General features: G+C 42.1%; 1 protein-coding gene, 1 long non-coding RNA gene and 1 pseudogene across 3 annotated transcripts; 2 read left to right on the top strand and 1 right to left on the bottom strand.

Annotated features, from left to right (window-relative positions):
• Positions 1-34,044: 34,044 nt before the first annotated feature.
• Positions 34,045-84,981, top strand: LOC141933127 (myosin-1B). 2 transcript variants are annotated; one of them, XM_074847516.1, is made up of 40 exons: positions 34,045-34,248; positions 34,337-34,480; positions 34,574-34,730; positions 36,670-36,697; positions 36,795-36,909; positions 36,989-37,081; positions 37,195-37,258; positions 37,340-37,438; positions 37,544-37,647; positions 37,729-37,867; positions 39,738-39,856; positions 39,947-40,096; positions 40,706-40,876; positions 41,125-41,431; positions 41,775-41,848; positions 43,183-43,270; positions 43,366-43,483; positions 44,211-44,334; positions 44,420-44,556; positions 44,658-44,913; positions 45,534-45,776; positions 45,998-46,174; positions 46,260-46,405; positions 46,493-46,583; positions 46,672-47,061; positions 47,184-47,310; positions 47,548-47,666; positions 47,942-48,138; positions 48,524-48,707; positions 48,794-48,959; positions 49,133-49,257; positions 49,413-49,721; positions 49,856-50,059; positions 50,692-50,817; positions 50,912-51,082; positions 51,169-51,273; positions 51,510-51,551; positions 83,584-83,667; positions 83,931-84,026; positions 84,661-84,961. In XM_074847516.1, exons 1-40 carry the CDS (start codon positions 34,045-34,047, stop codon positions 84,811-84,813), a joined length of 5,946 nt encoding a protein of 1,981 aa, XP_074703617.1. In that variant the 3' UTR covers positions 84,814-84,961. The 2 variants fall into 2 exon arrangements, with proteins under 2 accessions (XP_074703617.1, XP_074703616.1); XM_074847515.1 differs by lacking the exons at positions 34,045-34,248; positions 34,337-34,480; positions 34,574-34,730; ... (32 more) ...; positions 51,169-51,273; positions 51,510-51,551 and adding exons at positions 63,758-63,961; positions 64,060-64,203; positions 64,554-64,710; ... (30 more) ...; positions 83,085-83,210; positions 83,306-83,476 and having other exon boundaries at positions 83,563-83,667; positions 84,661-84,981.
• Positions 70,998-80,196, bottom strand: LOC141933133 (uncharacterized). The gene is made up of 5 exons (XR_012626005.1): positions 79,983-80,196; positions 78,901-79,012; positions 74,180-74,296; positions 73,290-73,424; positions 70,998-71,705 (listed from the first exon to the last, which is right to left on the bottom strand). It is a non-coding gene; the product is annotated as an uncharacterized LOC141933133 (long non-coding RNA).
• A 20,935-nt stretch (positions 84,982-105,916) lies between the features above and the next one.
• On the top strand, positions 105,917-142,916 carry LOC141932960 (myosin heavy chain, skeletal muscle, adult-like; annotated as a pseudogene).
• Positions 142,917-143,164: the final 248 nt, after the last annotated feature.

Genomic DNA, 143,164 nt, shown 5'->3' with positions numbered 1-143,164 from the left:
CTTCATGGCAGACACACTAGTGAGTGAACAGAGTATTAGAATTTAAGATAGGCAGGAAGTTCTTGCATCCTTAAGTGCTCTTGGAAATATTCAGAATTTCCTCCTCTCTTGGTACGTAAAATCACAGTATTCCAAAACACTTTTTAATGTTTTTCCCATCCTGAAAGACAGCTGCTTTGGGTGGCCAAAAATCTGGCCTTAAAGGACGGACTATGTCCATGCTTCCACACTGCAATGCAGAATCACTGAAATCAAACACAGAAATCCTTAGGATGAACACAGAGAAAATCTGTTTTTCCTAGGGGTGATTTGAGATTGTGGATGAACCCTCATGGAAGTGAAGGGAAAATGGGTATGAAAAAGATAACATCAGATAACCTGCAATATTTCTGTATGTAACTGCATTCACCTTACTCTGTTGTCGGGAGGTATTCTAGGGTGTTCAAACTGGTGTTTGGATCATAAATAATCTGTGACAGTACAGCCACAGCTCAGACGAAGGATGATGTGCATGTTCCTTCCTTTCATAGCATTCAAAAGCAAGACATCAAAACCATATTAATCAGCTAACATTGGTTAACCTCTGTTGTCTGTTAGCATTTACAACTGATCAACATGTTCTCAGACTTTTTCTGGGGGAGCAGTCACTTTCTCAAGCTTACACTATACTAATAACCCCAATTTCCCTTTGCACCAAATCCTTCTCCTTCTTCAACTCCTTCTACCACCTGTTGTCTGTCTTTTTGCCTGTTCTACCCAGAGACCACCCAGCCTTCTCAGCCCACTCACCTGCTCTGTAACAGGAGCTCCTCAGCTGCTTTGGTGAGTGATGGAAAGGGCATTCTTAATGTCATGTCCTCATCCAGGACTCACTCTCCAGTTCTCATCCATTGATGCTTGCTGGAAAGATAGGAGGAACCTAAGTAACTGTGCAACTTTGACATTCATTCAGCACCCGGTCAGGTATTATATTTTACCTTCACAGTTAAGTGGTACTGAGATATCTTTGGAGTTCCAGTTTCTCTCTTCTACTCTCTCTTCTGAAAGATATTATAAGTGTGAAACATTGTATATATTTACGTGGCAGACTTCTCTGTACCATTAAGCTATATCACAAAAGCATTGCAAAATTTAACATTGGAGCAGAGTCAAGAGACTAGATTTAGGAGACAGAAAGATCTTCACAGTCCCTCCATGCTTTGGTGCCTGGGACAGGACAGCCTTCATGAGTAACTTCTAGCCACAGAAAAACTAGCTTACCTTTGCCATGGCCAATGTCATGAAAGGCCAAAATTACCCTGTATCCACTCTACATGTCTCCCCCTGAATATTTTTAAGTTTCTGGTAGTTTTCTTCATCAATCTGTTTTCCTCAAAACTCAGTTAAAACCTCTACTCTTATCTCATGCTCAATATGGGATTTTTTAAATTTTATTTTATTTTTTACTACATAGCACACCAGCATCACTTTGTATTAGACACTTCCTGCAGGGAATATTACAAGCATGCATTTCATTAGTCAACAGGAGAAAGAGAGGTTTTAATAAGGAAAGTGTGTCCTACCATCTCCGGAGTCCAGTGCTCAGCTGCATCTTGGTGTTGGGAGGTTTTGGGATGAGAAGTTTTGCTCTGAACGAGCAGTGTTTCAGCAATTCTGTTTCTTCAGCGCTAACATTCCTGGGAGCTCTCGTTTTACACAGAGGGCAGCAGAAATGCTGCTGCAGCAGAGGCTGAGCATTCCCTGTCAGACAGTTAATTGGGGTCCACAGGGTGCACTGATGCCTCCAGCATTCCTTGCTTATACTGAGAGCGTGGCTGACAACAGCACTTGCAAGCTGCAAATCCGATGAGGAACATTTTTGAATAAAATAATCCGGCGTATCAGATAATCCAAAGAAGTACAAAACTCAGTTTAACTGGAAATGTCAGTACATTTTTCTGTGTTATCTGTGACCTTTTTAATGTAGCTTATTACATAGCAGGTATGTCTCTGCACATCTGAGTGTTTCAGTGTTTGCTACAATTCTGACAACTTCAATACTAACTTGAAAGTGACAAAAGCCATCACTGAAGAGTGGTCCCATTAACTGCATCGTTGGGACTAACCTGTTCCAATGTGAGGAAAAGTTCTAAACGATGATCCAGATGGTCTCATCTCAAGCATCAATATATGTCTATTTATTTATATGTCCATTATAAGCATTTTATGAGTGGAAGGCCTGCATGAGAGAATGCATAAGAAACAGTAACCATTGAAGTACAAGAAGAGCACTACAGGAAAAGAAGCAGAAAAGCTAAACAATTTGTGCTGGTTTTTACTTCAGAAGGGAGGAAGTTTCCAGAAAGAACATCTATTAATCTATTAATGGCTGACAACAACACTTAGAAGCTGCAAATCCCATGGGGAATGTTTCTCTGATAAAATGTTGTACTGAAGAATCCATAGATTTATAAGATCTGACCACTTTGTTTTTTCTTGGATCTTGATAGCTTTAGCTCTTTCTGAATCACAGTTTAGTCTTTTGTCAGATAAGATTCATGTCTGGTATAGCTAAGTGCAAAGAATAAAAAATACTATTCATGGTGGGGGAGTAAAATTGCTTCTGTGAGTAAGGTTGGCAATGGCTTCTGAAGACATATTGGTTCTTATGTTGATCATTCAGAGACATCTACTTTGCTGTGATAGCAAAGGTGCTGCACCAAGAATGATTTTTATCAATGTGATTAAGAGAAAAATTATTTTTAAATGACAGCAGCTTGTGGAGCTGCCTCTAGATTACCAGAAACCCCATGGGAGTTGCTTGTGAGTGTTTTGGTTGCAGTGAAGATTTCAGGAGCATTTAAAAAGCCAACACATGATCAGGCTGTAAAAAGGGCACAGAAGAAAATAAGACCTCTGGAGAAAAGTTGATTTTTCACTACAGAGCAATTAATAATATTCCCACTTTATGCAAAGGTTTGGGAATAAATAGAAGAGTAAGAATGTACCAGGAATAGATGGTACTGACCTGATATTGCTAAATGAATTAAAATCTGAACAAACTGAAATATTTTCTGGAGCATATAACCAGTGCTATAATCAATGCTAGAGAAACAGAAATGGCAAATGTAACATCAGGCTTTAAGAGAGACTGAGGAGTGAATCTGAGAATACATCCCAGCACGTGTGATTTCTCTATCAACAGATACTGCTAAAAAAGGAAGAAAGAAAATACGCTGCATAAGTACCAGCATAGATTTTGTAGAATAATATCTTACAAGCCAGTAAGTGTGTGCAAAAAGGTGTCTGCATCAATGCTGGGTGCCTCAATGCTCACACTGAAGCAGTGCTAAGACTGCTTTGCTCCTCTAGCACCACATGTATTGATAGGCGCCTGCATCTGGTTGAAGTGTTGTCAATGTGATGTCATCAGAGGAACCTCAAATGTAGAACAGTAAATGCAACAGTTCACAGTGGAGTGTAATATTGACTGGAGGGTCACTGTGAAAGTGCCTTTAGATGTGGTAAAGACAAAATTGCACTTCTCTGACTCACTAATAAGCCTCTAAATGCATACAAACTGTCTTTGTGGTTTGCACGCTTTCAAGAAACCTTTGCTTCTCTCACTTTTCTGCCACTGAGGCAGGCATACAAATCAGAGTGGTGCAGGGCATGGAAGAAGGTCACTACTAGTCAGTCCAGCTCTGCCGGAAAAATTTAGTGGCAGCAACATAAGGTTACTGCCACATCTCTTGTTGAGGCCAGATCCACTCCAGTGCAGAGCTATGCCTGTTTAGATCTAAAAAAATTAAAACAGGTTATGAAGGAAAACAGAACTGTCCATTGATGGTAGTTCATCATCCCTCTATTTAGATGAGAAAGATTTGTCCACAACACTGTTACTTTCATCCCAGGCCTAATGTCCTTCTATTTGCCTGGGACAATAAGATTCAATGTAGGCAGTTCAGTTGTGAAGAAAGTTCAAAGTAGAAGAGGCTATGAGAGATAGGCACCCTCTTTTTGTCAAAGTTATTTTTAACCTTGCCAGTTCCTTTAATCAGTTCATGTGCAGTATCAGAAATAGCTGTGTTTCTCTACATAAGAGGGCAGAAGCTTGAGATAAAAATTTGCTTGACCAGTACTGCTACCAAAGAACCTCGCGATCATTATCAGAATTAATCAAAGTCTTGAGTGTGGATCAGTCTCAAATATCTTCGAATCAGTATTACTAACATTATCAGTCATTTGTATCCTGATAAGCACATGGAAAAGGTTGGCAGGAATGGGTTCCCATCAGAACAACTTCAGAAAAGATATAGGTATAAGTAGACCAGAAAGAAAGAAAAAAGAAAAAAAAAAAAAAAGAAAAGAAAAAGAGACAGAGTCCGCACTCAGAAGTATGAGGTACAGTAAGAAATCAAAATGAACTGCACTTTAAGAAAGGAATTGAAACAGAAAACGTATAAATAAAACAAAAACAGAGAATTAGACTCTATGAAATTAAACCAGGCAGAAATTAAAGGTAAGTTAGTACAGCCTCTGGGCTGAAGAGCAGCATGGGCTTGCAGTGCCAAATAACCTTCTGACACCAAGGAAAAGTTTGTTTGGCACAGTGCAGCCACAGCACAGATTTGCTATACAATTCCCATAACCATCCAACATTATCACAAAAGACCTGGGAAAGAAAATCCCATGGGATATCCATACAGGCATGACCAAATGCTGGGATTTCTAACTCATAGATGTACGGATGGAGCAGGGTCCAGGTGGTCCAATTCCTTTTCTAAGCTGAGGAAATGAGTAATGTCATAGTATTTTTGGAATCAGGCACAAGATAGATGCCAATACACATCAGGCACCAGCCCTGTCTCTTAATGACAGGAATGGGACTGACCTCCACCAGGAATGCACACAGTGAAGCCAAGTCCTACACAAGGGAAGGAATATTCAACCCCTGTTCATTTGCTCTTTTGCATGATCCAGTCATCTAGCCCTTAGTGAACAACGTGGAAGAGTTTTATCCACACGAATGACAGCAACTGACCCATCATACCATTAGGCAACAGCACACTTAATCTTCGCTGTAGAAATGCATGCCCAGAACAATGACAGATCTGCTGACAACTGCAAAAAAACCCACAATCATCAGAGAATTAGAGCCGCTGGGGCCCAGACATACAAAACACTTCTAGAAAAATCACAGACTGCAGGTTTCTGCAGATTTCAACAAGGTGTAATTTAAAGGAGCTGGGGAAGCCAGTATGTTGCACGAGAAAGAAAAAACAAACAGCAATGGTTTTTAACAGAGCTGTAAGAGAAAACATTGAACCTCACCCTAAAAATTGTATCTGTAAACAAAGCAGCAAAACATTGTTTTGCACAGCGGCAGTAGGTAGTCATACACAGATTACCTGAAGGAAAGAGAGAAAGTCCTCCCATTCCTTCAGACATCGAACACCTGTCAGTCCCTCTTCAGGAAGGATTTCCAGAGCTGCCTTCTTAGAAGCTGTGAAGAGCACATCACGTGTCCTGGGGAGACTGGGATCCATGGACAGTTGCTGGGTACACTGAGTGTCTATGCCCAGGTACTGGCACCTTCACTTTGTACATACGTGTATCTATGTTGCCACTACTGGAGGGGAACAGGATGAGGCCATGTGTTCTATTTGTACTCGTGCGAGTGCTGAGGTGTGTTCACCTGTACTGATCTGTGTGGCCAGCTGTATATATATGTACATATGTGTTGCATATGCATGCTGGGTGTGCATGAGCCTTCTGGGAATACATGCTCAGCCTCAGTAGTTGGTTGGACCTGGGCTTGGAACCATGGCAGTCCTGCCTTTGTCACACTGTCAGATTCAGCCCTGTTCCCTGACAAGAAAAACTTCTGGAACAAAGCCAGCAGGGAAACTGTTGTTAAAATGGAAAACAGTCGGGTATTGAGCATTGTGAGGTGCGGAAAGGAGTGCTTCCCTACAGGACATCCATTCTGACAGCTGACCCCCTCCAGCTGGCAGAGCTGCAGGAGCTTTTGCTGCTCAAAATATTTTGACAGTGTCTGAGATAACAAGTGAATGACAGGCATATTTGGAAAGTTGCTCTGGCTGACCTGACTGGGAAGGCACAAACCTCACTATTCCTTTTCTGTATTAGCCACATGTGTTACTTGCTCAGCACTGACAAGGAGGAAGCTTGATGGAAAGCAAATTGATCAAAATAAAAGGAGAGGAACCAAAACGGCATGTTTGTGATCAAAGTGTCCAGCCCAACATGCCCTCAGAGGACCATTATTAAAAGCCTTTTGCCATAGGCCAATCAGCTTTGTTCATTTGGGACAGTTCCCAACAGGAGAGATGGCACAGCATTTGGCTCAAGGCAATAGAAAATGCAGTTGTGTGTAGGAACCCCTGTATGTCACCACAGAGACTCACACACATACACGCATTCTCTTGCACACTTGTATATAGCCTGAAAAGGGTTATTTTTTTTTGTCATCTGCAATCTGACAGTCACAATTCAAGAAACAGCTTTCCAGCATTTTTTCCTCTAAGTCTTAAGGTTCAACCCCTCTGTCTCCCTCCTCCTTTCTGAGAAGACAAAGCTGTGCTAGTATCAACATCCAGTCTGTGCCCTGTCCTGGCTCCAAACTACTTGCTCTGTGCATGTCTCCCTCCTACCGCACTGCATGGTTGGCCTGGGCTGGAAGCAGCCTGAATGCTTTGCATAATGTGGAAGCCAAACTCTTAGGTGCCAAACTTCCTTGTTATGCAGATAATCCACTGTTTAGTAGATGCCATGCCACGGGCTGTTCCCAAACAATCCAAGTAGCCATTGCATGTGTGGATTGTTTCCTGGGCATGTTAACAAGCCCTTTTCTGCTGGCAGGACTGCCCCATGGACATCTCAGCTGAGGACATGAGAGAACTACTACTTTGGCAAGAGTGAACTGATGGAAGCCCAGCTCTTTCCCCTGAGCTAAATACAAGCCAGTGTCAACAACAGCCTGGTCTTCTCCAGTCTCTGTGGTATATTGTCAAGTTCCAGATAACACAGCTCATTTTTCTGCAATACTTCTGTGGCCACCTAGCGCACGCTGTTTTCTCTGGCACTGATGTAACATTCCTGGTGAACAGAAGGAGGACAGAACTCATTTGAGCATGAAATAGGTTGTTAAGTGAAATCTTCCATGATAACATTCAGATACGGGGGATAAAACTTTCCCTGTAATTTTTCTGAGTTAGAGCCTCTTAAGCCTCCTCATATTGAAGATGTGGAGGACAGAGATGCTGCTGCAGACACTTCTCATGAGCCCAACACATGATGATTCTGGGTCCCTATGGAAATCTGATGCCATGTAGGAGACCCACCTCCTGTTGTATTACACAGAGAATAGGTAAGTGTTAGTCCAACAGGATATAAGGACTTTTTCCACAGTTCCACAGCTATACTTCTGCTGCCAAAGAAGGAAAAGAGTTCACCTCCCAGGGCAAAAGCAGCAGTGGAAAAATCTCTCTCTGTGGAAAAAATTTATCATATAAGGAGGGGAAAACATTTACTCTCTGGCACACAGGAACCTCTTTTTTTACCAGAGGGAGCTATAGATGTTTTTTCATATACTTAGGTAAGAACTGGGATGATGAAACAAAAAAAAAAAAGGGTGAACATGGTTGTGGTAAACAGTGTCCATAGTTCTCTGAGGAAAAACTAGTCCATCTACACATTCACCCAGAGATTCCCTCCCAGGAAGGCTTCAGACTCTGCACAGCAACAGCAAGGCCAATCCAGAGGAGAAACGTTAGAATACTATAAAAGGTGTGGAACAGTCATATGTGAGTATGGCTGTAAGGAGAACTTTAAATGAACTTCTAACAGCTAAAACAAATGTATAAATCCCCGAGTTCTTATATTTGGCCCAGATCATATTCCCTGTGCAGCTGGTGGAGCCAAATGTTTCCCTTACTCCCCAGAGACCTCTAACCTCCCCCTCAAATTTTACAAAGTCAGCGAAAAATTAGATTCTTTCTCCTGAAACCTGACCCCTGAGGGCAGTGATATCAATAACCATAAAAATAGGCACTTCAGCTGGGGTTCTCAGAGATGTGTTTGTATTGGAATTGCTGATATAAGAGATTTCCATACCAAATCAGGCTCCACTGGGTTCCCCCAGTATAGGCAAGTTAATTTTGAGGAGAACTTCATACATTTTATGTACACTGGAGAGACAGACAACTTTTTCATCTCTTCAACACAAACATGAATCAGAATGAGAGATTTTTTCAAGCACCTGACAGGGGTCCCTCCCACTGGAAAGAGCATTCAGTGTCATCTGGCACAGGCATCTGAAATGTCCTTCAGCACTTGAAAATGCCCAGTCAGCCTTGGGCCCTTCAAGCTGGAGAGGAGACAGTCAGCATATGTAAGATAAGGTCTTTAAAATCAAGAGAGGACAACAAGAGGGAGCGGATGGATGACTGAATTTCCCTGCACAAGAAGTAGGGGCATTAAGTGATATTAGCAGGTGGCCAAAGGCAGAAGGATGGGATTCTTCAAACCACTCATAGTTAATCTGCACAGGTCCTCACCACCAATGGACTGGCTGCTAAATGTTTTAATTTGTTCAAAAAACTGCCACACAAATCCACGGGAGGAGAACCAGGTGCAGACTCCTGACCCCACACACAACAAACGCATCAGGATTGGGATGTGCCTCAGCCAGGAGCACGTGGAGAATGGGGCAGTGTTCAGGAAAAGCCTCAGCACATCTGCCTATTCTTATAATTGCCATAATTTGTCAGGAAGGCTCTCAGCTACTGCCCCAGAGCAACTGCCATGTCCTGACATGCCTGTCACCACCAGCCGAGACACAGCAGCAAGGCAGGTAGTGTCCCTTGGGGTCAGCCCCTGGCAAAAAGGCTGGACAACAGAAAGCCTGGAGCCCAGGTGCTGCTGCTCTGGTGTCAGGGCAGGCTCTGGTCCCTGGGAGGGAGGACGCCCTTCTGCACAGGCAGGCAGGCTGAGCACGGGCAGCACCACATGCAGTCACTGCTTGTGGCTCTGGGCAGAGCATGCATCCATCAGGCAAAGCACTCCATGCACCCATACCATGACTGCTGAGCCACAGCCTCGGATGCTTACTGGATTCATATGTCGAGGTGTGACTGCAGCACAGCTGGGCTGGCTCACAGCTGAGCAAATCCCACTCACAGGCTGCTACAGGCAGTGGGGACACACCAGTAGGGTTTTCAGCAAAGCTGCTGGAATTTTTCATAGATCCTGGGTTACTTCCTCAGTGCCTGGCCCATAACCTCAGTGTTAATGCTATCTGACTAGCGAGATACAAGCTAACTTGAGTGTGCCATACTGCTATTGCATGTCTGCTACTGCAGTCTGCAATACCATGCAGTGGTGCCTGAACCAGCTGTATGCTTGCCTAAGTAGAAGAGCCTTGTTGTGCTGTTTAGCCTGCTCTGTAGCTGGGATCATGAAATCATATAGAATAGCTGAGACTGGAAGGACCTCCAAAGGTCACCTAGTCCAACACCATCTCAAAGCAGGCCTAATTAGATCAAGTTGCTCAGGGATTTGTCCAGCCAAGTCCTGAACACCTTCACAGATGGAGCCTCTCTGGACAATCTGTTCCTTCCTTGCATAACTTTCGTAACAGAAATAATTTTCCTGTGCCCACTCTTACTCATCATATCAGATAGCTGTAGATATCAGTGAGATCTCCCTTTAGTCTCCTCTTCATCAAATTGAAGAAACCCATTTCTTTTAGTGTCTCCTTATACATCATGTGCTTCAGTACCCTGACCATCTTGGTGGCCCTAAGTCTATAAAACAGTCCTTAGAAACCAAATTCTTACCTAGAGTTATTTGTGACCATGTTATGTTCTTGGCAGTTTTACAGTGCTTTTGTAAAAATGGTTCTTTAGATCAAAATGTTCTTTCCTTCCACTGAAATAAGCTCTACTCATGTATCCTTTTTTACTGAAAGTTTTGGTTTTGACCAAACTAAACAAACCAAGCTCTTTTATTTGCTACTTCTTAAGTCAGTAGTTAGTTTTCTAGATCACTTTTTTTCCTGCACCAGTTCCAGACTTAATAAGTCTCTTTTTTTTTTTGTTTGTTTTAGAAATGGCAAGAACAGCATCCAGTATTCTAAAGGGGCTCATTCATCAGCCTTAACATTTCCACAGCTGTACCAGAACTATTTCAAACTCTTGATCATATCAGGGATCATACTGGTGACTGACAATTCTGATCTGACTTCCTAGGGCAGTGGAGGCTGGTACATATTCCTTATATCATGTCTAGAGAGGTGACAATGTTATCTTCCAAGGCCTGGGCTTGCAGTGCTTGAAAGACTAAAAAAGACTCTTTGTATTGAGATTTATTCCCATCTCCATAACTTTTCATGTCTCTCTGTATCACAGAGAAATAAAAACACTGGACACAACTCTTACAAATTCATCTTCTTGCCATGAGCCTTCTGTCACTTCCAGTTCAGACAACAACAGCATAACTGAGCCAGGAACGACCAGTGGGTAGGGCTGCCCACACAAGTATCTTTGGCACACCGAGGCAGGACCTACAAAGTATCTGTGATTCCTTTAATGTCAGAGACAAAGCAAAACTAAGCTTGTTGGCCTCTAGGTCACAAATCATCTTGTGCCACGTTTTAAGTTTAATAATACACACAAAGCCTGAGTTTGTATCAAGCATCTACACTCTTTGGGGGCCACTGCATCACCTATTCTGATATGATGTCCTGAAAAAAGGAACTGCTGCTTGTGTAGGCTCCGAGCACTGCGCTCCTGTAAGGGACTCACATGCCTGCAATAGAACTGCAGGAAATGTACTGTTGGGAGAAGGGAATAATGAAAATTCTGAATTATAACCACTTTTTCAGAAAGCTTCTAAAGAGAGATCAGAGTTGAGCAGACTGATTACTATTTACCACTGTCAGAAACTTATTTAAACCCAACTGTAGGTTGTGTTCTAGTGCCAAACTTGTTTCCTCATTAAAGACCCAGTAAACTTTGGGGAAATATACAAATGTGCAAGCTGAAAATCTGGCAAAATCTCACAGAAAAGCTGTGCAAGTGGGTGATGCTGAAGCCTGAGGCAGAACAGCATTTCAGAAAAAGGCAGAGGCCCACAGAACTTCACAGCATCCCCACCTGGGCCACCTCCACTGGCCCATCAGTGCAGCCAGGCTCTTATCCATTTGTATGATACCCTGATGGCCATTGCAGAGTGGGAAAACAACTCTATCAGCAGCATAGGAAAGGTATTCCTTCCCAGCAACTGGGGATGCCCAGCAATGGTGAGTACACAGACATGGGTATTGCATTTGGTTTGTGATTCAACTCTATATTGCAATTGCAATTTCATCACACTGCTGTATCACTCTGCTAAATCAGATACCCATGTAACATCAAATATCTTCAAATAAGTAAATTTGGTATTAAAGATTAAACCCTCCTCATGTGGAATATCTAAAGGGCATAATCTCATAGGAGGTGCTCACACATGGATCTGTTGTGGGTGGGCATGGTGAGAGTATGCTGCTTGTCACAACTGATAGAAAAGAAGTAGTCTCTGGCAAGATTATTTTTAATGAAGAGCTGGTTACATTGCTGAATCTGTATGGGAGGCAAGTCCTGGGAACCTAGGTCAACAGTAAAGAATGTGAAAAAATTAATAAGAATCTGATGAAAGCTAAGTTGGAAATTCACTTGCTTTTAGAATTCCAAACGACTGTATTCTGAAGTCTGCTATGACATGTTTATTTTGTCAGAGTTTATCTTCCACAGACCATAAAGTGGCTGGGGAAGGCCACAGACTTTTTTTTCTTCTGGATTCAGACTGGTAAATGTAGTTCATTTCATTCAACTCCCACTTCTTAATATAATAACTGGCTTCCACCAGAGGTAGGAAAGGCAGTAAAGTAAATTGTCCTAGCACACTTTTGCTTTTAAGAGTTGTAGAAACATTCTTAGAAAGAGGAAGTTTATCAGACAGTTATTTTTGCCCCTGAGAAGAGAACATGCTCTTTCTAATTAGCCCCAAAAGGAGGACTTTCACAGTAACTCAAGGTGCAATCATGGCCTGAGGTGAGAAGCTGTGAACAACATTGATATTCTCAATATCCAATGGTGTACTGCCAGGGCAGGGGGGTGGGAGGGTGGGAGGGTGGGAGTGGGGTGGGTAGACAATGCAGGTTTCTTTCTGGATCTCAATAAGAATGGTCCAACAACAAATGGCTTAATAAAATAGTCAGTTGGATAAGACTGAATAAAAAAATGAACGTAGCTGCTGAGTAAATCTTATATCCCTTCAGGTGCTTGGTACCTCTTGTTCACACAGCATTGAATGGACCCATGATGGATTTTCCCATGGTACATTGCACAGATCCCATCTGTGGAGAGGTTCCTTATTTTCAGGTCATTCATGCTATTACAATTTTCTTACAAAAAACCCAGTCTATTCATAAAGGATATCCACATGAGAACTTCTATTTGCACTTTTAGATACAGGCAAGGCCAAGCAGGTGGTGTAATCACCAGTACCAAGAGGGAGCTGCCTGCAGGGTCCTCCCTTACAATGATCTGTCTGAGTGCCCTGAAACCAAGGAATTTGTGCAGCTCAGCACAGCCCAAAGATCATGTTGGATGGGCAGCACAGCACAGCAGTATGTGGTCCTGGGCATGCTCAGGTTAGTTGTAATGTGGATCACTGACTCCTCCATGTACAGTGGTCTCCTGGTCAGGATCAAGATCTTTTCACCCCTTGATGCAGACACAGTTTACCTTTCTCACAGATATAATAAGTTAAAGCTTATGTTAATAACATATGGAAATCTCAAGCCCTAAGTACAAGGACCAACAGAGTAGATATGGCTTGTTCAAGATCACTGATCTTACTTTGTGTGAGACACTGATCACAGTGTCTCACACAAAGCTCCCAATGCAAATGGCTTCTAAGAAGATTTCTGTTTTAGCCCATCACCCCAGATCAAATCTCTGGCACAACTCTAAGGTGAATTTTCACTGGAAATGAAATGCAACTGAGGATTATGAAAATAAACATTCACACATTTGTGACTGTGACTTAAAGGATAGGTAACAGCCTGGTTTTTATCTCTATGACGTCAATTAAAAGCCATCTCAGTTCAGAGAGATTCAGTCTTAATCAGTTACTATGAAAATCCACAGACTCCGAACTCCAGTACACACAGAGTCACTCTCGCACTTTTCAGTGACAAGACACTGTATGAAATGCAACTCCTGCGTGGCTGCACAATAGTCATACAAATAAATCCATGTCGTATAATCACTCTACTAGTGGCCATGAATTTGCAACTGCATTAATCTCTGGTGTGTTTTTAGTGTATATTCTTTATGTCCTCCTAATTCAGGACTAAATTCACAATTGCACCTGAGTGTTACAGAGCCTGAAGGGGACTGGTAAAGTAAGGATAAGAAGAACAGGGATACAAAGAGGCGGCCTTCCAGTGCTCTAAGAGTAAACATGGAAAAAGCTATTACCTCAACACATTCAAGATTTCCTTTTTCATTTAACTGCAAGAACATAGTCTTCTTCCACGTGCTTTAACAAACTTTTTCCCTCTTCAGTAAAACACATTTTCTTTTGGTCTATCTCCCCAGAAAGACTTACTGTCAGTTAATGGCAGAGCAAAGTTCTCCACTAAGATGAAGGTGCTGTTGCTATCATACAAGTGTGGTGTTCTCTGTTGCATCCTGGAACAGTATGATTTTAAAAACCATTTAAAAAGTTAACCATTTAAAAATTAGAGAAATGTCATTAAGGTCTTTCCACAGAATTACAAAACAGAACATAACATCTCCTGATGCTTCCTATAGAAAGAGAGAGACAGGTTGAATAATGGCCTAAATGGACATTACTGGACCTTGGAAAGGCCAGTGGGAAGGGGCGAGTACTGACAGAGCCAATAAACAAAATTTAGATGCCCAGATTCCCACTTAGCTTCTGCCTAATTCTGAAACTGGGGTTTATGGGTACAGACCACAAAGCATGCAGGATTCTGCATCCCAAAGTGGACAATGGATTAGCAGAAAACCTGCACATTATACCAGCAACCAGCTATCAAAGTTTAGGTTCTTAAACCTCTGGCCTCTTCACATGCTCTCCTCACCCTATCAGACACTACTGAACTGCTCTACTTCTTACCAATATTTAGTGGAAGTAAAAATTATGGCCTTCTTTATCTTGATTGGAAATCTGGAAATAGTAATGGAAGTGATGGCAGTGAGAAATGATTTATGAAGAATTACATAGTGATGCTAACTTACACATCTTAGAATTCACTATTCCTCATTTATATATTGAAGAAATGTAGTCTGGAAAATACTGTTTGTTTTTTTCTGGGAAGATCTTTTTGTATAGTTCTAATAAGAGCTCCTAAGTGGTTAAGGTTAGTATTTTTTAGTAATTAATCAGGAGAATATCAGATAGGAACTGTCATTGAATCTACACAAGGTGTGAGAGAAAGGCATAAAAGTGCATCTTAGATTTGTGCACTACTAAAACAACATGTGGGAAAGCACTGGATCAGCATATGCATGTGGACATGACTTCGAAAACATCCCATTTCTGCTGTATTTTCAATTACATGTCCTATGGTGATTTTGTCTTGTGGTATCAAAGGTAGGCAGCCTGCCACCTCATACTGCAGTGCAACAAACCTCATCTCCATCAAGCCTCATTCAGTGAGGGCACAGCTGTCCTGTGAGGATATCTAGAACTGGCTCCCTTTTCAGGTAAACCTTTCTGGTCCTTAGATGAACCTTAGTAAAAACTTCAGAGATAATATCACATTAGTCAGAAAACAGCTCGTGCACTTGGTCAATGCCAAAACACCATTGAAATGCTGTGATGCATAGTAGCTTACATCCAATCCTGTCCACATACTGCATGTTATGTGCTCAACTGGAAGCTGGAGACAGAGATTCAGGTATATGCTTCATGTGCCAGAATCCTTGTACCAAAAAGTGGGTTCAAGATATGAAAGCCATCATAACAAAATAGCAGGTCTAGTGTCTGACAATGAAAGTGAGCATATTGTGGCAAAATGTCTGCAGGTACCTGATGTTTTATCTTTGGGAAGAATAGGTGCTATTGGTGTGGCACTGCTAAGAAAGCTGAAGGACTCTTACAGAGATCCTTTCAGATGTTCCTGATATCAGAATGAACCTGTTGTGATTATATCACCTGATTATGAAACACATGTTGTGGTGCTTGTTTTCAAGGTATTGTGTGACCCTATCTATATAATTGACCACTGGCACTCAAAAAAATAGGTCTATAAAGAAGAATACCAACAGCTCTTCGTTTTTTTTCCCCAAACATCTTCAAGATAGCTATAGTTCATGTATTTGGCTGTCTGAAACCTGACTGCTGTTTCCTGGACAAAGCCATGTTTGCCCAGTATGTGTTACACACTATTTAGTGGAAGAAGGTGAAAACGAGAGATGAAGGCTAAGACAGTGAAGCTAAGGAGGGATCACAGCCACCAGAGCATTTTCATTCTGCCCAAGAAAACCTAGAAGTCTGCATCTCAAACGATATTTTAGCAAATAATTTTGTGCAAAATGTCTGTCTGTTATGCCTTTGAAGTTCTGTGGGGTTTCATTATTCAAATAACAGTTATGCAGGCAGTAGCAGCTCAGATTTCTGCCAGGAAGCCATATTAGAATATCTGTATACACAGATCTTCTAAGTGATATCTGTCCCTGTCACACTCTCAGAAGGGAGGTTCTCCAGGGTCTGTATCTAATGGGAATGGGGAGGGGAAGAGGGAGAGGAAGAGAGAACATCAGGAGAAGATATGGAAAAATGGTCTGGAGAGATGGAATGTAGAGTTTGAAGGGTCTGCTTAGGAAGAAGAGATGAAGACAAAGTGTCACCAATCGGTGTTGCAGTTGCTTTCTCACATACAGTAGCTTTCTCCTGCCTTCCAATCCCAGAGCCTCTCTCTGTACAGACTACTAGGTAATACCAGCTGCTATCAGGTCCTCTCCTTATTGCCTTTCTCCCACTCCTGTCACTGTTCCTTTGTCTTGGCAAATTCACATAGCATGAAAAATCCTCCTTTCTGAGGTCATGAGTTTCTTTAACATGATTGCCAATCTCTTCACTGAAGTTCTTCAAGTCCTTTTATGTCTCTGGCTGCACCCAAAAACAGTGGAAAATTCTGAACAAAAACATTAAAGCCTTTCCTTCATCTTGTTTATGAAAGGACATCATCAGTGTATTTCACAGTCCAAGCCAGCACTAGAGATGGCACAGTCTATTTTACAGTTCACCAGATATAAAACATTCTCACACAAAGAAAATATCAGCCAAATTACACTGTTCTCACTAGAGATATTCTCACTAGAGAGAGCATGATGGATTGGGGAAGGAAGAAATATGAGAGGAAGAAAGAACTGATGCCCAGTACTTTGAAAGCTGGAGGCAACAGTGGGTAACTGTCAAGCAAACAAAGAATCTATGTCAGAGTAAATACTCAAGGTTATGGTATTGATCTGATTATGATAGGTCAGCAGAAGAACCTGTGCAGACTGACCAGAGAGACATATCCTACTGCTACTTTGCAGTGCCTACTTGCAGTTGGTTAGAGCTGCCACCTGTCCCAGGACACCTGCCATGTGTATTTCTTGAACCCATGCTGAGAGAGATGCTGCTGCATTCTTATAGGCTCAAGCTCCAACTCCTCTCCTCTTGGCAGACTTGTCAAACAACTACCCATGAATAGGCACCACTTGGTATGGATTGCCCCAAGGAATGCAATGGTTACTGGTTCTGTGCAAATATCCTGCCCAACTAAAATAAAGCAAAACAATTTTCTGTTCATCAAAGCTGATAGAGATGGAGGAAGGACAGGACCCAACGCCAGGTGAGTCAGCAGCATCAGTAAAGCTGGAAGTTTGTTTTGTTGTGGTGCAAGCAGAGATGCCAGCCAGTCCAGAAAAGATTCGGCCTGGGCAATGACTAACATTACCCATGCAGTTAGGCTGGGTGGGGTAGAGAAGCTTCAGACCACACCAGTGAAGATCAGGGTCAGAATTTACAGTCTGGAACAAAGAGCCCAAGAGGTAAACTCTAGGAGTCCAACAACAACATCAGACATGGGAAAAAAGGGAAAAAGCACCAAATATATTAACCAAAGAGAGCTCAATATAGAGCCCAAACACCAAAACGTCTCAGGGAGAATTTTACAGTTACAAGAAAGTATTACTGTGGACATACCAGAGCCTGCATGATTATTGTGTTGCACCTACATGTCATTAACCCCCAAAGCTTTCTTGCAAGTATTACAGTAATGCTGACTTTTCTGTCTGACTGTTTAGTGTGTTACCTTAAAATCAGTGGGCAATATTTCATGAGAATAGTAGCATAAAGATTGTATTGCTTTATGAGTAAATGCTTCTTTCAGAACAGCATGTTGTTCGTATCAGTTATTCCCACTTGAAATGTAAAAGTCACTCCACAGCAGAATGAACAGAAAGAAGATAATTTCTCTTGGGGGTCTTGGAAGGGGCAGGCCATAAACTGAGAATTTTGAGATATTTTAACTTTATTTTATCTGAACTGCTGCGATTACCTGTCTGTCCTTTCTGGCCCCTCTCAGCATGGGAGAAGGGAAGTCATATCTTCGGAGCTGGTAGAAAGCGAGGCAGCTGCCTGATCTCCATCTCAAGAAAGATCTATTTTCAGCATACCCAAATCTGCCCTCCTCTGTAGGGAATGTCAGCACTCCAGTGCCTTGCTCACACCGCATTGCTGTGCAGGATATTCTATATCCAGAGATGGCTTTCAATCAACCACTTCTTTCTGGCCGTGCTGTGTTTTGCTTCTAGTGCCAGTGGAGTCCAACAGAGGTGGAAACACAAATGGCAGAAAGTCAATTATTGGCAGGACCCTACTTGTTTTTCTTTTTGCATCCAAACTCTGCTGGCTCTTTCAGGACTGTCTGCATCATCTAGCTGAATCTTAATTAGATACAGCATGTGGATTCACAGACTGAATGTAATCCTATTGTAAATTTCAGAGACCATTTTGTATTTGTGTTCATAATCACCTTCTTTTTTGTAGGAACACTTTTTGTGTTTTGGTTTGGTTTGGTTTGGTTTGGTTTAGTTTTTTTTTTTTAGTTAAAACATACAAACATATACACTCCTCCTCTCTCCCAAGATTGTCAACTTTACTTGGATTGTACCTACCTGACACTAACCTGTGCACCATGTTTGCATTTCCCTTTGTTGAATATCATGAGCTTCCTCTCTTCCCATTTCTCCAGCCCGTCAAGGTCCTTCTGAATAGAAGCATACAATACAATAAGAACATTCAATAACATCAATTCAAGCAACAGTCTGTATGACTGATCAACAAACCCCCACAACAGAAGAAGGCTCAGAGATGGTAAGCAAGGATGATGTGCTCAAGAAGATCAGAAAAGAATATAGGAAGTGATCACAGCTATCCTGAAGGGAACTGAACTTACCTCAACACAAAGGGGATCTTTGTTTTAGATAAACAGCTGTATCAGTTGAGTGGCACAACTGTTTAAGTAAATAATTTTCCCTAAAACAACCAGTAGAAAGTATAATCCTCCTGAACCAGTCCAGACCAGGCAGGAGGGGAGAAAGGATGGGGGAGAAGTCTGTAAGTGGCTCATGCCAACATAGAGTATAAAAATCAAACAATAAGCAAAATGCACTTTGAAGAGAGGAATGAGCTTGGGCTGGCTTCAACCCACGTATTCCTTCCCAGTGACTGGGGATGCCCAGTATCATGGTGGTGAACATCTAGAGACTGATAAAGGGAATCATGTTTGTATTGTGATTCACCTGCATACTGTAATTGCTATATTAGGTTTGTGTTGTGATTTCCATATTTTACGTTATCACGCTGCTAAATCAAAATACTGTGTAATGTTAAGTATCTTCAAATAGCTAAAACTGGTATTAAAAATTTAAACCCTCTCTGTGTGGAATAGCCAAAAGATCCTGGTCAGAGAGTATAGGAAACATGACAGTCTGAAAATTTCCCTTTAAACCACTTTATTTAACAAAAGGGAAATTATAATTATTAATCACAGAATCACAGAATCACAGAATCATCTCAGTTGGAAAAGACCTTGAAGATCATTTAGTCCAACCATCAGCCTAACATTGACAGTTCTCAACTCCACCAGATCCCTCAGCGCTGGGTCAACCCGACTCTTAAATACCTCCAGGGATGGGGACTCCACCACCTCCCTGGGCAGCTCATTCCAACGCCCAACAGCCCCTTCTGCAAAGAAATGATTCCTAATATCCAGTCTAAACCTGCCCTGGCGCAGCTTGAGGCCATTCCCTCTTGTCCTGGTGCTGGTTCCTTGGCTCAAGAGACTCATCCCCCCTCCCTGCACCCTCCTTTCAGGGAGTTGGAGAGGGCCATGAGGTCTCCCCTCAGCCTCCTCTTCTCCACACTAAACCCCCCCAGTTCCCTCAGCCGCTCCCCATCAGACCTGTGCTCCAGACCCTGCACCAGCTCCGTTGCCCTTCTCTGGACACGCTCGAGTCATTCAATGGCCTTTTTGGAGTGAGGGGCCCAAAACTGAACCCACTCATCGAGGGGCGGCCTCACCAGTGCCGAGCACAGGGGCAAGATCCCTTCCCTGTCCCTGCTGGCCACGCTATGGCTGATACAAGCCAGGATGCCATTGGCCTTCTTGGCCACCTGGGCACACTGCTGGCTCCTGTTCAGCCGGCTGTCAATCAACACCCCCAGGGCCCTTTCTGACTGGCAGCTCTCCAGCCACTCCTCCCCAAGCCTGTAGCCATGCTGGGGGTTGTTGTGGCCCAAGGGCAGCACCCGGCCTTTGGCCTTAGTGAAGCTCATATTAAACTGCTAAAGTAAAAAAAAAAAAAAGGCTAGTGTTAGTCCTAAATGCTTTATCAAAGTAACCTTCTTTTTACGTTTGTTTAAAAAGGTGTTTCTGAATACTGATTGTGATAGCAGAGCTAACAGGATCAAGTAGGTACATAGCATAGCATTTGGTGTGATGCTCCCCTGCTGCTGAGATACTGAAACACAGTGATTGTTTTGCAGTTTTCTAGTTCATAGACCTCAGTACAATGAGGACTAAGCTGCAGCTCACTACACCGACATGCGTATAGCATGATGAGGAAGGCATGTGTTGCACTACTTTGCATTAGGATACAGGTGGCCTATTCAGTAGCTATACTGTCTGTCTGGAAGAGATGCTGGGGTGAATTAATGTATCACATTGTGCCATAGCTGCCAGGTGGAGAGAACCAGCCAGTGTGCTCCAGTTTGAATTATGGGAGCAAAGTACCACGTCTGTATGTGGAGTCACATTGGAGCAAAATAATGAGATGTGCTGACAATAACAACTTCAAAGAAATCTTACTAAATTTCTTCATCACCTCTGCTTGGCCCTGCAAAGAATAATGTGTATCTCCTCTAAGCTATTAATTTGACAGCTGTTGATATGAAAGGTTTAGTATTTTCAGAGAGGAAAACTGTGATTATGCTGTGCTCCAGACTGATATGAGATGTATAAAGATCCTAGGAATCCAAAGAGTGCAAAATGTCGTTGTAAAGGTGGAAGCTAACTGCAAGCTGTTTTAGACTGGCAGACAAGCTGGCAACCTGATGCTCCCGCAGAAGAAGGACTAGCAGCATCTCTGGATAGTCCGATGTTATGCATGATATTCAGTGACATCCCTAAGATACAGAAGTTTTTTTGGGATCCTCTAGTTTAACAAAAAAAACCCAGGCACAACTAACAAAACTGCAAACAATACGCAATACAGGAAATACAGGGCCAGAAAATATAGGCTCAGCAGCGTTTAACATCATCATTAACAAAACTGGATGATGGGACAGAACATACTCTCAGCAAGTTTGTACACAATACAAAATTGGGAGTAGTAGTTGATAGGGACCTTGGCAGCAGGCTGGAGAAAAGGGCTGATGTGATGTTCAACAAAGGGAAGTGTGAAGTCCTGTACCCAAGAAAGAATAGCCAGATGCACTAGCACAGGCTGAGAACCAACAGCCTGGAAAGCTGCTTTGCAGAGGAGGATGAGTCAGCTGTGGTGGACAGTGACGTGCTCTTGCAGCAAAGAAGGACGAGATCCTGAGCTGCATTAGGAAGAGCATCACCAGCAGGGAAGGTGACCCTTCCTCTCTGCTCAGCACTGGTAAAAGCATAAAATAAACTGCAGAAATTATCAGAAAAGGGAATAGAGAAAAGCAAAACAAAACAAGTCCCCAGATTTTTGCTGCATTGCAGTGTAAGTCTATAACACCTGAACACAGTGGCTGTTCTTATCCCTCATCTCAAAGAGAAGATAACAGAACTGGATAAGGTCCAGAAAGAACAACAAAGATAGCGGTTTAGAGATTTTAACAGGACGGTCTACCTGGACTAGTATGAATAATTGCTTCTGATTGACCTATTCTCCAAAAATTAGTTTCAATTTTCATGAAATTGTAAAAAAAACACACCAAAACTTGTTTTTTTAAACTCATTTACCCTTTGACCTTCATAGTGTTCCATGGAAATTATTTCTATAGTTAATTGTTCACTCTCAGAAAAACTACTTCATTGGTACCGGGTGTCCCTTAGTTATTTTTCCATATTCACCTTTGCAAGCCTGTCATTATTTTCCAGATTTTTTGAGACCTAGATGTAATCAGCCACTTCCATTCCAAAAAATAAGGGTCCTGTCCTATGTAGTGTTCTTTATGAACAGGCCACTCCTGATGCCTGATCACTCTCCGTATTTTATTTTTTTTTTTGGTTTCTACTACATACATACGTTTTTAAGTGGAGTAATCACATGGACTCCCTAGGCGAGTTGTGGGTGCCCAATCAATTTAATAGCATAGCATAGTAATGTTTCCCAGTTTTATACTCAGTGTTTTGAGTACTGCCAAGCTTTGACGTATTTATTTCTTTTTTGAGTACCACATTTGTTACTTTCTTTTTCTAAAGTTTCTGAGCTGTCTGATTATGCGAGGACCCTGAAGTGATCAAAACTTTGCAGTCGATCTGCACAAAGCATTTTTGTAAGGTGATGAAATCACCACTATTATAGGACTACTATACCCCCAAACCCAGTTGTACTATGAATGACAGTTTGTAAGAGGACAAAAAAAAAAAAAAAAAAATCAGAAACAGACAGATCAGAAGATTCTATAAATAAATGTCCCCTATTCTTTACATCCTGGCAGGTTGCTTCTCCCATTCAGTGACTTTCAGATTTGCTGTGAACTCTCTGTGATCTGCTGTAAGAAGATAGGAAAAATGACAGCAGTCATTTTGTATACTACAATAAGTTAAGTCTTGGGTGAAGGAAGCCTGGACGAAGAAGGGACATAGGAGTATTTGGGAGTTCCTTCAGCAAGAAGATCATGATGAAGAGGGGATATCAGAATAAGATGTAAATCTATTAAAGAGTGACTGAAATAGCTGTGAGGACTATTTGTGGCCAGGTGCAGTTAACAGGATGTCCAGCAGCATGGAGCTGCTGCAAGGGACAGCGAACAAAGAACACAGACCTGCAAGTGGCTCACATTTGTGGGCATTCATGTTCTAAACTCTGACTCTAGGAAATGCAGTCAGGTAATAGCCAGAGATTCTAAAGAGAAAGAGGACACTGGTGACTGATTGTGCCCTCTCACATATTACTCTGTTTTTTAATAATTTTTCCAATAATGCACTCTTCAATTAAGTCTGCTTGTTGATACGCTAGCAATAGAAAAGGGACGGTGCTCAGATCAGCTGATCAAACTTACCTAGGCTTCTGGGTGGGGCTTTGAGCTGGTGTTTTAATAAGACTCTTAGAACTCAAACCTCGTCTTTTTCCACCAGTCAAGTCATGGTGTTACGGTTATCGCTGCTCATATCTACCCCTGGAGCTGCAGGTGAGAAAGAAAGTTTAATTAAAGGTATTTTCCAGCAATTCTTGTGGCCAAGGTATACCAGTTCCCCTGCCAACCTCCAACTACCACGGAGTCAGGAATTACCTTGTTAAAATTTAAAAAATAAGAAGGATTTCTTAAAGACTGAGAGAATGTAGAAGAGCATGTAATTTGGTGTGAAGTCCTGCTTTCCTCTTTTCTGAAATGTCAGCAGGTCTCCCAGCTGGCTTCAGAAGTGTCTGTTTTTGGACCAGATTAGGTACTTCATTGGAGGGCACCAAGCATAACAAAAAAGGGTGAAAGAACAGTTCCAAAAGCAATGCCTCCCGTGTAGTACATACAGTAACTCTGAAATGTTTGCCTGAAATTCAGCCCACCTGACAGAGTATATAGAGACATACAGACAGCTGCAGAGTCCCAAAAACTAAGAAATATTGGATAGGGTCTTCTTTTAGTGTAATACATGTAAGTATGGTTATAAGGTGGAGATAGAGAAATGAAATGATGGAGGTGGATGTAAGAGAGACATAAAGGTGAGAACACACACCTGAATTTACTGAATTCCCATCATAGTTGGGCCCCAGTAAATGTCAGTGACTGATTCAAGCAGTTAATGATGCTGGGAATATAAATATAGCCTGAAGGAACTTTTTAGGTCACACATGAGCCAAGGAAAAGCACCAGGAGCAGAGGTCTGTGTCCTGCCTTCTCCACACAGCTAGAGGAGAGCCCTGTAAGAGACATAGAGACTGCTGTCCCTTCCCCCTCCCACAGCACTTTAGTTCTGGGAAGCAGCCAGGGAGCCAGGAGATTCAACAAAGGCATGGCACTGGGAGAGATACGGTCCAAGTGTCCCCAGCAAAATACATCAGTACACAGGATGGATGGTCATGTCTCCACATGCTACAGAGAGCCCCATCAGACTGTAATATCCATTGTCCCAGTTCCTCATTTCTCTCCCCTTACATCTCCCCAGAGCTGTAAAATGCCCATCAATATTTCTCATCTTTTTCTGTATCCTCATTATATGTTTTTGTTGAATTTACTTGCCAATCTGTTATTCAGTGGATGTTCTAATATATAACAGCCCTGTGGACATGCCTGTCTTGTGGACATGCCTGTCGTGAGACAGTGTCAAGTCTGGCAAGCCCATGATAGTGAAAAAATAGGATCACGTAGCTGAGTAACAGGCAAGATCTGACCTTAATAAAAAGAAACTCCCAGACTCCTGTCCTCACGTATGTCAGAGTAAGGCCATCTAAGCACCTCTCCCCAGTCTTTCCACTCTCAAACCCACCATTGCAGAAGAGAGGTCCATGCTACTTAACACAGCATCAAAGAGCAAACTGCTACATAAAATGAATGAGAAACACCATATTCTAATACTGCACTTCATGCTTTACAGCTGTTCCTACATCTGTGAAAGCAATTGTCCAACATGGCAGAAGAAAGAGTCTCAGGAGGCTTTTCTGCAGACTCCTGGAGAGTAGGAGCATGCAGCTTCTCACTTTTTCCCCACTCCACACCCAAAAGCAGCATGACAGAGACCTCTGACTTCTCTGTGGAATTCTGTGCAGCAGTAAGAAGGGGCCTGACATTTCTGTTTACTGGACCTGACCAGTTTCCAGTCTGCAAACTGTTTACATTAGATTGGCTTATCAAATTAAAATCAAAATCTGACATTTAAGTAGCCTGTGTGTCTAAATTCCAAAGAACACCAATGTTCCCTGCTACTGAACATGAAGTGTTTCCTTAGGATTTTTCACCTTTAGTCTGGAAATTCCTGAATCCTGCATTGCTTTGTTCTTGTCTGTTTTCACAAATAATTGGTATACAAGGAAATACCTGGAAGTGCACTGTAGCAGTGTTTGAACTTACAGCGTTATTCAGCCTTATATGTTGTTTGCTTACGTTTCTTTCTAGAGTGTAATATGTCAGCCCTGGCTAGCACTCACTCTCTCCCCTTCTCTCATGCCCTCAGTGGGACATGGGGAGATAACAGGAGCCATGGAACCCCTCCTCCTCCACTTTCTCTGACCTTGGTGTTCCGTCTGCTGTTTCTCACTCCTTTTGTTCCCACCTCCTCTCTCTTTCCAACATTTTCTACATTTTTAAAAATATATTTCCACAGAGGCATGACCAGCTTCACTGATGGGATCAGCTGTGTCCTGTGGTATGTCTAGACCTGGCTGGAACTGTGTCCAGCAGGGAGGCAGCTCCTGGTCTCTTCTCACAGAGGCTATCCCTGCAACCCCTGCTACCAAAACCTCACCACAGACACCCAATACATTCAGTTAAATCACATAGCACTGTTTTATTCTTACAGTAGAAAATATCTGTGCTGTATGTTTAAATAAAGATCAAAACAAGAATCTAGAGAAGATATCCAGCATAAAGTTAACGGGGGATTTTAACCACTCTGATATCTACTGGAAGGGAAATAAAAGTGTGCACAAGCAGTCCAGAAGATTTGAAGGCATTTATGATAACTTCCTGATACAGGTGATAGAGGCACTAACAAGGGAAGGTGCTCTGCTGTATCTGATACTTAGAAACTAGGTAGAATGGGATGTGAAGGTCAGGGGCAACTCTGGCTGCAGTGACCATGAGATGCTGGGGTTCAGGAGCCTGGGGAGGATAGAAAGAAACAAATTGCATGATCACAACCCTGGCCTTCAAAAGAGCAGACTTTCACTTGTCTGGGGATCTACTTAGAAAAATCCCATGGGAGACTGTCCTAGAGAGAAGAAGGGTCCAGAAAGGGTGGATGATTTTCAAGGATCACCTCCTCCAAGGTCAAGGCTGGTTTATCCTGACATGCAGGAAGTCAGTGAAAAGAGGTAGTGGCATGGATGAACAAGGAACTCTTGACTAAAAGCAAACAGAAAAAAGGAGGCATACAAGAGATGGAAGCAAGGTCATGTGTCCCAGGAGGAATATAAATTTGGTGTATGAGTGCAGCAGTTGGGTTAGGAAAGCCAAAACCCATCTCAGGTTGAATCTGGCAAAGGGATGTGACGAGCAAGAAGACTTCTACAAGTATATCACTAGCAAAAAGACGACTGGGGAAAATATGGGTCTTCTGATGAATAAAGCAGGGGACATAGACAAGGCCAAGATACTGAAAACCTTCTTTCATTTTCACTGGTAAGTTATGTCTTCAGAAATCTCAGAATCCTAAGCCCAGTGGGAAAGTATGGAGTAATGAAAACATATTGTCGGTAAAGTAGAATCAAATTAGATGACAGGTAAAGAATTCAGACACAGTCAAATCCATGTGACCTGATGGGGTGCACACACAAATGCTGAGCAAGTTGGCTGATGTCATCGCAAAGTCATTGTTGATTCTCTTTGAAAGGTCATGGTGACTGGGGAGGTTCCTGAGGACTGGAAGACATCAAATGTCAGTCCTATCTTCAAGAAAGGCAGGAAGGTGCAAACTACATGACAGTCAGCCTCTCCTTGATTTGGGGGAAACTGATGTAAATCCTCATGCAATCTATTTTCATATACATTGAAGGACAAGAAGATCATTGGGAGTAGTCAGCAGGAGAAATAACACTTGATCAACCTAATAGCCTTCTGCGATGAAATTACTAGCTTAGTGAATAGGGAGAGAGCAGAGTCTGTTGTTCAGTTTGATCTTAGCAAGGCTTTTGACCCTTTCAATCCTGTGTTCCATAATGTCAGAGAAGAAAAAGGGGGAGGAGGTGCTCCAGGCAGAGGGGCAGAGACATACTTGCAGCCCATGGAGAGGACCACAGTAGAGCAGAGTAGAGTTGCACTCTGCAGCTCATGAAGGACCCCACACTGGAGTAGGTGAAAATTTCCTGAAGGAAGTGCATCCTGCGGGAAGCCCATGCTGGGGTAAGAGAAAAGTATGAAGAGGAAGGGTCAGCAGAGAGGAGCTGTTATGGACTGACTGCTACACCCCATTCTTCTTCTACCTGCACTGCTCAGAGGTGGGGGCAGAGGAGTCAGGAATGAAGAAGTGAAGTTGAGTCTGGGGTGTTGGGGAGAAGTTGTTGTTTTAATTTTGTCCTTCTTCCACACTAGCCAAGTTTATTTTAATTGGCAAAAATTAAATAGATTTTCCTCAAGTTGAGTCTGATTTATCCATGACAGTAACTGGTAAGTAGCCTCCCTGTCTTAATCTTTACCCGTGAGCTTTTGCATCCTATTGTGTCCCCTTGTCCTGTTGAGGAGGGGAGTCTGAGATCAACACCATATTGCACCATATCACAATGACTTGTGCAATAGGCACAAACTGAAACACTGGAAATCACAGTTAAACATCAGAAAAAAGAATTTAACAATGAGGGCATTCAAGTGCTGGAACAGGTTGCTGAGATAGGCAATACCTGGAACAAAGTCCAGACTCCTACTTATTTCATGCAACATTATAACCTGTAGTTACAAGTCCAAGAAAATTTAAGTTACAAACCTTGTGATTATTTCAGTTATAACTTGTCTGTTTAATCATTTTATTTCTGCAAGATGAAAATCACTTAAATCAGATTTTTAAAAAACAGAGCATGATAAAATGAAAATTAACCAGAAAATGTGATGAACCATGTAGTTGTTCCAATCTGTGTGAATTTCACTTTTCTAGATCCAAGGTGACCTAAAAAGCATGAAAAACAAAGTGCTGACTAGATTAAATGTAGTTTTATTAATAATTTATAAATTACTTTCATTTTGAAATGGAATTAATTTTCAATTGTTGGTTATATTTTCCCCTTTTCCTTCTTTCCTCTGTTGCTGTTAGCTCTGCCTCTTTGAACCTGCCTCTCCACGTGTCAGTGGCGCTCAGGTCGCAGAGACTAATACTGCGACACCGCAATTAGCCTGCCTCATTAAACCTGCCAATCCACATATCAGTGGCGCTCAGATCGCAGACTAATGCCGCAGGAGGTTAAGACCTTCACGGGGACATCAGTACAAACACCAATATGATGGATACAAAATGTCCGTTTATTAAACTGTGTATCTTACCTATATACGTTCACCAAGTACCTCCTTCGTAGGTGTGCCCTTAACATTACAAGCCTATCCATCACCTTACCTCGTAACAAGGGAGGGCTACAGCTATTCCTTCCGTACATCGCGAGATCTTCCGAACGCCACTCCCTACATTCCTCCTCTTATTTTCTTTTTCCTGTGATCATTCCAATATAGGGAAAATGAATGGAGAAGCTGTTTTTCTTTTATTTTTTTCTAAGTATTTTTGACTTCATTTCTCTTTTTCCTCTCTGTAATTTTTAAAAACTTAAGAAGCCCTCAAAAGTTATGGAACACCTGATGAAGTGAAGAAAAGAAGGAAGGAAAAATAATTGTGCTGGAAGAGATTGCACCTATGATTAAATAAATAGGGGGATGAGAGAAGAAAGAAGTGAACTTTAGTAAGGATTTTGACATTGTATCCTACAGCAACCTTATTCAGAAGAATGCATTGGCTAGGTGGTCTATTAGGCTTGTTAAAAATTGGCTGGACCCCTGAGTTCAAGAGATAGTGATGAATGGCTTGATATTCAGTCAGCTGTCAATAACAAACACTGTGGCCCATATTGTTCAACATTTTCATCAGCACCTTGGACAATGATGATATGAGAGTATCCTTGGCAAATCTTCATATGGCAAATGTGAATAAGAGTCCACAGTGCACTCTTATTGTGAAGGAAACAAACCATATATTAGGCTACATTAGGAAGAGTGTCATCATCGGATTGAAGGAAGTTATTATTTTCCCTCTATTCAAGAAAGATGTGTAGAAACTAGAGTGCAGTGGTAGGCTGCCATGTTGGTCAGTTGCCACACTAAACCTACAAGGAGTTTAGTCTGGCAAAGAGGCTGGAGAGTGGTATAGCAGCCTAGAACTACCTGACATACCGTTAAAAAAGTGATGAAGACAAACTTTTCTTGGTAGTGTCAGATGATAAAATACAAGTAGCGGTTTGGAAGGTGCAGCCTCTATGTTCATTGTTTTTCAGTAAGAGTATAGTGCACCATGGCAACAGATTTTTGAGAGAGTTGGGATGTTTTCATGACTGGAAAACATGACTAGGGACCTCGAGAGTTCCTTTATCACCAACATTTCTGTGGTTCTATGAAGTTATTATTCTCTTTTTACTGCAGACAGATGAATTTGGGGAGCAAAAACCTGCAAAGTGTTAAGCAGAAACTGACAAAGGAGAAAGGTGAGTTGAAGTTTGAAATCAATGACTTGACCAGTAGCATGAAGTCCACCTCTACAGTCAATCACAGGAGAAGCAGAACCATCACTCCTTTGCATTTATGAATCTTTTTCCCATCCCCAAGTGAAAAATTTTTATGCTGTCTTTTCCAAAACTTGAAAATAACAGGAAGTGGCTGAAGAGCAAGTTGACACTATACCATCCCAGTTTAACAAATTCTGTAAAAAATCTTGAGTTTAACGGGAGCATGAGAATGTCACAAACATGAAAACTTATTCATAAAATTCATAGAACATTAAACTATCACTTTTTTTAATAATAATTTGTTGTTTTCTTCTTTTCTAGACATTGAAGATTACAGAGATTACTGCAAGCAATAGAAATTCAAATTTGGGGGTATACTATGGATCTGGCCAGCTTTGACTTAGATCCTACAGATACTTGCATTATGATGTTGTCTACTACTACCATAGGATTTGTTCATTCTCTATTGCACCCTTACGTTGTTGCCTATGGGAAAAAACATCAATGCACCGTGAAAATAAGAAAGATACTTCAGCTTGAAAAATTCCTAAACCAACTTTTGATAGTTGTGCCTTTTCATTCCACCAACTATTTTAGACCCAGAAAGCGTTGAGTGTAGGGTAGTGACAAAAGGAAAGCCTTTATCTGACCATAGCCTTGCTTCTCTAACAGTCTCCTTGGGAACAGGAAATTTGATATTGAAGACCACAGCAGTCTTTCCTGGCTGGGTCTGAAGATGTTTTCTGTGACCTGTGACTGTCCTCCTTCATTGTGTTCTGACCTGGTGTTAACATCCTGGGCAGAATCAGTCTTACTCAGCAGATGGAAGGGGGAGCTGTAGGCTAAATCACCCTTTGCAAAGGAGGAACAGCTCACTTATTGCTCTTTATCTCCTCAGCAGGCTGAGGATCAGGATAGGGGTAAGAGGAGCACCTCACCTCTTATACAGCAAAGTGTGGAGAAATGTTTCTGCCTTGGCAAGTCCTCTTTCTAGACAGGTAATGGATAGAACCTCTTTCCAGACTGGTTAGTCTCCCTATTTTCACTTTTCCAAGCCAGATGGAGAGACAAGTTAATCCACAAGAACTCAGGGCCCCAGGATGGCTTTGGGACCTGATGGTGTACTCACTATGGGAGGAATATGTGTGAGGTGCTATTTCCTGACCTAGGCAGATGAAAGCCATGCATTGTAGGTGGTTCTTTACTAACAGTTTTCTAGCAAGGGAAGTTAAAGACACAGGGAACAGAAAAACAAGTCATCTGTCATTCCCTCTTGAATCTGTTGCCTTCCCAAATGATTCCCATTACCCTAGGAGGTGAAACAAAATACAAGATGTCCAACTGACAGAGAGGATGATATACTGCAAGTGTGATCTTTGAACGAGTGTACTGGAATCCAAGTCATCCTCTTTAATTAGCATGAGCAGAGGACCCAAGAAGGAAGCTGAAATATAAAGAATCATTTTGCACCTACTACTAGACATATAAACACAGTCATGACTCTAAAAGTGGATATTGCCAGGGTCACAGAGAGACTTAATCAGAATGTAAAGGATGAGAAGTTTCTTACAGCTATATGGATTTCAGCTGCTAAGCTTTCAGTTTCTGCCCAACTTGGAAGTCACTATGTCAACAGTCAGAGACAAGTCTATCAAAAATCTACAGACCTAACTTAATTTCATGTGTCATATAAAGATCAGTCAAGTCTGTTCTTTGTTAAATAGTTATATAATGCATTAGAAGAAGAGGGGAAAATCTATTCTTTCTTTCTCTCCCTTTATCCTGTTTTGCATGCTAGAGGATGAATAAGACCTTTCCATTTTCTTCAATGACATTTCTACAAGTACTCAATATTATTTTTGAAACAGAAATTACAAAAATCTCTATATTTTTTCTTCAGAAAGACTTTGGAAGCCTCATAAAAGAACACTTGATCTCAGGTGTTTCAGTTATACATACAGCACTGGAAACATAAAAAAGTTCTTTAAAGCAGTGAATTGAGAAGACTGGTCATCTCTCTGACCGTTCCTACAGTACTTCACCTCCCAGGCATTTGAGGAAGAGCATGAGCCTTCAGAATATGGTACAGAATCACAGCGCCTCAACCTAGCTCCATGGAAGAACTTCAAATAGCAGATCATACTTAATTCTTTGCAAAGGAAATGACAGCTCTGCAGGACCCAGAAGGTATTCCCAGACACCTCATGAATCTCAAACTTTTATTATCTAGAGCAGCTAGAGTGTTCTACTTGTGTCTTTTCCACATACACCCTTCCCACAAGATGCAATATAAACTTTCTGGCCACACCACACTCTCTAAAGTGGCCATATCCTTAAAATTCTCTATGAATTGCTAAAAATCATGTGAGTGTCTTTTTTTTTGCAATTACTTAATGCATCTCTTCCCAGGTTTACCTAACACTCACCTTCACTGAGAACTATCATGCTTTGTTTAAAAGCTATCTGCACTACTAAACTTATTTGTACATAGCTAAACAACATGCCTGTTTTAAGACACAATGCACTGTCATTGATGTATCAGAGCAAGTCAAGCGCTCTTCTTCCTCTGTGTAAACAGCAACCTAAACCTTTGTGTATTTTGCTTAAACTAATGATCCTTTTTTGGTTGTGCTTTTTTCTTTGTTTGTTTCTTTGTTTTGTTTTTGTTTGTTTGTTTGTTTTAGAAATGACAAGGCATTTTAAGATTAAGAAAAAGCTTCCTTCTTGATCTAGATTTGTATTCTTAATGTGAGGTTTAGGTTACTTTTGTTAATACTTTCTGTTGAACAAAGCTTCTGGTAGAATAAATCTACCTGGAATACCTAGGATTTGCACTGGATTGTTATGGGGGAAAAAAACCAAATTGTGTCTGCATCCACAGGTTAAACATGTCAAGACCTGGAGCCTCCCTGGAGTTCTCTGAATTTCTGTGGAGATTGTGTTTGTGCTTGGGAAAGCTGGAGGAGATGTGTTTGTGATCTAAACCCCATTCTTGCATTTGGTGACTATAGCCACTGTCCAAGGTCTCTACAATAGCAGCAAATTGGCATGTTAAAACTGCCAATAAACCTAAAAGACAAAGGATGCAAATGCCAGTAATCACTGCTAATTTGACCTTACTGAAACTTCTGCTAGACACACATCTGAGCAAACCACCACAGCCAGATATGGAGAACGACAAAACAATACCTTTAAAATCCAATTTCAAATAGCCAAATTGTAATACTTCAGAAGAAGGTAAAAGATGTAATTATATTAGATTGGTCTTATTCTTTATTTCCAGAATATTTCAGAATAGAATCTCCCCAAAGCTCTTCATAATACTAATCCTTCTCACTACTGCTGAGTCCTGAGAAACACAAATCTTGTATGTCAAACAGCAATTCAGAGTCCGGAGAAGAGAAGCCAACAATTCCAAGCCCCAGCGTCCTGCTCTATTTGCTGGACAGCACTTCCTCCTTTCAGATTCCTAGTCAAAATATTTATAGGAGATTTATTCACATAGCTAGTGAGACTTCAAATATTTCTAAATATATCCACAAGCACGAATGGAAATCATGCACTCAGTCGAGTTTGCCAAACAATGCTTTGCCAAAAATTTTTTGACCTAAGAAAGAGGAGGAGGCAAGTTGTATGTGCAGACCAGAACCTATAAAAGTGCTGGTAGGACGAGTTTGTTCTGTCTCCACGGAAAGCTTCAAGGTAAGAGTATGGAGGGCTGGGTGCTGGCAGAATCCCACTGCATTCCTGCTGCCTGTAGAACTGCTTTCCTCAAAGGACTGTCTGTGTCAGTAGAGATTCTCTTTCTGCTTTCAAGTCACCTGCATATTTTTGCCCTGTGACTTATTCTTGAGATTATGTGTAAAAGTAAGAAGGAAGATCTAATTTCTGTTTTTCAGTATTGACCATCTTCCAGTCTGAGAGCCAGCTGGTATCACAAGAGGTAAGACTGATTTACCTACTCCACAGGAATAGACTCTCCAAGATGTTGGGGTTTTTTTGCAGCTGTATGGGCACTTACCATATCCCTTTACATCTGTGCATATTAATGCAGTGTAATTCTACATGAGCTGTGTTGTCTAAAACAGAAATTTCCATTCATAACTGGGTTGGCCATATTTGTTTGGTACCTGCTGAGAAGTAGTTAACCTCTTACCACACAGAACTGTTAACAGGAGATTGTCAGTAAACAGAAATCCAGGAAAAAGAATATGAATGAACAACAAATGTATAGTTAAGATTTTGTCAAATCCCTCTGAGCATTTTTTATTGAGTTTTCCTCTTTTGATACTAAAAAAGGCAGAAAAACTGGAGAAAATAAAACTATGATTTCTAACGAGGAAACAGCTTTACATACACAATTCACACCTGTGCTTCTGCTTACTCCTCACTTTTTTTCTTATGTTGCTCCATCTCTACAGTTGATACAAATTACATGGTCTAAAATGTGCAAGAGAGAAAAGATATAACTGGGCTTTCATAATTTTAGTAAAATGACTTCCCTTGGTATCTCTGCTGCTTCATATAGAAAATTTTTGTGTTGTGCCAATCAATCCAATTTTTCTGTATAGCCTACTGAAACACTACTAGCTCTAAAGACTGAACATGTAAACTGGAATAAGGGAGAGAAAGTTAAAATAAGCTAAATTAAAGACACCTATCCTCTTCAGGAGCTAAATAAATTAAAGGATGTCTAAGGTGAAAAGCAAATAAGACAGAGAAGGAAACCGTGTGAATAGGCAGAGCAGAACGCTACAGAGAGTCAGGTGTGTGGTACAAAGACATTTCTTCCATCACTCAGCACTGTAGTATGTCTCTCCACTTCAGTCCTGTGTCGTGCTGCACACAGTAAACTGCAGCCATGTCGTCAGACTCTGAGATGGCCATCTTTGGGGAAGCGGCTCCTTACCTCCGAAAGTCAGAAAAGGAGAGAATTGAGGCCCAGAACAAGCCTTTTGATGCCAAGACAGCCGTCTTTGTGGTACATGCGAAGGAATCTTATGTGAAAAGCACAATCCAGAGCAAAGAATCAGGGAAAGTCACTGTCAAGACTGAAAGTGGAGAGGTGGGTAAAATACAAGATTTACAAACGGTATTAAATTCTCACTCTGAGATCGTAGCTGGCATATATGTACCTGTTTTATCTCTGACAGACCCTGACCGTGAAGGATGATCAGATCTTCTCCATGAACCCTCCTAAGTACGATAAAATCGAGGACATGGCCATGATGACTCACCTCCACGAACCCGCTGTGCTGTACAACCTCAAAGAGCGTTACGCAGCCTGGATGATCTACGTAAGTACCAGCAGCAGTCTTCCTCCGGGCAGCAAGGAGGAACTGCTCTGCCAGGGTAAGCGGAAGCCAACGTGCTGTCTCCCTTCCTCACAGACCTACTCGGGTCTCTTCTGCGTCACTGTCAACCCCTACAAGTGGCTGCCGGTGTACAACCCGGAGGTGGTGTTGGCCTACCGAGGCAAGAAGCGCCAGGAGGCCCCTCCACACATCTTCTCCATCTCTGACAATGCCTATCAGTTCATGCTGACTGGTGAGTTGTTCTCAGAGTGTTTCTATCAAAAAGACAGTTTAAAAGTAATCACAGAGTTTCCCTGATAAATATGCTAATATTTTCTTAACACATCATTAGAGTTTTATTTCAGTCATATCATTAATCACTACTAATTTAAAAGGGATTTCCTCACATCAATGTTTCTAAAAAGTAAGTATAGTACCACAGATAGTTAGTGTGTCAGGAAAAACAATAAGCCAAATGTAATGACATAGTGAAAGTTATCAGGGTATGAGATCCATATGTGATGTGAAAATTCTGTCTAACGATGTGATGTTAATTCACCAAATGGCTACAGGAATCATCAATAACACAAATATTCAGATTTGTCTTGATAAAACCATGACATGAAAAAATGAAATGGAAATATATATTGCTTCTCGTTTTGCTTTCACCTTTTCATTGCTTTCTTTCTCCATGCTATCAGGTTCAGAACTATTACCCATGCTCAGGATTCCTTGATCATGGGTCCTTACTCCCCCTTTCTCTGCTGCTCTAAATAGAGTCTCTGTAGCACAAAATTAAAAAACAAAACCTGAAAAAATTTACTGTATGCAGGAAAAAAAGACCATAGAGTACAGTTGGAAAAAAACACATGTCCCTTCAAGGGTTTTCTTTGTTCATGGAAAAGCATTATTGAATCATAGAATCATAGATCAGTTTGGGCTGGAAGGCACCTTTAAAAATCATGTAGTACCTTCCTCTGGCATTGGGAGGGACATCTTCCACTAGATTAAGTTGCACAAAGCTCTGTCCAACCTGACCTGGAGCACTTCTAATGATGGGGCATCCACAACATTTTTAGGCAACCTGTTCCAGTGGCTCATCACCCTCATCACAAAACATTTCTCAATCTAAATCTACTCTTTTTCATCTTAAAACTGTTGCCTCTTGTCCTGTCACTACAGGTCCTGGTAAAAAGTCTTTCTCTATTTTTTCTTACAAGCTCCCTTTAAGTATCAGAAGGCTGCAATAAGGTGTTCCTGAAGCCTTCTTCGGGCTGAATAACCCCAACTCTCTCACCTTTCTTCATAGGAGAGGTGTTCCAGTCCTCAGATAATTTTCATAGCCCTCCTCTGGACTCGCTCTAACATGTCCTTATTGTACTGGAGACCCCAGAGCTGGATGCAGTGCTCAGGGTAGGGTCTCACAAGAGTGGAGTAGAGGAACAGAATCACCTCCCTCGACCTGCTGGTTACACTTCTGATGCAGCCCAGGATATGGTTGGATTTCTGGGCTGCAAGCACACATTGCCAGCTCATATCTAATTTGACATCCACGAGTACCCCCAAGTTCTCTGCAGGGCTGCTCTAAAGACAGTCATCCCCCAGTCTACACTGATATTGGGGATTGCCCCAACCCAGGTGCAGGACATTGCACTTGGCCCTGTTGAACTTCATGCTTTTTACAGGGGCCCACTCCTCAAGACTGTTAAGGTACTTCTGGATGTCATACCTTCCCACTGGTGTATCAACTGCACCAGTCAGCTTGGTGTCGTTTGCAAACCTGCTGAGGGTGCACTCAATCCCACTATGTATGTCATTAATTGAGGTATTAAGTAGTATTGGTCCCAATACAAAGACCTGAGCAACACCACTCAATAACCAATTGGACATTGACCCTTTGACTACAACTCTTTGAATGTGGCAACCCAGGCAATTCCTTATCCATGTAACATTCCACCCATCAAATCCATATATCTCTAACTTAGAGGCAAGAATGTTGTGGATATGTTTAGAGGTAAGAATGTGGTACAAATTGTTTTACAAGTAATTAAAATTGAAAAAAAAATATTAGGAGCTAACAAAGGAAAAAACATACATAAATTTTCTTCTCATAACTTACATTTACTGTATTAATTTTCAGTCTTTTTGTGTTCTTCATTTAAAAAGTCGATCTGTTTCTGCCTCTTTCACAGATCGTGAGAACCAGTCGATCCTGATCACGTATGTACACCCCTTCTCGGGTCCCTGTGGGGCTGCCCGGTGCTGGGGGACCTCCCGCCTGACCACACGCTCTCTGCTTCTCTCTTTGGTTTCACAGCGGAGAATCCGGAGCAGGGAAGACTGTGAACACAAAGCGTGTCATCCAGTACTTTGCAACAATTGCAGCGAGTGGAGATAAGAAGAAGGAGGAGCAGACAGCAGGCAAAATGCAGGTGAGGTCCTAGGGGTAGGAACCTGCAACCCTCAGATTTATCTATGAGCTGTATCATGACAATAAGATTTCTATTTTAGGGGACACTTGAGGATCAGATCATCAGTGCCAACCCACTGCTGGAGGCTTTTGGTAATGCCAAGACAGTGAGGAATGACAACTCCTCACGCTTTGTAAGTTGTTGCCTGGGCCCAAATTACTTTTTCTGCATCAGCACACTGACTCAAATATTCTTGCAGTCAGGATTGGTAAAATAGATCTCAAATGACTTTTGTGCTTCTTTCAGGGTAAATTCATCAGAATCCATTTTGGTGCCACAGGGAAACTGGCTTCTGCTGACATTGAAACATGTAAGTGACCCTCCTGGCCTGATCCCTTTCCTTCCAGCCCCCCTCAGTTCTTGTGCTAACTCTTTCTACCTTCCTTGGCAGATCTGCTGGAGAAGTCCAGAGTCACTTTCCAGCTCAAGGCAGAAAGAAGCTACCACATATTCTATCAGATCATGTCCAACAAGAAGCCGGAGCTAATTGGTAGGAAAGATCACTAATGCCTCCAGACAAAGGTCATGGAACAACATCTAATTCCTTTACATGCCAATTACATTTGATCTCTATGTGTTTCGTCCTTCTTTTCAGAGATGTTACTGATCACCACCAACCCGTATGATTATCAGTATGTGAGTCAAGGTGAGATCACAGTTCCCAGCATTAACGACCAGGAAGAGCTGATGGCCACGGATGTAAGTAACGCACAGAAGTGTTCTTGGGCGGACTCTGACCTTTAACAGGCATGGTACTTACTCTAATCATTCTTTTGTTAGAGTGCCATTGACATCCTGGGCTTCACTGCTGATGAGAAAACAGCCATTTACAAGCTGACGGGGGCTGTCATGCACTATGGCAACCTGAAGTTCAAGCAGAAGCAGCGTGAGGAGCAGGCAGAGCCGGATGGCACAGAAGGTACCAGCACAATATATACCAGAGCTCACTACATGCCGGAACACTCACTAATACAGGCAGTAATTCAGGGTCAGAACCACTGACTCAGCCGGTGCATTTCCCCAAGTGCCAGTATTGTAGAAGCGAAGCGTGTCCTAACCAGGGGACTTTGCTGGAAGAACACAACTCAGTGGAAGAGGCAGATTATTTTGGAACTATATTTTGAAGTATAAGGTCCAGCAAACCCTAAAGCACGCTTCCGTTGGCTGGCACAGTGGGAGCCAGGCCGAAGGAAAGCAGGCTTTGCTGCTATACTGGTTCAGGACTGGGAGCCACTCTGCTCATAGGTAGCTACTATCATTTACCATCAGCTGTAGTCACTTCCGAATGGTATTGTTTCCAGGTGACAAGAAGCCAGAGCCCTGAAGCTGCTGCGCTTCAAAACCTGTCTTCTGGAGACAACTCACAGTGCCTGAACTGAGAGCATTGTGTTACTTCTTTTTACATGGGGGGGTTAAAAGGGAACATCAGTTAATATTGCAGCTGTGGCTCATACGTTCTACATTTTCTGCAGCATCTCAGCAAGTCTCTGGGACTTCTGTTTGAAAAATAGGCATCTAAGATTTGTCTATAACTTTTGCTTTGCCTTGTTCAAACGTGCATTCCTTTAAAAGTTCAGGGAAGCATTTCCATGAAGCTGGAGTTATTTGTATACATCATAAACACATACCATTAAGGGTTTTTTTTCTCGAGTTGTTTTTTAATGTGTGTGTGGTTTGGGTCTTTTTTTAGGAAAGTTGACACATAAGTGAAAATGACTCCAAGGATTACAACAGCAATGAATCTGATAATGATGAATAGTAACAGTAGAATAGGCTACAAATAATAGCTGTAACTTTACCTTACTCATGGTATTTTGCCAACCAAATCTTGGAAACATTTTGAGCAGGGATTCCATTGAAATCAGTTCTGTTGCACAGACACTGTAATCCTCTTATGAGGATTACTCTGAACCTGTGAACAAATTTCTAAGTGTGGCAAAGTCATCTTTTATTTTGCTACTTTTATTTGCTCCTAAAGGTTGGATGGGATATCTTCACTTCCTGTGGACTCCCTTTACTGTGCAATCTTTCTTTATCTACTTTGGAAAACATTGAGGAAAACACGGAATCTATTCCAGTACTTCATTATTGTTACTCATTGGAAATTTTTCCCCAATTTCTAGCCTAAATATATCCTGACACAATTTCAAGATGATGTGCAATATTCATGCAGCAATCTGCATCATTTCATATGAATTATATAAACATTCTTGAACAAATCTTTTTACATGGTGTGCCTGTTCGCAGAGCACAAGATAAAATGCCAAACTTTTTGTTTGAGGATGCACTTCTGAAAATAGCCCTTCATCTCATATGCTTACCTGTAGATTTGTAAAGGCATAATTGACACTTATTCATTATGCTCTCTTGATTATTATGTCTTTAAAGTTACCCTACCACAAACCACTGAACCAAATTGCACTGTATTTTCTTCTGAGAGGATCTGCGATTGTCTGCAACCTGATCATCATCCCAGACTTATCTTTCCTTTTTCCTTTTCAACATTTATTTATTATTATTCAGCATATATTATTTATTACGCGCACCTAAACATCTCTAAACTGATTTTTCATTTAAAATTGACAATAAACTAAGAATAGGTTAATAAAAAACAACCAGTATAAATCCTCCATCATTGCTGGGGAATATTGCTTAAGGTGAACTACAAATACATTACCTTTTAATTTTAACTAATCCTTTTATCTTTACTAGAATTACCATTTAGTACTTGTTTTAAAGTAACACTGATGTCTGTTGGGACCTTAACAACTAATTTTTTCGGTCCTTAGTTGCTGACAAGGCCGCCTACTTGATGGGTCTGAACTCAGCAGACCTGCTCAAGGCCCTCTGCTACCCCCGAGTCAAGGTTGGGAATGAATATGTGACCAAGGGTCAAACCGTGCAGCAGGTAATAAAAATCCCATGTCTATTGACAAATCCTCTGGACTTCCTCTTTTGCTCTACATGATAGCTACAAGACTTCTGTCTTTTATTTTAGGTATACAATTCAGTAGGTGCCTTGGCAAAGGCTGTGTTTGAGAAGATGTTCTTGTGGATGGTTATTCGAATCAACCAACAGCTGGATACGAAGCAGCCCAGACAGTACTTCATTGGTGTCCTGGACATTGCTGGCTTTGAGATCTTTGACGTAAGAACAATGCTTTATTACCATGCTTTTAGAAGTAACTGTATTGTGTGCCAAAGCACTTAAGAAGGAATGATGCCTTTTTTTTTACAGAAGTGATTTGATCCTTTCAGATTGCATCAAAAGCATCAGGATTCCCACAGGTTTTTTATTGGGAATAGATTTTTGTGTTGTACATATGCCAGTGGAAATACATTCATGCAGTTTTTTGACTGGTTACAAACAGTAGACTGACATGGCATTTGGTACCTGGTGCAGAGACATCGGTTCCATAGACAAAATTTGTGCTTAGAAAGCTTTGGACATGCTTTGAAATCAACATTTGGAAATGTTGGATAAACTGTTGCACTGTGGACTTTTCCATAACTGAGTTAGCCCAGTCTAGTAGATATCAAAACTGACAAATCTGAAATATTAAAGTGGCCTAAGCTTCTAGGGATCATAAGCATATGGATAAAGTTTAGCTTGACAAAAGAGACACACTGAGAGAATTTCCAAACTCCTGGCTGAGCAAAGAAGGAACACTCGCAGATCCTCCTGTAGTTTGGTACTGTTCTTTACCCCTAGCTTTCTAAGTTTACATAATAGTAATCTCTATTTGCAATCGTGCAGTTCAACAGCCTGGAGCAGCTGTGCATCAACTTCACCAATGAGAAACTGCAACAGTTCTTCAACCACCACATGTTTGTGCTGGAGCAGGAGGAGTACAAGAAGGAGGGAATTGAATGGGAGTTCATTGACTTTGGGATGGACCTGGCTGCCTGCATTGAGCTTATTGAGAAGGTATTTGTGTAATTCACAGTGTCTAAGATTTTCAGAAATGCATTAATTTTTTATTTATTTATAAATCTAGCTTGGAAGGGCAAATGTGTTATTGTAAATACACATGTTTAGATTATTTTACAATTTGCTCTGCTGAGCAGAAGAATGACCCCTGAGAGCGTTAATATTGTCCCAGTCAGGAAGCTGGTTTTTTTTCTGTGAGTCTTACTGCCTTTTCACGTCTTCCTCCTTCCTTCTTCTTCTCCCAGCCCATGGGCATCTTCTCCATCCTGGAAGAGGAGTGCATGTTCCCCAAGGCAACTGACACCTCTTTCAAGAACAAGCTCTACGACCAGCATCTGGGCAAGTCCAACAACTTCCAGAAGCCCAAGCCTGCCAAAGGCAAGGCTGAGGCCCACTTCTCCCTGGTGCACTATGCTGGCACAGTGGACTACAACATCTCTGGCTGGCTTGACAAGAACAAAGACCCCCTGAATGAAACTGTTGTGGGGTTGTATCAGAAATCATCAATGAAGACACTGGCCTTACTCTTTGCCTCTACTGGAGCAGAAGCAGGTCAGTTCTGTGAAATTCATATTTTCATTGTTATTTAATTACTCTACCAGAGCAATGAATATCAGCTAGACTGTTCTGAAGATACTGCATGTGGTGCAGAGACTCCCATGGCTTGAATTTATTAATAAAGGAAAAGATCAAATGTATTTCAATCCTCACCCTCAGCCATGATAATCCCTTGTATTATCACACAACTTTGGTCCTGTGTTCCTTTAGATTGAGTGTTGACCCTGTTTCCTACTTCATCCTATATTCCTTTCCTGGGATGGAGCTTCTTGCAGTCTCATAGAGAAAAAGTTTTCAAATAAAAGTTTTAAAACCATCTTTGTTTGGTGTTTTTCAGAGAGTGGTGGTGGTGGCAAGAAGGGAGGCAAGAAGAAGGGTTCTTCTTTCCAGACTGTATCAGCTCTTTTCAGGGTAAGTGCAGAAGTCATTCTCTCTATTTTTTTCCTCTTTTTTTTTTTTTTTTTTTAAATTTTTTAGTTGAAGATTGTGAGACCTCACACTAATTCCAACAAGGCTATTTTCCTACACTCATTAATGTTGTTCTGCATCAAGAACATCTCTTCATTTATTCTTAAAAGAGCTCACTGCAAGTCAGATGAAGTCAGATGAGGAAGATACATCTTGATCTAGCATTTCTTTGGGTTGGAAAAAGTACTTAGGTCAAGCTACAGTTTCTGTTACTCGTGTGTACACCAGTTGGTAGGATTAAGCTCTTCCCCCTTTCCCTTTTCCTTGGGAAGACAATGGTGGATCTGGCTACCTGCCTCAGGGAATCTCAATCTGGATCAGCACATACAAATATATGAATGTATGTGCATTTGCACTTAGTAATACATAACACTTGTTAAGTATTACAAACAATTGTTTGCGCTTGTTATGTATTACAAACAATTGTCTGCACATGATTATACATATGAAGACAAGGCAATAGGGAAAATTCAAGGCCAGTTACGTTTCCACCAATGAACAGAGTTTAAGGTAGATGGAAAAACTCTTGTTTCAGCATCTGTGGCAACTAGTTACTATCTGGCATACTGAGCAGTTTTTCACAATATGAAAGATCTATTTGTCTGAGCAGCTTTGCCCCTGCTCCAAGCCAGGGCTAAAATGAGAACTGTTAAAACCCAAAAGTGATTGTTAAAATTGGAGACAGTTCATGGGCTTTCTTTTAAAAACACTTCTAGAAAGTGGTGCTGTAGGACATGCTACTCATGTCTTTTCTCTATGACTTGTGACCCCCATTCTCACTGAACAAGGAGTCTTTCTGTCTTCACCATTCAATTTTTGTCAAATATATCTTCACAAGTAGCACCTAATGCCATTAAGCTTCCCTTTCCCAGTCTTCTCTGCAAACTTAGTCCTTGTTCCTCTTCCTTTTTGTCCTATTTTTGGTTCTGTTTTCTGTTCCCATCAATAGTCAGTATCTTCCATAGCATGAGAATCTGGTAATTACAAAGAATCCTCTTTCACTCAAAATTATGCCTTTTGCTATGAACTTCTGGTCACCATTCTCCATAGGTGTTCTGTCTGAGTGGATGTATCCCTCAGTCTCATGAAAACACAGTACACAGTTTTCTGACTTTCTCTCATGCTCAAGACTGAAAGGCAGAAGAAAACTCAAATTAGGATGGCTATAGGTGGGAATAATAAATCCATTATTGCTTTCCAACACTCTTCTCACATCTGACAGTATAATTGCAGAGGTACCAATTTTTAATGAAAAATCTTTGCTCATGAACACACAGGAGAACCTAAACAAGCTGATGACCAATCTACGGAGTACTCACCCCCATTTTGTGCGCTGTATCATACCTAATGAAACAAAAACACCTGGTAAGAACCTCAAATACAGAGAAATCATAGTGTGATATAGTCATTATTCTCTATGCTTTATCATGAACTATCAAATAATTGTCTTATTTGCTTAGGTGCCATGGAACATGAACTGGTGCTACACCAGCTGCGCTGTAATGGTGTGCTGGAAGGGATCAGAATTTGCAGGAAGGGATTCCCCAGCAGAATCCTCTATGCAGACTTCAAACAGAGGTCAGTCTCCTTCCTGATCTTCATTCTGTCTTTATTGAATAAGTTGTACATCTTAAATGTTTTAACATTTGTGGTTATTTTTAATGCCAACTCTATCTGATTACAATTGAAAGAAGGTGGAAATTCTGGAATGTATAACCAAAGGCAGCATGTATGGCTAGCAAAAGAGAAGTCGTTGAGAAATTAAGAGATAAGTCAGGTGTCCTCACTGATTGCTGTTCATCACACAATTGAACTTTGCCAATGTCTCAGAATATGGAAGCACAGTACAGCTACACAAGCCAGTGATTACAAGACTGAAAAAATGCAGATAGGAATATAGCTGCTACATGTTCTCAGACAAAAATTACAAACTCAGATAGAGTACTTCTACCATTGTATCAGCTACAAGTTTCAGGGGAAGATGCTTTCCTCCTATACACATAGTGGCAGTGTTCCTCTCTAGTAATTTTTCTACAACGTAGTTTAAGCGAAAAAGGTATCAAACTGAAATGGCTGGAGATCAGTGTCTCCTCTTGTCATCTATGACTGACCACCTAAAGAGAGTAAAAGTTTCCTGAATTTTGTTATCAGATTAGGATTTCGTTTATAACTGTATCTCCAAACAAGGAATGAAATTCCAACTTCCTCAGCCTCATTCTGTTGCAAAGACTAATGTCAATTTCAATAATCAGTATAACCTTATTAATTGAGATTGACTTCATTTGTATTTCCTCTCATTCCACAGATACAAGGTGCTTAATGCCAGTGCTATCCCAGAGGGACAGTTCATTGATAGCAAGAAGGCTTCTGAGAAGCTTCTTGGGTCAATCGATGTGGACCACACCCAGTACAAATTTGGCCACACCAAGGTACAAACCCTCTTTGGCTCACTCACTGCGGGTCAGTGCTTTGTTCTAGGTGACAGTGATGTGCTGCAACATTCCCTTTCTCAAGGTATTCTTCAAAGCTGGGCTGCTGGGACTCCTGGAGGAGATGAGGGATGAGAAGCTGGCACAGCTCATCACTCGCACCCAGGCCAGGTGCAGGGGCTTCCTGATGAGAGTCGAATACCAGAGAATGGTGCAGAGGAGGTAGACGTTCCTCATCTTCAGTTAAAGTCACTGTACTTGGGAGAAAGTGTTGGCACCCATCATACTGAAAATATTCAATGTACTTTTTAATTATGCTTCAGGGAGTCCATCTTCTGCATCCAGTACAACATTCGTGCATTCATGAACGTCAAGCACTGGCCCTGGATGAAGCTGTTCTTCAAGATCAAGCCCTTGCTGAAGAGTGCAGAATCTGAGAAGGAGATGGCCAACATGAAGGAAGAGTTTGAGAAAACCAAGGAAGAGCTTGCAAAGTCTGAGGCAAAGAGGAAGGAGCTGGAGGAGAAAATGGTGAAACTGGTGCAGGAGAAAAACGATCTGCAGCTCCAAGTGCAGGCAGTGAGTAACATGAGTAAATAAGATCTAACACTTCTTTTGTACTACAGAACTCAAATTGTCCACTAAACCACCTTGTAAAATATTTTAAGCTGAATACCACATAACTAAAGGCAAAATTCAGGCCACAGTCTTTCCCCAGCAAGTCTCAGTATTACAAAGTGGAGTTGAAGCTAAAGAATGACTTTTCAGTCTTAATGCCTACATGTACATGTCTCCATGTGAGTTCATGACATGAAGCCGCATTATAGTTACTGTAGTGTATTTAGTGGACTAGTGATTCAGTTGACCAGCTACTCTGCCTTAATTCAGTTGATGAAATGAAGAGCCTAGCACCATTTCTTATGGCATATCTTACCTGAGCTTCTGTAGCTACTGCTCCCAGAAGACACAGATGCTCATTACATCCTATGACACAAGTGCTAGCCTTGTTTGTCACCAATGCCATTTGGCCTCTCGGAAACTTAGACAACATTTAGGCAACACACTAGAGCTGAATTCTAAATTTGCAATTTGTAATGTAATTGTGCAGTAACCTTTTCCCCAAAAGTAATCCCAGAGGCCTTACTGATGCACATCTGTTCCTTCAGCATTAAATGACTTTTCCTGTACTTTCCCACCAGGAAGCTGATGCTTTAGCTGATGCTGAGGAAAGATGTGACCAGCTCATCAAAACCAAAATCCAGTTGGAGGCCAAAGTAAAGGAGGTGACTGAAAGGGCTGAAGATGAAGAAGAAATTAATGCTGAGCTGACAGCCAAGAAGAGAAAACTGGAAGATGAATGCTCAGAGCTGAAGAAAGATATTGATGACCTTGAGCTAACACTGGCCAAGGTTGAGAAGGAAAAGCATGCCACAGAAAACAAGGTACACATGTGGGGAGACACATCAAGGGCCAAGACATCACTGACCCTTAGGGCAAAAGCCTGCTACCATAAGACATGTTGGCTTTAGAATATTTTGAGCTGGTATTTGTCTGAGCATCCAAAGGATAAATGAAACACCTGGCAAAACACTGTAAAGAGAAAAAGTCACTGCACCAGTGAACGTGTTTTCTACCCAATTTTGACACTTGCTCATATTTGTAGGTGAAAAACCTCACAGAGGAGATGGCAGGCCTGGACGAGACCATTGCCAAGCTGACAAAAGAGAAGAAAGCCCTCCAAGAGGCCCATCAGCAGACACTGGATGACCTGCAGGCAGAAGAGGACAAAGTCAACACGCTGACCAAAGCTAAGACCAAGCTGGAGCAGCAAGTGGACGATGTAAGCACGGAGGCACACAGCAAGAGCAGGACAGGTATAGAGTTAAACCTGAATGGTGGAGCATTGGTGGTCTTGTTCTTTTTAGCTGGAAGGGTCCTTGGAGCAAGAGAAGAAACTGCGCATGGACCTTGAGAGAGCTAAGAGGAAACTTGAAGGAGACCTGAAGCTGGCCCATGACACCATAATGGACTTGGAAAATGATAAGCAGCAGCTGGATGAGAAACTGAAGAAGTAAGTGTGGCTGTGGGGCCCCTGAGTGCTGGGCTGGTGCACTTGTCTTTTCTCTTTGAGCTCTGACACGGTTTGCTTTGCCCAAAGGAAAGACTTTGAAATCAGCCAGATCCAGAGCAAAACTGAGGATGAGCAAGCTCTGGGCATGCAGTTACAGAAGAAGATCAAGGAGCTGCAGGCAAGCCTCTGTCCCTTGCCCTCTCTCAGCCAGTGTCAGGTCAGGAAGGAGGAGGGCATGGGTGTGAAGGGTCCCTAATGTTCCCCAGGCTCGTATTGAGGAACTGGAGGAGGAGATTGAGGCAGAGCGAACCTCTCGGGCAAAAGCAGAGAAGCATCGGGCTGACCTCTCGAGGGAGCTAGAGGAGATCAGCGAGCGCCTGGAAGAAGCAGGAGGGGCTACAGCAGCTCAGATCGAGATGAACAAGAAGCGTGAGGCAGAATTTCAGAAGATGCGGCGTGACCTCGAAGAGGCCACGCTGCAGCACGAAGCCACGGCTGCCGCCCTGAGGAAGAAGCACGCGGACAGCACAGCTGAGCTTGGGGAGCAGATCGACAACCTGCAACGAGTGAAGCAGAAGCTGGAGAAGGAGAAGAGTGAGCTGAAGATGGAGATTGACGACTTGGCCAGTAACATGGATTCTGTCTCCAAAGCCAAGGTAAACAAATTCCTTATAGGTGTTTCTAAACCAGTGGAATTCTATACAATGCAACTTTTTACATCTGCTATTATTAAGAGTGTGAATGGTTAATCCCTCCCCTTACGTATGTTGACACACAGGCAAATCTGGAGAAGATGTGCCGTGCACTGGAAGATCAGCTAAGTGAGGTTAAGACAAAAGAGGAAGAGCATCAGCGCCTGATCAATGATATCAGTGCTCAAAGAGCTCGCCTGCAGACAGAATCAGGTATGACAGTCACATATCTGATGTGCAAATGAATAATGTCAGAATGTTAATGAAACAATGACCCTTCTGGGCACGTGGTCTGTCCAAGATGCTTTGCCTCCCCTCCAATGAGAAATGCATGAGATTGAATCATAAGCTTCTGCAAGGTCTACTAACTATCTAGCTTTACAGCCCTAAATATTCACAATGCTTTCATCAATGGCAATAAAAGTCTTGTATATCTGTAAACATTCCTAGGTGAATATTCACGCCAGGTGGAGGAAAAAGATGCTCTGATTTCTCAGCTGTCAAGGGGCAAGCAGGCATTCACCCAACAGATTGAGGAACTCAGGAGGCACCTAGAGGAAGAGATAAAGGTGAGAAGGCTGTATCATAAACATATGAAACCACAGAATCAACAGGATGAGAGGGGGAAAAATGATCACTTAGGTAAGGCAGTGCAAGTCTTCTCATATTAGCTTTGCTCTCCCTTCCCTGCAGTCTATCCATTAATTCTTCTGTAGATTCCCAGATCTTCCTCTCTCATTCAGTAGCTTGCCATCATTCTCACAGCAGAAAAATCCAGTGTGAATCAACACGGGAGATTTCCCAGGATATTTCCATTCATTGTCACACTAGAATTTTCTCCTAGGCCAAGAACGCCCTGGCCCACGGCTTGCAGTCAGCTCGGCACGACTGTGACTTGCTCCGGGAACAATATGAGGAGGAGCAGGAAGCCAAGGGGGAGCTGCAGCGCGCCCTGTCCAAGGCCAACAGCGAAGTGGCCCAGTGGAGAACCAAATACGAGACGGATGCTATTCAGCGCACGGAGGAGCTGGAGGAGGCCAAGTACATGGGGAACGTGGGATGTCGAATGGCTGGAGAAGGCTGAGCTTGTCAAGGGAAATTGGAGCCTCTTAGAGTGTATTAGCACAGGGGTGGGATGAAGGCAGCGATAGAGTGTCTGTGATAGAGGGAAGAGAGGGAGAGAGAGGAAAAGTTTGCTCTGGAAAAAGTGTAGATTAGAAGGAAAACGTAGCCTTTAGGGCTAGAAATGCTAAGACAGGGTGAATACACAGCAGGCACTAGGACAAGGAGGTGATAGACCCTTTAGGCTGGATGTATTCTTGTGAAAATCGCTAGGCTCAGAGCCCCCCAAAGTGGCCAACTGCCCTCTTACGACAATTGTGTCCCCTCTAAGTTTTAACCTGGAGCTGCACTTATCTCCTCCCAGGAAGAAGCTGGCACAGCGCCTGCAGGATGCAGAGGAACATGTTGAGGCTGTGAATGCCAAATGTGCCTCCCTGGAAAAGACAAAGCAGAGGCTGCAGAATGAAGTGGAGGACCTGATGATTGACGTGGAGCGATCTAATGCTGCCTGTGCAGCTCTGGATAAGAAGCAGAAGAACTTTGACAAGGTCTTTTGGGCTGCAGCGCCGGGGCTCCTGGGCAGAGCATGTCCTCCTGATTGCCACCTCCATACTGACGCCCCGTTTCTCTTCAGATCCTGGCAGAATGGAAGCAGAAGTATGAGGAAACGCAGGCTGAGCTGGAAGCCTCCCAGAAGGAGTCTCGCTCTCTCAGCACGGAGCTGTTTAAGATGAAGAATGCCTATGAGGAGTCCTTGGACCACCTGGAAACGCTGAAGCGTGAGAACAAGAACTTGCAGCGTAAGTCCCTGGCCCTCTGCTCCTGGCAGTGCTTTCTCGCTCTCCACCACTGCCCACCACTCGACATGGGTCTGTGCCTGCAGTTCTGCAAAGATGCCTGGTCACCTGGGTGTGGCAGTGCCCTTCTCATTCGGCTCTGAGCCTGACCATGCCACTGGTCTTTGTTCCCACAGAGGAGATTTCCGACCTCACAGAGCAGATTGCAGAGGGAGGAAAGGTGATTCATGAGCTGGAGAAAGTCAAGAAGCAGATTGAGCAGGAGAAATCTGAACTCCAAGCCTCCCTGGAGGAAGCTGAGGTACGTGCTAAGAAATGGTGTCCAGACTGAAAGTATGGGAGTAGTTATTTGCAGGGATGGCAGGAAAGCAAGCCTAGATTTCACAAGGTACCGCATAAGAGACTACTTAGAAAGGAAGCATTAGTTTGAGTCACTGTTCCTGCTGACTTGTCCAGGCCTCCCTCGAACATGAAGAGGGCAAGATCCTGCGCCTCCAACTTGAGCTCAACCAGGTGAAGTCTGAGATTGACAGGAAGATCGCAGAGAAAGATGAGGAGATTGACCAGATGAAGAGAAACCACCTCCGAGTTGTGGAGTCCATGCAGAGCACCCTGGACGCTGAGATCAGGAGCAGGAACGAAGCCCTGCGGCTGAAGAAGAAGATGGAGGGAGACCTGAATGAAATGGAGATCCAGCTGAGCCATGCCAACCGCGTGGCTGCAGAGGCACAAAAGAATCTGAGAAATGCACAAGCAGTGCTGAAGGTATCACACAACTAAACATGTGCTAACTGGTATCTGACACAGCTAAAAATTTTCTTGTCCTATACTGATGTGAAAATAGGAAATAAGAAAATAGGAAAAATACACTACACAATCTGTCTTGTCTCTCTTTCCAGGATACCCAGATACACTTGGACGATGCTCTCAGGACACAGGAGGACCTGAAGGAGCAGGTGGCCATGGTGGAGCGCAGAGCAAACCTGCTGCAGGCTGAAATTGAGGAGCTACGGGCAGCCCTGGAGCAGACGGAGCGGTCGAGGAAGGTGGCTGAGCAGGAACTGATGGATGCAAGTGAGCGTGTGCAGCTCCTCCATACCCAGGTCAGTTTATAAAAATATTTCATATTTATACGTTTGCTCTATACATATAAAATAAATGAAGACTGCCTGAACCATAGAAGTATTTTGTAAAATGCATTCTAATTTTCACAGTATGGATAACAAATAGGACTTTTCAGCTGCAGATATATGGATTTCACTAGATTACAGTGGAAATACCTTAAAAGTAATAAATTCAGAGAGATATGTGAGGTACTTACTCTATGACTTAATTGAGTTCAACAGCTTTCACATTTATATTTGAGACTGTAAAGTCAGACTTAGGTTGATCATTCACAAAAAAGGAATATGCTAATATGTCATTATAAGTATTCCATAACACCATTTTATTGCCACTAAATTGAAAATGGTAGGGAAAGATTAGGTCCTTTTTTTATAAGTTTAAATTCTTTCCCTTTTGACTGAGAAACTGTGATTGAAGACTTTATGGAGGATGCTCTTGGAATACTCATCACAGCTGAGAAACTAATAGCTACCACAGCAGCTTCTTTGGGACAGAATTCCATGTGACCTGAAGGCACAATTAATATTAATAAACAACATTTATGCAATGTTCTTGATATTATATTGCAAGATAACAAAACCAAAATGGTGACTTTGATGCTCTTCAACAGAACACCAGCTTGATCAACACCAAGAAGAAACTGGAAACAGACATCGCCCAAATTCAGGGTGAAATGGAGGATACGATCCAGGAAGCCCGCAATGCTGAAGAGAAGGCCAAGAAGGCCATCACAGATGTGAGCTGGGGGCTCCTTCCACTGCTAATGGTGGATGTGTTCTCCCCAAAATGTCTCCAGCCCCAAAATGGCTTTCACCCTTTGCTCTCATCAGGCAGCCATGATGGCAGAAGAGCTGAAGAAGGAGCAGGACACCAGTGCCCACCTGGAGAGGATGAAGAAGAACCTGGACCAGACGGTGAAGGACCTGCAGCACCGTCTGGATGAGGCCGAGCAGTTGGCACTGAAGGGAGGCAAGAAGCAAATCCAGAAGCTGGAGGCCAGAGTGCGTAGGGCTTTTAGTTGTGTGTGAGTGAACGTGTCACGTAAGTAACCACCAGGGAAGCTCCAAATCTGGGCTTCTCGTTGCAGGTGCGGGAGCTGGAAGCGGAGGTTGACTCTGAGCAGAAGCGCAGCGCTGAAGCTGTGAAGGGCGTGCGCAAGTATGAGAGGAGGGTGAAGGAGCTGACCTACCAGGTAAGGCAGGAGGCTTCTTCATGTTAACACATTCTTCTTCCAGAAAGTCAAAATGTTGGCACATTGTCTTCTAGAGGGATATCTATACCTCAGTCAGTGACACAGTTAACAGGATTTTGCATTCTGTCCTTCTGGACAGCAATGCTCCATGAGGAATGTTACTTCCTCTGTTTCACATTTATGAAATTTAGATAAAGAGGCAAACAAGGATTTCTGTTACTTGCCATTCTCTGTAGTCTGAGGAAGACCGGAAGAATATTCTCAGGCTCCAGGATCTGGTGGACAAGCTGCAAATGAAGGTGAAATCCTACAAGAGGCAGGCTGAGGAGGCTGTAAGTACCACTCTGACCAAGGCCAGTCTTCTTTGTGGTGGAGGTAGAATTCTGTATTGGTACTTTCTTCTATCCAACTTTTTGAAACCTTGACTGTTTTGATGCATTTGCTGCTGCAAGACAACAGGGAATGTAGGAGTAAGAATTGCTGGTTTGGGAAGGAACTACACTTCCCCAGCTTTATTTATTTTTCTCTAAGCCTCACTTCCCACCTCTAGTTTCTTCCTCCCTGCCCTACCCTGGGTGTCAGAAGCACCTGTTAGTCTCTCTGTTCGGTACTCTGCCATGAACTCTGCCTAGACCATGCTGTGTGTTATGTGGCCATGGCCTTTTCGACACTCCGATGTTCTTTTCTCTTCTGGCACACTTAATGCTCTGAGCAGCTTTTTATCTTGGTTTTGAACCTGCCCTCCTTGCTCAGCTGTGGCATTTAAATTTTTGTTTGCCCAGCTTTCAGATATTAAATGTCCACACGCTGCCTATTGTTTCACAACTGCCTCTCCCCGCACAGGAGGAGCTGTCCAATGTCAACCTCTCCAAATTCCGCAAGATCCAGCACGAGCTGGAGGAAGCCGAGGAGCGGGCTGACATTGCAGAGTCACAGGTCAACAAGCTCCGAGCAAAGAGCCGGGAGTTTCATAAGAAGGTAGAAGAGGAGGAATGAGGATCCCAAAGCTAAAAAGTGACCTGAGGCATGCATAAAATGTAAATCTCTGTGTTGCTTTCTTCTGTAATTATAATTTATGTCTAGGTAATAAATACAGTAGAGACCTCTGCATACAAACAGTGATTAGCGTGCTTTATTTATTCATTCTAGTATTCATTACTTTTGGAGTACATGTACACATTTAAAAGTATATTGAACAGCAATATATTTTTTCATTTACTTTTTTAAAAACGTATGAGGAATAATAACAATTATAGGGATTAACTATTCATCTTGCAATGAGAAGTATGCATTTCTTTGATAGACTAAGGCTACATTCTTCCAAGTTATTCTGATGAATTATTAGGGAGAAAAAAAAAGAAAAAGGAAAGAAAAGAAAAATATTCCTGCAGCATTTAAAAAAATATATATAGTATTTTTATTAACGGAAAAATATTGCTTATTTGGCTACGCTTAAGGGTGTGAGAAACTCAAATTTCTGCTTTGATTTAGGAGACTGAAGTTCACTCCAAGCATTGACAGGTAGTCAAACCAACATGGTGAGGTAGTGGCACAAAGAGATATCCTCACTCTCTTTCTCTGAAGCTGTTTTATTTCATACATAGCACAGAATGATAGCCAGTTCACAAATGGGGTGAATGACAAGAACCCAGAGTTAAAAGACTAGGGAAGAAAGAATAACTAAGACTGCATACTCCTGGGCATAGATAAAACCAAGTATTTTATGGACAACTGAAAGGTAATTGAACATACATTAAGACAGATAAAGGTGATGGAGTGTTTTCTTTTTTTTTTCATTATAAATACAATATAATGTAAAGTAGTGATGTCATAGATAAAAAGAATAAGTGAAAATCACTTTCAAGAATGATAGAAGTTTCTACTGAGTATTAGTATGGTATCAGGAAAGTCTGCTACACTTACCAGAGATTGGTTTTGAACATGGATAGTTATTTCTGTATCATAAAAATGATAAATAATTCTGTAAATTATTTTTTCATGTTGACTTCCCTCATACAGACTGAAGATCAAACACAATTGTGGGGTTTTGTATTTCTCCAGCAAGCTGTTTGTGAAGCATGAGGAGGTCACAATCTACCACTGATTTTGCTAAGTAGCAGTATTAGAAGCAAATATTTAAGTGCAACATAATCACCTCATAAGTGATAATGGGTTGATTCAGTTTAAAAGAAAGGATACACAAAGTCTACTTAAATCACTTTTTTATACAGTAAGGAAATTTTTTGACATAAAAGTTGATGACAAAAGTTTAGAATGCAGCAGCTATCAGCAGTGGAGATCTTTTACTTCTGTTGATGTACTTATATTTTAAAACTGCCTTCTATAGAAATCAAATGTTTCATAAGAGAAATACATGTTCTGGATAAGATTCACCTATTGTATTCTGATTGAAGAGTTTATCTCATCTCACTGCTTCTTTTCACTATACACTGCATGCATGCTTGCTGTAGGGAGACCTGCAAAACAGTTTCTGTGAAAAGTAAACATACTCGTCAGGGCTTTCTATATTCTCCACATTCTGACATAACAGATGATTTGTCTGTGCTTAGACATCAAGAGGGATGAAAGAGTATCTGCGTCTCCTGGAGGAGCAGGACCAAGACAAGGAAGTCCTGTATTAGAAGAAGGAGTCCCTGAAGGAAGATGTCCTATGGAAATGAGAGGAATATAGAACAGGTCTTTCCTGAGAGGTCAAGTCCAGCCAGCCAGTGTTGTATGCAGCAGCCCTGGGAGAAGATGGTACAGAAATACCACTTTCCTCATCTGGCAATAAAGGAGAGCAGTCATGCACCCACACTAATCTTTACAGGTCTAAATCTTAGGAAGGTCCCTATGGTCAAGAACACTACAAGAAATACCCCTTAACAAGATCCCCAAATACATTGACAATCCCCAAGTACAACGACATGAGGAAATGGAATGAAGCTGCATCAGGGTAAGTTCAGACTGGACAAAGGAAAAGGTTCTTCACTGCAAGGGTGGTCAGTCACTGGAAAAGGCTCCCCAGGGGAGCTGTCACAGCACCAAGCCTGTCAGAGTTCAAGGAATGTCTGGATGACACTCTTAGTCATATGATTTAAGTAGTCCTGCAAGGAGCAGGGATTTGGATTCTGATCCTAATGGGTCTCTTCCAACATGAGATATTCTATGATTCTGATTGACAATGCTGTGAACCTCATATTTGAGGAACTGTACTGACCATCTTCAGTAACCTCACTGACCCAAAACCTAATGGTAAATACAAGGCAAAGACAGTCCAGTTGGGGTACTGAAGAATATGATAAGAGAGAAGTAAGCTGGAAGATGACCAGAGCCAACATTGGCAGATTTTGGCATTGCAATGGAAACTTTCTAATGTGGCAAAAAAATATCTTTCTTCCTAGCTAAGCACACACACTTATCCCTCTTTCCCTATGTGCATGTCCTCCTGCTCCATGACCTGTTCTCAACATAGGCCAAGTCCCGGCCAACTTCACATATTTAAGTATATTTCATATATAAGTAATTCCAGCCAAAGTTCAAGGAATCTCATGCAAAGGCCTAAGAAAAACAATTCTTTCTTCAGGCTATTACATCACAGTAATGTCCTGTAATGTTGGATAGAAAAGGTGGATGGAAACACGTCAGATCCAGCTGGTGTCACCGACTGGCCTCTGCCAGTGGTGACACCTTACCAGCCCCAAGCAGGGTTGGACACACAAACACAATACATGCAAAGATGATCTAAAGGATTTTATTACCTCAGCGTCCCAGCAGGATTTCCCCAACAAGTACCCAAGTGAGATAAACAGCCAAGCGAGGAGGTCCAAGGCACCAAGTTGATGTGATGTCCAATGGATAGCCTTGCAGGTGGACACGTACAGAGAAACCCAGCCAAGGACAACATAAGCAACTATATGCTACAATGTGAAATAGACATCTCCACTGCCTTAAGAAAGCATAAAGGGATTTGTTATAAAGAATCTGGGAAACAGCTGTATTGACCTCCATCGCCTATCTCCTCGCCATTCTTCCATACATAACCGTACAAAGCCTAGTTGGATGGTCAGCTGGACAACTGAGTGAGGACTGTTGATATACACAGTACATATCTCTCATGTAGTAGTGTACCTGTACCACCGAAGTGGGAAAAGGTGCTCAGTGGAGAACTTTGTGCTGTTTAATTGTGAGAGGCAATCATCATGGCTTGTCACATAAAAATCATAAAGTAAATCAGAAAATCATTATGTCAGTATGTTTTAGCAGCAAGCAATGCTGTCTTAGAGGTATGTGTCAGAGGAGGAAAGTGCCAAGGGGGATCCCTGGGAGCACATCTGTTTTCTGAATTGTCTCTACAAGCAGAATAGTCACTTTAAGAAGATCCCTGCTCAGGCCACTCTCCTAAAGGTCTCCTGCTCTCACAAACCAATGTCTTTGCTCTGAAATATCCTGTGTTGTCCAGGATGTAGGGGACCAGCAGGGACTGGATTATCTGAAGGAGAATATAAGGGATATTGTGACCATGGCTGGAGGCTCTTTCTACTATGCACTGTGTGGGAACACAGCAGAGACAGGCTGGATAAAGGAGTGATACTTGTCACTGCCTCTGAGTTTGGAGCCCTTTCACCACAGGGACGACTCACTGGGTAAATAAGGGTAGAAACCACAGGGTGATTCTCTTCAAGCCCCTCATTTGTTTTTCACACTGATTTGCCATTTATTTCACAAGGACCTCAGAGGACTGAAGGGTGTCCTAGAATTGGTGGTCATTTGGTTTTGCCATCACAGTATATTTACTCTATTTATAATTTCAATCAAGTCTTCTCCTACTTTTCTAGGAGTCTTTATTCTCTCTTTCTGTCCAGGCAAAGTCTATTGCAGAGTCATCCAAGAATGGACCCATGAAAAAGTGGTTTTACCAGTGTCCAGACTCATAGCAAAGGTATAACTGCCTCCTCATAGGAGTGACATGGCAGTGACTGTTGCTGTTGATCATTCACTTCTAGATGAATGTGCCAGCCAAGCAAGCTGGTCCTCTCTGTCGAGTGCAGTGCCAGTGTCTTATCACACAGGTCCATCACTGTCTTCCTGCCTACACAACAACGTCCAGGGCAGGGAAGCCTCCAATCTGGGCAGCTGATAAAAGAATTTAGTTCTTTTCCCTGAACGATTAAGGCAAAACCTTGACACCAGATGGAAGAAATCTATGCTTGTTACCAAACCTTGACAGCTAAGGCCAGCACTGTGTCCAGACATGACATCCTGTAAGAAATTATAGGCTTCCAGCCATCCACAAGAACTCAGGTGGTGAGAAGAGGGTGATGCATTCATTACCCTCATAGCAGGTAAAAGAAGCTGCTGCACTATGCCAGGATCCTCTATGAGCAAAACAAGATGACCTTTTACTCAGCCCATGGGCCCACGTCAAGCCTTGGGACTAGTGGCTCTGCTTGTCCTACTCAGGTCCACCAACTCTCCTGCCTTCTCTCTTCCCTCCTCTCCTCACCCCTTCCGCTCACCTTCCTCTGTCCACAGACTAACTTCCTTGCCTGCTTATTGTCATTCTCAACATACTGGGACTGCTTATTTTCCTAAGAACAGATTATTAGCCCACAAAATAATAGTTTGCATTACGTCAAACAAGACATTCAACATTTACATGTTGATTGCAAATGTAAGATAAGATAAAGTACAACATCGGTTGTGTAAGGTATCTAACTACTGATCACACTTCACAGATGGGTAAGTAAATTAGATGATTTGGAAATAACATTCAATACATCTAAGGGCTCTGGTAAATTAGAAGTGAAGCTCCTGTTACTGCTAAATAAATTTGTTTTTGCCAAGCCACAGAGAAAGTGTGAGATTGACTTGGTTGGTATTTTTGGCATATGTGACAAGCTTTAGCAGCTACCTCAAACTTGCTGTTTATTTAAAGCAAGTGCTAAACATCTTTGGCCATCCCGCCAGAATTGTCAGACCCTAGCTGACCTTCATGTGTCCTTTTTGGATATCTTTTCTTATCCTTCAGCCAGCCTTCAAGTGCTGTAAAAAAACACTGCCTTCAAATGCTAAGGGTTCTTAATAAAACATGTAAATAACATGGGGACAGCAGAAGATAGCTGGAGTTAGGAAGGGACACTACTCCACCCATTTTAGAAACGGTAGTTCAGGATCCACGATAGCTGAGCATGTTTGGTGCTTTTAGTACCCCCTTGGACCCTTTGGGTTATTGTGGCACCCTTTGTATGAGCAGCACCTGTTTTCCCTGTGACACTGGTAATGCTGAACACAACCCAACTGCACTGAGAAGAAGTATCACCCGTGGCAGGATTTGTAAGTGTTCTAACATATGTCCTGCTATTCTAAGGGTTCATCAGAGACCTTCATTAATACATTACAGGTTTTGATACATTTCAGAAAGGATGGCAGGAGGTCAACAAGCTGTTCTACTAATGAACTCACTCCTTTGACAGTGAACCAGGAGAGAGATTGTTTTTATTTCCCCTTGTAGCTGCTCACCTACATCCAGCTCCTGTTCCACAAAAGCAGGGCATGGGAGGAGAGCAGTGGGAGGCAGGCAGCTGGTGGTTGAGCACAGCGGAGAGACAGGAAGCCTCAGTCAAGTGCCTCATGCCTCCCTCCCCTGTGGGGCAATGGCCACTGCCCCGGCTGGCTCCTGAGGACAGGGGCCCCCTTTCTCGAGCAACAGTGCAGCAGTTTTACGCTTCAATAACTCTTGTCAGTGTGGACACACTCAGAATGAATCAATGGGCAAAATGAGCAGGATTTGGAAACAAGGAGAGAGGAATTTCAGTGATGGATAGATGTGCAATACTAGGTTTGGGCTTGTTACATGTGTGGGTGAGATTCAATTCCAAACTCAAATATCTAATGTAGTCATCTTCATGCCTAAATAAATAAGTAGATGAGTGAGCTGAGTGTCTAAACTCCCACTGTAGACACTACTATTAGAGTCAAGTGAATGTTTCAGTTCACTCTAAGGTAGGCAACCACATTAGGACAACTGAATCATTCTCCAGGCTCTGTTAGCTCAAGCTCCATCAATGATAACATCTCAGTGTGCCTACCTCTAGTTTGTTGTGAAGGGTTGTCGTTGATGGAAGACTTGAGCAAATGAGAAGTGCATGTATACAGTATCAGGGCTATACTTGTGCAGGTAGTAGGGAGGGAGTTGCAGTGGATTTGGTAGAGAAGGGCAGGTCCTGAGAGAATATTATAGCTGGCAAAAAAATGCTAAAATGTCTTTTGTAAAAGGCTGTGAAAACTTTTGGCTGTTTCTGTTCTGCTTGACTGAAACAAAACTGTTGTATTAAAGCAAAAGATTTCCTGACATTTTGGAGGAGGAAAAAACTGCATTTTTTAATGAGCTGCCACAGTTTATATTTTTTAATTATGACTTTTTTTCTTTTACTACCAAAGGTAGCAGAATAAATTATATACAAGGCTTAATCCCCCAGACACACACACTTTTTCTCTTGAACTCCGGCTTTATGTGTCTGTATTTTTTCCAAGATTTCCAATTCAGAAAGTCACAGTTTCAGGTTTTTTTGGCAGCTACAGAGTTTTTCCAAATTAAGAAAACTTTGCTCTTAAAATGACAAAAAGGAAAAAGCAAAAGCAAACAAACATACAGATAGAAAAACAGTAGTCACATTGTATTCTGTTATATGGACTAGCAATATAAAAGCAAACAAGACCAAGGGGAAAAAATATAACTTAAAACAGACCAAGCAAAATGTTACAGGTTGTGGAAATTTTCAATTTAAATATCATTTTGAAAAAGACTGAAAAATTATTTCTCATAAGTCCTTTTGAGTCTTCAAAAAATTATGGAAGATTATTCTTCTATGTGAAAAAATCTTGCAAATAAAAGCTTTTAGCCAGTTGTCAGCTTTATGCCAGTATTACATATGACTGTGGGAAAACCATGAGGGTTTTTGGGGGTTTTTTTGTAGCCAATTTTAATTCAGGTCAAAACTGCATACACTAGCAAAATGAGACAACATACAGTCATTGAAATACCTAAAATTCACAGTGAATTCCAGTTCTCAGACAATGTAATTGCATTAAAGACACAAAAGAAGTGCTGTTTTATACCCAGGTGAGTATCTAGCTGTTAGGGTTAAACATAGGCTTATTCTTCAGTGTGAATTTACTCCAAATGTGAAGCTGACCTCTGCCAATTTACTCCCCACCCCCAGGATTACAGTGTCATCACAAAGACACAGTCAGCTGAGAGAAGAGGAGGAAGGAATTTCCTCACTTTCTTATAGAGACGTCTGAGTAGGTGATGCTAAGAGGGAGTGGAACACAACAGGTGCAGTAAGTGAGGACGTAGTATGCTATGGGATCAGGTGAAGCTGCTGTGTGAGTCAGTTCAGATTGCCTTGCTTGTCATAGGAACTGTAATTTGGAAAGTGAAGACCAACACATTAAAAAAAAAAAAAATAAATAAATCAAGATCTGTTGCATGGGGAATAAATTGTTTCTCAGTAAAGCAAAGGGTTCCACTGCCCTCTTCATCATTCTCCTCCTTGTGCTGTTACAGAACATGTTTAACCACTTCATTAATCTGGGTGGGGAACATCCCAGGGATCAGTACAGCAGATTGGCTGTTTTTCACAAACTAGCATAGGGTTCAGCTCCTTCTAACAAAAACCGTCTCTCTTCCACACTAGCGTAGGACATGACTGTTTTAGAGAATGTAAATTTATTAATCCTTTCCCTCCATCTAGCACACTTATCCTGCAACAGTAGTGCTGAATGACTCCCCTATGTTGAGACAGCACCTATTTTTCCTACTTCCAGTGGGAGACATATCTTAAATTCAGTACAATGGTTTCATAGGCCTGTTCATATGATCTTTAAAAACCTTCAGCCCCAGAAACAGGAGTTGGATTTCTATGCTTTTCCTCTGGGATCTAACTTGGTCATTTCAATCTTAGAGGGTTCTATCTTCAACTCTATACTTAACTTGTTTTGCTCTTTCATTGGTCCTTGTGTCCATGGTGGCTTGCTGTTATCCCCTTGGAATCACACCCCTATTTACTTCCTCTTCCTCAGTCACATATCCTTCCTTTTCACTACCTTCAGTCTCACCCTTCCACCCTTCTCTTGCTTTGGATTTGGTCCATTTTACTACTTGGTCATTCATATCATCCCTTGATTCTCACTCCTGTGACTTCAGTTCCTATTCAGATGCTTCCTCCTGCATTGGGATTTCCTTCCACTAACAGTGACCCTGCATCTCAGTAGGACCCCTGATGCTTTTCCACATTGCAGACCCAGAGCATTTGCAGCATAAAGAAGCCTGTGCCTTCACCTCTCCATCCCTACATGTTTCCTATTACAATACACTGGCTCTTGTTCTTCACTTCCTCTGCTCAAGTCAACATCCAGTGCATTATAATACCAATGTAGCCCCTTTCATCTCTTTTAGCACACCCTCCTGCTTCCCCCCCTTCTCAGGCTCTCTTGTCAAATTATTTATAGGAGATTGATTCACAGACCTGTTATGTCTAATTATATCCATTCACTTCTGATATGAATGGCAATTCTGCTAGGAGTTAAGATTGCCAAAAATGTTTTGACCTAAGAAAGAGGAGGTGGTGGCTACATATGCAGATCAGACACTATAAAAGTATCCTGGGAGCAGTGTGTCTTGTCCTTCCTCAGAAATCTCTAAGGTAAGAGTGTCAGAGGTTTTGGACTGGGGAGGTGGGGGATGAAGGGAAACTAGTCCTGCATTCCACAATCACCAGTGCATTCCTACAGACACTCACATTCATTCAGTGGGGGACTGTCAGTGTCAGCTGGGATTTTCAGTCTGCTTTCAAGGCATCCATTTGTTTTCTATCTCTAAATTTTCTCTGGAATTCTGTGCAGCAGTAAGAAGGAAGTTGTTAATTCTTTTTTACAATACTAACCAGCTTCCAGCCTGCAAGCCATTCGTCTTGTCTCACAAAAGGTAAGATCTTGATTTATTCACTCTGGAGTTGCTCTAAGCTAGGACTCCTACTCAGGTATGCTGGCAATCCCTGTATTCCTTATATTTATGTCCACTGTATAAATACAGTATGAGATCTGGGCTCGATTGCCAGTGTTTTTGCCACACGATTCTCAAAGACAGTGGTCTTAAAAGTAATGATCATTGCTGCATCGCCTACATTCTCCCCAGAATTCTTCTGTAGGGAGCAGTTTCCTAGATTAGCAGACATTTCATCCTAAATTTAGGAGAAACTGTCCTAAGAAGAAAAACCCCATCAGGAAGTAGTTTCCAATTACTTGTCCATAAATTAAATATATTCTTGACTGAAACAGTTATATATTTTTTTTGCATTTACCTCAAAAATCAAGGGTCACTGGCACCAGCTGTGAAGCAACAGAAAAAGACATACATATTTAAATAATGTTAATATTTTGTTTTTTCTAAGGGAAGCTTGGGGAATGAGGTTAGAATGTTGTGTATCAAAACAACAAAGCATTTCAGTCTGAACTTCCTTATAAGCTTGCTTGTGCCTATGAAAATATTGCCCAATTGTTATATAATTATATAAGTAAATATTAATAATCACAGGGAAATTAAGAAAGGACAATACTTACTTGGATACCTAGAAAAAAGAGACATGGAACATCAACTAAATTCAAAATTTTAAATATTTGCACCCAGGAAAATTAACTCTTTACATTTCTTTTTTACATTAATTTTGTCAAATTTTGTCACTGGAATATATCCCTCAAAATTATAAAATATCAACAAGCTACCATGTGTAAAGAATATACCTAGCATGCTTCAAATAGGTGGAGGAGAGTTAGCATATCATTGATTTCAGGAAAAATTGTATAAAACAGTCAAAAGAAAATAGTCAGCAAATACTTTAAGGCGGCAATCTATACACTTACATGATGTTAACATAATATATACTGACCTACTATATATACTATACATTGTCATAATACCATAAAGATATCTATACAAAAATACAATATACTATATATGTAATATATGTAATATAAACTAATATACTATAATACATGCTGATATAATATATATTAACATACTATATACTAATATATATAATACACTAGTATTATTCCTGTTAGGAATCTTGTAAGAAAATATGAGATAATATAGGCAATGATAAAACTGCTGGTGAAAGACTGGGTCCATTTTACAACCTTATGTAATTATTTTGTGAAATGGTCTCATTTGATTCGTAACACTTTAATGAAGTGGAAAATCATGTAGTTTGAAATAAAACCATCAGTCGGGAGATTGTACCCATGCATTTAAATTGCTAACACTAAGTTGTGTCATGAAGTCTGTCTTTGCTGGCTAAGAAGGAAAAGCAATTTTTTTCATGTGTAAGCAGTGGAATACTGAGTGGAACATGCTTTATAATGTACAAAAATATTGCAATGTTTATTAAAATATTATTTCTGTTAGTCTGGCCATACTGCAATAATGAGGTTGCTAAAAGGTAAAGTGTTCAGAAAAGAGTTTTAAAAAATATTCTAAGTTCAGAATATCTTTCCTGCAATCAAAGTGAAACTGTTTCTCAAGAAAAAGTTAACCAATGATTTGATTTTCACCTAGAGGTCTGCTATAGGTGAAAGTATTGATAGAGTAATGAGCTTCTTAATTTATTCAGAAAAGTTACTCAAAATGCAGGTGATAAACATAGATAAAATAAGACTAAAAAAAAACAAACAAAAGGATACTTTTGGAACAATACACCTAAATTCCAGCTTCAAATTGCATGAAACTTCTCAGTCAAGAGAATCATTTGGCAATAATAAACAGGGTTACTGATAAGTAACTGATAAAGTAGTGAATGGATGCAAGATTACTTGGTTTCTGCTATGAAAAAGTTCAAAGAGGAGAATATCAATCAGCTTCGTTTGTTAGCAGATGGATCTGTGAAATAATTGAAATATTTAACAACATGGACTATTCTATCCCAAGGGAACGTCTTTAATGAGAAGTGCTAATAATATTAACTCTCTGCATATCAAGTGTCCTGTGCATCTTCCAGTGTTTTATTGGAGGCAAATCTCATATTATGAAACGTGCTAAACCAAAAAGATACAAGAGGGCTTTCACAATTCCAAAATTGGGAATATCTAGTGTTTGGAACCTTGGAAAAGATCTGTTTATCCTGTTAATTCAACAAACAAAAAAAACCCCACAACCAAACCACAGAAGGCATTCCTCTGTAAATGCAGTTGTCCAGTAGGCCTAGAGATCTGACAACATAAAACAGAAACAAAGACAGGAAAATTATAGAAGAGAACTCTGAATTAGCAGAAAAATGAAAGAGTCAATTCAATTAGTTGATACATACAACAGAGCACTATCAAATCCACTATGCTGTAGGAGTGTATCTTCCATCATGCACTACTGTAATGTATTTTCTACCCTGACAGATACTTGCTGCATTACCCCCAGTAAACTGCAGCCATGTCATCAGACTCTGAGATGGCCGTCTTTGGGGAGGCAGCTCCCTACCTCCGAAAGTCAGAAAAGGAGAGAATTGAGGCCCAGAACAAGCCTTTCGATGCCAAGTCATCTGTCTTTGTGGTACATGCAAAGGAATCCTATGTGAAAAGCACAATCCAGAGCAAAGAATCAGGAAAGGTCACTGTCAAGACCGAAGGTGGAGAAGTGAGTAAAAAAAAAAAAAAATTCAAGGCTTGAGAATACAATTTAATCCTGCTGTGGAGTTTTAAATAGCAAATACATATCTTTCATTTCTTTGGCAGACTCTTACTGTGAAGGATGATCAAATCTTCTCCATGAACCCTCCCAAGTATGATAAAATCGAGGACATGGCCATGATGACCCACCTCCACGAACCCGCTGTGCTGTACAACCTCAAAGAGCGTTACGCAGCCTGGATGATCTACGTAAGTACCAGCAGCAGAGGAAACAAGTGCTTCTTTTAAGGAGTTAAAGACATCTTTCAATGTCTCTGAAGAGCTTCGTGGCTTCTTGCCTTCTTCTTTCCTCATTTTTCCATTTCTTGTTTCTTTCTTGTATGTGTTTTCTTCTTGCTTTCTACATCCTATACCTCTTCTTCCTTCCTGTTTTTACCTTTCCTTCTCATATGCTATATGTCACCCATTCTCTGATAGGTCATTTCTCCACTTCATTTTCTTTCACTAGCCTGGTCTCCCCAGAACATCACTCACCTCTTGCCTTACCTGCAACTCTCCTCAGCTCTCCAAAATCAGCATCCTGTCCTCCTTCCTTACAGACCTACTCGGGTCTCTTCTGCGTCACTGTCAACCCCTACAAGTGGCTGCCGGTGTACAACCCGGAGGTGGTGTTGGCCTACCGAGGCAAGAAGCGCCAGGAGGCCCCTCCACACATCTTCTCCATCTCTGACAATGCCTATCAGTTCATGCTGACTGGTGAGTGCTTGACCTCCCTCATAGCAAACTAAACTAAAAAATCCCACCAATCTCACTGTAGCATGTGACAAGCCAGCTAAAAACACCACAGAGATGTTTGACTGAGAACTTGATGGAGTTATGTAGGAATTAATTTCAAATGAAACTGACCCAGAAGCATGCATGGACTCAGCAATATGTATTATTTACACTTTATTTTAGGAAATTCAGCACTGTCCCACTGCAGAAATACTACTTGACTTTCCTGATTTTTCCACTGATGGGACAGAAAGAACTAAAATTCCATGTAATCTTTTTTTACTTTAAAAGCAGATAGGCAGTTTGATTAGATTTCTTGATAAGAACTGTTAAGGGCAAGTGAGTACACAGCTTGTGTGAGGACCACATGCCTCTGACAGCTCTATGGATGCATTTTCATTTATAATTTATACTGTTGGGACCTGGAAGGGAGTCAGTTAGTCTTGGACTATTTGGACCTCTACTCTTGGACTTGGGACAATCATCAACTTCCATTTACTTTCATTCAGCTGAGTGTTACCCAGGTCAACTGCTAACAATATCTTTCATTCTGCCTCTTTCACAGATCGTGAGAACCAGTCGATCCTGATCACGTATGTACACCGCTTCTCGGGTCTCTCTGGGGCTGCCCGGTGCTGGGGGACCTCCCGCCTGACCACACGCTCTCTGCTTCTCTCTTTGGTTTCACAGCGGAGAATCCGGAGCAGGGAAGACTGTGAACACAAAGCGTGTCATCCAGTACTTTGCAACAATTGCAGCGAGTGGAGATAAGAAGAAGGAGGAGCAGACAGCAGGCAAAATGCAGGTGAGGTCCTAGGGGTAGGAACCTGCAACCCTCAGATTTATCTATGAGCTGTATCATGACAATAAGATTTCTATTTTAGGGGACACTTGAGGATCAGATCATCAGTGCCAACCCACTGCTGGAGGCTTTTGGTAATGCCAAGACAGTGAGGAATGACAACTCCTCACGCTTTGTAAGTTGTTGCCTGGGCCCAAATTACTTTTTCTGCATCAGCACACTGACTCAAATATTCTTGCAGTCAGGATTGGTAAAATAGATCTCAAATGACTTTTGTGCTTCTTTCAGGGTAAATTCATCAGAATCCATTTTGGTGCCACAGGGAAACTGGCTTCTGCTGACATTGAAACATGTAAGTGACCCTCCTGGCCTGATCCCTTTCCTTCCAGCCCCCCTCAGTTCTTGTGCTAACTCTTTCTACCTTCCTTGGCAGATCTGCTGGAGAAGTCCAGAGTCACTTTCCAGCTCAAGGCAGAAAGAAGCTACCACATATTCTATCAGATCATGTCCAACAAGAAGCCGGAGCTAATTGGTAGGAAAGATCACTAATGCCTCCAGACAAAGGTCATGGAACAACATCTAATTCCTTTACATGCCAATTACATTTGATCTCTATGTGTTTCGTCCTTCTTTTCAGAGATGTTACTGATCACCACCAACCCGTATGATTATCAGTATGTGAGTCAAGGTGAGATCACAGTTCCCAGCATTAACGACCAGGAAGAGCTGATGGCCACGGATGTAAGTAACGCACAGAAGTGTTCTTGGGTGGACTCTGACCTTTAACAGGCATGGTACTTACTCTAATCATTCTTTTGTTAGAGTGCCATTGACATCCTGGGCTTCACTGCTGATGAGAAAACAGCCATTTACAAGCTGACGGGGGCTGTCATGCACTATGGCAACCTGAAGTTCAAGCAGAAGCAGCGTGAGGAGCAGGCAGAGCCGGATGGCACAGAAGGTACCAGCACAATATATACCAGAGCTCACTACATGCCGGAACACTCACTAATACAGGCAGTAATTCAGGGTCAGAACCACTGACTCAGCCGGTGCATTTCCCCAAGTGCCAGTATTGTAGAAGCGAAGCGTGTCCTAACCAGGGGACTTTGCTGGAAGAACACAACTCAGTGGAAGAGGCAGATTATTTTGGAACTATATTTTGAAGTATAAGGTCCAGCAAACCCTAAAGCACGTTTCCGTTGGCTGGCACAGTGGGAGCCAGGCCGAAGGAAAGCAGGCTTTGCTGCTATACTGGTTCAGGACTGGGAGCCACTCTGCTCATAGGTAGCTACTATCATTTACCATCAGCTGTAGTCACTTCCGAATGGTATTGTTTCCAGGTGACAAGAAGCCAGAGCCCTGAAGCTGCTGCGCTTCAAAACCTGTCTTCTGGAGACAACTCACAGTGCCTGAACTGAGAGCATTGTGTTACTTCTTTTTACATGGGGGGGTTAAAAGGGAACATCAGTTAATATTGCAGCTGTGGCTCATACGTTCTACATTTTCTGCAGCATCTCAGCAAGTCTCTGGGACTTCTGTTTGAAAAATAGGCATCTAAGATTTGTCTATAACTTTTGCTTTGCCTTGTTCAAACGTGCATTCCTTTAAAAGTTCAGGGAAGCATTTCCATGAAGCTGGAGTTATTTGTATACATCATAAACACATACCATTAAGGGTTTTTTTTCTCGAGTTGTTTTTTAATGTGTGTGTGGTTTGGGTCTTTTTTTAGGAAAGTTGACACATAAGTGAAAATGACTCCAAGGATTACAACAGCAATGAATCTGATAATGATGAATAGTAACAGTAGAATAGGCTACAAATAATAGCTGTAAATCACTACATAAATATAGCCAAATGAAGGAGTTATAGTTAGATGACTAATTATTAAAAAATAACTCTACAAAAGTGAAATGAAACATAAGTTCCAATTTTTCCTTGTTTCATACTTTACTCTTTCTACTGGTAAATGTACATTAAATACTTACTTGTGAATAACACATACAAAAGAAGCAGCTCAAAATTAGCATCCTTCACCTTGTCACATTAAACGGATTTGTAAATAGTACTGTCGTTCGCTATAATCTTTGCTGTGAGAAGAGACAGACAGGAAATTGGAAAGTGATGACAGAGTACATCCAGTACTCTAGTCCTTGTATTTAATAGTCTAGATTCAGAGAATATGAGAGCTGGAAAAGACCTATGTGTGTGATATTTATCCTTAGGGAGAATGTGGTCCCATTATGAAAGTTGTATGAGATATCCTAGTCATACTTCTGCCATAATATTTCACTAATCTCTCTCTCTCATTATATTTTCACTGACTACAATTTTCAGTACGGTGTATTTCAATACCAACCAGTTTTGTTGTCTGTGTCGTCGGAAATTGTGACTTGTTTGACCTGCCATTTTCATGGCCCTTTGCCCTTTTTTCCATCTAATCACTTTTTTAAAAATGCATTTTCACTGTAAAGGCATTTGGAAGAATCTTTACTGAATACGAGCCAGCAACGTGCGCTCGCAGTCCAGAAAGTCAGCCGTCTCTTGGACTGCATCAACAGAAGTGTGGCCAGCAAGATGAGGGAGGGGATTCTCCCCCTCCACTCTGCTCTCATGAGACCCCCCCTGCAGTGCTGTTGCCAGTTCTGGGGCCTCCAACATCAGAAGGACACGGACCTGCTTGAGTGGGTCCAGAGGAGTCCACAAAGATGATCAGGGGCTGGAGAACCCCCCTGTGAGGACGGGCTGAGAGAGTTGGGGGTGTTCAGCTGGAGAAGAGAAGGCTCTGGGGAGACCTTAGAGTGGCCTCCTAGTACTTAAAGGGCGTGACAGGAAAGCTGGGGAGGGACTCTTTATCAGGGGTGTAGGGATAGGGCAAGGGGTAAAAGTTTTAAACTGAAAGAGGGGAGATTTAGGATAGATATAAGGAAGAAATTCTTTACTGTGAGAGTGGTGAGGCCCTGGCACAGGTTGCCCAGAGAAGCTGTGGCTGCCCCCTCCCTGGAAGGGTTCAAGGCCAGGTTGGACAGGGCTTTGGGCAACCTGGGTTAGTGGAAGGTGTCCCTGCTCAGGGCAGGGACGTGAAACTAGATGATCTTTAAGGTCCCTTCCACTCCAAACCATTCTATGATTCTATGATTTACCAATCCTCTAAAATAAATGGGAAAAAAAAATCAGTAAATCAAGAAAAATGTATGTATGTGACTTAAAGTATATGTGGCTTCTGCAGAAAGGATTCTGAATTACTGCAAGATATGTTTACGGGAGAGCTAATATTAAATCCTGCTGTATGCTTTTTTCCTTAGTTGCTGACAAGGCCGCCTACTTGATGGGTCTGAACTCAGCAGACCTGCTCAAGGCCCTCTGCTACCCCCGAGTCAAGGTTGGGAATGAATATGTGACCAAGGGTCAAACCGTGCAGCAGGTAAGAAACAAGTGATGATAGATAACAAATGACATGAATTAAAATGTTTGAACTTCCTCCTTTGCCCTGGATGGTAACTTTTATTTTACTTTTCTTTAGGTATACAATTCAGTAGGTGCCCTGGCAAAATCTGTCTTTGAGAAGATGTTCTTGTGGATGGTTGTTCGCATCAACCAACAGCTGGATACGAAGCAGCCCAGACAGTACTTCATTGGTGTCCTGGACATTGCTGGCTTTGAGATCTTTGATGTAAGAGGAGATCTTCACACAAGTTTCCTGGAAAGGGCATTAAGAAACTAGAATAGTTTTGGGTTGTTGTTTTTTTTTTTAAATTATGGATAGTTTTTTATTTATTGGATAATCCTGACATTCATGTAGGAATGGCACTCTTCTGGTTCTCATAGTATCCCACAATGGCTGCAGAATTTTATAGATGTCTGTTGTTGCATGCAGAAGTGAAAACTGCATTGAAAACCAATATGAAAATGTTGAATAACTGATAGGTAATAGCAGAGACAGATTTTGAAGAAGTTAAAATATACAGTCTTGAAGGAAGATTTTGTTAATGGTGAAGCCAGATTCCCTCTGCATTCTTGGGAGTAGCCTGGCAGTATAGACAAATTCAAGCAGGTGAGAACCTGGACATGGACTAAGCTCTGCAACTCTTTTCAGAGTTCAGAAATGTGTTGAGACAGTGCCAGGGCCTGAAATGGTAGATATGTCAGTCACCTGTCCAGCCCCCTGACTAGAAATTCAGGATCCCTATCATGGAGACCTTAATGGGCTGAAAATAATACCTATCTGAAGATGAAAATTGTTCCTGGAACTGAACCTCACAAGTAAGTAAGTCTCTGCATTCTGCAGTTCAACAGCCTGGAGCAGCTGTGCATCAACTTCACCAATGAGAAACTGCAACAGTTCTTCAACCACCACATGTTCGTGCTGGAGCAGGAGGAGTACAAGAAGGAGGGAATTGAATGGGAGTTCATTGACTTTGGGATGGACCTGGCTGCCTGCATTGAGCTCATTGAGAAGGTTCTGGGGCCCTACACCCTTAATAGTTTTCCAGAAGTAAAATGTAAAAGGAATCTTCTATGCTTAAATTAGACCACTCTAAATGTGTGGCACTCACACTTAATGCAGCACATAACATGATTTTTTTCTGGGCTCCAAGCATTTCATATATATTTTCATTTGCCTGTTACTTCACTGCCTGTGGGATTCTGTCACATAGTATATATGATATTCATAAGGAAAAAATTTCAGTCCTAGTCACGGTTCTGGAGTTCATACTCAAATCAGTGTATTTTTTTAACGCATGCTGAGTGAGTAAATACACTGAGCAACTTCTGTTTTAATATGTTTAAAGAAGTTTCTGATCTTGATTCCAAGAAAAAGCATTTAGGAAGTGTAAAATCTCCCTTACATCTGAATGCTACTGACCTAATTAATTTTGGTTTCCATCTTCAACTAACATGCATATAGTGAATTTTTACATGCTAGATCCTTATTATATCACAAACCTGAAACTTATGGGTGAGCTTGTATTCATATATCTGATGGCATATCCACTAACAAAATTACCTTTCTGGAAAAACATAAGATTACACATTCGGGAAGGGGGTATGTTTCTACAATTTTTATTTTCCATTCCTCTCTCCTATATACATTCTCTCTACTTGCTTCCACACTTTCTTTCTTCACGTGTTGCTATTTCTTCCAGCCCATGGGCATCTTCTCCATCCTGGAAGAGGAGTGCATGTTCCCCAAGGCAACCGACACCTCTTTCAAGAACAAGCTCTACGACCAGCATCTGGGCAAGTCCAACAACTTCCAGAAGCCCAAGCCTGCCAAAGGCAAGGCTGAGGCCCACTTCTCCCTGGTGCACTATGCTGGCACAGTGGACTACAACATCTCTGGCTGGCTTGAGAAAAATAAGGATCCCTTGAATGAAACTGTTGTGGGGCTGTACCAGAAATCATCCCTGAAGACACTGGCCTTACTTTTTGCCTCTGTTGGTGGGGCAGAAGCAGGTGATTTCTTTTTAATCAGTTCTACTAAAATTTACAGGGAAAAAAATCATAATAATATTTCACAATAATATTTACATTTCAAAAACTGAAAACCCAAAACCTCACTTACTTTTTGGAACTCAGTCATTCAGACTAATAAAAGATATTACATTTCCCTGGAGACCTTAATAGATCTGTAGGTTTGATGGCCAGACAGCTGTACTACAACATTCACACAGGCTAGCTGACAGACCAGATTTCTGCAATATGGGGCATTCCCAAATACTTCAGGGGATACAATCAAATTTATCAATATGCTGCTAAATTTATGCATAACCTTAGATAGAAAGATTCGTAAAGACTACATGTGGTGTATTCACTAGCAATATATTTAATTCCTTAAATATCTTACTATGCAAAATGTTACAATTTATTTCCTGTTTGCATTTTCTTAATTTCAGCTTGAAGGCACTAGATTCCATTCTGCTATCATCTGAAAAAATCAAATCTCCCATTGTAACTTTAAACAGTATATGCGTTTGCATATTTTGATCATATTATTACATTTTTTATTTTTTTAAGATGAACACACAAAGTTCTTCAGAGTTTAACTGCATGCTTTTGTTGTTCATTTATTTTTTTAAAAAAATATTATTGTTTAGAGAGTGGTGGCGGTGGCAAGAAGGGCGGCAAGAAGAAGGGTTCTTCTTTCCAGACTGTCTCAGCTCTTTTCCGGGTACTGTAGAATAATTATACATTTTACCACGTTGTGAAAATAATATGGAAAATTCTGTTCAAAAAAGCTTTATACTGATCTAATATACAAAATCTTTATGTTCAGAAAGGATAAAGGCACGTGTTTCTTAATAGAGAAGGATTCTCATTGAACCCTTGGAAGTATTCTTTCAGAACTGCCCAAAAGTTCTGTAAAAAAAAAAAAAAAAAACCACAACAAAACTGATCATGGTTTATTGAAGTGCTTTTATCTAATGCTTTTTATCTAATATTGAGATTGTGTAAGTAATATTTTTAAACCCAAGTCTTTGCTCTTGATCTTAAGGAAAATTTAAACAAGCTGATGAGCAATCTGCGAAGCACACATCCCCATTTTGTGCGGTGCCTTATTCCTAACGAAACAAAAACACCTGGTAAGTTGTTAAAGTTCAAAGATGTGATAAATCTGTTCTTCTCTGTGCAGTTCAATGAAGTACCAATTCATTATGTTGTTTATTAGGTGCTATGGAGCATGAGCTGGTGCTGCATCAGCTGCGGTGCAATGGTGTGCTGGAAGGGATCAGAATTTGCAGGAAAGGATTCCCCAGCAGAATACTCTATGCAGACTTTAAACAGAGGTCAGATTCCATGTCATCCACCCTCCACCATATCTACCAATGCTGAATAATTTGCATTTCCTGATTGTTTTAAGTACTGTGGGTGTTATGGGAGGGGTTCATTGTACCTACCTTTAGGCATAAAAAAGTCAATTGTCCAAGATAGTCATCCAGTTTCTTTCTATAGCTAACTAGAACAGGCATTCTCAAAGGGCAATTTATTCCCGTCCTTGATTCATACTCTGGTATGGGATAAAGCATTTTTTAATTAACTATCCAGGAATTAAGTTGACTAGCTTAGAATTAGTTAACTTCTGGGTAGCAAAGTAAGATGACTTGCAGCCATCAGCACAAAATGTGAATAAAGAAACTACAAGATATTCAAGACTAACTTGTTGGAAAACCAAATAAATAAAACCAACTTGTGTCTTGATCTATATCAGCTGGAAAATACTCGGATAGTATACTGCCACTATTTTGGATGAAGAATTTCTCCTGTCCACGTATTTTGTTCTTGCACATAAAGTTCTCATTCAGAGATAAGGCATTAGATAACAGGGCGTGTGGAATATGTCAGCAGTTACCCATGGAAAGTAGTACCCATTCTGTATCAGGAATTTCTGAACTAAGGAAAATGCAAGGTTTTTCCTAAAAATATAGTTACCCATGAAAATGTGATTTCTAAACAATGAAACAGAGTTCATACTTATTCACCTCTCTTCCACTCTTGATCCTCCTTCAGAGAATCTTACCAATGGCATCAGTTGGTACAGGTTTGACTGAGCTTTCAGGAATCTGACCTTCTGAATTTTCTACTTCCTCCCATAGGTACAAGGTGCTTAATGCAAGTGCCATCCCAGAGGGACAGTTCATTGATAGCAAGAAGGCTTCTGAGAAGCTCCTTGGATCCATTGATGTGGACCACACCCAGTACAAATTTGGTCACACCAAGGTACAAATGCTGCTTGACTGATGTACTGTGCTTGCAATACCTCACTGTGATGTGCCGCAACATTCTCTTTCTCAAGGTATTCTTCAAAGCTGGGCTGCTGGGACTCCTGGAGGAGATGAGGGATGAGAAGCTGGCACAGCTCATCACTCGCACACAAGCCATGTGTAGGGGTTACCTGATGAGAGTGGAGTTCAAGAAAATGATGGAGAGGAGGTAGATAGCTATACTTATTTGGCCTGCTGGGTCAATCCCCATCAGATACCAACAATATGAACAAAACTGAAAATAAGCTCCTTCTTGCCAAATCTCATTTATTTCTCATTAATTCAGTCTACCAATACGGATGTATTTGGGAGTATACCCTGGCAGTAGATGAAGCAGTATAAAATCCCAATTCAGGAAAAAAAAAAAAAAAAAAAAAAAAAAAGATATTTTCAACTTGTATCCCCTTTGTACTAATTTTTTGATAAGTTCAGTAAATGGCTACATTACATGTATGTCCAGAAGCTAATTATTTTAGGTCACCATTATAATCAAAGGTGAGAAACACATTCTTCTAGCACAAGAGAAATATTCTCTTCCCTTGGAAAACTTTCATGAAAGGGACCAAGTCAACTTCTGGAAGTGTTACTTTTCTTTGGCCATGAAAGTGAGCCAAACATCTGGACTTCAAAACCATCCATACAGGTTGACAATCTACATCACACTAGGGGGTTTTCTTCAGAGATATATATATTTTATACCTGTTAAATATACTAAATAGTACTAATAAAAATATATTTAATAATATATAATAAATATTTTATATACACATAGATATATAGGACTATAACTATAAAGTATTGAATGTAGAACATCACATTATGCATATCTACAATTAAATATGTATTATACATTTTAAAATATGTAACTTATTATATTTTTTATTACCTTTCAGGGAGTCCATCTTCTGCATCCAGTACAACATTCGTGCATTCATGAACGTCAAGCACTGGCCCTGGATGAAGCTGTTCTTCAAGATCAAGCCCTTGCTGAAGAGTGCAGAATCTGAGAAGGAGATGGCCAACATGAAGGAGGAGTTTGAGAAAACCAAGGAAGAGCTTGCAAAGTCTGAGGCAAAGAGGAAGGAGCTGGAGGAGAAAATGGTTTCTTTACTGCAGGAAAAAAATGATCTGCAACTCCAAGTGCAGGCTGTGAGTATCACCAATGTTTTTAGCTTGTAATGTCCTGTGTAAAACAATCCCAAATGTCTCAGTAAGAGACACATTATCCCAAAACAGTATTTTTAAAAACATACACGTTTTATAAAATACGAAGGAAAACCATGTAGAAAAGCTAACTTGACATCTCCAAATATTAATAAATTTGCAATGAAATATTGCAGCTGGTTCCTTACACTTTTAAATCAAGAGAGAAGTAATCGATTTCCAGTTAGTAAATACTACAGCTTAAAGCATGACATTTTAACTCATACATGGCAACTTACAGCAGCAATTATCATGTCTTTATAAAACTTTGGATACTCCATAATTTTGATACATCATCATCTGATCTGATCAATGAAGGTAGTCTGAAGGTCTCATTAACACCTCTTATTTGGAGAATCACAAGTGGATTCAGGTGGAGTAGGACAGGATGACAGTGTCAGGCATTTCTCTAGCATTTATGGCCCCTGTCTCCTCAGGAAAAAGAGTGACGGAAGTGAAGGCCTCCCCTTTTTCCTTGGAAATAAAAAGGTAGCACCAATAATCCCCTTAAAACTGTTGTTACCATCAAGATTTAGGATTAATCTGACCCCATTTTGATGTCCACACTCTGAACGTCTACATCTGAGCTAGTAGCCTGAGCTTCTCTTCATTTTCAGAAATGAGAAACTCATCTTGTTAGAGTATGATACAATTCATCCAAAATGTAAATTTTTTTGGTTGAATGGACTGCATCACATCATGTCAGATTTCTAAATCTACGTGAGACAAGCCCCAACATGGCTATCTTGCTGAGCTATAAAAAGTCTTCTGTCTGGCTGGTATCATGGCTCTTCACTAGAACAAAGAGGAAAAGAACAAGCAGTATGTAGAAAATAAAGATTACTTCTTAGTAACTTGCATCATAGAATGCATGTAAATTCAGGTAATTGATACTGCCTTGGTAAACACCAGTCTCGCTTCCAAACTCTTCTTGACCATAAGGGCTAGAATCATGTCTCATTCAACTGCTACTTTTGAAACAGTGATCCTAACACAACATTTTGCCAAAACTAAAAATTAAATGCATCCTCAGTAAATCTTTGTGGGAGAGTTATAAGGTTTTCTCAGCTGAATGTTGGACTTTTTAGCATTCAAGTTTTAAATACTGTATGCTAAAAAAATCTGCCTCCATGTTCTTTTTAAAAAAAATTCTCAGAGCCTATATTTATAGTGTGATAATATATTCCTTTATTTTATGGGCTGGAGGTAGTCCAAATCAAATATATATTCTTACAATAATGAGTTTTAATTACAAAGGACATTGTAAAGCTGCTTCAAAAATAATGATTCTTTCTTTAAAAATCAGTAAGAAAAAAAAACTATTTGAAAACTATTTTATTTAAATGAATCATGTGTAGGAAGCTGATGGTTTGGCTGATGCTGAAGAAAGATGTGACCAGCTCATCAAAACCAAAATCCAGCTGGAAGCCAAAATTAAGGAGCTGACAGAGAGAGCAGAAGATGAAGAAGAGATGAATGCTGAGCTGACAGCCAAGAAGAGAAAACTGGAAGATGAATGCTCAGAGCTGAAGAAAGATATTGATGACCTTGAGTTAACACTGGCCAAGGTCGAGAAGGAAAAACATGCCACCGAAAACAAGGTATGAAGCAGAACCTGTCACTCAAACTTCAGAAAAGACTTCTGTGCTGTTACAGGACTTCTGTATCTACTGCCTCTGTTTACACTTGCTCCCTTCTCAAAGGTGAAAAACCTCACAGAGGAGATGGCAGCCCTGGACGAGACCATTGCCAAGCTGACAAAAGAGAAGAAAGCCCTCCAAGAGGCCCATCAGCAGACACTGGATGACCTGCAGGCAGAAGAAGACAAAGTCAATACACTGACCAAAGCTAAGACCAAGCTGGAGCAGCAAGTGGATGACGTAAGCATGGCTGTCCAGAACAAGGTGGGTATGGTTTTAGACCTGGTGGGTAGAGCATTGATGGTCTTGTTCTTTTTAGCTGGAAGGGTCCTTGGAGCAAGAGAAGAAACTGCGCATGGACCTTGAGAGAGCTAAGAGGAAACTTGAAGGAGACCTGAAGATGAACCAGGAATCAATAATGGATTTAGAAAATGATAAGCAGCAGCTGGATGAGAAACTGAAGAAGTAAGTGTGGCTGTGGGGCCCCTGAGTGCTGGGCTGGTGCACTTGTCTTTTTCTCTTTGAGCTCTGACACGGTTTGCTTTGCCCGAAGGAAAGACTTTGAAATCAGCCAGATCCAGAGCAAAATCGAGGATGAGCAAGCCCTGGGCATGCAGTTACAGAAGAAGATCAAGGAGCTGCAGGCAAGCCTCTGTCCCTTGCCCTCTCTCAGCCAGTGTCAGGTCAGGAAGGAGGAGGGCATGGGTGTGAAGGGTCCCTAATGTTCCCCAGGCTCGTATTGAGGAACTGGAGGAGGAGATTGAGGCAGAGCGAACCTCTCGGGCAAAAGCAGAGAAGCATCGGGCTGACCTCTCGAGGGAGCTAGAGGAGATCAGCGAGCGCCTGGAAGAAGCAGGAGGGGCTACAGCAGCTCAGATCGAGATGAACAAGAAGCGTGAGGCAGAATTTCAGAAGATGCGGCGTGACCTCGAAGAGGCCACGCTGCAGCACGAAGCCACGGCTGCCACCCTGCGGAAGAAGCACGCGGACAGCACAGCTGAGCTTGGGGAGCAGATCGACAACCTGCAACGAGTGAAGCAGAAGCTGGAGAAGGAGAAGAGTGAGCTGAAGATGGAGATTGACGACTTGGCCAGTAACATGGATTCTGTCTCCAAAGCCAAGGTACTGAAATATTCCTTTATAGTAATTCAAACATTATGAAGTATTTATATTTTAATGGAATTTTAAGTTAGTCATATTTTAAAATAATTAGTTGCACTTTACAACTTGAATTTGAGTTTATATATTTCAGTATTTGTATAATAATATATATAGTATCCTTTGGGGAGAGCTAAAAAGCTTCACCTGAAGCACCTGACCTAAGGAACTATAGGGTCTCATTGCATTGTTCAGAATAATGTGACATTGAAAGGAAAGACAGTGACCTTATCTGTTTTTTAGTTTCTTCTAAAATAAAAATTACTCCTACTATACCCTTTCCTTTTTGCTCTTATTTTCCTTTTCTCCCTTAAATACTTCAATGATGTAATCATGAAAAGCCAAACAGAAATTTAAAATAATTCCTGGTTTCTGTGTTCCATCATCCTTTTTATCTGCTGAAAAAATTGAGTGTACATTAATAAATTATATAGATGTTGGAATTAGGGATGCAAATGTTATGGAAAGATATATCATTTAACTGAGACATTTTGACTTTACTTCTAAATTATTGGCTTCTTTTTTTCCATTTATAAGACTTCAGATTCTCAATAATTATGCGTTGAATCACCAATCATCTTTCATTCTGTTCTTCATGCAAACAGGCAAATCTGGAGAAGGTATGTCGCTCCCTAGAGGATCAGCTCAGTGAGATTAAGACAAAGGAGGAGGAACAACAGCGCACAATTAATGACATCAGTGCTCAGAGAGCTCGGCTACAAACAGAATCTGGTAAAACAATTTTGTTTTTTAAGAGAACACTGTATACGACCTGGGACTTAAAAAAGGGGGGTCAAAAAGACCTAGGGGTCTTGGTGGAAACTAAGCTGAACATGAGTCAGAAATGTGCTCTTGTGGTAAAGAAGGCCAACAGAATCCTGAGGTGCATTAGGAGAAGTGTTGCCACCAGGCTAACAGGGGGTGATCCTTCCCCTTACTCAGCAAAGGTGAGCCACACCTGGAGTGCTGTGTCCAGTGCTAGGTTTCCCAGTACCAGAGAGATACAGACATCCTGGATCAGGGCCAATAACATGTTTAAGGATCTGGAACAACCAGTCACTGGAACAACCTCCCCAGGGGTGTGGTAGAGTCCCCATGACTGAAGGTTTTCAAGACACAACTGGACAGGGTGCTAGATAGTCTTATCTAGGCTCCCATTCCCATGAAAGTTTGGACCAGATGACCTTTGAAGGTCCATTCCAACCTGGACTATTCTATGATTCTATGACAGGAGTTTCAAAGAAGAATTCACCTATCTCATAACCTTGATTTAATCCTTCTGCTTCTCAGGATACATTCAGGAGAGGACAGTGATATAGCTGAGCACGTACAAAATATAGTAGTCATTCTGTAAGCTCGAGGCTTGAAGTGACCACTGGACTTAGTGCAAACATACAGTAAAACTAGTCAGATATTGGACTAGGGGGCATGTTTTATTTCATTTCTTGCCTCGAAGATAAATAATTTGGCATACTCAGAGGTATGGATAGGTATCAGTGATTAGGATTCTATGAAAGAAAAGTTTTCTTTAACTCAAAATATTTTTGTCAGCATTTAATTATCAAAGTTAACTTTTTTAAATAAGTCATAAAAAAGGTTCTTTTACTCATCTCCCAGGTGAATATTCACGCCAGGTGGAGGAGAAAGATGCTCTGATTTCTCAGCTGTCAAGGGGCAAGCAGGCATTCACCCAACAGATTGAGGAACTCAAGAGGCACCTAGAGGAAGAGATAAAGGTGAGAAGGCTGTATCATAAACATATGAAACCACAGAATCAACAGGATGAGAGGGGGAAAAATGATCACTTAGGTAAGGCAGTGCAAGTCTTCTCATATTAGCTTTGCTCTCCCTTCCCTGCAGTCTATCCATTAATTCTTCTGTAGATTCCCAGATCTTCCTCTCTCATTCAGTAGCTTGCCATCATTCTCACAGCAGAAAAATCCAGTGTGAATCAACACGGGAGATTTCCCAGGATATTTCCATTCATTGTCACACTAGAATTTTCTCCTAGGCCAAGAACGCCCTGGCCCACGGCTTGCAGTCAGCTCGGCACGACTGTGACTTGCTCCGGGAACAATATGAGGAGGAGCAGGAAGCCAAGGGGGAGCTGCAGCGCGCCCTGTCCAAGGCCAACAGCGAAGTGGCCCAGTGGAGAACCAAATACGAGACGGATGCTATTCAGCGCACGGAGGAGCTGGAGGAGGCCAAGTACGTGGGGAATGTGGGGAATGTGGGCAGAGACTAAGAATGGAAATTTGAGGACACCACAGTCAGGAAGAGGTCAATGCTCTGCTTTGGGATGTGGTGCCAGGAAGAGAGAAAATATAACTGAGAGCAGGTATGCACTGGGGAAAAGCAGAAGCAGAAAAGCTCTTCAGACACAGAACAGCAGAGATTTGCTAGTGTGAATAGCAGAGTGAATAGCAGAGAGGGAATTGCTGTAGCCCAGGATTTAGACATAGAAATACAGTGGCTGGCTGGGAGATGTCCTACTGTCCCAATCCAATATCAGGGTGGGTTCTTAAACGATCCCAAGAGCGAGATTAAGACACAAACGAGGTCAGATGCTGTACAACCTTGTGAACTTTATTTGCCGTAATAATTAATAATAGCGATAGGACAGAGAGAAAAAAGAAAGGGAAAGTCAGAATCCCTAAGCAAGAAAACAGTAGAGATGCAGCTAATTACCACCACCACCAGGGATCCAGCGATGTTCCGTTGGCTCAGCCTCGGTGCAGGTGATGGTGCTCCAAGCTCCGCTGAGGTCCCAGCTCCAAGTAACAAGCGTCGAAAAAGGAGCCACAAGAGAGGAGTACGCAGTCCTTTTATTGTCCCAGTCCCCACAATTTCTCCGAAGAGTCCACCCATTTCCACAGAGCTCATTGTAATATGTGCCGCCCCGTGGTCCTCCATGCGTGCATGCCCAGGTGTTCATGGTGGTCGTGCTGGCGGGGGGTCGACCTGCGGCACCTTCAGCCTTTGCACGTCTTCCTCACCCCAATTTTCTCTTCACCCAGCTCGCGTGCAGCTACAGCTTGACAGGCACTGCCAAGGCTGTCGTTGTTCTTGCTTTGAGCGGATGTCGTGGTTTCGTCTGGGACTTTCCGTCTCCTCCAAAGCGTACTCCTTCAGAGCAACAGGATGCTAAGGCCAGGAAGTGGTAGTCGCGAAGTAGCAATGTTGAGACAAACAAAGTCTAACACAGTTCCTTACACCTACACCTCAGTGTAAATGGGGATCACACACTACCAAGTGGCTAAGTGTGCTCTTGTGCAACACATACTGGCTGCACACCAAAGGCTCCCATCTGATTCCTCACCTGGAGCTGCGCTTATCTCCTCCCAGGAAGAAGCTGGCACAGCGCCTGCAGGATGCAGAGGAACATGTTGAGGCTGTGAATGCCAAATGTGCCTCCCTGGAAAAGACAAAGCAGAGGCTGCAGAATGAAGTGGAGGACCTGATGATTGACGTGGAGCGATCTAATGCTGCCTGTGCAGCTCTGGATAAGAAGCAGAAGAACTTTGACAAGGTCTTTTGCGCTCCAGCACCGGGGCTCCTGGGCAGAGCATGTCCTCCTGATTGCCACCTCCATACTGACACCCCGTTTCTCTTCAGATCCTGGCAGAATGGAAGCAGAAGTATGAGGAAACGCAGGCTGAGCTGGAAGCCTCCCAGAAGGAGTCTCGCTCTCTCAGCACAGAGCTGTTTAAGATGAAGAATGCCTATGAGGAGTCCTTGGACCACCTGGAAACGCTGAAGCGTGAGAACAAGAACTTGCAGCGTAAGTCCCTGGCCCTCTGCCCCTGGCAGGGCTTTCTCCCTGTCCACCACTACCACCTGCAGGTCTGCAAAGATACTTGTCACCGTGGTGTGGCAGTGCCCTTCCCATTTGGCTCTGAACCTGACCATGCCACTGGTCTTTGTTCCCACAGAGGAGATTTCCGACCTCACGGAGCAGACTGCAGAGGGAGGAAAGACGATTCATGAGCTGGAGAAAGTCAAGAAGCAGATAGAGCAGGAGAAATCTGAAATCCAGGCTGCTCTAGAGGAAGCTGAGGTACACAGGATTATTTATTTCCCTCTTACACATCTTGGAGCTCTATCTCATTGTAAGTGCTGTGAAGTCATTCCCAGACACAAGAGGAGAAGAGTGTTTGTATAAAAGTGTAGAGATATTATCTAAACGTGGCAATCCTTCTTATTCAGAGCTTCAAGTTCAACATTTCTCACATAGAAAGTATTCTAATTTATTCTTTTCCAGGCCTCCCTGGAACATGAAGAGGGCAAGATCCTGCGCCTCCAACTTGAGCTCAACCAGGTGAAATCTGAGATTGACAGGAAGATCGCAGAGAAAGATGAGGAGATTGACCAGCTGAAGAGAACCCATCTCCGAGTTGTGGAGTCCATGCAGAGCACCCTGGATGCTGAGATCAGGAGCAGGAACGAAGCCCTGCGGCTGAAGAAGAAGATGGAGGGAGACCTGAATGAAATAGAGATCCAGCTGAGCCATGCCAACCGCGTGGCTGCAGAGGCACAAAAGAACCTGAGAAACACGCAGGGAGTGCTCAAGGTCCACTGAATAAAGTTTGCCTACAGAGATATATCTTAGCTGAAATTTTCAGTGCCAAACAGCTCTGAATCTGCTTATAATTTCTTTCAATGGCTCTACAGGATACCCAGATACACTTGGATGATGCTCTCAGGACACAGGAGGACCTGAAGGAGCAGGTGGCCATGGTGGAGCGCAGAGCAAACCTGCTGCAGGCTGAAATTGAGGAGCTACGGGCAGCACTAGAACAAACAGAGAGGTGTAGAAAGGTGGCTGAGCAGGAACTGATGGATGCAAGTGAGCGTGTGCAGCTCCTCCATACCCAGGTGAGGTCATTTAGTGAGAAATGGCACTCTTGGGAAGCAGAACACTTGTATGCTTTATTCCAGTCACCACTGACAGCTCATCTTTGAAGATGAGTGTTATCTTTTCTAAAGTAATCATCATGATACTAAAAGAGATCTTTTCTGAAGAAGTGTGTACACTGGCTGTGTTCCCAGGTTGCATTCAGTGAAACCCATTCTTCTACCTTCTTTGCATTCTAACATGATCTGTAGAGGAAAGACACTTAGTTACAGGGACCAGATATTTTAGTCACACATGCCAAACAGTCTGCCATCTGAGCAGTCAGGAACTGAAACTCTGAAACAACAGCAACATTAATTCTTTGCTCATTTGAGATGTAGCACTAGAGAATCCTCATATTCCTTCAAAAATATGACTGTCCACTCTAGCAAGAAAGTGGGGATGAATTCCTGGCTCTGATACAGCCCATGTCAATCAGGCTTTGCCATGAGCTACATGTCATAGCAGTCATCCAACAATCAAATGCTGAAATCTATGGAAAGGGTCTGGTTTAAAATGCTGAAAAGATTCTGGAAGGAATCCATCCTATCTACATTACAATTTTTTCTCTTTTTAGTTGATGAGAGTGAATTACTCTTCTCTAATTATGTTGACGAGAAGGCATTACGTTGACTTCCCTCACCATATTTTTATTACTCTCTTGTGCCAGCCTTCATGGATGAGATGTGGCACAGATTATGTACTCGTTTTCAAATTGATAAAATTAATTGTTGGAGAAAAAAAGCAGAATTGTTTCCCAGTGATAAGAAATTTTACAGAAAAATCTGTGGTATCCATTTTTCATGTAATTATGCCTGAAATTATTCAAAATCCTGTAATGTTCATGATTTGAAAAAATGAGCTAACAAAAACAAACCTCTGATGCTGATCAACAGAACACCAGCTTGATCAACACCAAGAAGAAGCTGGAAACAGACATCGCCCAAATTCAGGGTGAAATGGAGGATACGATCCAGGAAGCCCGCAATGCCGAAGAGAAGGCCAAGAAGGCCATCACAGATGTGAGCTGGGGGCTCCTTTCACTGCTAATGGTGGATGTGTTCTCCCCCAGAACGTCTCCAGCCCCAAAATGGCTTTCACCCTTTGCTCTCATCAGGCAGCCATGATGGCAGAAGAGCTGAAGAAGGAGCAGGACACCAGTGCCCACCTGGAGAGGATGAAGAAGAACCTGGACCAGACGGTGAAGGACCTGCAGCACCGTCTGGATGAGGCCGAGCAGTTGGCACTGAAGGGAGGCAAGAAGCAAATCCAGAAGCTGGAGGCCAGAGTGCGTAGGGCTTTTAGTTGTGTGTGAGTGAACGTGTCACGTAAGTAACCACCAGGGAAGCTCCAAAGCCGGGCTTCTCATTGCAGGTGCGGGAGCTGGAAGGGGAGGTTGATGCCGAGCAGAAGCGCAGCGCTGAAGCTGTGAAGGGCGTGCGCAAGTACGAGAGGAGGGTGAAGGAGCTGACCTACCAGGTAAGGAAGGAGGCCTCCTTGAGCTCACACACTCTTCTTGAAGAATGTCAAAATGTAGCCCTTAGGGATTTCTTTCTGTCCTGAGTCACACAGTTGAAAAGCAGAAGACTGAGAACATCATACGAAATTATCTTTCTGGTCACATTAGGAAGATTCAGCCTGTCACCTCTGTCTTACTGGACAGCAATGGTCTATGAGGAATGTTACTCTGTGTTTCATGTGGAAGGCAAATAGGTGCTTCTCTTTCTTGTTCTTCTCTTTAGTCTGAAGAAGACAGGAAGAATGTTCTCAGGCTCCAGGATCTGGTGGACAAGCTTCAAATGAAAGTGAAATCCTACAAGAGACAAGCTGAGGAGGCTGTAAGTATTGTTGTGTGCAGAGTCAGTCTCCATCCAGGTGAAGGTGGAATTCTGTGGTGGTGTATTGGTGTTTTCCCCCTGCATACCTGTGTTTGAACTTTTGTGTCCTTTTCTCATTGTGCACTCAGGAAAAACAGCTGAACAGCTGTTCTGGCTGAACAGCTCAGAGTTCTAGAGGGGTGTAGAATACATTTTCTGTGAGCATTACTGCATCACTGGGAAGAGCAGCAAAGGCCAGGTTTATGTGGGAGTAGGTCTCTGCTTCTTTTCACTTTCTTTATTTAATATTTCTGCCTAGCAGGGATAAAAATATACCTTAAAAATTTGTATTATATAATTTTATAGCAGTAAATAAATGGGAAATTATTTAATGGAAAAAACTATAATTATATATAGTTTTTCAAAAATTCCAAACTTTATTAGTACTTCATATCCAGATAGGGATTCCTAGTATATCTTATTAACCATCTAAACATTTAGCATTTAAGCTATTTCTTTGGATTCCCCCTAGAAGTATTGGAGAGAATTACATACTAACTCACAGTCAGGGTTTTTTTTATGTGAAGGTGAAATACCACAGCATGTCCAGTGCAGTGCATTTTAAAACCTATTTTATCTCTATTCCTATCCCCAGGAGGAGCTGTCCAATGTCAACCTCTCCAAATTCCGCAAGATCCAGCACGAGCTGGAGGAAGCCGCGGAGCGGGCTGACATTGCAGAGTCACAGGTCAACAAGCTCCGAGCAAAGAGCCGTGAAATTGGCAAGAAGGCAGAAAGTGAAGAGTAAATGCCTTCAGTAGTGTAAAGTGAAAGAGAATTGCACAAAATGTGAAATTCTATCACTTTGATTTTGTAATCACTGCTTAGTCCTTCATCAATCTCTAGATAATTAATGCCTAGATAATAAAAATAGTAGAGATTTTCCCATGGAAATAATAAGAAGTGCACTGTTGTATTTTAATCATTATCTTGAATTCTCATAAGGTTTATATTTTTCCTTATTTAGATTCATTCAATTAAAAATCCTGCTTTGGGTATTTTTAAAGTGTTTCAGCCACTGTTAAAGTGGTCTAATCAGATATCTGTCTTCATTCTCACCATGGAATTTTATCTAAGACTTCCTTAAGGGAGAAAAACATTATTTCTTTGCAACAGAATTTAATTATCCCTTAAAACTTCTGCTTTAGGAATACAATAGGTTTCAATTCAAAGGTTCTGTCCAAATAATAAGAATTTATTGCATCTTCCAGTAATCCAGTCTAATCATTGATTATTCTACTAAATCATGTGTCTTATTTGCTAGATCTTTTTTCAGTTTAAACCTCTTCAGTCCTTCAAGCCACTTTGAAACATAGTTTAGAGGACATTTAAAACTGAGAGCTACTTTTAAACTTTCATTCATGAAAGTGATGTGCAAACCAACATTCCAAGGGCAGCACAACCAGCTACCTCATGGTCAGTGTTCATTGTTTATTGTTTATATTCTGTTCCCAAAAGTCCCTTGAATCTTCTAAGCTGGTCAGGCAGTCACTTAGCTCCTATGTAGTCTCCAGGATAATCCAGATAACTTTGCTTAGGTTGGCCTCACTCAAACTGTGGGTTTTCATACTTTGTAGATATCAACATACAACAGAGAAGCCATGGTCACCTCTTTGGAAACGGAGAAATAGGTGTGACTTTCTCTGTCATAATCTAACACCTAGAGCACTTATCCTTCCACAGTCTGAAGGGATTCGAACCACTGAGACCTTCTCATGATTGTGTCATATTCCACGTGGAAGTAAGATAATTGGAGAAACCAAATCAACCATTCCTGTTGAAGATGCACTGCTCTACCTTCAGGAAAAAAAAAAAAAATCTAGAATGAAAAATTTCAAAATGGCCTCTGTAGGATAGAGAAAATACTCATCTAGGAAAAGGATGACTACATTTGATAGACCCATCAGCACTTCTGAATGGCTGGCAATTAACTAGTGTTACAATGGGCTTGTTCAACTCCTTTTTTGATTGGTATGATGAACCTGATGACTCATTAGAGTTCCCAAGCACCAAGGAAATTCAATTACTTTCCTTTTGAGTTGGGTCATGCCCTAAAACTTTCTTCCTCATCTTTTCCCTCTCCTCGGGTCTCATATCATCTTCTTCCTTTCATACACCAATGTTAATTGGACAATGAAGCTGTGGTGCTATCTATCTGCTGTGTTTTGAAGAAGTCCAGAGCAGAAGGCTATGATAAAAACACAATGTAGTTGCTTTCCTCACAGTAGACTTTTGTTTTTAGTTTCTCCATTTGACTTCTTCTGAGAGGAGTGATCTAGCCCACCATGCATCTGCCCTTTGGCATTGAGACACCACTGTCTCAGACAAATCTTACAGCCACTGTGCTTCTCAGTGAACACAGGTTAGACTGAACAATATTGCAGGTCTCAGAACTGATCATCATTCTAAATGGTTTGCCAGTCACAACCCTCCCATTTCCTCTTAAAAAAATAAAGTTATTAAGCTTTACGAATTCTGTTGTGAATTACGAATTCTGAAGACAGAATTATGATTGGTGTTCAGTCTACCACAGTCACTTTGATTATGTAATAGGTTATATAACCTTTAGTTGTTTTTCATAGGTCTGATTCTTAATTTAAGACACACGAAAGACAGCATTCAGTGACTGAGAGGTATTCAGGAATTTTTCCCCTTTGTTTGGTGTTTAATGAGTATTATTCAAACCAAGCCTGAAGATGGAAATACTAAATTCCTCAAAGGCTTTCCAAGGTTATAAGATACGTGTGTGAAACATTACATATTAATGTATTTACTGTATGCAATTTATGCATCATATATATCTGTGTGTATATATACATACACATACATATATATGTGTATATAGATACATACATATATACATACACACATGCATATATATATAATGTTTGCAAAGCTATTTTTTCAGCAGCAATACAGAAACATGAAGATGAACGTTACTGTTTCATCACTGAGACATAATCAAGGCCAAAGGCAGTCACTATTTTTAGCATTCAATTTCAAGGCTTTGATAAGCATTTTGCAGCTTTACAGGACAGCTTCTTCTGACTGCAGTCCTGGCTGAGTGTCACCACATCTCCAGATGCATTCGCAGAGTCACAGGACAGACACCTGAGAAATGAAGACTCTGGGATTCATTGCCACTGTGAAAAGTCTTGCTATCAAGTTCCTTTCAGATGAAGAAAAAACATGACAAATCAGCATGCAGCCTTTATACTATGTAAATAGCCCTGTTCTCATGTATGTCGCAGAAACAAAAGCTGTAGAAGACCTTCTTGTTCAGAAACCCCCTTACTTGCCAAAGAACTGCTTAGGGTTTGGGGAGCCCCGCTTCCTACTTTTCATGGTTTTTTTCCTGCCTCTGACTCAAGCTGACCATCTTTTTCTTTCAGGAAGTGTGTAGACTTCTAACTAGATTGTAGTCCAAACCGTTACTGTCTATGCACACAAACTTTATAGACAGTAACTACCTTCTTTGAAAACAGCTTTGCTTGCATCGCAGTATAAAGACAGGAGTTTGCTTTTACACAGGCTCTTTCCTATCTACTTTGCAGTGTATGCACAGGATGAAACCCTGGATTACAAAACGTGGGCTGCAAAATCTCTCCAAACTCAGGGATCTGTATCAGTTCATTACAGGAACCAAGGTTGACAGGTCCATTTTATCAACCTAACAGGGCAGCTCAGCCATGAGGGGGAGTTTGCAAGCCCACTGGCAGCAGCAGATAACATTATTCCTGTGGGACAGACAACATCCATGGACATCAGCTGGTGTGGTCACAGGGCTGTGCAATGCTGCGGCAAGCACAGCAAACCTCCTCTGACTGTGGAGGTCATACGTACACTTCAGCTGTGTCTAACAGGCTGACTGTGAGTAGTCACGCCCCAAAGAAGAGGCTGGACAGCAGCTTCTCCCTCTCTTTGCTAGCCTGTCACACCTTGCAGACACTGTGCAAAGACACTGGTGAGCTATGCCAACCAGAATGGTTGCAACAGATCTGGTCTCTTCAGGTTCTTTACAGTATTGGGCCATTCAAGTGACACCACTGGCACCAGAAAAAATGTGAAGGCTGCCACCTAGCCTATCCGGCATCTCACCATTCACAAATGGCACAACAACATATTGATGAGGCCTCAGACATTATGCTAACATCAGTAAAAACACCACGTTTAACTCTTCCTGTTTCCCCTCTAAATGCATCTGTGACTTACCCCATCCCTGTCTGCCCCAAATCCATGTGATCACACCATAGATGTGTGTTACCAGCCCTGCACTCATCCCTTTTCCATGCTTGCTCACGCTCTGTGTTCATAGAGCAGTGCCACCAAGCTTCTACACCCCTACCAGCCTGGTTCTGCCTTCTGTGCACCAGAGGTAGTCTGACAGGGGGACACTCTCCAATACCCCCTGAAGAGACTATTGCAATACCATACTATGCCCATTACAAAGCAGTGTCTTGCTGCTGCTAAGTCTTAAAACACAACAGCAATATGGAAAAACATCTCTGGCCTGGGAAAACATTTTCAACAACAGCTAAACAATATTTCACTCACAACTATCATGCCTCAGCTAAGTCTGAAGGAGAGCAAAAGCAGTAAGTGGAAAAGGCTCAGTCTTATGCATGGTTTTACAGAAAGAAGACAATAAGGCTTCAGTCTGGTTCAGCCATGACATTGTCTCTGCCTGGCTGACTTCTGCTGAACTTTTTCAGACATGGGGCTGCAGCTACGGTTCTTCCCCACTGGTACGATAGGCTGCAGAGACTGGGGTTGACTGAGGAGCTGATCCCACCCCTGCAATAGCTGATACCAGCAACTTCTTGGAGCAGGACAGTCACAGGAATAAATTCCAAAACCTCATGAAAGTTCTGCATGTGCTTCTTAAGGTCTCTCTTCCACCTCCTTTGCAGATGCCCCATTGTTCCCACACAGAAAGCACAGCTAGCATGCAGGCATCTGAGTGGCGTGTGTTACGTTATGTGATAAGAACTTGTCTGAAAACCCACAAAACAACACAGACACAATAGCAGGAGGAGAAGCCCTGCCCAGCTACTCCCATGCCTGTCACAGGAGCCATCAGCCCATCAAAGGCACTCTTCCTCCAGTTCAGGGTGCAGTGGGGACCCCTGAGGAACAGGCACCTTTGTCGACCCCTCCCAGAACTCCCACAGGGCCCAGGATCCAAGTGTGAAACCCACTGCCATGAGCCACAGGGAGCAGCTCTCCTTTCAAACTCAGGAGGGTTGCTGCTGGGGAGTGTGGGACGCATTGTGGGATGCAGGGGAAGAGCAGTCAGGATCACACAGGGCTAGTGTTGGGATGCTTAAGGGAGGAACCAAAGGTGTGGAAGAGGTGGGGCTAGGCAATCTGGCCAGGAACAAACATAGGAAAATAAAGGAGTAAGAAGATAAAAAGGGCCGATGGCAAGTAAATAGTGGCTGGTCAGTACACTTGCTGGTCATGCCCTGTGCTTGATCATTGCAGTCTTTCCTATCTTGCTATCAAACTCCTTTCTAGCTCTGTCCTGAATGAGGGCTCCCTACTTAGTGTGTGTGGGGTGTGAGTGCAGAACCTGGAGTCAGACAACAGGATGGAGAGCCCATGTGTCCATGAAGCAGCATCTGGACCAAGTGCAGGTGTGCGAGTGTGTAATTGCTAGTGAAGATCAAGCCAGACCAGCTGATGAGCAGGTGAGATGGCCTGGGAGCAAAGGGTGAGTGGGTCTCCAAGGGCCAGCCCTGGGTGTGACAGCACTTGTGTCTTGAGGGACGGGAGTGTGGCAGGGGTCGGCTATGGGATTAAGGGTGATCCCATCAGCTGCATGTGTGTGGGAGACAGTCTGTACCAGCAACTGGAATGGAGCTGCAGCCTCAGGGCCCTGTACATCCAGGTGCCAGCAACTGGCGAGACTGTGATCTAGGGGGGCTATTCCACACCAAGGATCTGAGCCCAGCTGCTGGAGGGATCCACCTTGTACATATGTATTTATATTCTCACTAGTAGACCCCCATCCTGCTCAGCCAGAGAGAGGGGCAGGATGAGAGTACTGGCAGTGTCTGTGTTTGTGTAAACACTCTGAGTGTCTGTTTGTGATCTGTAGGACTAGTCACATAGATATAAGTTTGTATGTATACATGTATGCATAGATAGATTTATATACATATAGACGTATTTATGTAAGTAAATGCATATACACAGAATATACTTTTGCTCTCTGCCTGTTTGTGTCTCCTGGGAATACATTTTCCACCTTGCTACAGGGGGTATGGACCAGGGGGCATGGATCTGGAGGCACAGAACTGCAGCAGCCTCGCCTGTCTCAGGCTATCGGATCCAGCATGGTATATTTTCCTTTAACATCTGGCATATTTGGCAGGAGGCAGCTGGCCTGTGAGTATTCCCAAAATAGCAGATTCAATATTCCTAATATGGGGAGAGAACTGATCCTTTTGCAAATGTGTTCTGTTAGAATTATTTACCAAACCTTTGGAATATTGTGAGGGAAACTCCTGGACTAACGAGGTGATGGGCTGAGAAATACACAATATTGTGTATGTGAAGACTGATGTATAAATCGGCTTTGCGAGTAGAGTTACTTTCTTTTGAAAAACTGTTAGCAGCCATAAATTGAGTCGTAACTGTATCGACCACGAAGCAGGTCAGAAAGCTAAGGCCAGGTTGTCTGCAAACCACTAGTTGGAAGTTGAATTATGAAGAGGTATTGACAATTGCAAATGAGTGTCCTCGACTTACGGAAGAGTTTCTCATTTTACAAAATCTGGTAATAGGGCTCCAGATCATGCAGGAACAATATGAGCCTTTAGGAGGGATGAGAGGTGCAAATTTCAGCCTCACTTTTCTATTAAGGATTTTGTGCTTTCTGCCCTTTCCCTACCTCCTTTGTCTCTACACCCCCCCCACCCCCCCCACCCCCTTTGTAATTCTTTCTTTGAAATGAAACTTGTAGCTGTAAGCATTGTAAATACGGGGATAGTGCATCTGTGAACACTGTCAATAATGTGCAGAGTGTAGCTGTGTGATGGACACGTGTTCTGTGTGCATGTGCCTGCTGGGAATGCATCTGCAGCCTTGGTACTGGTTGGACCTGAGGGCATGGAGTTGCAGCAGTCTTGCCACTCAGTTCTATGAGATCCAGCATGTTACATTTTTCTCTAAAATCCTGGGTTTGCTGAATTGCTTTCACAAGAGTTCCTTCAAATAGCTGCATCTGGGAAAAAGGGGAAGGGAACTAAAAAGAGTTGGTTCAGGGTCTTCCCTGTTAAATATGGAAGAAAAGGACGACACAGAGTTTTGTTTGTCTGTTTTAAAAACTAGAGAATTGCAGCACATTTCACAAATGCCCCTGTTTCCTATATCCATCCTCCCAGATATTTTCATAGCAACGAGAGTAGCAGTGCTTGAAGGAGCTGGATTCAGCCTGGGTCCACAAAGACACCTTGGAGAGCAGCTTTGGACTAGATTACTGGCCAGGTAGTGCTGAGCAGCCACCAGAAGAGCAGAGCCCTGGGGTCAGCCCAGTGACCGGTGGAGGTCTGCAGCTGACTGCTCTCCAGACTCCAGGAGGAAGGTGAAGCTGGTGTGGGCAATAGGAGTGCAACAGAGAAAAGCAATCTTGACTGTGTCAGAAGGTCACTTCTACATTCTGTCTTTACTGCCTACTTTGAATAGGAAACAGCTTAAGCAAAGCACAGTGTTGATGTCCCAGACGTAGAAGATATTTTACAAAAAGCAGCAGAATCTTTAGCACTAGGCAAGATCCTTCTGACACCCTGGTAATCATTACTCAGTACATTAATGACTTAAAATAACGATAGCTGTTTCATAACCTGCTAGCAGGCTCTACAGAGAAGGATAGCAAGGGTATATGGGACATTACTTAGGAGGGGTGTGAGGTTACATAAGGAGTGTGAGGACACCAGGCCCACTGAGGCAGTACTGGAGGGCTGTACTGGGCTCTAATGCAATATATATATAAATAGAGCTGCTGGAATGAGCTTTCCCCCAAGCTGCTCCAGAGATTTGCTTCAGATTAAGCCACTTTGGACACTTAAAGACCATCCCCAGGGACACTCATATGTCTGCAGCAATGATTATCGGCCTGTTCTTGTCCAGGATCACTTCTCAAAACTATCTCATATAACAACACAGACACACACTTAAGCTTCTTTAAGAAAGGTGATACACCTTCTCACATGGCTTTTAGATATTCATTAAGGCAATACCAGCTGGTTCTCCCACCTATCCACTTATTTTTCATTCTCTACTAGGTTTGTGGAATATGACTTCCCTTTACAAACACTATTTTTCTCAATATGTTATATTTACAAGTGTGTCCTCAAATTCTACTCATTATTAGCTTCTACTCTTTTCTCAATATAGGCACCAGGTTCACTGGGCCACAGTTCCCTGAAACTCTTTTTTAAAATTAGCATTCTGTGAGACAACTTCCAGATCTCCAAAAGCAAGGTAGTTTTAATAAGAGCTCACACACCACAGCCAATAGTTCAGCTGTTACATCCCCACATCGTTTTGGAAATCTTGTGTAAATCCCACCTGGCCTTGGCCACTTGTTACTATTAATTTTGTTTATTTGGCATCAGGCAGAATGTGCAAGCATCATCATTTTATTAGCTGAACAATTCTGGCATGGAAGTCAAGCCATTTTTTTCCCAACATCCTTTTTCTCTCTGCTGCTACTAGATAACATCCCAAATAAGCAACATATTTTGCTCTTGTACAAGGGCACAGTACAGGTGTGAGTCCAGCTCTAAGTGTGAGCAAACAATCTGTATTATTTCAATTGCTCCTGCCTCTACTTCTGCTTTTACTGCCAGAATTGCCTGGGAAAAAAGTGATTTGTTGCCTTCACAATGCCAAAGTACAAATGATGGCCCGGTAATGAATTGCTTTCTAGTTTGGTTGCCTCAGGAAGAGCAGAAGGAAATAGAAGACCTGTCATTTAAGGTGAAATAGCCCCACAGTCCACAGGGTAATAAATAGTTCTTGTCAGTAACTTGCACAGAATATTGATTGCTGCTAACTTTACAACTGCTGAAACAACCTGAAGATATGATCATATCACTGCTTTATGCTGGAAAAAAAAAGATAGAACAATAAATTTAGGATAGAGATCACCTTTCCTCCAAAATACACAATATATATCATTGACCATTTTGCAGTGTTCAGTAGTTAGCTGAAATACATCTTCAGTGCCTATGATCCAGTATTACAGAAGCTCTTCTAGACTGGGGGTAGTTGACAGCTGTGAAAAAAACCTTGCAAATATATTTTTAGAAAGGAATCCCTCAAAGATTATCATTAATTCTATTAGGCCTTGGTGCAATGTCAAAGTCATGCTCAGTGATGCAGAAAATCAGCATGCAGTATCATACACTTTTGACAAGTTTGGATCAGCTTTCTTTTCCATTTACATAAATTATCTTTCAACTTTCATTGGAAAAGAGCATCATTTAAAGTCAGGCTTAGAAGATGAACTTTTAGTACATATTTTCAAAGCTCAATACATTTGTTTCTATTAAATGCAGGAACCCTTGCTGAGTTCAAAAACATATTTGAAGATACATTTTTCCATGAATGTGCATTTATTCTGCCATCACAGATCATTTCAGCTTAAAAATCATTCTGTCTAATCTGAGAAGAGATATGGAGGAATTCTCACTCTTTTGCCCATGGAATAAGAGACTGTATGCCAAAAAGCTTCCAATAAATGGGACATTACCAAATGAAACTGTGTGGTTACCATGGCATTAAATTGCAGTAAGTCATGTCACAGTTCTGCATCTTGTGGATGGTGTTTCTTTTCCTCCTCTTCTTCAGAACCAGTCCCACACAACATAATTTAAAGACATAATTTAAAGCACAGGGAACTGGCTTTATCCCATAATGAACACTAATAATGTATATGATAGAGTAACTTTGCAGCTTTCAGAGACCTGCACGAACAGTTAAGGATACAGTCCAAACTTATAGAATTACTAGTGCAGATTAATGATCAGGCCAGGCAACTTCGCATCACTGAAGATGTAATCAAAGAATCCTACATGAAGGCTAAAGCCACAGAAAATTTTATTTTCAGAAGCTGTTTAAATTGATGGGGGACAACAAGAAGTTAGTGGCATCTCTTCCCCTTTCAGTCTTCCTGGTGTACTGCTATAACAGCAACACAATAACCTGTTAAGATGAAGTGATAAAAAGTCTGAAAGGCGGATGGTATGAGGATCAAATATGTATCTGCTTAGAGGCCTAGGAAAAGGGGGTTGGGTATGAAACATGAGAATAGCTACACTAGTTAAGACCAAAACGTTTGGGGACTTAGTATATGCAGGCTTACTTCACTGGCCACTTGTACAAGGAAAATTATCTCTTCATGAGCATCCAAGGGAAAAGATACTGGGTAACTATAATAGGATTAAAGCTATTTAGTGCTATGAACATGCGTGGTGTTGCACCCTGGACTAAATGCAAGGAAATGAGGAGTCCTGCAGGAACCACAGGATCAGAGAAAACAAACATTATTTTATCCAAAAAGAGCAAAGAATTTATAAGATAATCAAATGCAGAAATTTTACAAGTTGTGCTTTGCATGGTATCTAACCTTTCAGCTACCAAGACAGGCTTACCTTTACATTTTATATGTATGACAAAAACAGAATTATGAGAACTCATGAAGATGTTTGTGTGATGATGCCTTGATTAATCAACCTATGTAAATAGCAGAAATTACAGAATTCCACAAATAGCCAAATTTACAGAAACCATGCAGATGAATCAGCTGATACAACACGTGTTCAGAAACTAGCACAATAAATATGTGGTACTTTTCTTGATGGACAAATTGCTGTAGAAGACTCCAGCCATACTTCTGTTTTTGATAAATTCACATCTGCATATATCACGTGAAAATAAGTAGTATGAACAACAACACATTAGTCGAGATAGACAATAGACTCATCACATCAATATCGTATCTGCACAGATATATAAAGTACTTCTAGAACTTACCTGGTATGTTTGCCTGAATTGACTTAAAATGTACTTTCAACAAATCTTCCTGGTACATGATGTTTTCTGAGTCTCTACATGCAACCCGCTTGGTTGATTGTTTTTTCAACTTAAATAAACTTTGAAGGTTCAGTTTATCTAACTAGAAGTGGAAATTTTTACTTGGCCACAAGAGCCTTTTATATTTCATTTGCCCAAATGAGACATTATTCCCCCACTCATACAATGGGAATCAAGGTAGACATTGAGACCCCTGAGTCATTTAGCTCCTCAGTGCCTTACTGGCATGCCCCCAAAAGTCAGCATGATCAAGAACACATATACAACCTTTCCTTGTCTTTGTATACTCTTGTTCTTTCAGTGTAACAGCACTGTAGTTGCAGGAAAGCCGGCCTATTGGATGGTTATCAACAGGGGACACTCTCCTTTGGGAGCAAATCCAGGAACTTGGGAGCCCTCTTAAAGGAGAGCGATATGCTCTGGAAAACAAAAAGAAGCAGCCACTGTGGATCTGTCTGTCATATCTAGAAGATAATGTTCCTCCTCAGACCACTGCTGAATTTTTTTATTGCTTTGTAATATACTGTGTAAGGTAGGTACCCCCAAAACATACATTCCCATCCCACATCCTCTCAGCATCAGATTAGAGTTCCTGCAGGACCCGAACAACAATAAGCCAAGTCACAAGAGATACTGAGAAATGCTGGGAATCCCTGCTTATGCTCTGCAAACCAGTCCTGTCACACAGTCCGTCAAAAGAAGAGTCACAGGAATAATGGGGCTGCCAGCCATTTTCTGGGGCCACAATAGAATGTACACCCCATGCCTTTCTGTTGCTGAACCTCGCAGAGCTACTCCTCAGTCACTGTAGCCTACAATGTCTCTAGATCATAGCTTACCCTCTTGTGGCCATTTTGGACAAATGCTTCTGCACTCTGGCTTCTTCTCTCCCTCCTTGAGGGACTCTTCTGGTTTCCCTGCTCCTTATGAAGGTTTTTAGCAAAGACTGTACCTGAGACAAAGATAGATAAGACACAATGTGCCCTGAAGATGGTATGGACCTGTTTCCACCATTCTAGTTTGGCTAAAGCAATGTTGTTTTATTTTCAGTATTTCAGAGCCATAATAAATGATGTGCAGAGGTATAGGGCTGCTTTACAGATATTTGGGTTTTCCTAAGGGACACAGTGTCAGACATCATTACCTGTTAAGAAAAGGGGATTAATTTTTGTGAAAATAAAAGAGAGGTACTGGTTAAAAGTTCTTTGTATCTGCTGGCAGCAATCACGAATCTGGGACTGTCATCACCCATAAGGGTAGTTCCTTTTGGCTGGGGGAGATATGAACAGCCTGGAGATGGTTTGCTAGTATTCCTGAAACTCATCATCTGCACCACCTGCAGTCCTTTGTTTCTCATGAGCCCAGGTCCTTCCCTAATAACCTGTGAATTCTCAGCCATGCTGAAAGATTATTGCTTCTCCTTCATTCTAGAGGTCCTCTTTTGGGGTAGCCATTCTCACTGATCCTTGCAGTCAGATGCCCTGCATAGGTGCCACCCATTATGCCTTCTGGCAATGAATCGCATCTCCTTTCATCTGTTTTAAACCATCATCCTGCTATTTTCATTTGTTGTTGTATAGTTTTTACACTGAATACATCTATGACACGCAGGATTTTTCAGCTAATACAGATATTTACACTCTTCACTGAATCTTTTTCAGGCTGGAGAATCAAAGTCTACATAGTCATTCTTCAGGTGGAGGTAATTCCATACCAGTCATTTCCTTCAGCATGCCTCTTCTGAAGTAACTTGTTCTGACAACTTGGCAAGCATTATTAATACTGATTTTCAATAATTCTTGAAATGCTGGAGAACCCCCAGAGGGCAGGTAGTAATTCAAAATTCTATAAATATTATAAATGTTTATAACACTTACAACAGTGTGTAAATAATAGACTAGTCATATTGATACTGATTTGAGGCAAACACTGGAATACTTGATATGCCAAACTAAATACAGGAACCTGTACTGTTCTTCTAAGATAGCTTAAACTGTGTTGATATTTATGAGTTTATATACTTTCTTCTTAAAAGTAATAATACTAATAGCACATAGATCTGTTACTGATTTTCATTTGTATGTATTTTGGTAAGCTAGAACACCACAAAACCAGAGCAGTAGTCACTATACACATTTAAAATTGCTTAATTAATAGGTGTCAGAATGATTCTGTATATGTAGGGTCAGCCGTGGGTGGCTGTGCCTTTCGAAAGGATTGGTTCTTCACCATATACTGTTCTAATAAAAAAATGACCCAGGAGAAAATGCAATTCACTTTTATTACAAAAGAATTAGATGAGTTAGATATAAAAGACAAGCTAGTCTCTCACAAAGAGTAATCATGGTTCCGTTATCCGTACCATTAAGCTAAAGATGCACATAATTAAAATGCAAATGTAAGTGCATGTAGCAAGTAATGAAGAATGCAGCCTGTAATACAGAGAGGGTGGGGGTACCAAAACCAGGCCTTGAGACTGCTATAATGTAAGTGCATACAAGTTCAGTGCTGCAAGCAGCACAGCTCATTTGAATGTTTGATACATAGCAATTGGTCAAAGAAAAATAGGGTAACAATATTATCTCCACATCTGAGTATTTATCATTGTTATTTCATACAGTGTCTGTGCTCACCCTTCAGGCCAGACTGTGACAGAATGGCAATGACTCTGATTAAAAAAGCAAACAAACAATGTAATAAAAGCATTGAAAAACATACTAAAAAAAGACAAAAGGCCTAAACAGGACACATCTCAACACTGTGTGTTGCAATGCCATCTTTGAAGGAGTCCATTTTCTGTAACAGAACCCAGTATACCCTCTTAGATGCCTTTACTTCCTATACAGTATACCTAAATAGTAGACATCATGAACATAATCCAAAACAAACAGCCAATGAGAACCGTGTAAATGCACTAAGGACATTCCCTAGATTGAGCCAACATGAAGTGATGACAACAATGCATCTGCAAATCCATCTCTTTCCACATAGGGACCTGGGTCAATTCTATAAAGAGGTGATAAGATTTCATGGCCTCTAAAATTTAAATCATTCTCTGACAAATGTTTCTTCTGCTTTTAAAATAAAGGTAATGTTGACAAATGTACTTTGCTACCCCGTCTCCTGTACAAAATAATCTAATGGTAAGAGCATTTACCCAAGCTGTGAAAGACTTGAAATCAACTCCTACTGTTGCTTGAAGAATTCAGATCCCAGGCTCTCATTCCCATAGCTATATGGCTCTCAGCAAGCTCACAGCAAAAGAAAAAAAAAAAAAAAAAAAAGCTACACGAGTGCTTGAGGAAAAGGCAGAAAAGTAGGGATGACTTCCTAACCTACTGGTTAGGAAATCCATCTGTTTGGCTCTACAGACTAAACCTTCTTCAAAGGCCCCTTTGAATTAAATAGCAGAAATGGACATCTCCTTGCTGGTGATCATACAGAGCTGTGGTTAGCTCTGGCTCTCTCATATTTGTTCTAACTCAGAACACTTTGTATTTTTTCTTCATATCAGAGCAGCTTCAAGAGAAAGCATGGAGAGTTTCGCTCCTTGCTTTCCTCATTGTAACTATCTTGTAATTGAATGATAAAGCTGCAGACTAAATAAATAATAATAAATGTGAAATGATGTCTGTGAGAAAAAAATAATCCCATTTTTACACACAGAATTGGGTTCTAAAATGACCATCAGTAATCAGAAGAGATCACACAGATACAATAGCTATACCTCTGAAAACATTAGCTTCTATGCTTGGTAATGTTTCAAAAAGGGAAATCAACTGTTTTACATTATTAGAAAGGAATAGAGCACAAAGAGAAACTATTACATGAGTGTATAAATACATGATGTACTTAGAGCTTGAACACTGTCTGCAGTTCTAGTTACATGTACCTCAAAAGAAGATGAATGAACTGGGGAAGGCTGGAAGATGGATGGTTCAGAACAAATAACAGTGGTTGCTCTTCATACGTGTAATTAACCTACTGACACAGGATGTTGAAAACGCTAAATGCTTACAGGAGTACAAAAAAGACTGAATAATTTCATAGAAGAAATCCATTAAGAACTGTTTAATCTAAAGGTGTAACATCAGGATCAGGGATTCCTTGAACCATTAGCTTTTGCAGGCTGGGAGAGCACTTTGTGAATTCCCAGCCATGCTGGAAGATTATCTTTATTGCTTCTCCTTCATTCTAGAGGCCCTCTTTTGGGGTAGCCATTCTCACTGACCCTTGCAGTCATTTTAGCAGCACTAGATGTTCTTATATTCTTTCCTGTCATGGCCATGGCTGGGGACAGAACCATGGGTTTGAAAAACAAAATATGGCAGTTCTGTTTCTGTCTAAGGGTTTATGGGTTGAAGTGGCCCATGGCAGAGGAAGGAATTTTATCTAGGTGTCTCACTGAAGGAGAAGGTAGGAGGAAGAAAACAGCTGGTCTTAGGAGTTTTCAGTCCCACCTACTTTGGTGTGTAAGGCAATTTTGTGTTTTCTCTGTTTAATAGCTCATATACTGAGACAAAGAAATAGAGAACAGAAATGTGCGATACAATTCATGCAACTAGAAGTAGCCATCTGACACCAATTTAGACATCCTTGTATTTGACAACAATTACTCTCAACTACATCCCATCCCCCATTCAAAACTCTTAGAAAATGCCAATTTTCATCTCTATGTGTCAACATTTATGCATCAAACATAATACCACTTACACATCTACACTTAGAAGACACTGTTACTTCTACTAACCACCACCTTCATAGGTAATACCCAGTTGCTACCACCATTGCTAGTCCCAACAGGTCAAAGATGATGCCAAGAGGTCTCAAGAGAGTGATTAGGCTGTTGCAGAAATGGCAAGAGCACAGAGACGGGAATCGATACTTTAAGCAGAGAGAATAGGAGATAAAAAGCAAGCAAACTTCATGACGGATTCCTAGGCTAATCTAGAGCAATAAATAGGGTAGATTGAGTAGGGACTGCAGACTGGAAACTACATAGTGCCCAGCACTAAGAACCTGAGGAACATCAGGGACAGCACATAAACATGGATAGTGTGGGTTAGAGATAGCTCACAGCCAAGGACCCAAAAAAAGTTACAGACAGACTTGGGCTAGGGAACGTAGAGTGTCTGCAGGTGAACATGGGGAGGGATGTGAACTAGGAATGAGGCTGGAGATAGTTATGTGTAGCGAAATCCCAACATGTTTGGAGAAGTGTACATCCATGACTAGAGAGGATGAAAAGAGGAGTGAAGAACACTATCCTACCATAATGTTCTATCCCCACACAGCTTCTTCAAACAAGTCAGTGTTGCATTTATGATCAGGTATTGCCATGTAATACCTCTTCACCTGTGACAGGCTCAGTTCACAGTATGCTGCCAGTGTTGCCTTTTCTCTCAAATATGAGTTGGCTGTGCTCTCATCACACTAGTAACCACTTGTTTTGCACATGGCTTACTAGTGACTGCCATCAAACAGGAAGTTCAAAGGTGGACTGGCTTTGGAAAATGTGGTATGGATAGGTAGTCTATGCAAAAGATGATAGTGGGCTTTTATTCTATATATGAACCAAAACTCCAATGACAACACATAAAACTAAGCATTCATGCTTTCGCCTTCTACCTCAGTGAGACATCCTCACTGAGGGAGATGACAGTGGTGATAACACTTGTCCAATGGTGTGTGCTGCAGGGACAAATGGTTATAGTGGTACAAGAGGTCAAGGATGCAGTGGAAGGATGATGGTGAGCTCCCACTGGTGGTACCTTACTGGTACAGGTGGTGAAGTGGGAAGTTCCCCCAGCAGTGACAAAGTGTCAGTTGTGAACAGCCATCTCTGAGGGTCACATAGTGCTTATCCAGGGACATTCCTCCATTCCTGACAGTGGAATTTCCTCCTCTACACTCATGACTTGGCAGGCAGCACATCCTCAATTCAAAAGCTGCAACCATGCCCAACTAGAGGTTTTTTGTGAATGAGGTCTCCACCTACACACTCCTAACACAAGGAGCTGGTATGCTGCAGGGCTGCAGTAAATGCTTGTGAAAAACTTAAGTCTCCCACACCTCCTCCCGAAACTATTGAACTTCTGTAATGGAGCATGCTAGATGTTAGAATGCATGGACACCTCCTCCAGCTACTCCAGCTCAGTAATCCTGCCTGGCCACTGGGCCTCAGCCTGGTGCCCAGGGACCTGGGTTTTCTCTCCACGGTGAGGGGCACAGCTGCCATTTTCCCTTTTGTGGGTTCAACCAGTAGCAAAGCTGAGCACATGTCCCAGAGACACACACAGAGACACAGAGACACACACACACAAAGGTTACACAGGTGATCACAGAGACTGTCACAGTCAAGGTGCTGTCACCAACAGCACCCACGCAGGGTGCCATCAACAGGACCCACATCAGACAAGCACAGACAGACACATACCCTCCTTCTCTAGGACTGGCAGACAGGAGGTCATTAGTGCAGGCACACACATACACTCACCAGGTTCACAAGCACATGTCCATTTGCATCTCCCTTGAGTCCAGCACAGCCCTTCTGTCCCCACCCTGCTTGGACCCCAACCCTCTGACCCACCCCATGGTTACCTACTTGCCGGCTGGTCCAGCTTGATGCTCACAAACATGCAGCACTCACACCCTCATCCCATGGGCACCCCATACTTACAAGTCCCCCTGGACATACGAGCACAGACTCCCAACCTGCCTGATACCCCAGCCTGAACCCAAGGCTCCCCTACTGACTGGCTGGTCCAGCTTAATTTTTGCTGGTGAATGCACCATGCTCACCAGGACTGGGGAAGACACAGATGCTCAGCTCCCTGCCAGTAGCCAGCACCAGACACACAGGCTGTTAATTCTTCACTCCAGCCACTAGTACTGAGCTCCTCACTCACCTCACTCACCCCAATATTCCCCAGTAGCTGGTTTTAGGAACACACACCATTCCCACCCAAGTGGCTGGATGTTAAAGACCCCCACTCGCTCCAGTAGCTGATGCTGAGACCCCACTGGCTCCAACAGCTGATACCACAGGCCAGGGATGCCCCCAGCCTGACTCCAGTAGCTGGCACCAATTTTTACTCACACACACACACACAGAGGCCTCATGACTATCTGGCACTTAGTCCATGCATGCACATGCATACACAGGATAGAGAGTGAGATTACACAAAGAGATAGTTAAGAAAAGATTTAAGAAGATCTAAGAAGACAGGACAGACTGCAGTGATCAGGTGTGGGGCTTAGTCAGACAAGCGCACTGACTGGCTCCTTTTTACACATGACTGGCCCCTTTTCTGTTTACCCCCTTCTTTGTTCCTCCCTGCTCCCCCTTTCCCTGCACATCCCTTCATGGATTTGTAGAGCTCTGTCAGTTCCTGTACCCACCCCAACCCTGTCTGGGATCTCCCCTGGTTCACAGTTTTATCCGTTGTGAAGTCCAAGTTGCTATTCCTGGAAGTGGTGCCTGTAGTTTCTGGATATCAATTAGAGTCATTGGTGAGGTTTGTTTCTTCTCGTTGTCTCCATGTTTGTTTTGTCAGGTCTCTGTCTCTGTATATACTGTTTCTGGTTCCCCTTTTTACTGTAGTTCCCAACTTACAAGGCCCCTGATGTAGTAAGTTTGCTGGAATAAACATTTTCACACTCTCACAAGACTTCATCAAGTAGTGTGACTGACTGGATTTGATTCCCATCACCTCCTCCCTTACTGTTCGTCAGTCAGGTTAACGTCCTGGTATGTTCTTGTTTATGGCTTCCTCCCTTTCTTACTGTCCCTTGTGGTATCAAAAAAGGTCCTTAAACAGATATTCTTAAAGGAACAGACACTCTTCTTCCACATACCCTTACAGAGCAAGTCAAAGTTATTCTGGTTTGACTTTCAGCCTGCTCCATTACATCCTCTGCAGGATAACTGAGTGGCACAGAAGCCAGTCTCCTTCTCTTAAGCTGAGACCTTGAGTATGCTTGCAGGCCTCAGGTATTATAAACCTACAGGCCAGGACTGCAAGTCTGTCTTGTAGTCCATAAGCTGACAGTTGTCTTACTCTGTCCCAAGCTTTAGGTTGGTTTCAGGCTTGACAGCACCCTATACAGTGGTATAAAGAAAATCAATGAGAGAAAAATTCTGCCTCATTAAGTCTTCCTCCTTCTCTATCAGCATGTGTAGATAGACAGAGAGGATAGGATCCATTAAAATGATAATCTGTAAAGAAATAATTGTGGACAACTAGAAAAAAACCCTATCTTGTTGGTTAAAGCAAGCTCTTGAAGTCAGGAGCCAAGTGTTGCTTTATTTGGCATTATCAGAGATGTCTTTGGGTTCCTCCATCCTCCATCCTGGCACAGAGCAATGTGAGAAGAACAGGTCAGTGCAGCTGACTCCATACAACCTTAAACCAATCCTATCTCTGAGTAATTAGCAGAGATCAGAGCTTCAACATGTTTACAACTAAAGAGTAAATTATTATTGACCAAAAATATAGTGCTTGAATGCTGTGTGGGCAGGAGGTTACATATAAAGAGCCACAGCTGAAGGCAACTTTGTTACCTCAGCATCTCACGGTAAGTCCCATCTGCTTGCTTCATACTCTGACCATGACATCTCCAGAGCTCTGCAGAGGTGGAATATGTAGGGGCATTTTCTTCTCATTCCACACCTCTAACATTCCAGGTCATGCTTTACATGCAATGTCAAGGTCATATGACCCAAACGGCTCCAGTGTGGTGGCACAAGCACAAGCAGAAGAGCCATGCCATTCCTTGGAGGGGCCTTCTACAAACTGCTACTTCCAAGTACTATGAAAGGCACAGAAAAACTAACTCTGAAGGCAGTTGAAATTGATTGGGAAAATATATGTAGGATCTTTTCCTAGACATCAGATTTTTTTTCAGCAGACCACAGTAATGTCAGGAGGAACACAAGATTTTCTGTGGGATTTGGCTCTAGCTCAGGAGTTGTAAGGCTCAGCTGTTGGGAGACACTACACAAGGTGGATAAATATTCGATAGAGAATATGCTCAAGACAATGGACTGGTTTTGATTTAACTCTCCGTCCTTTCTTTAACAGATACCATACAGATACTGAAAGCAGCTTTCCTCCTGGGCTAGTAGTTTTGCTAACTGATCCTAAGCAACGAGTGAAGGTCACCCAGACAATAGCAAGGGCAGGTGGTAAAAGGCCATGCTGTTGAACCAGGTTCATTGAGAAGGATATATGCTGTTTTAATCAATATGAACATATTCACAGTTCTTTGTAGGAAATACTCCATTATTGGGAACGAAAAGTGACAGGTACTCAAGTTTAGCCAAGAGGACATGAGACACAGTGACAGCAATGTCTTTTTGTGATGTAACCTCAGATTCTGGGGTTTACAGACAAAATTTACTCCCTGCCATCTGCATAACTGCTGGAAGCCTGAAACTGAGGTTGTGTTCAGAGAGGAGGCTCAAAGAATTCAAGAAGGGTCTAAACTTGTCCTGTCTTAGGTTAGTTTCCTCTGGAGTAAAGTCTAGAACATTATATGCCGACTTTGCCTATCACAAAGGTCCTGAAACCAGAACAAAGTTCAGGACGATCTTGTCTTCTGTCTGATAGACAGATCTGTTTATGTACAAAGAGTGACCTTCACAGAGAACTTCACATGCACTATTCCTTTCTAGGTTTTCTGAGAAAGGTTAGTGATTGAGTGACTGGGGAAGTTCACCAGACCAACAGAAGGAACCCTCCATACATGTGCCTTCCATTTTAACACCAAAAAATGCTCACTGAAATTGAAGCTGAAAGGGATGGAAGTACAGGTTATTCTCCCAGAGAATGCCTTCTTCTCTGTTCATGAATGTGTAAAGATCTAAATTTTACACTATTTCCTATCAAAGACATTCAGTAGTTTAACAGACTGTCCCCCTCAAGAAATTTTCTGATAATCTATTGGCATTTTCTGATGCTCTGCTTAACCTTTTCATGGTCACTGTGAAATAAACTCTTTCTCTCATGTTGCTCCCCTTGAGCCACTCAAGAGGCAGGATCACATAGGCAAAAATGATGAGGTCTATATACACAGAATAATACTTTCAAAGAAAGTTAAAGGTTCTGGATTCTGTGCTTTGAAATTCCTGGGTATTAAAGGCTCTTGAGAGATGCAGTCCCTCAAAATCATGCAAGGTGCATATGCCATAGCAGATAGGTTTTGATGAGAGAGATCAGCACTTCCACAGCAATGTGTCTAAAAGCAGGATTACAAATACCTTCAGGCTCCTTTCATCATTTTCTTGTACATAAAACCACTCCATGTTGATTGTTTCAGTACTGTGATGCCTTGGAAATATACATCTGAGTTGTTCAGTTCTGTCCCTTCATCTTTTTTAGTACCACAGTGCACCAGACAGCCCATGAAGTAGCAGGAGTTTAAGATTATTTTTTTTTTTTTTGCTAGCCTGTATATTAGCTTGCCTGGGGAAGAACATTCTGCTTATGCTAGTTCCTGCCTACATTATTTCTGCTTGTGGTATTTCCAGATGCTCTTAAATTATCCACACCAAGCCTTCTGACTGTAGCAACCTATTTGTGTTGAATAATTTTTACGAGATATTGGTAAAAATGTAAAATAAAACTGAGCATAAAGCAGTTTTCTGAAATATTTCTACTAGACAAATCCCTAACTGAATGTCTGGTACATATTGGTATATATTAATTGTCTTCTAATGATTCATAACCAATATTACTCTATATAATATGTTAAAGCTAAAAGGTACTTTGTAATTGAAATTCTTTGAAATGTACTTATTTACCTAGATAATATTATGCTATTAATTATTCCCTTCAATAAACAGTATATTCCCTTGTTAGCTAATTTTGCACCAATCTGAAAAGTTGTTTTATATTTGGTTCATATGATAAACAGGTTTGGCTTTAGCTAGGTGATGACTGACCCTCATAATTTGTTCCAGTGCTTGGTATAGACAGAAACTAGAAAACAGAAAACAGAGGGGTGCCAAGAATACCTCTACTTGGAAATTATGTGTGAGAACCAATCTGCTTAACTTACAGATCTTACTTGTGTCTAGATTTTTAGATGCTAATGAAACAATCTAAGTGGGTATGTGTATGTGGCTTTCAGAAGTGTGTGGCTGTGCAGCTGTGTGAACAGCAGGTGAAGTTACAGCAGGAGAGCCTTTTGAAGTCTTCTAGCTTGATATTGTCTCTGCCCTCTCTTGGCCACACAGGCATCCTGTTTAACAGGGATTTCTTCAAAGACAACATACCTCTGTCTACAAAAGGAACTTTATTAGGACTTCTTCATGGATACTTAAAATTGAGGCAGAAGTTAAGTGCCTGACACTGATTAGTCCTTTCTTTTAGTCATTGAATATGACCACTTTCTGGATAAATATAAATTACAAATGCACAGGGTCTCTGAAACTTTTCTGAATTCCTCCATAGCACCTCCAGCCTTGAGTTCAGATGCAGAGATGGCAGTCTTTGGAGAAGCTGCTCCCTACTTACGGAAGCCTGAGAAGGAGAGAATTGAAGCCCAGAATCGTCCATTTGATGCTAAGGCAGCCTGTTTTGTAGTGGATGAAAAGCAAATGTATGTGAAAGGTACCATTCAGAGCAGAGAAGGTGGCAAAGTCACAGTTAAAACATATGATGATACAGCAAGTGATACCAACTGTTACTCATACATGATCATCCAGTTCAGGCAGTTTCCTGGCTTAGATTTCTTCTGTTGTTCTCTTCTGGTTTTGTCAGACTGTGACTGTAAAGGACGATGAAGTCTTTCCCACGAACCCTCCCAAGTATGATAAAATCGAGGACATGGCCATGATGACCCACCTCCACGAACCCGCTGTGCTGTACAACCTCAAAGAGCGTTACGCAGCCTGGATGATCTACGTAAGTACCAGCAGCAGTCTTCCTCCGGGCAGCGAGGAGGAACTGCTCTGCCAGGGTAAGTGGAAGCCAACGTGCTGTCTCCCTTCCTCACAGACCTACTCGGGTCTCTTCTGCGTCACTGTCAACCCCTACAAGTGGCTGCCGGTGTACAACCCGGAGGTGGTGTTGGCCTACCGAGGCAAGAAGCGCCAGGAGGCCCCTCCACACATCTTCTCCATCTCTGACAATGCCTATCAGTTCATGCTGACTGGTGAGTCATTTGGCAAGAATGGGGAAACCCTGATATAGGCAGGGCTGGCTGCTTGGTCAAGGAACACTTGACAGTTCAGGCATCTTAAGTGCTGTTCTACTCAGTGCCTGATAGCAACAGTTTCCATAGTCCTACAGCACAACTCAAGATTAGACTGCCTGTGGCATCTTAATGACCTCTGTGCTGTCAGATAACGAAAGACAGTAGCTAGCTATATGGTTTTGTGCCTGCTCTCCTAGTAAGGAATTTAAAGAAACAGTAAAGAAGGAACACAGCAGAGAATCAGATTCTGATTAAACAATATTTAAGCTAAGGTTTATACATAAAAGACAAAAAATAGTAAGTGGGAAGCCTTATAAAGAACCACTCATTGGAGTTAGATTTTAGGCTGCTTCATCCCTCTGTGCACAAAAAAATCCACATGCAGACTAATGCAGAATTTACCTTATCTGGTTACAAAGGGATAAGTACAGTTCAGTATAGTTCTTTCCCTTGAAGTCATTTAGTTATGTCTGAGGAACAGAAGCCCTCCACATCTCATTTGAATGACTCTTTCTATGACTTTGCTTTCAGATCGTAACAATCAGTCAATCCTTATCACGTGAGTATATTTTGGTATGTGTGACAAAGCTGACAGAGAAGTAAAAATGTTTCCTGTTTATTGTAACAATTAACATTTTCAATGTAATGGTGGAGAATCTGGTGCAGGGAAGACTGTGAATACAAAGCATGTTATTCAGTACTTTGCAACAATTGCAGTTACTGGCGAGAAGAAGAAAGACCAACAGCCTGGCAAAATGCAGGTATATCATTGGCTCCCTCTTCTAGCGTTTGCCCAAGACTCTGCCTGCGGAGCAGAAACTATCAATGCATATTTTTGGGTTGCAGGACTGTGGAAAGGCAGAAAGTGTAGTGCAACTGAGGAGACAGACAGGATGCACAGTCCAAGCACACCTATGCTCGTTTACCCCTGCTACCTGGCCTCCATCCCTCTGAACACTAGTGGAACTCTACTTAAAGAAACATTTTCTTAATGTAGGAAAAGCCCAAGGCCCAGTTTCTCCCCAGTCTTCATTTATACAGGGGAAGTCTTCACCAGGGAGAGGAAGATCATGTAAGACAGCTGTGCTGACTGTCTATGTATCTGTCCACTGGTATCCTGAGATTGGCCACATCCACAGCACCTGAGTGGCTGCAAGTGTAAAGGGAGCACTCAGTTACCACTGGACATGACTGTCCATTCCTGTTCCTTGATTCATTCCTACTGACAAGGGAAGTGCAGGAACTCTGGACTCCAGCGTGGCTGTGCTGAAGTTAAGAGTCATTTCAGTTGCATCAGGTAATAGTTTCCACTGACTTGTTCTCCTGCCTGTGGTCAAAGTAACAGCCCCGAGGGGCAGCATAAGAAAAGGGACAGATCTGGGACATGGGACAGCTGGGACCACTTGCCTGACAGTTAGAAAGTAACCTCAGAAAGGATCCTTCCAGAGAAGAAAGCACATGCCCTGATGCCCCTTTCTGCTGAGCAGCACAGCTGCTGCAATCTGAGCCCACTGGTGAATTTGCAAGGCGTGGGCTTCATTCCCTAGCACAGAGCAAGCAACAAACATCCTTGTGGCACAAATGTGTGTCACCACAGTCTGTGACATGGTATGTGCATCAAAGCGGGTGACACATGTCAGCATGTTATTTGAGTACCCAAGGGTACAGGGGAACCTAAGGAGATTCCAAGCCTGAATATTCTTTTCACACTCTCAGACAGGTGTCTGTGATTGATGGGCTGTTATGGCCAAGTACTCTTCCCATCAGCACCATTTCAGAATCTCCTGGGCTCAGCTTTCACCAGCTGCTCACTATGCTGGGACAGATCTCAGAAAAACTTTGAGACAGCTGAGAGATGTACTGACCATGTTTGATGTAAGGAAAATCACCTGGCTCTCAGATGGACAATAACCCGTTCTACCCTCCTCTGAGTTTATTCACAGAATACTCCATCTTTTTAGTATTCACAATCTCTGTGTAGTGTCTTAGTGTGTGCCTCTTCATAAGAACATTAAATAAAACACTCAGGTTATAGTTCCGTCTAGCCCAGCATCCTATCTAAGATGCAAGTTGAAATACGGGTATTTGACCAAGAATATATGAATAAGGGAAGCATGTAACAGCATTTCCCCAGAACACTATCCAGCCTCCAGCACTTTGTCATCCAGCCTGTAGACAGAACCCCAGAATGAACTTGTATTAAAGAATTGCCATGTCTTCTTCCCTGCTGTTCTCTATGCATGGTGCTCCCTTGTGAGTTCCCTGGTCACAGAGGTTTGGTGTTGGTGTAGTCAGCTGTACTGACACACACATCTCTTCCCTTAAATGAGGAATTTAGAAAGTTGAAAGATACACATGAGAGGGCATTACTCTAGAGATTTGGGATTTTTTGTTTTAAAAAAAAAAATATGAAGACAGACTCATATGCTACTGCCTTGCCTTAATTTTATAGGGTCCATCTTCATGGCGGACTAATAACTAATTTAAACCCATTGTGCCATCTGCAGACAGTGTTGGGAATGGCACTCCCTGACCACTGCAAGATGTTAAAGGCTGCACTGAACACCACGTACAAAGACGCAGCAACTTGAGCTGTGCCACTTTTTTTTTTTTTTTTTTTCTCATTCTTTGTTTTCCATCTCTGTCTTGGAAATTACCCCTGGCAACACTTTCATGCCCTGACTGCGTAGGGATCAGTCATGACTTTGCTAGAAGCCTTGAGAAAAGCTTTATCATTCCAAAAATGCACAAGGTGATTCTACTTCCCGGACTGTGTTGCACAGAAAAGGAGAGGATTAATGTCACAGAAGCTTCTTTCCTCCCATATTTTTGCATTTAACAAGAGTGATACAATGTAGTATCAAAACTTTAATGTTGATCATTCCTTCTGCAGTCATGCAGCAAAAAAACAGAGTTCCTGTTCTCTGCTTTTTTAAGTTTGATAAGTCTCAGGCTTTGTCCATGTCCCACTCTTATTTTGAAGTATGTCTGGAGATGTATTTCTGCATTCTGAAAGGCTGCTGGTTGATTGAATGCAATTGCAAATCTTAACATTCTCCCCTGCAGGTACTTCCTACTAAAGGCTGTACCTCTCTGTGTCCTGGGCTTGAGTAACCTCCAGAAAAAATCCCAGAATTTTCACATTTTCATTAGCTGTCATGGCCTTTGTAAATGGGAATGTGGACCTCTCTCATACAGATTTCAAACTCTCTGAGCTCCACTGTAGTGACTCTATATATGATACCAAATATATGATAGCAGGTACAAGAAGGAAACAAAACACAGATCTGTCTTTCAGCACTCTTCCTTTTGAAACCAATGGCAATACTAATGGGTGGTGGCTGGAGAGTGTTTAAAAACTCTGCTAAATTTTAGGTTAAAATCACGTATGAAGTGTAAAAGCAATCTGTTTGCAATATCTGCTTTGCAATATTTGTTATTAACCAGTAGTGAAGTTTGACAAGAAGCTTTTTCTCCTCTAACTAGGGAACTCTGGAGGACCAGATCATTCAGGCCAACCCGCTGCTGGAGGCCTTTGGCAATGCCAAGACCGTGAGGAACGACAACTCCTCATGCTTTGTGAGTTCATTTCAGATTTGTCCATGTCTAATACATGTCTCATTCATTGATCACTATAACCAGTGGGTTGATCTGTACTGCTTGATAGGGAAAATTCATCCAGATTCACTTTGGAACAACTGGCAAGTTGGCTTCTGCGGATATTGAAACCTGTGAGTTGGAGCAAGTCAGTGCGTGCAGAATGTGTGTGTTTATGAAAAGTTTATGAGGAGACTGACAGCATCTCTCTTTTGGTTAGATCTTCTGGAGAAATCCAGAGTGACTTTCCAGCTGGCCAGTGAAAGGAGCTATCATATTTTTTATCAGATAATGTCTAACAAGAAGCCGGAGCTCATTGGTGAGTGCCAGCAGTGTTGGGCTTGGCTCAGCAAGTGCTTTCTCTTTCCACTGTGACCTGCCCTGGTGCCACCAGAGGTGCCCTGTACACCTGCAGATCTCCTCCTCATCTCCACCAACCCCTACAACTTCCCCTACGTGAGCCAAAGAGAAGTCACCGTTGCCAGTATTGACGACAGTGAGGAGCTGCTGGCAGCGGATGTGAGTTCAGTGGAGCACCGGTGGCTGCCCCACACTCCGCGCAGCTGCAGCCAGGAGGCCTGGCCGGCCCAGGGCCAAGCGCCCCACTGCTGCCCCACTGATGGGGCTGAGCCGGTGCTGCCCACGCTCAGTGTGGGTGGGGAGGCAGGGCGAGAAACCCCACCTTCCCATCACAGCACACCAGGCTGTTAACAGCACCTTGTGCTTCAGCCCCTGTGCTTCTCTGGCCTTCCCCCACTTGCCAGTTGCCTCTGCAGAGCGCCGTGGACATCCTGGGCTTCATCCCCGATGAGAAGGTGGGGATATACAAGCTGACGGGGGCCATCATGCATTACGGGAACATGAAGTTCAAGCAGAAGCAGCGCGAGGAGCAGGCAGAGCCAGACAGCACAGAAGGTAGCGTTGACTGCAGAGTTCATTCGTGAACTGCACCTGGAGACAAGCTAGCAACCCCATCTCATGAAGTGCCCCACACTTTGAGGATGATTTTCCCTTTCAGAAACTAAAGTTTTTAAGTTTGTTTCAAGTTCCACAAAGTCAATTATTTAATTTATGCTCCACAAGGAAACAGAAAGACATAAAGCACTGCTGCAGCCCTCCAGGCATGGAACAGGAGTGTGCTGCAGCTGAGACAGTGCTTGTGCTGGGGGTTAAACAGCCTCCATGGCACTGGAGAGGAGCTTCCCTTGACAATAGGTGTATTTGAGTAGCACCAAAAGTAGGCTCCTTGTAACAGAGGCATCCTAGAGGATCAGGACACTTTGTCTCTTTTGAACTCATTTGCTGATTCTGATCCTAGTGGCTGACAAAGCTGGCTACCTGATGGGTCTGAATTCTGCTGATTTGCTCAAGGCTTTATGCTATCCCAGGGTGAAAGTCAAGAATGAATATGAAACTAAAGGACAAAATGTCCAACAGGTACCTAGACAGCTGATCAACTTTTCATTTTGTTCAGACAGTTCTTTTGACTTTAAAGCTAAATCAACTTTCATTACTGCCATGGCTGTGTTTCTTACAGGTATACAATTCAGTGGGTGCCTTGGCTAAATCAGTCTATGAGATGTTCCTGTGGATGGTTATTCGAATCAACCAGCAGCTGGACACAAAGCAGTCCAGACAGTACTTCACTGGTGTCCTGGACATTGCTGGTTTTGAAATTTTTGATGTGAGTTACGGTAGGTATGCTTGCCCGTTGATGACTTTTCCAAACTAACTGGGATTTTTTTGATATTTTGAATTTGCAGTTCAACAGCCTGGAGCAGCTGTGCATCAACTTCACCAATGAGAAACTGCAACAGTTCTTCAACCACCACATGTTCGTGCTGGAGCAGGAGGAGTACAAGAAGGAGGGAATTGAATGGGAGTTCATTGACTTTGGGATGGACCTGGCTGCCTGCATTGAGCTCATTAAGAAGGTACAGGAAATCTTTCCATTTTAGGAGACCACATTTATTTCACGATCTTTTATTTCAGTCTGGTCATTCTTAATAAATTGACACATTACTGTTGAATGACACTCTCACATAAGAAGATGCAGTTTATAAAACTAAAGCTTTTGAAATGACAGGCTGCCTCTGCACAAACAATGATTTCCTGAACATAGTGGAAGGGAGAGGGGGTACACAATGTTAATTTGGTGCCTTTAACAAGACTGCCTTTAACAGTAAGGTGAACTCAAGTCTTACTCCTTACAGTAATGGCTAGAATTAAGTTCTTGGTTCTAGCAACATGACCCTTTCTGGCCCCTCTGTCACTGCCTACTGCTACTGCATTGGGGATCTTAATGGGAATTAACCCCTCACTGCTGCGTTACAAGCCAGTGTCCAGTGGTTGTGCACAGCACTTGCACATCATGTGCAAATCCTATATGCACATACCCAAATATCTTCCTTCTCAGGAGCATACAGGTATCTGCTCCCAGCACTGTCATTCATGCCCAGTGCGCAGTGACTGATTCAGCCATCTGACATGCATGTTCACTGCTTAATATTCATACCCACAGGTTATGCCTTTGCACACGAGCCTCATATTTCTCACTAACCTCCCACACATCCCACCACATAGCAGCATCTACAGGCAGCGCTCCCATTCACAGATAGTGCCTGTTGCCTATTGCTATATGTAACACCCAAAATCCACACTTGCTGTTCAATGTCCACACATTTTGTGTCCCAAATCTATGCAATACAGAGTATTAAAGAGACAGGAATCAGAACACCTATATAACACCTGTATCTAACACTGTAGTCTCTTTTGTAATGACAGGAAAGAATTAGACACTTCTAGGATGCAAAGCATCTCCTTACAAAGTATGTTCTGTTAGTGATTCTGTGAAATGTCTTTATAGTGCTTCCATTATAGAAGAGCAATCTGAACAGCTAACTCAGATCTAGATTCTGTTTTACAGACACCTACACTTAGGCAAGGTGAATGCTAACCCCAGAGCTCTCACACAGCAGCCACACCTAGAGGGCAAAATCTTAATTCAAACCACAGCATTCCTGCCCAACATCCACCTCCTGTGGTTGCTGCTGCTCTGGAGGATGCCTGATTCTAGCTCTAGCAGCTATCTAGCTGAAATCAGATGTAAGCATCTAATTACTTTTTTTTTTTTTTTTTTTTTTTAAACGAAGAAGGAACTCCTAGAATTCTCTTCAGGCCAATGAAGTGCAGGTCACATCAGTGTCTCCAGCAAAATCAGAGGACATGTGCTTATCTGTGCTATCAGAAGATACCTAATGTAGCTCAGATGAGAGCTCTGATGTCACTGAGAATGTGCCTACATCTCTATTGAAATACTTCCAATTTTAAATGCAATTCTGAGACAAATTAAAAGTCTATGGGTATTCTAAAGTGCCAGATTATTGCCATTTAAACTCCATATAAGGTGAGAAAAATCTGATCCATCATGCACATTCACTGGAGACAGAACAGGAGTTGTTAGATATTAGTTATCTATGCACATCAAATTAAGTTCATGTTGACAATTGTAACCTGATGGCTTGTAACAGACATACACAACAGCATCAGTCCTGCAAATAGGATGCTGAAACCTACTTCCTAATGATGTAGGGTAAAGATGATTGAAACAACTTATTATAATACATATATATACTTATATATAGCCTTTCATTCAAAGATGCATGTAAACAGTATTGACAAGTTGCCACGTTTATGGGTAGTAACTTGAGCAACACAGACTAATGTTAGTTTGCCTGATTATTATAGTAACTATAGTGATGTATTAAGAACTTGTGCAGTACAAATTAGTCACTGAAACAAGCCACAAATCATATGCAAGTTGACATTTTATTTACTTTTCCTCTCCACACCACTTATGTTTTTCATGCTTTCATATTTTTTCCAGCCCATGGGCATCTTCTCCATCCTGGAAGAGGAGTGCATGCTCCCCAAGGCAACTGACACCTCTTTCAAGAACAAGCTCTATGACCAGCATCTGGGCAAGTCCAACAACTTCCAGAAGCCCAAGCCTACCAAAGGCAAGGCTGAGGCCCACTTCTCCCTGGTGCACTATGCTGGCACAGTGGACTACAACATCTCTGGCTGGCTTGAGAAAAATAAGGATCCCTTGAATGAAACTGTTGTGGGACTGTACCAGAAATCATCCTGAAGCTGCTGTCCTTCCTTTTCTCTAACTATGCTGGTGCAGAAACAAGTAAGTACTTTCTCAGTGATGATCTATAAGGCAAGAATCAACTAAAGTTGAGGGTGCTCCTCTCTGTGGTATACTCTAGACTCTCTCTCATCCCATAATGCAACCTTGTTCTTGTGTGCACCCAGATATGTCAAAACTAAGATGACACCAACATGCAGAACTGCTGAAAAAATCACATTCATGTGGGGTAGAGAAGTAAAACTCAGCAAGTCCAAAACGAAGTGACAGGAGGTGTATGTTTCCTGACTTACTGTGTTGTGAATCATGTGCATGCTTACTCATCCTCTAGACAGGTGCCAAATATACAGACAAAGTGCAAGCACTTTATAGTCTTTGGGGACAGAGTTTTGTTTCTTGAGGTGAACAGGAAGAACTAAGAGACCATGGAACTATTTCACATCCAGCTGAGCAGTCCTGGTGTTGCAAGGGAAAATGAGAGAAACAATATAATTTAGAAGTCCTCTAAGAACATCAGAAAGCAGTCCAATCTCTTGACCTTCTTTGTGGCTGAAGACCACCAAGTCAGACAGTCAATAGGTCTGCCATACCAAAAATGGCCACACAGAGTTCTAGAAAAAAACCTAATATTCTGACAGCCTGGATGCTGGGCAAAAAGAAGAGGCAGTATACAGTAGTAGTCAACTCAACCATCAGGCATATGGACAGCAGAGTTTGAGGCTCAAGAGAGTAGTGCATGGGGACTTTCCTGCAGTTCAGTTTGGCTGACATAACAATGTGTCTGAGTGAGCTCCTAGGAAATACTGGGGATGAGTCAGCTGTGGTCCTTGCAGGTATCATCAATATAAGGAAGGTGAGAAGAAAAGGTTGTGGGGATAAAATTTTGGTTAAGGTGTGAAGTTCGGAGCAGAAAGACTCCATTTAATTCTTGATTTAATTGGCTTCAACAGCGCAGCAAATATGAAAATGCATTGAGCTGCTTGGACTTGTATTCCTGAGACTATAAATTGCTTCCTGCTTTGGGGCTGCCATAACTCAGAACATTGGATTGGAAGGTTTTTCTAAAGAAATCTTCACTGCACTGGAAATGAATGTCCACTGCTGAGCCACATTCTTTATCTAATTAAAAAAAAAAAAAAAAAAAAAAGAAAAACTAAAAAAAAGGCTATGTCTATAAGTAAAATAATGGTTGGACTAGATGATCTTCAAGGTCTTTTCCAACCTAGATGATTCTGTGATTCTGTGAAAAGCAATGTGACTTGTAGCACTGAGTACACTGTTACGAAACTTATGTCAGGCCATAGTGTTCCACGCCACCAGAGCCATATACATTGTGGTGCAACCTAAATCATGCATCAGAGACTAATATACCATACACTGATCAACAACCAGCTAGCAGCGGTTCACTAAAATTCTCATGCAGCAGTGGGTCAGTATTTAAAATTAAGAAGTAATTTTATTGGCTCATGACCAAAGAAATGAAGGTGAAGCCTACAAAACATACTGCTTACTCTAACCGTTCACCTCCTATATACTTCTTCCGAGGTGATAATGGTGGTGGCAAGAAAGGTTCTAAGAAGAAGGGTGACTCTTTCCAGACGGTGTCTGCTGTGTTCAGGGTATGTGAATTTCCTTTTAAATGAGCCATGCTTCCACAAAAATGATCCAAGGGCTGGAACACCTCAGAGAGTTGGGGTTGTTCAGCCTGGGGAAGAAAGTCTCCAGGGACACCTTATTGCAGCCTTTCAATATATAAAGGGGGCTTATCGGAAAGATGGAGAAATACTGTTTTGCCAGGGCCCATAGTGACAGGACAAGGGGCAAGGGTTTTAAACTGAAAGGGGGTAGGTTTAGATTGGATATAAGGAAGAAATTTTTTTACGATGAGGGTGGTGAAACACTGGAACAAGTTGCCCAGAAAAGTTGTAGATGCCCTGTCATTGGCAGTGTTCAAGGCCAGGTTGGATGGCGCTTTGAGCAACCTGGTCTAGTGAAAGCTGTCCCTGCCCATGGCAGGGGGGTTGGACTTCATGATCTTCAAAGGCCCCTTCCAACCCAAACCATTCTGTGATTCTATAAAACCTTGATATTTGAATAAGAATGCAAAAAGCTTTGTAGCTCAGAGCTCAAACCCATGTTTTATTCTATCACAGGAAAATCTAAACAAGTTGATGACTAACCTGAGAAGTACTCATCCTCACTTTGTGTGTTGCCTGATTCCTAATGAGAGCAAGTCACCTGGTAAGCCCATCACTATATTCTGAAGAAACCGGACTGACAGGAATTGTCCTGCTTAGCTTTCACCCAACTTCTTCCAGAATAGCTCCCTTTGCATGTGAAGTTCTTGTGGGGGTTGGCCTGTGGGACAGTGCCCAAGTAAACCTTCTTGTATTGTTTACCATGACTGCAAAATTTTGAGCATTACACGGTCCACAACACTTACCTACCTTCGCTTTAATGAGTGTACAGAGCTGAAGACTCTGTTGTGGGTAACAGCATTTAAAAATCCCTAATAAATGCCTAGTTTTAAGGACCACTGTGTCATTCAGAACTGTTGGGTTCAGCCCAAGACCACTTACCAATTTCTAAATGTTCAGTGGTAGGATCTGATTCACTGAGCTGGAGAACTGTCAAAGAAATCATGTATCATTTGTAGAATTCCCTGCACAAGCTGCTGGGTGCTGCTAGCACTTGGAAAGCATTTTGATACAGAGTTACTTTTTTTTTCTTTAATTAAATATTAAACTCTCACAAAGAATTTAGTCTCTGAGATCAGTCAAGATTGGGAGTATTTTCATGTGGCCATTAAATGAAAGTACTTGGGGAGAGACTTGCCTTATGTCAGTTTTAGCAGACAAATTATGAGGTCTGATACTGGTAGAATGACAAGGAAGATATCAGTAGAATGTAGTGGATACAACAGGAGTACCAGGCAACAGGAGCTTAGCATCTGTTTAATCTGCTCAGGAAACAAAAGACCAATTTCAGAATGTTTCTTACCTTTCTTGTTTATGTCTGTGTAACCCTGAAGACCACAAGCAGGATTTAAGCAACACATTTATGTATGACATTCACATTTCAGCTATTCTAAACTCCTTTTATATTCCGTGGAGAGAAGCTGGCATTTTAAGGTATGACTCATCTGGCCCTTTTATACATCTATCTTAGGATGAGATGAATCACATCCTAGAAGAAACTGTTTCACTCCACTGACTATAAATGAAGCCCAAATGGAAGTATCCACACTTCATATCCTAAAGTGAAGAAAGAGGAATCTCACTGGGGCCTTGACAGTTGAGAAGGTGTAAGGGGGGGAATAAGGAAACCTACTAAAATAGAAAAGCATATTTGAATGAATGATTTTGCCAGATATGGCTGTCATTTTAATGTTCTGTTGGTTGTTTTGACAGGGGTGACTCAGAAGGAAACTTGACTTTTGACTTTTAAGAAAAGTAGTACTTTGTGAGTGAAATTAAGGATGGAGAATTGAAGGAAGAGAAACTGGACATCTTATTTTTAGCTGGTTTTAGGCTGCTTATGTTTGACTTTTCTAACAATTCCTTTAGGTACACCTTCATTGATTACACTGAAAAGATAAAGTTAGGGGTATGGACCATTCTGTACTAATTAATGTCTCTAGCAGTCAATGGAAATTTCTGCATGACAAAGTAATTCCAAGAGGATTTTATTCTGCAAGTTGTACTTTGTAATACTTGGGAATAAGACTTAGAAATACAGTTGATTGTTATATCCAATAGATATTTTAGGAGGAGAAAGATCATTCTTGCAATTTTAATCAGCTGTCCTCTACAGGCAGACTGAGAGCTTTAAGCAACCTGCTCATCTGCTCCTGTGTTAGAATCTATCTAGCTATCAAATCTAATCAAGTTTGAGTATAGTCAATAGTTGCATGGCAGATCCAAGGTAAAATCTTACATTACGTGAAGAGTTGATTGTCTAGATGGTACTACACTCTGCATTGTGCCACCTCTACCTGTATCTAATGAGGATGCTGATGATGTGTAACACTTTTCAGCTCATGTCCTAAAGCACTCTCCTGCCATTTTTGAGTAATGTGGCCTTATGTCTTTTGGCCATTGGCAATTCACAAGCACTGCCAGCCCTACGATTCCTAGTGAAGCTCAGATCACTGAAGCAGCTCTCCGCAACTTGTATGAATTGAAGGTGTGTTCTGTCTTCAGTTCCTGCATCCTTAATCAAGAAGTGATTGAATTTTATCAAAAAAAGAGAGGTCATTCTAGAATGTTAATATATGGGGAGATTCTTTGGAAGAAAAGGAGAGCCATGATGGATGTATTTTGTTTAAGGTGAAATGGACCATTATTTGGTGATGCAGCAGCTGCGGTGCAATGGGGTTCTAGAAGGCATCCGAATTTGCAGGAAGGGGTTTCCAAGCAGAATCCTTTATGCAGACATTAAGAAACGGTAGGTTTTCAGTTATTACTGTCTGTTAAGATAAGGCCTCAGTAAAACCACAACTCAGGTGACAAGTCTGGTGCCATGATGGAGAGACACTCTCTGAATCAGACTAGAATAGTGGCATTTGAGGAAACCAGGTCATTAATACTGTTTTAGGTCACTCCAGTCTTTCCCTCTTTGATCAGACCAGAGATTTCTTGATTCATCAGAACCAGTGTCATTTCTAAACTGTAGTCAATGCCCGATGATTCAGAGATGCAAAATGCTTGTAGTGTAATGAATTAAGTGGCATTATATACTGCTCTTTGTAAGTCTCCCAGAGTATAGATACAAAAACAATACATATCAGTGCAGCCTCCTTACAGCGCACTGACTAAGCATTCAAAAATCCACAGCTCTGTCACTGGATCGCGTCCTGTACTTTGTTTTCCTCATCTTTAAAATGGAGACAATTAAAATGGTTCATGTGAGCTCAGTTGCTATGAAGTGCTGAATCAGAACTGGATCCTGTTATAATTAAATGTAATAGTAGCATGTTCCATGCTGAACTGGTGTGAAAAGGACCCAAGACCTCTCTGAAAATGCCCTGCAACCTGGGGGCAAGGCATTAGCTGGTCTCAATTGTCAAATCATAATTTGATGTAACAGGTGAAGGAATCTATCCATAATGGCCATGGTCCAGAACCACGAAGTGCTTTATAGTTCAAAGGAAACATGCTGAAGTTCAGAAGGAGCTACAATAGAAGTCTAAAGTACAGATTAAATTCACTGCACCATTACCACTGTCTTGATTTACATATTGTCTTTCAAGGTAGACTTGAGAATAAGAAGTGCTCCAGTGTACAGTCACACATCCTCACTGATGTATCTGAAGAAACTCCTTTAGAATGATTCGGTGTACCTGTCCATGACACAGGATTACCTTAATCATTAAATTACCTTGCAAAATGCTGACTTCTGTTAGCATTTAAAGAATAATATCATGCCATTTTTAGTCCAAACTCAAGAATTCAGTGGTACAATTTGTAGAGACTTTGAGCTGTGCAAGATCTGTATTCCCTTTGGAATATAGCTGAGTAGTCTTAATTCATCTTCAACTTTAATTTGAGTAGCATTCCTCTGATCAATGAAACAAGATGAGAAGAGATTGACATGTCCTCACTATGTTCTTCCTAATTTCTGGACCTGCAGACACACTTAGGCATGCTCATTAATTTTATATGTAACAACAAACTGTGTTGTACCACAGCCAACAGATTCCTCTGAAGAGTAGACGTGTCCCCTTGTCATCACGTTCTCTTCAGCCAAGACTGTCTAGATTTCAGATGGCATGTTCAGCTGCTTTCAGATACCTCAGCTTTGTATATTTTATCATGTACAATGGATCCTATTTTCCTCACCCTGTTTGCAACCTGTCTTACCACAGGTACAAGATTCTTAATGCCTCAGCTATTCCAGAAGGCCAATTCATTGACAGCAAAAAGGCTTCAGAAAAGCTTCTTTCCTCCATTGATGTTGACCACAACCAATACAGATTTGGCCATACCAAGGTAAAGCCCTTGTGGAAGAGTGGGTATAATTAATGGCAAAAAATTTTGTTCATTGAGAGTATTTCTTGCATATGAAATCAGCCTTCACTATGATTATAAACGAAGTACACCACGAGCAAGAAGGAGTACAGAAAACTTGTCTGGTTCTGATGGTATGTGTGAGGGGTAGCACTGTCAGCCCTGGGAACACCACACTACCCGAATGGTCCAACGTGGCTGCAACTAGAACTAGTACTGTCCCTTTCTCCTCCCAGTTGAACTCATTCATATCAGTGCATGTTAGACAGGCTCAGTCACGTTTGAATTGTCAGACTTCTCAGGGGATTTAAGCACACACACAAGTCTGTGTTCCATATCCAAAGCAGTGTCACGTGGGACACTGATTCTCTGATCAGCACAACCAAGGCAGCACTAGCAGCACTATCTCTGGACCAAAACCCATTGCCTATGCTACTGAACAGACATCATCATGTATGCTTCTCAAGCCATCTCTAAGTCAGTTTACAGAGCAAATCTTCACCCTGATGTAGAGGGTAGAGTATAGCAAAGAGACAGTAGGATATAGTACTAAGTTGCAAGCTAACTCTTTGTTTTAATAACTACTTATAAGCTAGATCTTCCACAACCTACGCTGGAACAGGCATCAAAAAACACTGCAATAATGTGATTAGATCATACATAGAGTGACTTGTCATGAATCACAGGAGCACTGACAATATGAATGCTGACACAAAATTTCTCTAGCTGTTAAAAGTTTACTCTGCAGGCATTTTTCCAAAACTTTTACTACCCTGCATCAGCTGCCAATTGTTCTGTTTCTGCCTAAGCCTCAGGCTATTTGACCCTCTTTTAAGTTCTAGGTGTTCTTCAAGGCAGGTCTCCTAGGACTCCTAGAAGAGATGAGAGATGAGAAGCTTGTGAGCCTCATCACTCATACACAAGCTATATGCAGAGGGTACCTCATGAGAACTGAATTTAAAAAGGTGAATGAAAGAAGGTAATATAAGAAAATACTAACAATCTTACTGTGTCAGACCAAAAGTCCAGCAGTGCAGTATACTGTCTCAGGCAAAAAACTGTTCTCAGGAAGACTAGCAGAAACTGTCCTTAGAAAGACTAGCAGAAACAGAGAAAGCACAAACTAATAGTTTCCTTGTTACAGCCTCCCAAATTCTAGCAATGGCTATTTAGCAATTGGGTCATGCAGCTGGACCATGATATTTAGTATTTAACAGTAAACCTTTTCTGCAGGAATTCTCTTACCATTTTCAACCTTTACAGAACTCTGTGACAGAGACAGCCTGAACAGTTCTAAGGTTTAGAACTGAACAAGTTCTAAGCTTTGTCTGTTTTGAACATGTTATGTGATAATTTCATTGGATCCCATTGGTTTTGTAAGCAATGGCATATAATCACTCCTTCTCTTTAATTTTCTTTCATGGCTCCATCATCTAAGATGAACAATTGTAGCCTGTACAAAGAAGGTACTCCATACTTTTGACCATCCCAGATAACTCCCTTCCTATTTCAGCTCTCTCCCTTTGAGACGGGATGAATCATGCAAAATTTAGAGTGTAGGAGTGGCAGTACTGGGCAAGCCAAGCAAACTTTCTCAAATGTTGTTGACAAGTGAAAGCTTTAGGGGAAGCAAGGTTTGCATAAATGTATAGGATGCTCTGCCAACCAGATGCTTTTATTTGTAACACTCTGCAATATATATTTAGTTTAGGGACTTCCTAAGACAGGGATAGTTTCTAAGAATTCAATAACTCTTGCTGGATTTCTCTGCAAGGAATTGTCTAATCTCCCCTTGAACTACGGGCATCAACAACATCCTTTTGTTTTCAATAGCATAAAAAGATTTCATTTTCATTTTCAGCTTCTGTCTTAAATTCTAATATGGTATTTGTTATTTTGAGTAACCCAAAATGCATCAAGCTGCTGTTTCCACAATTGACAGTAACTCCCAGATTTGTAATCTCAGCAGCAGTACTTCAAGAATGTCAGTTTTCACTCTGGTATTCACCTGAGCACTTGCACTTTCTTTGAGACTGAGGAAAGTCTCAGAGATTCCCAGGCAACATGCCAGAGAAGTTTGACTGTTTTGGAGTATTTCTCCCTCTTATATCCAGACATAGTTATTGTTCACGCTCCTGAACCAGCCATTTTGCAATCAAGGGCCTAGAAATGACTCTTTAAGAAAAGCAAGGGAGGAAAAAAGTCTTATGCAAAAGTTCCTTGAGGAAAATGTTGATGCTGTGTGGCCAATAATCAGAGTCTGTTTCCAACCCAAGTCTCACCAGCCTCAAAAACTGTTTTCATGTGTTTTCAGAGAATCCATTTATATCATCCAGTACAATGTTCGTGCATTCATGAACGTCAAGCACTGGCCCTGGATGAAGCTGTTCTTCAAGATCAAGCCCTTGCTGAAGAGTGCAGAATCTGAGAAGGAGATGGCCAACATGAAGGAGGGGTTTGAGAAAACCAAGGAAGAGCTTGCAAAGTCTGAGGCAAAGAGAAAAGAGCTGGAGGAGAAAATGGTGACCCTGGTGCAAGAGAAAAACGATCTACAGCTTCAGGTTCAATCTGTGAGTAACCTCCGTTTTCAGATTTACCCCACTTCCTCTTATTCTGCTGCTCTTTCCCTTCTCTTTTCCATTGTCCTTCACAAACAGACATGTAACAGGGTCAGATTCTCCACTGCTTTGTATGTGGTCTTGTCATTTACACCTAATCAAAGTGAGTACAAAGCACATATAAAACATTACCACAAGTAGGAACACAGGGAAGTTCTGACTGGGCTCCCATGTAAACCCACTTCACTATTAAGCAGTCACCAGTGGAAGAATCAGATGTTCCACAGTATATATAATGTGCTCCTAACAATGGTATCTGATTCTGGATGAAATACAGGCTGTTTCCACATCTGCTGACCATTATAATATGGAGCCAGGGCAGGGGTGTTTTTCTGTCAGAGATAGGACTGAAACTGTGGAAGAAAGACTGATGCTTTTCTCTGGAATACTGCTGAGCAGAGACTGAAATCACACAAGACAGGAATACTGTCAGGTTTTAAAAGGTAATAAGATACTACATAGCCAAGGGCACTCTGGTGTAAGGGGACCTGTCACTTGTTTCCATGTGCTTTCGAACCACTTGGGTTTCAACAGGAGTCCTGTACTGTTTCAAGCATCAAGGCTGTAACTCTGCATGCTGAAGATGAGATTCATTACCTGAATCCTTCTTCAGAACATCAACTTAATCTCACCTAGTTTTCTGAGTTTCTTTGTACCCTTCTTGGTACTTAATTCTCTGTTCTCCAGAACCCACCTAGTTTACAAGCATTTGGGGCTTCACTTTAACCCCTTCATTGATGGTAAGCCAAAAAACCCAAGAAGCCCAGGTTTAACTAGGTTAACTAACTTCCAGGTTAGAATGCCTTTCAGAGCACTCAGATTTCAGATTTTAGAACATAGAAGAACTCCTAAGGTATGATCATTGGCCTCAGGTGTGTTGTCTGACTCTTTCTTGAATCACAGTTTCTCACTGTTTCAGTACTGGAAGAGTCCTTCCTGTCTTCTTGCTAAGTCCCATTTTCCTGGGGAAATTTCTATCAACCCTGCTTGAAGGATTCCTCAAGCACCATCTTCTCCAAGTTTGTCCTCAGAAGATGCACACTCACTAGCTATCTCACTTGAGGAGAGCAGACTTTGGCCTCTTCAAGGATCTGCTTGGTAGTGTACCATGGGATAAAGGCCTGGAGGGAAAAGGGGCCTAAGAGACCTGGTTAATATTCAGGGATCACCTCCCAACCCAGAAGCAATGCATCCCAACAAAGAGGAAGTCAGGCAAAAATGCTGGGAGGTCTGCATGCATGGACAAGGAGCTCCTGGACAAACTTAGTCACAGAAAGGAAAGCGAGGACAGGTAGCTTGGGAGGAATACAGAGGAACTGTCCAAGCAGCCAGAGATCAGGTTCAGAAATCTAAAGCCCTGATAGAATTAAATCTGGCTAGGGATGTCAAGGGCAACAAGAGAAGCTTCTATAGGTATGTCGGTGATAAAAGAAAGACTAGGGAAAATGTAGGCCCTCTCTGGAAGGAAACTGGAGACCTGGTTACCCAGGATATGGAGAAGGCCAAGATACTCAACTTTTTTGCTTCAGTCTTCACCAGCAAGGACTCCAGCCACACCACCCAAGTCACAGAAGGCAAAGGTGGGCACTGGGAGAAAGAATAATCATAAAAACTGTAGGAGAAAATCAGGTTCAAGACCATCTAAGGAACCTGAAGGTGCACAAGTCCATGGGACCTGATGAGATGCATCCCCAGGTCCTGAGGGAACCGGCAGATGAACTAGCTCAGCCACTATCCATCATATTTGAGAAGTCATGGCAGTCTGGCAAAGTTCCCACTGACTGGAAAAGGGGAAATATAACCCCCATTTTTAAAAACAGAAAAGAAGAAGACCTGGGGAGCTACAGGCCAGTCAGTCTCACCTCTGCTCCTGGCAAGGAGTGGAACCTCCTGGAAACTATGCCAGGGCACATGGGAAAGAAGGAGGTGATTGGTGAAGACAACATGGCTTCACTAAGGGCTAATCGTGCCTCACAAATCTGGTGGCCTTCTACGATGGGGTTACAGCATTGGTAGATAAGGGAAGAGTAACTGAGATCATCTACCTGGACTTGTGCAAAGCTTTTGGCACTGTCCCACACAACATCTTTGTGTCTCAATTGGAGAGACATGGATTTGACGGATTGGCCACTTGGTGCCAAGGGATTGGCTCGACAGTCTCATTCAAAGAGTTGAGGTCAACAGCTTGATGTCCAAGTGGAGACCAGTAACTAGTGCTCTTCCTCAGCGGTTGATATTGGGACAAGAGCTGTTTAACATCTTTGTTGGTGACACGGACAGTGGGATTGAGTGCACACTCAGCAAGTTTGCCAACAACACCGAGCTGTGTGGTGCAGTTGACATGCTGGAAGGAAGGGATCCATCCAGAGGGACCTGGACAGGCTGGAGAGGTGAGACGTGCAAACCTCGTGAAGTTCAACAAGGCCAAGTGCAAGGTCCTGCACATGGGTTGGGGCAATCCCAAGCACAAATCCAGGCTGGGCGAGGAGTGGCTGGAGAGCAGCCCCAAGGAGAAGGACTTGGGGGTATTAGTGGATGGAAAACTGACTGTGAGCCAGCAACGTGCACTCGCAGCCCAGAAAACCAACTGTACCCTGGGCTGCACCCAGAGCAGTGTGGGCAGCAGGTCGAGGCGGGGGGATTCTCCCCCTCTGCTCCGCTCTCGTGAGACCCCCCCTGCAGTGCTGGGTCCAGTTCTGGGGGCACCAATATCAGAAGGACACGGACCTGCTCAAGTAGGTCCAGAGGAGGGTCATGAAGATGCTCAGGGGGCTGGAGCCCCTCCCCTGTGAGGACAGGCTGAGAGAGTTGGGGGTGCTCAGCTGGAGAAGAGAAGGCTCTGGGGAGACCTTAGAGTAGCCTGCCAGTACTTAAAGGGGCTACAGGAAAGTTGGGGATGCACTCTTTATCAGGGTGTGTAGGGATAGGATGAAGGGTAATGGTTTTAAACTGAAAGAGGGCAGATTTAAATTAGATATAAGGAAGAAATTCTTTACTGTGAGGATGGTGAGGCTCTGGCACAGGTTGCCCTGAGAAGCTGTGGCTGCCCCCTCCCTGGAAGGGTTCAAGGCCAGGTTGGACGGGGCTTTGGGCAACCTGGACTAGTGGAAGGTGTCCCTGCTCAGGCAGGGGGGTTGGAACCAGGTGATTTTTAAGATCCCTTCCAACGCAAATTGTTCTATGATTCTATGATTTTCAGTGTGCTATGGGTTTCAGTCAGAATCTGAGAGAATTAATCATACTATGTTCTGTTACTGCAGTGATGGCTTTCAGCCATAGCTCTTCTGGGAGGCAACAGATACCTTTTCTGGTATTCTCCCTAGAATACATCATAGTAGCATTAATTTAGACAAATTTTTATCTGTTAACCATGTGTCACAAAATGTTAGTTATAGTAAAAGTTACAGGCTACAATCTAGGTCGAGCTTGACCCTGCCTTGGCTGAGGGACAGGTTAGAGAATGATGGGAGCAAGGGTAGCCTCATGTGAATAAAGTGAGAGAAGTTTGGGGAGAGATGGCCTGACCTGTGTCATTAGAGTTGAAAGAGCTTATTAAAGATAGAATTATCCAACAATCTATGAAAGATAACTTTGAAATGCTGTATGTTTTACAAATCCACATCTAAAATCATGCTTCCATGAAATTCAGTTTGCTACCCACCTATTTATCTCACTGATTCCTTGCATGCTCCTTGTTATGACTGAACCCTGTGAGTCTATTGCATGGTATTGTAGTCAAACCATCTGACCAGCTGAAAGGAAGTGTCTCTACCATGGGATTATGGTCCACTTTCCTAGCCATGACTGAGCAGGACAATTCCCTCACAATTGAATCGTGTGCATTACTGTGATTTGCATAGGAAATTCTGCCCTGACTTGTGTAATCAATTTCCTGGAGATGGCGCTTGAACAACACATGTTGCCTTTTGTAATTTTTATGATAAATATAATGTGCCTTCAATATGTTTTGACAGGAGAGTGAAAGTCTAGCTGATGCTGAAGAGAGATGTGAAGGACTCATCAAAAGTAAAATCCAGCTGGAAGCTAAAATTAAAGAACTCAGTGAAAGAATAGAGGATGAAGAGTAGACAAATGCTGAACTGACAGCAAAGAAGAGGAAACTTGAAGATGAATGCTCTGAGCTGAAGAAAGATATTGATGATCTTGAACTGACTCTGGTCAAAGTGGAAAAGGAGAAGCATGCAACAGAGAATAAGGTGACAGAGAAATCAGGGAATTATTCTTCCCCAGACAGTTTTCAGTTTTGTGGAAAGTTGCGGTCATTCCTAAGTGCTCTGAATAGAAGTGATATATGCCCAAGGCATAGGGGAGAAGTATTGCCATTTTTTGTTAAAATTATAATTTCCTCTTAGGAAAAATATGTTTTCTGTGACACTTCAAAAAGAGTTAAGAGGTTGTTATGGTTCTTGATAGAGAATGATCATATTTGGCTATTTGGAGTCATAAGGAACCAGTATATTTGTGTCTCCTGTGGATAATGGAGGATTATGCATGCTTGTGAGTAGCTCAGCACAGAATGGCTATTCTGGTCCTTTCTCATATGCATTGAGAACTGATTTTGCAGATGTCTAATGTTTTCTTATAATTGTCTTACATTTAAGAAGCCCGGGTCTCAGCTAGGAGACTTGACAATACAATGAGAGTTCTTCTTGACTTCTAAGGTTCAGACTGTCAGTGTAGCAAGGAGGGGCTATATCATGTGGGCATTAACTCATTTAGATCCCAGTAAAAGCACAGTCTCTTCATGTACGTCTCAACTATCAGTGTGAAGAGACAGAACTGAGATATATATGCTAGAATTCAAAAGCCCACCTCTGTGGTGACAGTGTTCTGTCTTGCTGTGCAAACGATACTAGCAGAGATGTAATTACAAACTTGAGGTTCTCTTCACTGCCATCACTGAGAACAATACTGGATCCTGAGTTTGCAATTTCAGTTATGTTGGACATTTCCATACTAATGCTTAGAGGAAATCCAGCTGGTGCTGCATATTAGGATGAGGGAGTATCTTGTCAGATATCAGAGCCATATAGCTAAAGCACTTAGAGTGGACTTTCCTTATCCCTACTGTCAGACTTTCCCATCCAAATGAGACAAATGGGAAGCAAGGATCAGGCAGGTTAATGCACAGTGCCTGATGTCTTTGAGATAAGATTGCTGGTTTGCACTGAAGTACAAGGAGTAAGTTTCCAAGATAATGCTAGCAGAGCTGGGATGTCCAGCAGCCCAGTTAGAAGCTCCTGCCCTAAATTCATGATCACCTGTTCCAAGGGCATAAGGATCTTTGTCATGTTATTGTGTTCCTTTCACTTTTATGGAAAACTTAACATATCTTTGACTATGCTTGGCACTTAATAATATCTTTTTAAAGAACCTCACTTGCTGAGAATTTATAGCTGTTTGCCTAGCACATATATCACATGCAGGAAATACATTTTTTGAGCAAAAGCAACTCAGAGGCCTTTTGAAAATCCCAGTGGGAAAATCTTGCAGAGGCAAGAGAAGATCTAGCACATGTTCCACTACAGAATTCAGCAGGATAGGGTTGGTAGTCCAAAACAACTGAAGCAAGAATTCCTACCATTGCAGGACCAGAGCGGTGTGACTGTCAGGCATAACACTTGTTGCTACCCTCATCATGAACAACATAGACCTTCTGTGGAGAGCATTTGGACTACATCCATACAAGACTTTGCAAGGGTGCACTCACTGTGTTCTCAGCCTGTGATTTTTCAGGGCACCTCCTCATAGTATGGATGCTGGCTGTCTAACAGGTTAGGAATCTTACTGATGAGATGGAAGCTCTGGATGAAAATATTTCTAAACTCACTAAGGAGAAAAAGGCCCTCCAGGAAGCACACCAGCAGACACTGGATGACTTGCAAGCTGAGGAAGACAAAGTCAGCACACTCACCAAAACCAAGACCAAACTGGAGCAGGAAGTAGATGATGTAAGGAAAAGTTTTTGCATTGTGTAGGTGTATGCTCTGACAGATTAGAAGAGACTAGAAATCTGTAGTTGGGAGTATAAGCAACACTTAAAGCAGCCAAGCCAGCTTTCAGCTAATAAATCATTGCCAGTTGACAGGGTACTGTGGAATCCAGTATATCTTTCATCTTTCCCTGTCTATTTAAACTATGTTCACCACTGGGTATTTCAGCATTGTAGACTTTTGTGCCCCATTTTAATTAGCTGGAGTAGGATATCTGTGGCAGTTTCAAGTTTGCTGCAGAGTTATTTGTGGCCTCTTACTGTGCAGTGTGGACATACTCCAGGAAGATATGAACACTGGGAATTTGTCAATACTTAGCAGTCTATAAGCTAGGAACTGCAGCTACTGGAGAAATTTAATTTCTGTATTTTTCAAAAACTTGAATTTCAACTATGCATAGCCAAGCTGTGGACAGTTTAATATCTAAACCAACATATAATGGCAGCTCTGACTGCAGTGAGAGTGTAGCACAGGCATATATACAGGATCTGATTATCTTCTCTATTCATCAATTTCCAACTCTAGTTAGATTTTAAAATCAAGAATAGTTACTTCCAAAGTACGATTTATGTGTTTAAGTAGGTTTTAAGTTTTATGTGTTTAAGTATGTTTTATGTGTTTTAGCTTGAAGGATCTCTGGAACAAGAGAAGAAACTACGAATGGACCTTGAGAGAGCAAAGAGAAAACTGGAGGGTGATCTGAAAATGTCTCAGGATTCCATCATGGATCTGGAAAAAGATAAGCAACAGATGGATGACAGGCTAAAAAAGTATTGCACTGACTTCTTATGCTCTGAATTCTAAAATTCAGATTTTATCTTAACCATATTGAATTTGCATTCCTGTTCTTTAACAGAAAGGATTTTGAAATTAGCCAGTTGCAAAGTAAAAGTGAAGATGAGCTGGCTCAAATTTCTCAGCTGCAAAAGAAAAATAAGGAGCTTCAGGTAAAGTCTAAGAGTTACTGATACTTTTAGTAGCCACGTATGAGTTCCTTAGAATTAATTGATATTTATTGTTAGCCTGTTCTACAAAAATATTTTACTACACACGAATAAAACAATTAACATGGACTCTGGGCTCTGTTCCCATCTCAGGGCACTTTTACAGAAACTCTGGCCTCTAATCATACATAACTGTGTAAGAAATTTCTTAAGTGGAGCTTGTGGCAGGCTTTGAAAATGGATCAGGTACTGAGTTACGACAGTAGTGAAGCCACTGAGAATGACTTTTCTAAGAAAACAATAGAATGTGACATAATCTGTCATGATCAGGGCAGGGATCACCTTCTAAAGGCAGCGCCAGGAAGACAGTTCTCTTCAGCGCTATTATCCTGTGGTTGCTCATCTCAAGGTTCCTTCCAACTTATTTGCTGATGGAGAGAAGACACTGCTTTGTTTTGGCCTGACATTTGGGAAATTTCTAAGAAACTCACATTCCTTTACATGTGCCAGTGACACGTCCCCTATTTCTTCAGAAAAGTACAATACTACATCGTTCATAAGACAGTAAATCCATTCTGAGCGATAACATAAAATTAAATACCAGATTTTACATTCAGTGCTGTTCAAAAACTGAATACTGCACGTCCTAAGACACAATTCAGTGAAATTTCTAGAGGTGCTTCACTCTCTATGCTGATATAAATGGATGTGAATGTTTGCTCTTTATTCCTTAATGATAATTTCAAATCTCTCTATTCAGAAGTCCTCATTTAACCAATTAACTTTCACAGGCTCGAATAGAGGAATTGGAGGAAGAAATTGAGGCCGAACGTGCAAGCTATGCAAAGACTGAAAAGCGGCTAGTTGACCTCTCGAGGGAGCTAGAGGAGATCAGCGAGCGCCTGGAAGAAGCAGGAGGGGCTACAGCAGCTCAGATCGAGATGAACAAGAAGCGTGAGGCAGAATTTCAGAAGATGCGGCGTGACCTCGAAGAGGCCACGCTGCAGCACGAAGCCACGGCTGCCACCCTGCGGAAGAAGCACGCGGACAGCACAGCTGAGCTTGGGGAGCAGATCGACAACCTGCAACGAGTGAAGCAGAAGCTGGAGAAGGAGAAGAGTGAGCTGAAGATGGAGATTGATGACTTGGCCAGTAACATGGAGTCTGTCTCCAAAGCCAAGGTTGTTGTGCAGGAAGAAACATGAATCATCATATCATCACTACCACTGTTCTTCTGAACAATGCTGAAGGATATGCTTTCTATCTCTTAACAGAGCAACCTGGAAAAGATGTGCCGAGCTCTCGAAGACCAGTTCAGTGAAGTCAGAACCAAAAACGATGAACATATTTGACTAATTAATGATCTGAACACACATAAAACACGTCTACAAGCTGAGAATGGTGTGTCCTTAGATGAAATGCAATAGCGCTGTGCCAAGTACTTAAATATGCTTTCTGAATGCCTGTGTATTTTGTAATATATTCATCACTGGGTGATGTGAACAAAACTCAGACTGTAGAATTTCCTCCTGGTGGCAGTCATAGAAACTCCACCCAAGGAAACATAAAACCAATCCAAAAGAGGCACTGTCAATCAAAATGAAGGTATGAGTTTGTGGTCAGTTCATACACTTTCCTTTGATGCCACCAGAACATTTCTCTTTGACAGGTTTTTCCTACTGGTGGGAATGAAATTGCTACTCTCCCTTCATTTTACCACTTTCCATTTGTATGTTTTATGTCTCGTATCCCTGTCTAAAAAAATAAACATTTTCTTGTTAGGTGAACTTACTGGGCAACTGGAGGAGAAGGAGTCCTTGATTTCTCAGTTGGCTCGAGGCAAACATGCTTTCACTCAGCAGACTGAAGAGCTGAAGAGGCAACTAGAGGAAGAAAATAAAGTGACTTGTATTAATTTGGACCAACAAATTGTAAAATAAATCAATGGGTTAAAACAATAAATGAGATTTCTGAGAGAAAGGTGGAGACATCAGAACAGTGAAACTTTTGAACTTTGCCTTGGAGAGGCACAGAGAAGAGACATTAGAAATTAAATAAGGAAGACAGTTTAAGTCCTTCTCATCATGCTTTCTGAAGTTCAAAAACATGAGAGAAGTGAATGAAAACAGCTTTCTGTGCATACCTTACTGCTACAGGAAATCCCTGGGGCAAAGAAAACAGCAGCAGCCAAAAAAAAGGACAGAGAGCAGGAGTGCAGGGGTACCCAGGGTTAGATATGACAAAACAGTTTAAAGACTCTTCCACCTTCAGATAAACACCAAACGCTACCTGAAAAGCTTACAGGGAAACTTCTTGACAGATAATTCCCACCTTGTCTGTTGCTGGATTTCTTGTGTCTGTGCCTGAAGCACTTGGTGCAGATGTGTTTGAGAGGCAGTATGTCAGATAGACAGGACAAGTGCCTGATCTTGTTTAACAACATCAAGTCTGAAACACAGAGTACCTAATGTTATCCACTTTGCTCCTTCTCTTACTCTAGCAACTGTTGCACATGGGCAGTTGGAGGTTTTATCAAAATACAGTAAAAAAATACAATCAGAAATTATTAATATTTTGACAATTTTATAATTTTAACTACCCAGGCCAAGAGTGCCCTGGCCCACGCCTTGCAGTCAGCTCGGCACGACTGTGACTTGCTCCGGGAACAATATGAGGAGGAGCAGGAAGCCAAGGGGGAGCTGCAGCGTGCCCTGTCCAAGGCCAACAGCGAAGTGGCCCAGTGGAGAACCAAATACAAGACGGATGCTATTCAGCGCACGGAGGAGCTGGAGGAGGCCAAGTACGTGGAGGGATGGTCTGGAGCAAGTAGAAGGATATTTAAGTATAAATGTAAGAAGGAACTGGAGGAAATCAGAATATGCTCCTAGTGGGAATATGCAGAGCAATGTGCTTTGTAATGTGTTAGGAGTGAAAAGGGGGGTGAGTAGAGGTCTAAAGGAGGAAAAGGAGTAGAGGCTTGGGAGTGTCTACAGAAAGGAGAATTCCAGTGCATTAACTATGGAGTTAATCATAGTAGTTGAAAAATCATGTTCTTGACACTGGCAATATTGAAAGTGTGTTTCTGGTTCCTCTCCGCATTGGTACAGTCTACCCCTTGGGTAAGTATTCTCCCGGCCTATGCACCACTCCAGCATGCTGTGTCATCCCAGGCTCCTACTGATGCTCTCTGTTCATAACATCACAGCTTTCTATGTTGCTTTCTCTGTCCATCTCTCCCATTACAAACTCCCTTCCTGTCCATTTTCTGAGAATGTCAGAATTTTCCTTCTCTTAGCACTGATTGTCTCATCTTACAGAAGGAAGCTTGCTCAGCACCTGCACGAGTCGGAGGAGCAGACTGAGGCTGTCAACTCAAAGTGTGCTTCACTGGAGAAGACAAAGCAGAGGCTGCAGGGGCAAGTGGATGACCTCATGATTGACGTGGAAAGGTCAAACGCAGCCTGTGCAGCATTTGATAAAAAGCAGAAGAATTTTGACAAGGTTCATTCAAAGAGCCTGCCAGATCTGAACACCATTAGACATTTGATAGGCCAGGCCAAATTCTGAAATTATGAAAGTTCTGCACTCACAGTAGGATAAATTAAATTTTATCCAAAGCAAATCCATGGTAAGGAGCACATAACAGGACATATAGTAATGATAATGTCACAGTGGGCGTAACCCCAGATGACCACAGCAAATAACGAAGTAGCTTTCTGATAGTTTGAAAAAGCATGAAGTCTTTGCAAGGGAGACTGAAAGGATCCATATCTAGTCTTTGATCAAGCAGACTGAGCAAGTATTCACATGCAAGCGAACAAGCTCTGACTTTCGCCTGGTGCTAGTCTGCCAGCCTTGTATTTGGGTTAGTCAGAGCCTCAGCTTCCACTGCCTTTAATAACACCTAAAAGAATCAACACCATTTGACCAAATCGTGTTGCATAGCCCTGTGCCTTGGCCCAGCCTTGTGTGACTGAATTAGGTGAATGTACTAAAAAAGATGCCCTGCAGGTCAGTGGTATCAAACTCAGAAGACGATTGGTAGAACGTGATGTTTCTTGGTGGGCTGAATGCAAGACCACTGGCTCCTGCAATAATAAAAAGGCTCACACAGTCTCATTTGGACTAACCACATTGTGTCCAGGCTGGTGTCAAACCAAACTCTTGCCTGAGAGTTTGGGGCTTCCACCAGAACAGAGTAGGTATCACATTGAATTGATTGTCACAGGCAGAGAACAGCCCAAAGCAAAAGATTTTAAGACAGGACATGCCTCTTGGGTTCTCGTCCTGTAAACATGCAGAGACAGGAGTGTTGCAGAATGGGTCATTCTTATGCTCCTGTCATTTCAGGTCCTGGCTGAATGGAAACAGAAGTACCAGGAGAGTCAGGCTGAGCTGGAAGCTGCCCAGAAGGAGTCTCGCTCTCTTAGCACCAAGATCTTCCGGATGAAGAATGCCTATGAAGAAATGCTTGACCAGGCTGAGACTGTCAGACTGGAGAACAAGAACCTCCGTCGTAAGTTCAGATCTCTATCAGCAGGGATCCACCATGAGTCCTTAAATACTTCCATGTTCCTGGGCTACCGGAGCTCTGCTTCTTCCCAGGGTTTTGTTCTCTATGGTTTTCCCACAAAGCTCAGATTAGGCAACTTTCTTTCCTGTTCAGCTGATCACAAAGTCACCTGTAAGCATATGCCTACAGCTCATTACAGAATGCTACTTCTTCATGGTATTCCCACCTTCTACTCCTTCACACCATCATAATCCCATTCATGGATAGGGACCCAATTAACTGAATGGACAGAAATGATGATGAAACCAGATACTATTTTTTTTCAGATTACTTCAGTCATTGCCATTAGAAAAAATCTGGAGTGCTGTTGTCTATCTACTGACTATTGAAAGACCATGCAGCTGTGGTACAACAGATTGGCATTTAATAAGCAAACTAACTGTATAAAGGAATCACAACTCAGTTCGATTTTTGTGAGCAGAATGATTGCTGGGGAGTATCTGAGGATAAAGAGAGCAATCAAACAGGACTCTCTCTGGAGACGTAATTTTACTATCCAGAGGAAGTTGACATTATTCTCTGAGCTCACTTCATTTGCTCCCTCTCATTTTCAAACTGCACTCTGAACTGGAAATAGCAGGTAGTCAGAAATAAGGATTGCACATGAGACATGGCCTACTATTTCTCCTCACTGCTGCATCACATTACATCGTTATGTCTTTCGTCACTCCCATTGCTAAACAGCAATTGCAGGTGCCATTGACAACATTATCTAAGATGAGTTGTGTGTTCTCTGTGTTGCAGAGGAAATTTCTGATCTGACTGAACAGATTGCTGAATCTGGAAAAGTTAATCATGGACTGGAGAAAGCAAAGAAGCAAATTGAGCAAGAAAAGTATGACCTGCAAGCATCGTTAGAAGAAGCAGAGGCAAGTGTCCTCAATGAGGGGGCTTGTTTTTAGAGAGATCATGAATGGAGAAAATTTGAGATTATATATTTCTGTTTATCCTGATACTGTCACAAAGATGCACTATAAGAGCACAAACAGACCAAATAGCCTAGGGACTGCTCCTCTCCCATACCAGTGTGGCATTCCTTGTTGTGCTATCATGTACAAAAACACTCAGTCCCAGACTAAAATTGAGCTCATTTTGCACCACTTGTTTGAATTTGCTCCCGTGAAAGGCTGAAGAAAGGTAATTTGTATTTCAAAACTCTGACAATTTTTGTTTTCTAGTCAAATTAATCAAGGATGTTTTCAGAGCAAGTCTAATCCATACTTAAAAGCCTTCTTGATGTCACCACCTGTTCAAAGAAAGCTGAATGCTGAAGAGAATTAAGATAATATTTCTTCAGTTCCTCCACTTTCAGTGAGTGGGAGTTAGTAAGACATTCAAAGAGGAGTCAGTTCACAGGACATGGGTTCTGATGAAGACGGAGAGGTTGCTGGGAATCAGCTGAATCTTGGAGGTGCCACTGGTACACTGACATGCTTTGCTGTCACAAGTTGCATACCAGGTCCCACAATTCCATGATTTCTCTGTCTTACTTTCTTTGGCTATCCCTCAGCTCTTCATAACTTTAAATCTTACTTACTCTTATCCCAATCCATGTCAGATTGCAGCTCCTTCAGTTCCCTCTTGTCTGGGTTCTTGTCTTTTTTTCCCTATCTGCCCTGATCATCACTTGGAAAAGCATTTATTACTTCTGTATAACCATATCTGATTCTCCACAAAATGTCTTTGAGAGCATTTCACAGAGCTGCCTATGGTATACCTAGGGCATAGCTCAAACACAGAGACACAGAAATAACTTAGTTTGGAAAGGCTCTCTGGAGGTCTTTAGTCCAACTGCCTGCTCAAAGCAGGCCTAACTTCAGCATTATGTTAGGTTGCTCAAAGCTTTGTCTAATTAGTCTTTATAATTTCCAGGGATGTAGATTTCATAGTATTGCTGGACAACCTTTTCCAGTGTGGCATCATTCTCATGGGAAAACATTTTTATTCTTATACTCAGTCAGGATTCCCCTCGTATCAACTTTTGACTGTTGCCTTTTGTCTTTTTGCTGTCCACCTCCAAGAAGAGTCTCACCTTATTTTCTCTGTAACTCCCATTAGGTAGAAAAAGTAGTAAAAAACAACTGACACATCTCTAATCTGTAGATTTCACTAGACGGGTGGGCAGTAGGAGCAAGAGTTATAGTGGCCATGCAAATCCATCTGCTCTGATTTATGCATCTAAATGTCAACAGTCTAATCCTGAATTAGTCACCATAGGCTTATTCTAGAATCAGAAAGGAGAAATAGGCATCTCTGGATGGTCTGTTCTTAAAAAGCACACCAAGGCTACATCAACCGTTTCATTCTCCGGATGTGCTTGTTTCTGTCCACTGATTGTAAAGGTCCAGCCTCAGGCTTTTAACTCCTAGACATCTGAGCTAGTTGATATGAGTATCAGAGGAAAAAGGCTGTATGGAAGGGCAACATGCCCACACAGTCACTGGGGTGAGACTAAATGCAGAGCCCCTAAGCAGAACTCAGCACGGAGATGCAAAAGAAGGCAAGCTGCTTCTGAGCATGAGGCTTGGCTGTCCTATTTTATGTTTTCACATGTTTTGTTATCTCTACAGTGTCCACACAGCCCTCAGTGCCCAGACCTTGTGGTATTGGAGGTGTTTTCCTCAGGAGCCTTATTCCTAAATTACTGATTAATATCCAGCTGAGGTATAATAATTCTTGTGTGTGGGAACAGAAGTCAGCTTTTTCAGTGCTAGGCCTTTTCTAAAGGTCCACAGTAAGGCAAATGTATCTGCCTTACTGGCCATAAAGGGTCAAAATTCTGCACGGGCATTTCCCAGTAATGGACACTACAGAGACAAATGATATTATTTCAACCCTGACAGGGCTCTTTAGAACATGAAGAGGGAAAAATCTTACGTGTTCAGCTGGAGCTGAACCAAGTAAAGTCAGATGTTGATAGAACGAGTGCAGAGAAAGATGAGGAAATTCAACAGCTGACGAGGAATCACCAGAGGGTATTAGAGTCTATGCAGACCATGCTGGATGCTGAGATCAGAAGCAGAAATGATGCTTTGAGGCTGAAAAAGAAGATGGAGGGAGATCTAAATGACGTGGAAATACAGCTGAGCCATGCCAACTCTCAGGTAGCAGAGACACAGAATCACCTCAAAGCCGTGCAAGGGCAACTCAAGGTAGGGACCACAAAGGCTACTGTCCTACAGGCCTTTGTCACTCCCTCTGCTTGCCTCTGAATCTCATGGTGCTTTCACCTTCAAAGGATTCCCAGCTCCATTTGGATGATGCTTTGAGAGAGAATGATGAGCTGAAGGAGCAGCTTGCTATGGCAGAGCGTAGGAACAATCTGATGACAACAGAAATGGAGGAGAGGCGAGCTGCTATGGAGCAGACAGAGCGAGCCCGGAAAGTTTCTGAGCAGGAGCTGACGGATGCCAGGGAGCGAGTGCAGCTTCTCCACTCGTAGGTATTTGGTATCTCCTTTACAATAGGTATGTGGGAGTGGATGAAATGGGGTGGGAATGACCTGTCTTTGGACTGTCCCAACAGAACACAAACCTCCTCAACACCAAGAAAAGACTTGAAGTGGACATCACTCATTTACAGAATGAAGTCGAAGACAGCATTCAGGAAGCCAGAAATGCAGAGGAGAAAGCAAAGAAAGTGATCACAGATGTGAGTCCTCTTGCTTGCCTTTCTTCTGTGCTATACTACTGCAGTCACTTTTACACTTTAGAACAGCAGCAATCAGGTGGAGGAGAACCAATTCTTCAACACAGGAACAGCACATATTGGTGACACACCATCCCTCCCACATGGGTCTCACACAACCTCTGCCCTACTGCTTGTCACAGAAGACCCCTTCAGTCTAGGTCCCCTCTCATGTTCTGCTAGCAGTCTGTACTGAAGAGGCATCCTCTCTCCTCTACCCCATACCCACATTCATTTTTGCTTCCAGGATAGATGTAATAGACAGGATAGAACAGATGGTGGCAAAATTGTAATAGGAAAGGAGTAGTCTGAACCAAGTCCTGCTTAGACACAGCACAGAGAAGCAGAAATTAAGACTAAAATCATACATGCTTCTATATAAATGCTAGACATGTAAGAAATAAAAAGAGAGAACAGAAATGTGTCATTTAAACAAGGCTACAGTTCCACAGCATCAGAAGAAACAAATCTTAGGACTATTTAGGAAAGGTATATGAAAATGAAACAGAAAATGGTTACACTATTGCATCAAGTCATGGCACACCTGGGCCTGAAGTGCTGTGTCTAGTTCTGGTTGTGTGCCAGTGGCAGGGCTGCAGGCTCCCCTCTGCCCTCTCTGCCCTGTCACATTGGGGACAGCTGATCATCCCAGGTTCTGAAGATCTCAGCAGGGACAAGCTTTTCACCATAGTTTGAAACACTCAGGGTCATTTCATTGGCAAAACCAGCTTAGGAATCTGACTCTTCAGCAAATTTAGGCACCAAATGGCCAGATATTCAAAATCATTCGGGAGCCCAGAGATGCAGAGTGCTAGCTGGTGATACTTCAAGATGCCCCTAATTTCCACTGACTCTTAAAAAAATGAAACTTTGGTACTGAGTCATTTGCATGCCCTAATTATTTTTTTCTTGTCATCAACCTTGCCGGTTCCCCAAGGCAGAGCAGTTTTAGAAATACAGACACTGAGAAACAGTGATCCTCTTTACATGACAGACTCTTAGCACAGCCATGGGCACTGACTGAGAATGTGGAGAGCCATACAGCAACACGAAGCTGGGCATTGCTCCCAGGGAGAGCACAGAACTGCCAGGGATGGGGAGGCATATTTGTAACACACCTGTGCACTACAACCAGGCAGCCATGATGGCAGAAGAGCTGAAGGAGCAGGACACCAGTGCCCACCTGGAAAGGATGAAGGGGAATCTGGAACAGACAGTGAAGGACCTGCAGCACCGTCTGGATGAGGCCGAGCAGCTGGCACTTAAGGGTGGAAAGAAGCAACTCCAGAAACTAGAGGCAAGGGTATGGTGAAGACTAGGGTAGGCTAAGGTCATGTTCCTGAGTGGGCCCTTGTTTGCTGGAACCTCTTGGGAAGGTTACAACAGGGACAACCCCAGGTATCTCCAGCAGGTTTGATGAGAGTTACACTAAGCAGTCAAATGTTGCACTGTGGGTGAGGAACTTGAGAATGACCTCATAAAAGCTGAGTGGGCAAAAATGGTGACAGATGAACGTCAGGGTAGAAACATAGGGAAACTTATCTAGGGAAAAATAATTTAAAACATACTTACCTGGGGATGAACTTGGAACTGGCAATTACAGCTGAGCACAGAGATCTCTGTCTCATTCAAGACAGACCTCAGAAACTGTTTGTTCAATGCACAGTAGAAGCAAAAACTGAAAAGAGAAAAAATTTTGGGTTTCATTAGGAAAGGCACTGAGAACAAGACAGACCATCACTTGTCACTATATTAAATGTACCAAGTGCAGTTCTGGTCACTGCAGCTGAAGACGGACCTGACAGAGAAGCACAGAGGGAATGGCAGCTGACTGGGTGGGGCCCTGTGAGGAGAGACAAACAGACTTTTCTGTTTGGAGAGGAGATGGCTGAGGAGGATGCTGTCAGAGTTTACAGAATCATGACAGCAGTGACCAAGATGTATTCTGCATGGTTATTCATCAAAATGCACAATATGAGAAGTAAGGACACATGGTGCAGATCGGGACATCTTCACCTGGAGATCAGTTTAAGAGAAATAAAAGGAAGTTCTTTACAGAGTGGGCAGTGAAATTCTGGAACCTGCTGCCATGGGAGGCTGTAGAGGCAGCTGGTAGAAGGTTCAAAAAGGGATTAGAAATCAGCAGGTTTACAGACATACTTAAGGGAACAGGCATAGATATGCCACCTTATACCTCTAATCTAATGACTGTGGAACCTGGACAAGTGTGAGGGGAGTAGACAGTGGCCAGGTTTCCATGCTGTCCCTAAATAGTATATGCTGCTGCCACTCCTAGAGACAAGCTAGATGGACCATTTGCCTGACTCACTCACTGTGCTCTTCAACTGTTCCTGTTCCAAAATACAGCACAACTGACTGGGAATTAGATGCTCGTGGCTTTGAAAGGAAATATCCACACAAAAATAAAAGCTTTGGTGCCCAGGTTTGACTTAAATACACTGCAGGAGAGATATGGAGCTATGGGAGGTTGTTAAGGACTATTCATGATGATGAGCTGGACTTGAAGATTACAAATTAAACAGATTTTCCCCATTTACCTGGTGAACATTGACAGAACCCTCCCTTCCCTGTTTCAATTTCTTCTTCTTTGACAGATTTAAGTCTAATTTTGATTATAAATGCCCCAGGTATGCACAGCTAAGTTCTTTCTATAAAAAACTATGAATTCACACACTATGTCACTGTTAATAGACTCTGGTGAGCAGTTTTTAGCTAGTCTAGCTCCAAGAAGCAGCTGAAGGAAGCTGCCCTCACTGCCACTTTCTCCCTGCAGCCTTAGTCCACAGAGCCCTGGTTCCTCGTATCCTACAGCAGGATCAGCAGCCATTCTTGGCAGTTTGCTGTCTTCACCATGATACTGTGTTTCAGATTAATGAGTTAGAAAACAAGCTTGATGTCGAGCAGAAACAAGGAATAGAGTCACTGCAAGGTGCTCGCAAGTATGAACAAAGGCTGACGGAGCTCACTTACCAGGTATTTCAAATCCTCTGCCCTCTTACGTGCATCACCTCACTCCATCTTTTGAGGCTGACTTGATTTTCACTTCCCACAGTCTGAAGAGGATAAGAAAAATATTGTCTGGTTTCAGGACCTGGTGGACAAGCTACAGTTAAAAGTGAAAGCATACAAGAAACAGGCTGAGGAAGCTGTGAGTGCGGGACTCTTCTTAAATCTTTGTGGGCCCTGGGTGGAGATTTCCAAAAGGTCTGGGTTCCCAACTTCACTGAAATAATTGAATACCCAGTTTGATAGGGCAGCTATGACCACTGCCTTTGAGTATTTCTAACCTCATAGACTTTTGGCTCACAACAGAGCGGGCACAGCTGTAATTACCCCGGAGTTATTGCACTTCTGAAGCCACACTAGCCCATTTTCCCACCTGGAACTGAGCAGGACTAATTGTTCTGTCCCCAGCTTAGTGCTCGTGTTGTTGACAGTAGAAATGCAGAGTGTTGGCAAGGCAGGGATGTAGCTGTCAGGCTAACAAGTAGGTGATGTTACTGTGGTGCAGCCACAGGGTGTCTGGTTAATGCTAACAGGGCATGTCAGTTTGTGTCCACGTCACTGATGGCACTGCGCGACTTTCAGGAAGAACAGGCAAACACTAATCTCTCATGATGCCGCAAGACCCAACATGAGCTGGAAGAGGCTGAAGAACGAGCTGATATTGCTGAATGTCAGGTTAACAAGTTGAGAGCCAAAAGTCGTGACATTGGAGGACAGGTGAGTTGGAGGGCTGTGGTTCCTATGCAGCAAGTGTCACAAAGACCTCTGCCCAAACACCTGGCAGCCGCTGCTGTACTCTTCCCACTCTTGCACTGGAGTATTCTCATAAAGGAAGGCCAGAAATTGGCACTTATTCAAAATCAGTGGGTTTTGAAAGTCCTTTTGGCGCCTCCCAAGAGACAGACCAGATTATGATCAACTCTTAAGAATCCAGGTCTTCCAGGGAGATACTGGTTCTTCGCCTGTACTATGGCAGAACATTTGCAATAGCCACAGACCTGAAGCAAACCCACAAATAATTAATTGCTCTAATAAGCCCTGTATTATCTTCCTTTTTTTATATTCAGAAATCAGAGGAATGAGGTCCCTGACTGGAGCTGCAACAGATTCCTTTACAAAACAGACTTCTGTGCATCCAACAGATATTCATTACTTGCTTCAAGTAACTAGGTGT

The sequence above is a fragment of the Strix aluco genome, chromosome 21 (assembly GCF_031877795.1).
Source record: "Strix aluco isolate bStrAlu1 chromosome 21, bStrAlu1.hap1, whole genome shotgun sequence".
Lineage (NCBI taxonomy): Eukaryota > Metazoa > Chordata > Aves > Strigiformes > Strigidae > Strix > Strix aluco.
This window is presented reverse-complemented; position numbering and strand designations above follow the sequence as displayed.

Coding starts and splice junctions, on each gene's coding strand:
- LOC141933127 (XM_074847516.1), top strand. CDS start 34,045: ATGTCGTCAGACTCTGAGATGGCCATCTTTGGGGAAGCGGCTCCTTAC. Junction 43,271..43,365: donor TAATGAAACAAAAACACCTG/GTAAGAACCTCA, acceptor TTATTTGCTTAG/GTGCCATGGAACATGAACTG. Junction 46,406..46,492: donor CTGGATGAGAAACTGAAGAA/GTAAGTGTGGCT, acceptor CTTTGCCCAAAG/GAAAGACTTTGAAATCAGCC.